Source organism: Momordica charantia, assembly GCF_013281855.1.
Source record: "Momordica charantia cultivar OHB3-1 chromosome 10 unlocalized genomic scaffold, Mcharantia_2.0 BLBB01000010.1, whole genome shotgun sequence".
NCBI lineage: Eukaryota > Viridiplantae > Streptophyta > Magnoliopsida > Cucurbitales > Cucurbitaceae > Momordica > Momordica charantia.
The window spans coordinates 18,171,739-18,315,917 of record NW_028275158.1 but is presented as its reverse complement, the minus strand read 5'-3'; the positions used below and the strand labels follow the sequence as shown (position 1 = coordinate 18,315,917).

Here is a 144,179-nt window from a genome sequence, read left to right as displayed (position 1 = left end):
GGCTATGACCGAAGCCGAGACTAGATACCCTCAGATGGAGAAGTTGGCTCTCGCTTTGGTCACCTCGGCCCGACGGCTTAGACCATACTTCCAAGCCCATACGGTGGTGGTGCTCACTAACTTGCCCCTAAAAGGTATCTTCCATAAGCCGGAAGCTTCTGGACGCCTAATGAAGTGGGCAATAGAGCTAAGTGAGTACGACATCCAGTTCGAACCCAGAACTGCGTTGAAAGGACAAGCAGCGGCAGATTTCATAGCCGAGCTCACACCACCTTCCGAGCTGCGCGAGTCCGACCTACCTTGGACAGTCTATGTCGACGGATCCTCCAATGAGAAGGGATGCGGAGCCGGGGTCCTCTTGCTCGGACCAGGAGGCGAGCGATTTGAGTACGCCTTGCGGTTCGGCTTCCGGACTTCTAACAACGAGGCTGAGTATGAAGCATTTATTGCCGGCCTGCGAATCGCTAGAGCATTGGGGGCCTCTTGTGTTAAGGTCTTCAGTGACTCCCAGCTGGTTGTGAGCCAGGTCAAGGACGAGTACCAAGCCAAAGACACCCGAATGGAGAAGTACTTGGGCAAGGTCAGATCGTACCTCGCCCAGTTTCGAACTTACGAAGTAGGCCGAATTCCGCGAGCAGAAAATTCTAATGCTGACGCCTTGGCCAAGTTAGCATCGGCGTACGAGACCGACCTGGCCAGGTCGGTCCCCGTCGAGATCTTAGATAATCCCTCGATCTCAGAGCCAGATCTGATGGAGATCGGCGCTCCAGAATCCTCATGGATGGACCCGATCGCGGACTTCATTAGGGGCAACTCACCACAAGACCCCAAGGAGCGCAGAAAGTTGGCAAGGCGGACAGCTCGGTTCGTGGTCCGAGATGGGGCATTGTACCGACGTGGCTTTTCCCTGCCTCTATTGAGATGCCTAACCCCTGAAGAGGGCCTGTACGTCCTTAGAGAGATCCACGAAGGAGTGTGCGGCAATCACTCAGGCGTCCGGTCGCTGTCGGCCAAGGTGATCCGACAAGGATACTATTGGCCGACCCTCAGCCAGGATGCCAAGAAGTTCGTTAGAACTTGCGACAATTGCCAACGCTACGGAACCATAATCCACCAACCTCCCGAGCTGCTCACCCCCATCTCGGCCCTGTGGCCATTCGCGCAGTGGGGGGTAGATATCATTGGTCCTTTCCCTTTGGGCAAGGGCCAGACCAAGTTCGCTGTGGTCGCTGTGGATTACTTCACCAAGTGGGCCGAGGCCGAAGCGCTCTCCCACATAACGGAATCCAGGGTCACGTCCTTCGTATGGACGAATATCATATGTCGCTTTGGTATACCGCAGACCATAGTGACAGACAATGGGAAGCAGTTTGACAACGCCAAGTTCAAAGACTTTTGCAGCAAACTTGGCATAAGTCATCTTAGCTCGTCCCCCGCACATCCGCAAGCAAATGGGCAGGTGGAGGCAGTCAACAAGATCATCAGGCGAGGCATCAAACTCAGACTGGACTCCAAGAAAGGCAGGTGGGTCGAGGAGCTACCAGAGGTTCTATGGTCGTACCGGACCACCCAACGAGAGTCGACGGGTGAGACCCCGTTCTCCCTGGCCTTCGACTCCGAAGCTGTAGTCCCGGTTGAGATCGGCATGCCGTCTGACAGAGTAGAGCATTACGAGCCTACACAAATGAATAAGAGCTGCTCCTCAACCTCGACTTGTTGGAAGAAAGAAGAGCAATGGCCCAGCTACGCCTGGCGGAATATCAGGGCAGAATGGCCAGACATTACAATGCCCGCGTTCGACCTCGGGCCTTTCAGGTCGGACATCTGGTCTTAAGGAGGGTCCAAACGCATGTGGGTGCCCTTGATCCGGCCTGGGAGGGCCCGTTTGAGATCAAGGGCATAGTCCGACCTGGGACGTACATATTGGTCGATCTGAAAGGAGACGTCCTCGCGCACCCGTGGAACGCGGAGCACCTGAAGCGTTATTATCCTTGAAATGCCAAAAGGATTTTCAACGAATCTATAAAGACTGTTCCAAAAGAATTATGATCGGAATAAATGTGATGATTTAATTTCATGCTTCCGAGCTCGACCAGAAATTAAATGGGGGCCACGGACTCCCACACGATCACATTCCGGCAGTTGGTTCAAATTCAATCCTCCGAAGCCTAAGGGTACGAGGTACGATGCCAAAACCACTGATGAACTTAAAATTCAAACCTTCAAGGCAAAGGGGCGATGTGAAAGGTTCAAAGTGATCAAGCCTCCGAACTTGGGGGTACGAGGAGCGATATGAAGAATAGCTACGGACTTAGGATTTTAGCCTTTTAACGTTTTTAAGTTAAGGGGGCGATGTTAAAAAATCCAGAGTTGGTGCAATGCATTGAATGCTAGACAGAGATTCAAATCCAAATTTTCAAATTATTTTAATTAAAGGCGCGACCTCAAAAGTAAGAGGTGCGAGGTGACATTAGCTGCAGTTCAAAGGAAAAGCAAAGAAAAGAGGTTGCCAACAACAAAGTAGAAACAAATGGGAGCCTCTTTATTGAATGAAGAGCAGAGCCAAGGCTTATAGACCTTGCAGCTCTGCCCTGACACTTACAAACAAAAAAGAAAAGGGAGGAAGAACAACGAAAAGCCTCGTGAAGGGTGGTCGCCTAAGAGCCTGCTTGAGGAGCGCCCTCTTGAGTGGAGCCGACCTGGTCCTCTTCGGGATCGGAGTAATCAGAGTCCAGATCTCTGACATACTGATCCACCAACGCTTGGGGGCCAGGGGTGCCGCCAGGCCCAGACGCCCACTTCTCGGCATACCTCCTTTTCAGACCGCTGAGATCGATCTGAAGGTCGGGCATGTCGGAAGCAATGCCCTTCATGTGGAACTTGAAGCCCGCGTCAGAAAAGTCTTTGGCAAATCCATCGAAGTCAGGATGTTGCTTAAACGATTCCTCCAATAGGACTTCATTGCTGAGGCGCTCCTTCGCCGTCTCCAGCTCGGCAGTCGCATGCTCCAGCTCCTTATCCTTCGCTTCAAGCGCCTGGAGCATGTCGTCCTTCTCCTTCAGGAGCTGGAACTTCTCCCTCTCTAAGCCCCTGGTGATAGCGTGGGCAGCTCGGAGTTAAGCCTTGCGCCTGTCCTCTTTCTTCTTCAGCAACTCGGCCTGAGACTCCACCTCGGCCTTCAAAATCTCCACCTCAGAGTGAGCCTTCAGCAGCTCATCCTTCATGGTGGAGGAAGCAACCTCCAAGGCAGCAGAGAACTCCTCTTTCTCCCTCGCTGCCAGAACTTCCTTCCCATCTAGCTCGGCCTTTACAGCCAGAGCCGATTGAATGGAAGCAACGAACGCCTGAGAAACGGTACAAGGAAAAAGTTAGACCGAACTACCTGTTGGGTGAAATTAAGCAAAAATGGGGACACTAGTCTTACCTCGGCGGCGTAATCGATGGTCCTCTGCAGAACGGACCCAGGGTCGCTCACAAATTTGGACGCCCTCCTTAGGCAGCGGTCCAAGCTTGCAGCTGAGATGCGGGACACCTGGTCCCTCACCCCGGAACTTGACGGCTCAACTCTGAACCGTGTCGTCACGTCGGACGTCCCGCCCATCCTGGCCGCAGGATCGTCCACCCGATCTGCGAAGCTTGCAGGCAAGACCCTGCAAGCTCCGACCTCCGAGGGAGAGATCGCCTTCTTTTTCTTCCTTCTTCGCTTCAGAGGGGCTTCCTCCCTCACCTCCTCACCCAAAGGCGGGCGTCCACCGCCTCGGTCTGGGTGTCCACCGCCTCGGTCTGATCCCTGGGGCGCTTCTCCCTCGAGGGACCCCCAGAAGACTCCAGCTCGATCACTGGGGCTGGATCTTCCGAGGCAGGCCCTGCCACGGCAGGGGTGGCAGGTTTCGAACTCTGGGCGGCCTCAAGAGCATGGGCTCGGCCCTTGGACTTGCGCTTCACGCTGCATGCAAATCCGCAAACCATGGCTGCGAAATAAAAACAGGGGTCAATACAAGGTTAGAGGAAAAAGGGGAAGGCAAGCTCGGCATACCAAGTTCAGAGTTCGGCCTTGAGGATTCGATGGGACGAACTGCAGGGTTGTAATCTAGCAGCCCGGACTCAAGCAGCAGCTCGTCGGTCACCAGGGTTCCGACCTTCCTACCCCTCGGAAGGCACTCCTTGTAGTACTTCAGCGTGTTGAAGGAGGCTTGCGTAAGCTCGGGGACTGGTCGGATTGAAACTGCATGAAGACAAAATCCGAGTTAGACCTGAATGACAGAAGAAAATTACGAAAAGCAAGAACTACTCCGTACCTAGGTTCCCAAACCTAGTGGGGACGTCAAAGAAGGAACGACCTGACTCGTCCTTTGCGAGCCATTCCCCGGAAGCGTAGAACCACTTCCTCACCCATCCCTTGATGGAGGTCGGCCCCTTAACTATACCGCCTGCGCCTTTCCTTGCGCACATATAGAACCGACCGGGCTTCTTAGCTATCCTTTTCGCTTCGAAGCACGTGAGGAGCTGGTCTATGTCCAACAGCTCGGCCTCCTCACTATCCCGAGCTCGTAGCCAAAAAAGGATGGCCAAAGCGAAAATGACACCCCACCCATTGGGGGCCACTTGAGCCGGAGTCAATCCAGTCCGGAAGAGAAATTCTTGGACAAAAGGTAGTGTTCAGGTATCCTAGAAGGGTATTCCAAACCCTGACCTGAAGTGGAGGCGTCACTATCCTCCCCGTCATCGGAGATTCTAAAGTTTTCTATCTCCTCGAGCTCGGACTCTAACCTACGAGCTAAATCGGATCCTAGGTTGCTGCTAATAGAGGACGACATGGCAACTACGTTCGAAAGAGAGAGGGAAGAGACCGACCTACCGAGGGTTCGAGCTGCCTTCAGATCGAACTCCAAGAATTCAGGGAACGTAAGGTATGATCTGAAGGATTGGGGGCATTTATAGCCCGTCGGAAGAATTTCCCCACCTTACACGTGTAATCAACGAGCGGCTAGGATCCTCTCTGAGATCCGAAGCGTCGGAATATTTGAATATTCCGACGATAAATCTTCCACAACTGTTGTATTTTCCCACGAATAGGAAGTCGCCACGTGTCCAAAGCAAGTCGAATGAACTTCTCTGCCAGGTCGAGATCGGACCAGACAGAGAGGGAGCCAATGTTTGGGGAAGGGAATACCCTGGACACGTGGAGGACCCCTGTTGCTGCTCCAAGATGGCTCATGAGTCATGGCCAGCTCGGATAGCCGAGATGGCCGCCACTAACGCCGACAAATGCTAAGTATGAGGGCCGAGGTGAACCTGGCCCAGGTCTGACCTACCGGGGAGCTCGGTAGGGGCCGATGTGAGCAACTGTCTGCGGCGTGATTATCGGGCGTAACCGTCGGTCCCGAGATTACCGGGTGTAACCGACGGTCCCGAGATTACCGAATGTAACCGTCGCGAGATTAGCGAGACCACCACCCATAAGTAGAGGACCTCACTCCCCGATCAGGTACGATGACTTCTGGCCTCGAACTAAACTGGGAATCCGACCTATACTGACTTGATCGTCGGAGTGCTCACCTTTTTGTGCAGGTCCGCCCAAGCGTTCAGGTCGGTCCGGAGTCCGAGTTCGAGCTGCAATCTGGAACACACTGTTGTGCACATCTTTGCATAAACAGAAATGAAATTGCAGCAATATTTTAAATGTTCCAAAATCACAAGCTTAAATCGAATGACAAATAAGAACTAAACAGAAAATCACAACATGTCTATTATCATAGTTTGAGTGGAATAAAAAATTACTCAGTGTCATCGTTGTCACCGCCGCCATCTTTCTCCATCTCTGATGTCGTCCCACCTCCTCTCCTTCATCCTTTTCCTATAGCCATAACATTATATTACAAATCCAGAACCATACGAAGTATATGAGATCAAACAATTTCTGAAAGAGCCAGTAAATGTTAGAAATAGACCAAACTTTTGAAAATTTTAATTTAAAATTTAATTAAATCTTTATAATTAGAAATTTGAAAGGTTAGAAGTTCTGGTTTAGATGAAAAAAATCAACATAAATTTCAATGTAAGGCATACCTGCCTTCTTTATCTTATTAAATTTTATGCTTTTGAGTTTCTCTAAAATTTAAATTGAAATTAAAAATAAAATGTACTATTGAAATAATAATAATAAAGTACTCATTATATATTGATGGGATCAATTTATAGAGTGAGTATTATTAATTTAATTTTATGGTCTATCTGCGTAGAAGGATGAAAATCAAACAAATTAAAAAAATTTAATAAAGAATATTTGGTCTGATTAGTTTTTAAGAAAATCAATGATTTCAAGACTTTTTAGATTCTTGTTGAATTTTGCCCAATATGACGTGTGATAATTATTTGCTATTAAAAAAAAAGCCTCATCACACACTACTTGCAAAATTTATTTGAGATTACATTAAAGAGATTTAAATGAAAGATAAAAATTGTGTATGGAGTGTGAGAGTATGTTAAAGACAAGTTAATTCTGTAAATAGCCAAAACGAGTATAGTTCAGCGGTAATTGATATATACCTCCAATCGAGAGGTTGAGTTCAAATCCCCTCTCCAACATTTTGTACTAAAAAAATTGTAAATAACAAATAAACTTAAATAAATAATTATTTGCGTAAGGAATTTGGATGGAAATAATAGTGAAAAATGTAATAATTGAAAGGGTAAAATTGCTAACTTGAGAGCCTAGCACAGCGTAGATAGATAGGATGTATTGAGCTATTGAGGTCGGCCATGTGGCAACTGGTTGAGCTAACAAGATGCGAGCTCATGCAAGGTAGGACTTGCAAAAAGAAGCAAACACTTTCACGCTCAAGTCAGTATAGCCACGAGCTCAAATAGGTCGTTCTTGGGGTGAGCTCAAGAGCTCAGTGGTAAGTGACCTTAGTAGACCAATCATATCTCACCATGTGGTAGGTCATATTTTGCCCCTAACATTTGCCCCCACTTTGGTAAGTTAGGAATCTAACTTGCCAAAGGACTGTTTCGTAGGTCGTACCAATACATAGCAAGGTTTGTGAGAAGTTTGGTCAAGCTCTTTTTTTTCTGTAAGATCTTATCATCAAGATTTGAGCCAATTTTAAGAAGTTTCGTAAAGATCATTAGTTTTTAGCAGCTCGTGATTTACATAGATCAGCTCCTTGAGTCGTGATGCATGAAGGTCGGTTTTGTGGAGGTTTGACTTTTTAAGTTGACAGCTTATTCTTGAAGTAAGCTGAGCTTACTGATGAAAGCTCTTCCTTTGGACCTCGATTACTTAATCACCAAGGTGGTATTGAGGTTGGTGTGAGCTACCGAGTGTGAACTTGGTGGGAGATGACCTTAGAAACTTATTCGTAGATGAGCCGTGGATGAGCTGGGGAGCTTATGCTTGAGGTTGAGGTGAACTATTTGACGATAGCTCATCCTTGAAGCTGACCTGAGTTATATGGTGAAGATGACCTTATGAGCTCAGTTGTGAATGATTTTGGGAGCTCTATCGTGGATGAGTTTTGTTATATATGGAGCAATACGACTACATCAAGAAGGACAACCAAGACCATCGACAGGCAGAGCCGGCCCAAGACACGAAGGTCGGCCCAATAAAGGGTCGACCCTGCCTCGGGGCCGACCCCACCTTGGCGTCAAGGCGCTGACCCCTTCTTGGCCTTAGGTCGAAAAGCCCTAGGAGCTCTCATTTTTCCCTCTCGGTCCCTGTTTCAAGTATGTGGCGTTCGGGCCCCAAAGCCGAGCCCTGTTCCCGATCCTCTACCGATGCTGGAGGCATCCCGGCCTAAAGCCCACGAATATCAAATCTAGGGTTGGCATCGTGAGAAACCTTAGGGGGGCAAATCAACTATAAATAGGGAGGGGGTCACCTCTTGAAGGTAAGTCAGAATTACACTTTCAAGTGTCTTACTTGTTTAGTGATCTCTCCTTTTGCTAACTTAGGCATTGGAGCCAGTGTGACTGAAGTCACACCGGATTAGGGTTTTGTTCGGTTTTGCATGTATTGGTCCCGTAGTATTCGAGTTGGTGCGCGGAGTGGAGAGAACTGGTCTACTAGAATCCTAGAATCAACATTTGGTGTTGTATGTGGAGACGATACAAGATTAAGCCAAGAACTGAGACGAAGCCCAAATCCGAGTAAGGTTGGAATGAAGCGAGTTGATACAAACTCCGGAGGTCAGCAGTGTTTCGAAGAAGAAAGCCCCGAGGTGGCAGTCAACAGCTCGGGAGAAATATGCCCGAGCTCTGGTCATCAACCAAACCCGACCACTTTCGACAAAGAAGAACCAGCAGAAGGGGTAGAATCCAACCCCTGACACTCGAGGATAGGGCAGTCGACGGTTCAGGAGAGATATGTCCGAGCCCTGGTCAACTACCAAATCCGGCCACCTTCGACAGGGGAGAACCAGCTGAAGAAGTGGAATCCATCCCCTTGACATCCGACGATCGACGAGTCAACATTGGAACCAGGTTGGAGAATAAGGATAGAGCGAGCTTTATAAGTTTCCTTAGAAGCAACGCTGATGTATTTGCATGGTCATATGAGGATATGCCCGGAATTGATCGAGGAGTCATGGTCCACCGACTTAATGTCGATGAGAGCTGTAAACCCATAAAGCAGAAGCATCGTGCTTTCAACCAGGAAAGAAACGAGATCGTGGCTGAACAGGTGGAGGAACTACTAAAAGCGAGTTTCATCCGAGAGGTCCATTACCACCAATGGATATCCAATGTGGTCTTGGTACGGAAGCCAAATGGCAAATGGCAAATGTGCATCGACTTTACGGACTTAAACAAAGCTTGCCCAAAGGATTTTTTTCCTTTACCTCTTATAGATCAACTAGTCGAAGCCACCGCTGGACATGAAAGCCTGAGTTTCATGGATGCCTACTTCGGATATAATCAGATTAAGATGCATCTACCAGATCAAGAGAAGACCTCATTCGTTACAAATTGAGGCCTATATTGCTACACAGTAATGCCCTTTGGGTTGAAGAATGCAGGCGCGACTTACCAACAAATGGTAAACCAAATGTTTGCGACGTTGATTAGCAGAAACATTGAGATCTACGTAGATGATATGTTAGTAAAAAGTCGGAAAAGCAATCAACACGAAGCAGATCTGGCATAAGCATTTGGGGTTTTGAGGAAGTACAAGATGAAGCTGAATCCCAGCAAGTGCACGTTTGGGGTGACCTCAGGAAAATTCCTTGGATTCTTGGTACACCAACGGGGAATTGAAGCCAACCCAGTTGAAATCAAAGATGTGTTAGATATGAGTCACCCTAGAAATTTAAAGCAATTACAAGGGCTCAACGAGAGAATAGCGGCACTCAACAGGTTCGTTAGTCGCTCAACCAACAAGTGTCTGCCATTATTTAAAGTCCTAAGGAAAAAAGGACAATTTGAATGGACCGAAGAATGTGAAACTACGTTCAGGTAGTTAAAACAATACCTGGGGGCAACCTCGCTCCTCTCAAAACCAGTCATAGGAGATGAACTCTACTTGTACCTAGCCGTATCCGATACCGCAGTGAGTTTGGCGTTGATAAAGGAAGAAAATCGACAATCTCCAATCTACTACACCAGCAAAGCAATGGTGCATGCAGAAGTTAGATACCCTCAAACGGAAAAGCTAGCATTGGCGTTAGTTACCTCGGCTCGGATATTACGCCCATATTTCCAATCCCACAAGATAACTGTACTCACCAACTTCCCTCTACGGTAGATTCTGCAAAGGCCCGAGACTTCTAGCTGACTGGTAAAATGGGTTGTGGAGCTCAGCGAATATGACATTCACTACAAATCGAGAACTGCAATGAAAGGGCAACCCGTAGCAAACTTCATAGCAGAATTAACACCGGTAGAACATCAAGTATGTAGCATCGTTCCACAGGCTGCTGAAGCCGAGTGGCTCTGGACCTTGTACGTAGATGGGTCCAAAAACTTCAGAGGTTGCGGGGCGGGACTTCTGTTAGTTTCCCCAGGTAGGTAGAGGTCTAATATGTGCTGCGATTTAGTTTTCACGCCTTCAACAACGAGGCCGAGTATGAAGCTCTATTAGCAGGATTGAGAGTAGCCAGGTATATCGGAGTCACGAACATATTAATACTTAGTGATTCACAGTTGATTGTGAGTCAAGTGAAAGAAGAATTCCAAGCTAGAGAGCCACGGATGGCGAGGTACCTTTCCCAGGTAAGAGACCAGCTCGACCAATTCTAGAAATACGAGATCTGGCAAATTCCACGTACTCAGAATGGCAACTCAGATGCATTAGCACGGCTAGTGGCAGCTTATGAAACCGACCTAGGAAGAACCGTACCGGTGAAGATTTTACCAGAGCCGAGCATAGAGGTTCAGGAGGCGATGGATATAGATGTACCCGGTCAACCCGAGAAGAATTAGATGAACCCTTTGATCGGGTATTTAAGAGATGGGACCCTACCTGATGAAAGAGTAGAGACCCAGGAACTCCAACGGTGAGCAGCTAAGTATGTGCTTAGAGATGGAAGCCTGTATAAAAGAAGCTACTCTTTGACACTTTAAAAATGTTTAGCGCCAGAAGAAGCCGACTATGTTATGAGGGAGATATACGAACGCTTTTGTGGTAACCATTATAGGGCACGATCCTTGAGCCACAAAATCATCCGACAGGGGTATTATTGGCCGACCATGCTAAGCGATGCAATACAGTTCACGAGAAAATGCGACAAATGCCAGCGGTTTGCAACAGTACCTAGGCAGCCGTCAGAGCCATTAACCAATATAATAGGTCTCTGGCCATTTGCCCAATAGGGAATAGACATCATAGGGCCCCTCACACAAGGAAAAGGCCAGACCAACTTTGCAGTGGTAGTAGTTGATTATTTCACCAAATGGGTCGAGGCTAAAGCCCTAGCAATAATAACCGAGAGAAGATCACTGATTTTATTTGGAGAAGCATAATTTACCACTTTGGGATACCCTACACCATTATCAGTGATAATGGAAAACAATTCGACAATGCAGCTTTTCGGGACTTTTGCCGAGAGTTAGGTATCAAGCACATTTACTCTTCGCCAGCACACCCGCAAGCTAACAGTCAGGTCGAAGCAGTTAATAAAATCATCAAAAGAACTCTAAAAACCATATTAGAGAAGCTTAAGGGGTAGTGGACAGAAGAACTTCTTAGTGCACTATCAGTCTATAGAATAACACCCTGCACATCAACTGGTGAAACACCATTTTCATTGTCATTTGGTTTTGAGGCAGTAGTGCCAGTGGAAATCGGACTTCCTTTCCCGAGGGTAGAACGATTCAATCTACCTGAAAACGACGAGTCTATACAACTTAACCTCGATCTACTTGAGGAACATCGAGAGGTAGCACGACTACGAACAACCAAGTACAAAAATTGGATCGCTCTGTATTACGACTCGAAAGTCAAGAAGCGCAGCTTCAAAGAAGGCAACTTGGTCTTAAGGAAAGTCATGCCTAATACAAAAGACCTGACCATCGGGGTTCTTGGACCAACATGGGAGGGCCCATACAAGGTCACCAAAGTGGTTCGGATAGGCACTTACGCCTTGGAAGACTCACATGGAAAAATCCTACCTCATCCATGCATGCACAACATCTCAAGAAGTACTACCACTAGTCTGGTGACACATTCTATTTATTTTATGAGCGACTGTTGCACTTGTTTATGTCAAACGACCGGTTATTTTATTGTGTTAGAACAATTTTTCGTTTTAATGAAAGTTTACGCCATTTAACATGATACTTGAGCTCTTATGTTTATGTGAAAACAACTTTCTCAAGTAGGGGGCTGTTGGGCCTCTACTTAATAGCTAGAGGGTAAGTGCAAGTGCACACTGCCACAAGTAATAATCTGGAAATATTCCAAGTTCGTCTCCACATGGACTAGTTTTCTTTTAAAATTTATTTTGTAAACTGCTTGAATGAACAATCGAGTTTGAGAATAAAAATTGGTGGAATTGTTGGGAACATGAATTAGAAACACAGAAATTAAAAGGTCAACCACCCTACTAAGATTTAGTTCTAAAAGATGAATTACACCTATCAAATGTGCCCATAATTAAACTCAATTTATGCAAACTGGTTCAACTCCTATTCCATACCGCTGTTTGTTTGTTTAGAAGCTTAGGCTAGTGTTTACATATGTCTATGCAACTCTAGAATCCTAAATAAATCAAGTTCCAACTTACGTTTAACGGGTAAGAGAGCCTATGTCTAGAATCTTGTTTTAGTTCTTATTTCTAAGTAACTTCTCGTTTTACCTTGATGAGATCCGTTTAACTCTAACCTTTTCAGAATTAAATTCAAACTAATGTGATTTAAACAAGTGGCCAACAAGAAAATCAACTGGATAAATTAGATCAATCAAGATAAGCAAAAGATAGCGTAATACAAAGTCATATCCTGCCGCCACGTGGAATACAAAGTCATAACTGCGTAATGCAATTTTTCTCTTGTAATAGGTCTTGCCGAGCTACTTGAGATCCTGCATATCCACTCTTTTTCCTATTCAAAGATCAACCTTTTGTCTCTGTGTTTTCACATCGAGAATTCTGTGCAGATGAAGAGATGTCAAAGGGGCTGTTTAGTTCCCCGCCACGTGGCAACTGGCCGAGATAACGAGGTGCAAGCTCAAGTAGGTCGTTTTTGGAGCAAAATTGCATACTTGAGTCAGAGGAATGAAGGTCCTTTTATAGGCGAAGTGAAGGGACACATCCGTTACAGCCGTTACAACTAGGTAGTTGGATGTCGGGCCATGGGTCGATAAGGCCTGAGGTCGGCTATTCATCATTTCATATGGATGAGCTTAATAGCTCGGCCATGGATGAGCTTAGGAGCTCCACGATAGATGAGCTTAGTAGCTCGGCCATGGTAAGCTTAGGAGCTCGGCGATAGATGAGCTTAGTAGTTCAGTCATGGGTGAGCATAGGAGTTAGACGATAGATGAGCTTAGTAGCTCGACTGTGAGTGAGCTTAATTAGGAGCTCAGCCATGGGTGAGCTTGAGAGCTCACTGGTAGGTGACCTTAGTAGATCGATCATATCTCGCCACGTGATAGGTCATATTTTCGTCTCAACACCATGCATAAATTTTTAGAACAAAAATGATAACAATATTAATTATGAAATAATCATTTTTCATTCATACGGAAAACCTTAAAAACAACTTCTAGAAAATGGTTAATATCTATTTTCGAGATTGTTTTAAGCATTTTTGTTTCCTATTGATGTTTAAAAATAAAACAAATTATTATTTCTAAAAATACAATGTTGTATTATTGCTAGACAACTTGCTTTGAGATTCATATGAAAAACCAAAGAAAAAAGTCCTAGGCTTCAATAAATTTTTAGGAGAATAGAATTGGAAAAGAAATTAAAAAAAAAAACAAATTAAGTGAGAAGACTTCATCCTTTTAGGAAATAAATAAATAAATAAAATAGAGAAGATAATTGTTGATATAATTGCAAGAGTTGATAAAAAGATATAAAAACTATTAAAATTATAAAACCTTTAAATTCCATTAGCAAGCTCTTAAATTTTAAAACTAATTTTTAGAAATAAATTACGAAAAGTTTTTTTATAATATATCTTGATCTATTTGAATTATGCCCAATTGATGGATGATACATATATATTTAAACACATAAACACGTAAGCATACTCAAATTTATATAACCAAAGTCATACTTAGAAAAAAAATATTTGAAAGAATCGTAAAAATAAAATTAAATTAGTTTATAAGATATAATTTGTTTAAAGTCTAAAATATCAAATATTAGAGTAAAAACTTACAATCTTCCTCTTATTTAATCTTGTCTAATTCCCATTGCCATATATATTTACATCAATTAATGGAGAGAAGAAAAAAGAATATTGCAAAATAGTCAAATATTTACGCAGATCTTTTTTTCTTTTTGTAATTATTTTATTAGTTTTTTCTGTATTTGTTTTCCTTTATTGCCCTTGATTTGCAGGAATATTGTTTCGATAGATTAGATTCTTTCCTAATCTACAAGGTTAATAAATCTAAAAAATCTTTTCCTATTTTCATATTTAAAATCTATTACATTTTTAAATATATTAATTTCATTTTATTTTAAATCCTGATCTCATTAAAATCTTCCTAATTTTGCCACCGCCTTCTTTTTGTGTATTTCAATTTTTTATGGGTTTTAAAATGTTTTTTCTTTTTCAAAATAATGTTTCCTCTTTCTGTTAGATAGATGGAATAGAATAGTATCTTTCACTTTTTTATTTTTTTTTAAATTGAATTTATATCAGATTTTTTTTTTCAGAAGTGAAAGTCACTTTCTTTTAGATTTTTTTTTTTAAGAATTCTTTTAGAAATTTGAATACAAAAGGAAATTTCCAGTTTCCAACAGTGCAATTTTATTTATAAAAAAAAGAGAGAAGACAGAGTTTTCCACATTCGCTACAACTTTTTTTTATTTATTTAAAATAATGATTTCGCTAGTTCATTATGACTTCTCGATTCTACTAGTCATTTGCTTGCTCGAGAAGGGACAAGTTGAACAAGCAAGTCATTCAAATTTATAGAGTCAGAAAGTTTCAAAACAACTTTAAAATTACCTTAACTTAGCTATATTATTGCCCAAAAAAAAAAACTTTTAACTCTATTATTTTGATTATGATTATTTTATATTAAATTTACCATATTTTAACAACAAATCTCCAAAATTTTCACTCACTATATCAACAAACAATATATTTCCATATTTGATTGATGTAACCACCAGCCATGTAAATATTTACTCTAAATAGCCCAAAAAATCATGGGAATTCCGAATTCCTTCAAAGAAATTCAACTAGGAAAAAAAAAAAAAAAAGATGAACAATTAAGCTGCAGCTGATCATAATCCCTGAAACTAGAAACTCAAAAGATCTGAGCTTTTTTGGCAAATGTGAAGAATATTGAGTAGTAGCTCAAGATTCAATACCTTCTCCATCTTCCTCCTCCATGGGCGGCAGCTGGTTGAGGTCAAAATCCAGCATCTTCCGACCGCACGATTCTCGAGGCCGCGACAACCGTGGAGCGGAGTACTGGCAAGTAATGACACCCATGTCAGTGTCAAGGTCAAAGTGCACCTTCTTTCTCGACGAGCTTTCTTTCTTTGGAAGCAACATAAAATCAGAGGTAGAGGCGGAGGTGGTTCTCTTCCGCCCTCTCGGGGCGGTGAGAGACCAGGCCGGAGCTGTTGTCGTTACAGTATTCGGAGGTTCAATCCCTCTCCAGGATCGGTCTGGATGAGTCCTCATGTGACCATACAAACCCTTCATGGAACAAAACTCCTTCCCACAGATTCCACATTTAGGCTGCTTCTTCTTATGAAGGCCGCCGCTGAGTTTAATCCTAGCTGCAGATTCAACCTCCATAGCTACAAACCAACAAACAAAATTAAACCAAATGATCAAAACAAAAACATTGTTCAAAAATTAGAACACGACCGATTTTGTGTACCTCGGAAGACACAAATTAATGGAAGAACAGTACTAGAGAAATGCACAGCTTAATGAGCTACAAAAATTTAGCTTCTTCACTAAGTTTGATTTTAATTTAGTTTAATTTCCTTGTTTTTCGTTGATATAAGGAGAGAGAAGATATTGTGCAATTTAATTAAGCAAATTCTGTTAGTGACTCTGAGAGATAATTAAGGAAAGTTTTTGGGAAATCACTGAAATTTCTCTCCATCAGATCAATATAATCACTCCCATTTAATTATCTCACTAATATATATATAATATATATATATAAACTATAAAATTTAACTTGTTATGCCTCCTTCTACAACATCAAATCTTCCAACCCCTTTCCTAATCTCTATGTATTTTGTTGATTATGGTTTTTTTTAACAACTTCTCGGGTGGTTAATCAGTTGAGCTATGTTAAAACATAGATTGAGAACGTTCGATTTTATAGTACTAGTGCATGTGTTGAATAAGTGTTTCCACGGTCGATTTTGTATTTAATATATACTTGATCTATTAGATACATTTTTTCATTTAGGAAGTATTACGAACAAAATTAAAATGTCAAGATACATATGAGATCAGAACCCACTTAAGATATAAGTAAATGAGGTATTTGTTTAAGACTCTAATCTAAGAAGTCTTACACAGAAGGGATATATTTTAAATATTACTTAATAAATAAAATGATAATCAGTTATCAATTTCATTAAGATGTATATCTTCCACCAAAAAATTTGAAAGTTCGAATTCTCACTCATACGTATTGTTGAATTTAATTGAGTGATAGTAAGCTATATATTATAATAATTTTAATTTCTAAGTTACGTAAGAAATACTCAGACTAAAAATATTTAAAATATTTCTAAGTTTAATTTTATATTGAAATTGCAAATGTTAATGCTTTTTTGCTATTTTTTTTTCTTTTTTATAATTTCCATTTCTTTTTATTCAGAAGCAAAATTGAGCAAGGACATTCAGGGGAGGGTTTCCTGTAGGCCCGGGGCCCAAATCTTCGGATAATCTTTTTTCAAAAAAAGATATTTTTAAAAAACTTTATATAGATATTTCAAATTTAAAAAAAATTAAAGAAAATACTTAGCTCCTCGCACTCCTCACACGGTGAATACCAACCTTACCGTCTTCAAAGAATTGGAAGGACAATTAAATAGATGAGCAATTATAAATATTTTAATTTCTTCAAACAACTCATTAAACACAAATTTAAAAATCTATAGATTATAAACTTTAATTTAAAATAAATTAAATTTAGCTAATTTTAATTAAATATAAAAATAACTCGTTTAGTACTTTAGCTCGAAGGCTGAATCCCACGTCGGTAAAATTAAAAATAAAAAAGATAGCAATAAAGATATAATCTAAAACAAAATCAAACTGGGAATTAAAATCCTCAAATCAAATTCTAGAAAACCACATTCAAAATCAAATTATGGACAATCTTTTCTTCTTCTTTTTGTTTAATCCTCTCTGTGTATTAAAATTAGCAATAAGGAAACAGAAACAAAGTGGGAAAAATTAAACCCTCAATTAGTTTTGTTATTATATTCGCAGCTGAATTTCTCTTATTTCTCTTTTGTGTGTGTTTCGATGGCCGACGGCGGCAATAATGGAGTTGTGATTGAGGTGAAGCTCAGCATCAACAGCTCCAAATGTGGACTCTGCGGTAAGCTTTTCAGAACCATGAAGGCCTTGTATGGCCATATGAGGTCTCATCCTGATCGCACATGGAGGGGAATGCACCCCACCCCGAGCTCCTCGTCCTCCTCCGCCGCTGCCTCTACCCCGCTGCCGACCTGGTCAGTCACCGGCAGAAGAGGGCGGAAGAGGACTTCTTCTGCTGCAGCCTCGACTTCTAATTCTAATGATGAGCATGACTCGTCATCGAAAAAAAAGGTGCACGTGTATAGATGTAATGTCTGCGGCAAGGAATTCTGGTCTCCACAGGCGCTGGGAGGCCATAAGTCCAGCCACTACAAGCCTGAAAAGACCGACTTTGTGGTTCAAACGTCGTCGAGTGGTCGGAGGACGGTGGATTTTGATCTGAATGAGCTGCCGCCGATGGACGATCACGGTGAAGGTATGTAAGTTGAGTTTGAGTTCTCAGTGCTTTTGAGGATCTTCACTGCCGTTTTTGTTTGCTTTTTTATTTTTCTTCTCTTTCAGCTGATTGATGTAAATATTGGCAGTGGAAATTATATAGATTTTATTTGTATATGATATTTTATGTTCATCAAATCTAATTATTTAGATTAATGTTATTCCACACCTTTCCAACTTGTTTGGGATGAATTGGGGTTGGACTTACGGAAAAGTTAGCTCAATCCGTTAGTTATGTATGATCTTGACTAAAAAATTGAAGGTTCGAATCTCTATCTGAACTGAAAAAATAATAAAGTATCTAGGAGTTTATCGAAAAAAATCAAGCTGGGTCAATAAACATGTTCCCAAAAAAAAATTAGATTTTTTTTTTTAATAAGATAGAAGGATTCTAAGAATACGCAAACATGACTAAGAAAACTTAAAAAATTATCTTAAAAAATTAATAGGTGACATTATTCGCAAGATCAACTTGATCTTATATTTTTTTTATTATTAACATCTTACTAATCCTATCATTAATCATCATTGTACAATTAAGGTTTAAAACATCATGAAATATATGTGTTATATGTATTTAATCTCAAGTACTAGTTTCACGATACGATAATTTTAATTTATTTCATAAATATTGGTCGATATTGAAGTAAAAAGTATTGATATAAAATTTGCCGAGCTCACGAGTAAATGATTCAATCCAATCCACAAAAATATAAAATAAAAATTTTACAGAAAAATAGTTTAGAAGTCAACCATATCTAAATTGAATAGGTTCAAATTCTCATACCACAATTTGTTGTATTAAAAAGAAAATCTGAGATATTAAAAAGAAAAAAAAATAGAGTCGTATTCATAAGCCTACAAATTCCCCGCATCCCAATAAAATAATCATAATAAATAGTAAAAATTAAAAATATGTTTGGTAACACACTCTGTTTTTTTTTTTTATAAAAAATCTTTTATATCTATGTCTTGAAAGGAAGAAAAAAAACAAAACAAAACAAAAAACTTGATTATGTTATTTCCAAAATTTCTATACAATTTTGAAAACCAATGAACACAAAAAACAAAAAAATAAATCATCGTGCCAAAACCAACATTAAAATTGTTCTTTTAGAAACGACTAAACCAACCACCAAACAAAAATGCTAAAGGAAAAAAAATGCAAGGGGTAGAATTGGAAATTTTCCTCAATATTTACATTATTTTGTTTCCCAAAAGTAGTGAGTTTTCAAGACCAATGGCCAGTCACAATAACACATCATTTTCAACAAAGAAATAAGAGAATTATACCATTTTCCCACACCAACTTCTCCCAAAGTAAAACTAAAACTAAACTAAGATCTACTAACAGTACAGTACCACTGCACAAAATCATATCTTCAATAATTAGATCACAGTATACCATTGCTCATATGCCTGCACTCCAACCCAGCAATCAAATAACACCTTCAGAAACTAGTCGATTTCTCCAACTCGACTCGAGGGTTGAGAGACGGCCTTAATACCATATAGTTCAGTCATCAAAGATTGCAACTAATGACATAAATATATAATCCCGGGTTTGATTATACCATATGCGATCCATCGAGAGCTTGCAACCTTTAGATGCTCTATCAATTGTCTATCAAAAATCAGGACTACAACAGTTACAAGAAGAAACAAAAGGAAAAGAAAAATCCCCCATTAAACAACTTACAACTGGTTCCTACCTGCCCCTTCCTCCTCTTTTTTTTTTCTCTATGCAAAATGATAAAAGGGAATGAAACCATTTTAGCTTAAACACTGTTCAATTCACAAAATATGTATCTCCTTTCTAGGCTTACTTATGTTGGTACAACTAGTCCTGTAGGTGAAGGCATTTGCAAGACAAGAAGCCAGAGAACGAGGATCAAGAGTATCAACTGCAGAAACGCACAAGAACTGACCTTGAATACTTCCCCACGAGTCGTCAAAATCTCTTCCGTCTCCATTACGTCGCCACAGTATTTTTCTAACCCCTCGGCTCGTTTCTTGAGCGTCGTAGCTTTACTTTCAGCTTCTCTAAGTCTGTTCATCATCTGTACTTGCTCATCAGCCAAATTTTTTTGGTCATCAATTACAATAGATCCACATTTTAACTTCTCGATGGCTCTTGATATTGCCAAGTATTCAATTTCTGCTTCAAGTCTTTGCCTAAAAAACCTCTCGAACTCATCCTCTATTTCCGTAACTTTTTCATCCCGTGGCTTGGTATTGTTCATGGAGGATTCCAACTCAGCGACTCGGGATTCCTTCGATTTGAGTGTGGCCATTGTCTCTTCTAATCTGTTCTCCAAAAATTTTACCTTTCCTGTCAAACCCAGAACTGTGGCTTCGAAGGAACTTGAAGCAGCCTTCCCAGAGCCCATTTGTGAAGATGAACTTGATTTATGTGTTTCTGGGTTGTCATAAGAAAAATTTGAAGCTTCGGCATCATTGATTACGCTGGAAGATGGTATCTCGTCCTTCCCAATCTCCCCTAGTTTCTTGATTTCTGGAAAGTATATAATAGCACCATTAGAGGTCACATTGTTAACTCAACTGAAAGAAGCAAAGAAGCTGACATAATCTGCAGAAAACCCACTTCATAGAAAAACTAACAAGAAACAACCAGATCTGATATGTTTATATTCCATGGGTGTAATTGAAACAAACAACAATCAGGTTTGCAGCTAAATTGTTAAAATTATTATTTGTTAAAATTTCAGTGCCATGATACTTCCATCTCGATGGCAAACAAAAAACATCTGAAGAAAAATATTCTTAAATTTAAAAAGAAAGGGTATGGGTATAAGAACCTTTTTCAAGCGCATGTTGTGCAGACTGGAGACTGAGAATAGACTCATCCATGGGATCCTTATTCAAGGGTGACCAGTGATTCCTATCTTTTTCTTCCTTAACTTCCCAAGGCAAGTCTGCAGCTAAATTGTCAGTAACGTCTTCAGCTTCTACCTCCTCTTTTCTATATGTAGTTTCAGCTTCTTCGCTAAACGGTTGATCGCCTGCATAAGCTCCGTCGCTGTTATCTCCATCGTCTGTTATAGACCTTTCATTTTGGTTTCCATTAGTAGCAGCAGCAGCAAGAGTGCCCTGCTTAAACACGAAGCAGGAGCTCCTTGAGTCGGACTCGATGCTAGACTGGGAGTTCTCCTTCTCAACTTTGATCCTTTCTCCTCTTGCTTTTTTACTACCTTCAATACGTGTCTTTCCCAGATGACCCTTTTGACCAGAACTACCTATGTTTTTTCCACTGATGCTCTTTATCATGTTCTTATCCCGCACATGTCCGGAAACAGCATCGTACCTCCCCTTCGGAGCACTGGCTGCTGTGGAAGATTTGCTGCTCCGATCCTCGCTGTTTTCAGAATCTGTGCCAGGATTAAAAGCAGACCCCACAGCAAATCTAGAATTGGAGCTAGAACCATGGAAAGGCAAGTTGTCGACATTTCCGATATTCCTCAACGGGTTTGCAGATCCAACAGAACCTTCATTATTTTGCTTGGTCTCAGGCGGAGAAAGTTGAGGCTTGGTTGGGTTTTCAGAATTGGACAGCGCCCGCTTCAAAATTTTACTAGTATCTTCACTGGCATTCATATCCTTTACAAACTTCCTACGGATACGCTTCCATTTCTTCAATCCATAACCTTTTGTTACCGGAGAGGGACTCTTGGGTGGCGATTGGGTTATCGAAGGAGGGGAATTCAGAGGTTCTCCGCTCTTAAAATCTCTTCCCTTAGCAGCACCAGGAATCGATTCGATGGCATCAAAAGCAGTATCAGCATCATTAGCACAAGTGCCATTGATCCTGATTCGGCTGACATCATCAAAGGGGGTAGTTTCCTGGTTCACTTCATTATCTTCCACGGATTCAAGAGCCGAACATTCGCTTTCAAAATCCATAAAGACACAAATCCAGGGAGATCTCCGACAACCCCAATGCTCAAAATGTCAGTCAGATCAACACAGAGAACAACAAGAATCCTTCCGCCTCAGCAGCACTAAATCTAGAAAGAAAAAGAACAAGAACAAGACAGACGAAAGATCACGAACCAGATAATTACACAATTGGGAACTAAAAACGAATCAAGCAGATGTCAAAAGCAAAGTAAAAGAAAACGAATTTTGGGAAGTGGGTACAGGTAAACGATGGGAAATTCCAAATTCCAAATTCGAAATACGATCGCAAGTAAAACAACGAAAAGGGGTCATACAAATTCAAAAGGACAATAAGCTCAGACAGTCCAAATTCATCAATTAATGGAAATGGGAATGGGAACGTACCTTCTTCAAAGCCCTCCCCACGCAGAAGTGGAAGGTTTGAAGAGGAAGAGGGGCAGAGGACACAGGATTGAAAAAAGAGAGACGAAATTGAGGAAATTGGGAAACCCTAAATCATGGAGGCAGTGGGAAATTTATAGACAGAAAGGAAAATCAAAGAATCAAAATCATGGGGAAGATTGAAGAAGAAGTGGGAAGAGGAAAATCAAAATCAAAACCACAAAAAAAGAAAAAAAAAAGAAGGAAATTGGAAGAAATTGGAGAAATTCGTTGGAAAGAAGAAAGAGGAGAACGTGGAGGAGAGTGATGGGGGCCACATGGCCGCCGCTGGGTTCGTAATCACCACACAGTACCCAGCCGGTCTCCCGCTGCTGACCGTCCGATCATCTCCGCCTGAGATGCCTAACGGCCTTGATCGATCCTTTTTTTTTTCTTTTTTTAATTCCTTCCTTTCATTTTTCCCTTCAATTTTCCTTATTCAATTATATTATATTTCTACAAGTGGTTAAACATTTTCTTAAACTTTTTTAATTTTTTTTCTTGTCAAATTACCATTTTAATTTTTGGCTCAAAGTGTCCATAGGCCAGCATTGCATATATCTCCAATTAGATGGTGTGAGTTTCTATTACCCCTATCTTTTCAATACAATTTTAGTTTTTGGACATTCGTGATGATGTCTAATAAATCTTTAAACTTAAAAAAATATTTAATAAGTTCTTATTCTTTTAATTTTGTGAATGGATTTTAACTTTAGCCGATCATGACGAAGAAATAAATTGATATTGGAAGAAAGTTGTATAAAAGCAGCGGGAAGAATTGCTCATATATTAGTAACGGGAAGTTTTAATTTCTACTAAATTTTAAAATTTTAAAAAACATTTTTTGGGAACTTTTTTAAATGTCACTTTTTTTAGTTTTAAAATTTAGTTAAGAACTTAAATTTATTTTTGACAGTAAATGACAACGTAAAATTTAACCATATAAAAAGTGGTAAAATAAAAATACACTCTATAGTATCATTTTAAATATTTTTTAGTTGATATTTATTTAATTAAGGTACTGTTGGTGGTTGATCTACGTCACGTGTCAAGTCCAGGGTAGGTGCGCTGTCTGCGACACGTGGCTCATGGAAATTTAAGCTCTTAAGAATTCGGCTCAGTACCATCGATTGAGCCAACCTCATGAAGTGACCGAGCCGAACAAGTTATATTCGGTCTATGTTCTAGCAAACATATGCTGATCGGTTGACTTTCCTCAGTTCGGTAACCTTAAAGAGTCGTTGAAGCTGTGTCGGAAATGCTGTCGGAGGTTTTACCAATAAATAGGATCATTTTCTTTATTTGAAGGTACGCAATCCAATCAATTTTCTCTCGAATTGACTTGAGCATTTGCTGACTTTAGTATCCGAGTTTCTACTCTGTTTTGTAGGTCATCTTCACAGTTTCCAGAGCCAGCCTTCCAGCCCATCTGTGCCGAACCAAAGCCTGGAAACTTGGTCATCTTTTTGGTCAAACAAGTACAAACGAACAAAAGATACTAAATTAGCCTTTGCAAAAAAAAAAAGAAAGAAAAAGGAAAAAAAAAATCTAAATTATATGTAAAATGCTTGAGTAAAATAATTAAAGAAAGTGAATGAGAAAAAAATGGCGAAATGAAGAGAGAAATTTTATCCCCTCAACGTTTTTATATATTATATATTAGATAGATGGTTGAAATTTTAGTATTTTAAAAGAACGGTAAAGAAATAAATACTGATTATTTTAAAATTTTTAAAAAAAAAGAAAATTAGATGTCTCCAACTTTAAACATATAAAATAACAACTAAATTTTATAGTTTTTTATGGATAATAATTTTGCCCAACGTTAATATAACTCAATTCGGGTTAAGATATATATCTCATTTAGTTGGAGGTTCAAATTTGTTGAACTAAAAAAATTAGGAATATAATAATAATAATAATAAAAAGCATTGTTGTTTTATAGATACAAAATTTAATTTTCAATCAATTAAACAATATAAATAAGTAAAAGTTATATATGTATTTTTTTTATCACATAAACACTGCATTAAAAAAATAGGACCACTTAGGGTTACATTAGAAGAGTGGTGATCATGCACCATAATCAGAATCCACGAAGTAAAACGACTATTCCAAAGGATAGAGAAAAAAATTAGAAATGACACACTTGACCAATAAAACAATTTGCCTATTCAAAGAATTAAGAACGTGAATAATTTTAACCCACTAAATACCTCCTTCAAAGTCACAATATCATCAACCTTATTCTATGACGTTGGGAGAGACTCCTTAATTAATGGAGGAATCTTGTCAATTATGACACTCATATTTAAAATTGGAAAGGAAATAATTGTTTCCAAAGTTACCGTATTATCCACCATGACAGGTAAGGAAAGATTAAGCAAATTCCCCAAATCATGCTGGTCACGGATCTCAATACAATTAACACTAATTAATAGTCTCCACAGATGCCAAAACGGTGTTTGAGTCGATCTTCGCTGCACCTCCCTCGTCGCCCACCTTTTGCTTTGTCATCTTTGCCTCTGGACCATAGAAATTCTCTAAACTATGATGCAACTAAGATGAAGAGTCATCCCAAGAAATTGCAGGCAGGTGCCTTCTCCAATTTAGTACCTGATAACTCTGTAAAACGCTCTGATGACAAAGCTACAAACCATACATAACAATATTGTCTTTGATTTTGTCAGATGCAACAACACTATTGACATCCAACTGGGAGATCCTCGACACACAACCATAGTCTACCATCACAGAAACCAACGGGAAAAAAGGATCCTCCCGAAAATTGCCTCCATAGCAACAAGAGAAGAGATGTCTCTGTTACATCTCGATCCACGCTACTTCTTGAAAAAAAAAATGAACTTGAATAAAGCAAAGAGAAATACCTTTGAAAAAATGGACTAAGAGAAAATACACACCTTGGCTACGAGAGAGAACTTTGCGTGGGAGTGTAAGTTATATACGTTTCATAATTAATATTAATATATAAAAAATAATAGGATTGTAGGTGGGATCAAATGATTTGACAATTAATTTTAGATTTTTTTTTTTTTTTTTGGTTAGACTTAAAATTTGATTGTTCAATAGTTTTAACGTGTAATGGACAGTTATTAGTTGTTTTTAGACGTTGATGACATCCACGCCTCATTTATATTTTATAATTTGAAAATAAAATTTTCAATTACTTACTTCAACTTGCAAGTTGCACCCACTTTCAAAAATATTTATATTGTGTTTTCCTTTTTCCTTTCTAAACCTAATATAATATAATCCCTAATATCTATTATGTTATACAAATTCATTTCAAATATTTTGTCTTTACTTTTGATTCGAGAAACATGTACCTTGTTAGGATAAGTAATATATACAAATTCTTTTAAATTTTCTTTCATCTCGACATAATTTATAAATTGGTCTCATTCTAATATGAAATTGATTTCATTAACAAACTAACATTTACTCTTCTAAGAGTCACTTCCTCCTCCTCGTCAACCCCACGTATCACAATTCATGACATTGACTACAATAATAATCATACAGGAGTTCGAACCTCCAACCTTAAGAGAAGATGCAAATGTCATTTAACGTTGAATTAAAAGCATATTTGTTTCCATTTAACACCTCAAAATAATGTTTCCCTGACTCAAAAACTTATTTCAATTTTATATGAAATTATTTCATTTTTTATTTTTGGCTCTCGCACCCTAATCATCAAATAACATTATTATTTTTATTTTTATTTTTTGAAAAATATTAGACTTAAATACTATTTTTTATAATAGATTTAAATATTGTTTTGGTTTATGTGTTTTCAATTTTGGTCCATTTGGTTATTATACTTTAAAATGTCTATTTTCATCCTTATATTTTCAACTATTGTTCATTGTAGTCCATGTACTTTTGAAACATCTGTTTTTGTCTCATTTTGGTTCTTCCATTTCTATTTTTATCTCATTTACTTTTACCAAAATTTCAGCATGACATTTCACCCACTAAATTTTTTAAAATATAGCCATAAATGTGTATGAAATAGTTTTCATTGTATATAAAATTTGTAAAAAAAACTTACAAATAGGTATCAAAATAATCACTTTTAAAAAATATAGAGATCAAAATAATATTTTAATCCAACGGTGGCTAGAAATTTGAAAATTCTACTGCTCTGGAGCTAGTCAATGGGCCAAGTGCCAACCTCTTTCTTTGTTAATTCCAATGTCCAAAATATTCCAATTTTATTTAAATAATAATAAAACTAATTTATGAAGATTCCCCAATCTGTCTCTAAAATTAATACAAAAAGAAAAGGAAGAGAGGGTTCCATGTGACTTTACAACTTAACCTATTTCATTTCAATAAAATATATTCCTTTTCACATCTCAATATTTTTATGAATTCAAAAACTTGATATTGCTATATATAAATGAAATTAGAAAATATGTAAGCAGGTTATGTCGAGTTCAGTTCAATCGAAAATAAATTTCTTGAAAACTGAAATGAAAAATCAACCGAATCAACAAAACTGACCAAAATTGAATTCAAACGAAAAATCAACTTAATCAACAAAACTAACCAAAATTGAATTGAATTGAAGATATTAGAATGGTACAAAAAAAATCGGTGACATGAAGAACTCAAGCAACCCAAACTCAAACTGTAATAGTGATTGGATTGGGATAGTTAAACTTTTTGTTTGGCTTGGTTATGATTTTTAAGAATCGACCGGTTCGATTCAGAAAAATTAAGTTTGATTCAACTAGAACATGATTTTAAGAATCAATCGTTTTAGTTCGGTTTCAAGTTCATAAAAAATAAAAAAAATATATTTTTTGGGATATTAGCTTTAGATTTTTAGTTTAAACCTTTCCCACCTCTTTCAACTTTAGATTTCTCGCCCCTCGGTAATAGTTTATTTCGATCTTACTATCGTCGGGATTTTGTTTGTTGATGCATAATTTAGATCCTTTACGATTCCATCAAATTCGCACCAATTATTAATAATGAAACGAGAACAAACGTCAACCGGCAAAACAAATAGCACTGAACACTAGCACTTAACACCGGTATGGTGTTAGCCACACAGGCTCTGATGCTTAAGTTAGAATCAGGAACTGTCGAGTACTGAGAGTAGGGTTATTCAGCGTACCTTTAGGGTTCAGCTTATTCTCTAAGGTCAAATGCTAATGTCCTTAGGAAACATACCCTTCTGGGTTGTGGGCGTATTGCCTTGTAATAGAATTTTACCAAGGTGGAGTAGGTTTGAGCCCACCTTCGTAGGACCGTTGGAGGGGTTTCACCGAAGTTCTCGATCGATGGTCGACTTCGACCGATCTAGATCACAGCCCTCCGTGTGTCGAGCCTTGGCTTTACTATTGAGTTCCTCCATCTGGGCCTTTCCATTTCAAGCCCAATTTGAGACTTTTGAAGCTTAATGGGCTTGACTTGATTTCCCATAACCATTGCCCTCACTCTCTAGGTTGTGATTCATTAGTGATGTAATTACTACCTTGACAGTATATTCATCCAGGTCTTAAATGTAGACTTTCTAATAGTTGGACCTAGTCGGCCAAACCTGATCGATCGAGACCTGGCAAAGCCCTGAACCTGGTTATGCCCTGAATTTGGTCATGCTTTGAGCTTTGCACCTGTGATGTTGTTCGCCTGTCGAGTCTTGTTTCGTCTTCCCATAAAAGCGTTGTTGTTTGTGTTAAAAGATAAATTTTCTCACTAACACTAAAAAAAAAATTATATATATATATATACACACATTTTCTTAGTTGAACAATATATGCACTTTAATGACTTTAACTAACTAAATAAAATATGTGAGATTACTAATTTTTCAATTTAAGAATCAAATAAAGTCTTAGCTGAACTTTAACAAGTTTAATTTATCTAAAAATATATTTTATGTTTCGTTATTGTGAATATCGAACACATCCCATCATTATTGGTTTTTTAATTTGTTTATAGTCTTTTAAATCATTAAATGTCATTGGATAGATATTGTATAAATAAACATTTAAAAGACTCTTCTTTTTTTCTTTTCAAACTTATTTTTAGAAGGAACACAAAGAATAAAACAGCTATTAAACATTCTTACTTTAAATTGTAACATAATTGTGTTTTTGAGGTGGTGCTACATGAATTTTAACTCTAGGCTCGAGGTGGATTGAAAGAGTGCGTTGAGGTGCTTTGGTCGCAAACGATCTAACTCCGATGTGGAGTTTTGCCAATCACAGTACTCCAATGCTCAACTTAGTGAATTTTGATGTTCTCTCAAGACCTACGAGCTATGAAATCACTTGGGTGTGGGGCCAACTCTCGTATTTACATTGGCAGTTAAAGACTGGATTTGACCCATTTGGAGAGTGTTGGAGTGTGAGGCTAGCTTTTGTATTTATACTAGCAGTTACATACCAAATTGGATCCATTTGGAGAGTGTGATCCGCTTCATTGGAGATCATGACGCATATCTCGGTCGTTATCGTAGAATGATGATTGATCAGGTGATGTTAGAGAGACTTTTGTTATTGCCGAGGTCTGACCGAAGTGATTGACCTCGTCCTATTCTCTTAGAATTGGATCGTACGTTTCTCGCCACCTGGATAATCATCCTTTTTATTGAAAAACAAACATGGTAATAAAAAAAAAACAGAAATATCATTGAAATCTAATATTTTCTCTTAGCCATTTGGTTACATATGGATGGCCTACACCTTAAAAGATTTACATTATTTTTTTCCACTAATAATTAATAGCCAGGTAGAATCAAATAAATAAAGCAATTTTTTCTAGTTTCCTCAATCATTACTAATCAAACTAAAAGTTTTGAAAAGTGAAACTTGGAATAGCAAAGCACATGGGATAATCAATTCATACATTAAATGTTAATTTCAATGTCTACCTCATCAAACAATAACTTAAATTTGTTTGGTTTATGGTCTTGATTTGAGTATTATGGAAAATTTCTTTTGTCCCAATCTAAAATATTTATGGCAAGATTAGGTATTTTCTATCATTTTTATTTTTCAATAAAGTAGGATAGAATTGTGTTTATTAACTGTTTCTTGTTTTCTTCTCCTGATTTTAAATTAAAAAAATTAAAAGTTTTATATTAAAAATTAAAATTTCAGATTAAATATTAAAATCTTTTTAAGTTATATTTATAAATTAAAAAATGGTAAAGTAATGCTTTTATATATTATTGATGCCAATTTTTGGATGAGGTCCATGTAGGTACTGCATACGTTGGAAAGCGATATGTTGCGTCAGGGGTTTATGGGGACCGCAGACATTCTCTGCTTTTCCATGATACTGCAGACAGAGGGCTGTGGTGGCGTCCTCAGTGGTCCCCTAAAGCGTATTGAGTGTCAGCACTCTACTTACTATTTGTCCTTTGTACGAGGCACTCAGAAGCGCTCGGATTTCCTTCAGTGTACTCGACCATTCCAGGAGAGCAAGCTTGACTTAAGGTATAAGCGAGTGAGGCGATCGCCTAAAGCCCCAATTCTATAAGGCCTCATATTTTTTATATACTAGTATATATAATATAATATAATATAATATTATTATCTATTTATTTTAGTTTTTACTTCTAAATGTACTTTGGAATATATAAAATAATATATTTTCCATTGATTTTGTTTTTATAATATTGAAAATACAAACTAATAATAAATATAATTCTCTTGAAAAAATCTTTAATTAAATATAAAACCCATAATCAATCCATCTATAAATTTCTCTAGATTTTAATTTTTAATTTTTTTAGAAGGAAATGAGACCAAAGCCCATCAAACTAACAAAAAATGATAAAAAAAAAAAAAAAAAGACATAGACGGGACATGGAGACCCCATTACATATGTCATCAATAGGGAGGCTCTTCACAGATATGTGAACCTAAAAGGAAGAAACATTTTTGACTAGCAAGCCAATCTGCACAAGAATCGGCTTCACGATAAATTTGTCGGATTCTAACACTTCATTCTTGAAATATGAGGTTCTCAATATTTGTGAAGAACTCTGCATTCTAATTTGATACCTTTAAAATTTGTTACTTTTTATCTTTTTCTTCATGTTTAAAACTTTTCAAACTTCATTAAAAAAACCATTAATATAACTCTTCAAAACTCTCTCAAATTTTAGATCCTCTATATTCTTTCTCCTTTTATTTATTTTTTTCACAATTAAAATTTTTCAAATTCTTTTAAGAAAAAGACTCAACCATAAATATATTCCGTAGGTTATACTAATTTTAACTTAATTAATTATGTTAATCCAAATTGTTAGAATAGAAACCAAACTTCAAAGTTTAATATTTTAAGTTTTTTCGTTCCATTTCTTTTATTTTTTTGAAATTGTATTTCATATTGTTCAATACGTTAATATTTGAGATTTATTTAGGTTTGCGTACTTATTTCAATATTGAATATTAATATGTCTATAAAAAAAATATGAATATGGATATGAAAAGCTTAAGAGAAAACGTCAAATATGAAAACTTATTGAACCTAAAAAATGTGCTACAAAAATGGATTGAATATGAAAAAATGTTATCAATAAATTTTTTTAGTAGAAGTAAAAGTAAAAGTAATAAAAATGATAAAATAATAGAAGAAATAATAGGTATAGATAAATCAAAACAAAAACAAAAACGATAGATAATGATATTTTTTAAAATGAAGCATCTAATCGAATAAAGTTCAATTGAAAAAAACCTCCGTTTCAAAATTTTGTCTAAGGCCACATATCATCTCAAGATGCCGTGCAAGTGAGTTCCTTGACCTAGGCATCGTGTCTTGATTGGATTTATGACGTATGTCACTTCATTTTTACCCAATAACATCTATTTTTTTGGAACAAATTGGAAATATGATCCAGAAAATAAGGGCTTGTTTGGATTCATGTTTCTTCTTTTTCAATCCAGAAAATGTAATTGTGTTTGGAAACTATTTCTTGTTTTTCGTTTTTTTAATTGAAAAAAGAAACAGAAAATATTTTTGGTAGCCATTTTTTTTCTTATTCTAAAATTTTAAATTAAATAAATAAAATTTTTATATGAAAATTACATTTTCAAATTAAATATTCAAAATTTTTATGTTATATTTATTTTGTGATATTTAATAAATATTTTATGAGTAAAAAATGATTCAATATTGTTTTAACTTGGATGGGAAAAAACAGTAAACATAAACCCTAAACAATAAACTTGTTTAGTTCTACACAATTTTGGAAACATTTCTTAAAAATGATAAACAAGAAATAGAAACAATTATCAAACGATTATGTTTTTCGAAAATCGAGAATGAGAAACAAAAAATAAAAAACAACAAACAATTACCAAACGAACCACAAGAAACTAGATTTTAATTTTAAAAATATTTCTTAAAAATGAAAAAGAAAAAATAATAAACGAAAAACGTTACAAAATGGGCACTAAATATTCAGAAAATATAGTTTTTGTCGAAATTACTAATTTAGTCCCTTAGTTCAGCTTCAATTTAATTTCTACAATTTTAACTCTTCTAATAATCTCACTGATAGAGAATGTTACTTTTTTTAAGGTAAATTTTACAATATATATTTTAAAAAATATCACTACTTCTATTTCTATATATATATATATATATATATATATATAAAAAGGCGAAAAGTGAAATTGAATAAATAATCTAAATTTGGAGGCCATAATTTCTTTCACCGGGAGAAATTTTATTAAGTTTTAAGATTTAAAAGTCAAATTAAAACATTTGAGAAAGAAAGAAAAAGGAAAGTCACCCTCAAATATCACATGGTAAGACAATGATATTAATAACTTTTAATCCTATTTTGATATTTAACCTAAATGGTGTGAATAATATCATGGTAATCATAAGATATATAAGTCAAATGATTACTTCAAAAAACTCAAAAGATTATACAATCTCAATCTCAACCAATTAGATAAAATAGTTCTTTTTCCTTTTTAATTCTAACAATTTTCATAACAAAAAACAAGGGAAAACAAAAATAATATTTTATTGTTTTCAATGCCTCGTTAAAGTCATATTCAATTTCTGAATCTCTTATCAAACACATATTCGAAAACACTAAATATATAGAATACAACTTTTGTTTCCATTAAATCCTTAATTTTCAAATTCATGTTTTTAGATCGCCAACCAAACGCACCCTAAATTTTCACAAAAAGAAACTATATGTTGGGTAAAATTAAAACCCAAAACTTAAAATCCATTGATTGAGTTTCCATTTCAATTCAAGAGAATTAATACCAAAGAAGCGGGAGCATACCTTGATCCATAATTGAATGTCGAATGATTTTCCTCTGGTTTCTACTCTGTATATTCGTAGAAGAGGAAGCAGGTTCTCTTTGAGGAGATGAGAGAAAACCATTGGTCAATTACAGCGTTTTGATATTTTCAATTTGACCCCTCATCAAATTGGAAATTATTTCATGTTATCTATACATAGTCATTTTATAACTACTCCGTTAAACCAAAACTTACACATCTTTATTTTAGTACGACATGCGGGATGACGATTAGAACTCATGATTAGAGATATATGTCTCAAACAATTGGGCTATGTTCAAGTATCTTTTAATTATAAATAAGTGTCTCAACTAGTTGAGCTAAACTGAAATTGGCATATAAAATTTAAACTTATTAACAAATAGCGAAAAGATAAATATGGAATGGGAGATCGAACTCACAATCTCTTGTAGTTGAAAATATATGTCAATTGTTGTTGAGCTATGTTCCCTTGGCAAGTAATTATTAATTTAGTTTTTTTAGTATTTAAAAATTTTCAATTTTACTTTAATGCCCCGTTTGGAGTTAAATGTCTGAATTTTAAATGATTGAGATATTAAATATGATAATTAAATGTCTGTTTTGCCAGTTTTGTTCATGGAAATTCTATTTAATCAACTAATTATATTTAAGGGAATAATTTTCTTCTGGAACATTTAAGGGAATAAATTAATGTAACCATAAACTAAAATTGGTATTTATTTAAAATATTAATTATAAGTAACTAAGTCAATTAAACAAGTATGAGTTAATTAAAGAATTAATTTTTATAAATAAAATTAAAGTACTAATAATAAATAATTAAATGAATAATATGAAATATTAATTATATATATACTAATTAAAATGTCTTAAGTTTAAACAATATATTGATGTTAATAATTAATCAATAGTTAATTAAAAATAAAAAGTTATAATTAATAAACATGAATCAATTAATTAATTATGCTATTTATTTACTATTCATCTTCCACGAATAAAAGCCCCATCTATAGTGGAGAGTGATAAAAAAAACTCATGGTTGATGGTTTTTTTTTTTTTAATTAAAGAACCTACCAACAACCATTTAGACCACAGAAGTCTTTAGAAGTCAGGGTAGAAAATCAGAAAGCCAAAGCAGAGGGACATCCTTAAAAGGACCGGGAAAATTAGGACCTGTTTGGTTGGAAACTCGGATCCTATTTTTTGTTTTCAGATTTACTAAATCAAATGGATCCAATGAATAAGGGTTTGGCAGGATTTTGGATATTTGTTTTTTAAAACTGTTTTCGGATGATGTGATTCAAACAATAGAAATTCTGAAAATGATTTTGGTATGTTTTCAGTGTTTTCAGATTCAGAATTTAAAATTTTGAAAATACAGAATTATATTAAAAATGATAAAAAGTTTGATAAATATATTACTTCATATTATAAACTCATTTTATGTTTGTTAAAATTAAAACATGTAAAATATAATGTATTCTAAATTATATAACCTTATAAAATAACAATTATACAAAATTCATAAAAAAAAATGTTAATAAATTAATTATTATAAGTTTAGATTAAACTAAAATTTAGTTTGCAACTACTTCTAGTTTACAAATATATTACTAAACAAACATTGAACAATTGTTTAAATTGAGATTCAATTACCAAATCCGCTGCCAAATACATATATGAAAACACTGAAACAACTCTGGTTTTCATTGAATTCATTGTTTTCAAATTTCTGTTTTTTGATTACCAACCAAACACACCCTTACTTATCAAGAAAATTCTCCTTCCACGTTTCTGGAGGGAAATAGAATCCAAACATACAATAAAAGAATGTATAGAAAGCGCAATAATCGATATAAGCAATTTATACTAGCTAAGTAACCTAATTTCTAGTAACTATAACAATAGAATCCTAAAAATACAGGAATGAAAAACGTCACCAATGCTCGAGAACTGATTGTCGACGATGCACTACGACCTGAGATCTCGAACTTTGCACTGCTCTGCCAAACACCGCCTCACATCCATCTAAATTTGTGCACCAACCCTATTTTGGCCGCCATTTAATTATGCACCAACATAATAACCAAAACCTAAATCGAAACAAGGTATTTAAAAACATTGTCGCAACGTAGCATCTATCAATGATATGAACATCACCGGCATCAGGCACCAAACACACACGCCTTTTGTTTTCCGCCTATTTGTCACAGCATTGAGACGTTAGTGTCCTCTCGTCCAGTATGGCTCCTAGAGCTCCTTCCTTTCAGTTTTATTCCTTTCTTCAATTTCTCCATTGTTTTGGCTCCACCAATCCCAAGACAAACATGCATAAAGAAAATAGAGAGGAAGGAGCTTGACTAATGTCTCGAGCCCAAGTAGCCACCTCATTTTGCCAAAGAATCCTCTATTTATTTTGTTTATATATGCGTATTTAAGTCATTCTATATACATATATATTTGAAACTTCCAATTTCGAAAAAATAAGTAGATTTCACGACCTCTCATTTCGAGGAAATAAGTAGATTTCATTTATATATAAGCATTTGATAGTTCTATAAAATAAAAATGGATATTTAATATATGTCTCAAACATATAATCACAACTTATAAAACAAAGGAGTCTTTAATGTTTTAAAAGGTCTCACTTGGATTATTTCATGGAAAAAAAATATTAAAACTTGTTAACAAAATTTTGATGTATCATCGAATTATTGACATGTCAAGACTTAAAAATATTTAGACATGCAGGCATGTCTCTCTTATTTTACTCATCGCATCGAAATTCAATTTCCGCGTCAAAAAAATCTAATATGCATAACAAGAAATTTATTTTCATCACATATTCGAGTAGTTTGTCCATGTCCATATATATTAATAAACAATAATTTAATGACACATTAAATAAACTTTTTACTCACCATTGTTTTCATGTAAAGACTTAATGTCTAAGTATTAAAACACAAGTTAAATTTGAGAATTTAAAATAGCGATGACCAAATTTATAATTAATTTTTTTACAAGATTATTTGATATATTTAGCACAATTCAATAACTATAATTTTAAAATATTATAATTAAATATTTGATTTTTTTTTTTGAAATTCAACCTTATGTGGGAGTGGAGATTCCAACCTTTGACGAAAATGTATATATTAAACTATGCTCGGCAAATAATGTGTGAGCCTTTTTTGTTTGTTTTTTTTTTTTGTACTTAGACAAATAATGTGAAATAATAAAAAAATTTTATATTTGAATTCTAGATCGTAAGACTCTTTAACGTACCAAAGAGTAAATTAAATATACAAATACATGTACAATAAAAAATTGGTTGAGGATATTATTTAATATTGGCAACTAAAATAATCAAAGATAAATTGTTTCACTTAACAACAATTTTTTAACATAAAATATTTAATAATTAATCTTTTTAAGTTTATAGGGATTAAATTATTATAGCTAACTTTTGGATGTGTACCTCCATATTGACAGCTTAAACCCATGATTTTAAAAAATAATCATAATATAAAAGTTACTTAAATTATATTTTGGCTCTTAAACATTTGCTTAATTATGCTTTAGTTATTGTCCTTCAACTACAATGTAAATATCATTAATTTAAATATCTTAGGTGAAACTATAAATTTGGACATGTTTAAAAAAAAACTATAAATTTGGAGCTTGAATTTTTAAGATTATATCTCTTTAATCTTTTAACCTTTAAAAATATCAATTATATTAACTGATTTTATACTCTAAGAAACCAAACCGATCCATAAGTATAATTCAACCTATCCTAATAAGATCGATTTTGTTTGACTCTTGATTTTGAATACAGACACTCCCAATAAGAGTTGCAACATGAGGCCAACACGAACATCAATGATGAAGATCAAATTGATCATAAGACACGTCATCATTTGGTTAACAACTTAACTTTGCAAGTGTTGCCTACAAAGAAAGTTTGAATATCTAAATTTTAATGACTCTGTAGCAAGGAAAGTTAGCGAACTAATCACTAACGTTTGAATGGACCGTTTAACCGTATTCCCGCCTCATAACCTATCTCATGCCTAAAATCTCGGAAATAACCGTCCAATTGAGCACACGACTCCAATAGTTATCTTTCCTTTCAAATAAATACCCTGAAGAGTAAGGAAAGAGGCACACAAACATTTTGATTTGAAACTTACTCTCTCGGAGATTTTAATATCTCGACTTATCATTTTTTTTTAAAAACTATTAATTAAGACATCTATTCCTTCATTTAAAATCAGAAGTTAAAATCTCCGCTCCACATTTCCTCAATGTAAAGTAATGGTCAAATCATAACATAAATGCAACTATGTTCGCATCGACTATGTATTTTAATAATCTTACAGGTAATTTTAAGTTCATAGAACAAAATAAAAAGAAACTAGTTGGATAGAAATGTAATTTAAGCAACAAAATAAAAAAAGTGGGGGAAAATGGTTGCTATCAAACAATCCATTACTGAGCATCTGCTTCAGTTGGACTGGTCTTTTGGTACAATTACCACAGCAGATTGTTTCAAATTTTGTCAGATTGTCTCAGCCATTCAAAATTTTCATCAATCAAACCCCATTTTCATTTTCATTTTCATTTCAATTCTCTCCTCTCTCTCCTCCATTTGATTTGCAGACTCCCCCTCAAGATTTTCAGTTGAAAATTCTGAAACCCACTACCACAGCACAGCCCATCCATGGTTCCACTCCCAATGTTGCTCCCTTTTTCCCTCACCCTCCTCTGACCAATCTTCGGTCTCTGTGATTTGCGAGTGACCCTTTTATTTTTTTACCCTTTCTGATTCATAATGGAATTCAATCGCACGTAAAACAAAAAGAAATTGCCCCAACTCGAGGCGTTTTCTCTTTATTTTATTTTCGCCATGGCTGCGGCTAAATGCTAAACTATTCCATTTCTTCCCATTTCTCTCTGTGTTCTCTTCAAATGCCCCTCAGATCCATTCTTTCGAGAGACTAAGAGAGGTAGAGAGGTGAGTTTCTTGTTCTGATGATGATGATGTTGTTCTAGGCCGTCAATGAAGCAGTGCCGAGGTAATTTACGGCAATTTTTCTGGGTTTTTTTTGGTTTTTGGTCGTGGGTTTGGATTGAAAAATGTGATTTCTGATTCATGCTTTGTGTTCTTCCTGTAAATCGAAAACCCATCTTTCAATTTTGTTTTTCTGTTTTTGTGTAGCTTTGATTTTGAGTTTGATCCTTCGTTGTTTCTAGAGCTTGCTGAGTTCCTTCATGCCCTCCAATGGAGGTTTTAGTAAGCGAAGGATTGGCTCGGAGGAACCCTCGCACCGGCGGTCGGACGGAGAAAGGCCCAGGCTCTTACTGTTGCATTCAACTTAAGCTTATGTGGGAGTGAATGAGCTGAAAACTTTGTGAAATTAGATCTGCTTCCAAGTTGTGAAAGCTCGGATTCATGGATTCTGATGGGGTCGCTGCAGAGTCTGCTCCGGCGACAGAGGAGATTATTTCCACCGGTCTCACCATCAAAATAGCACCAACTTCCGGCAGCAAACCGCCGGGAACTTCCCCTTCCGATTTGGCATTGCCGGACCCTAAAATCTCAATCGAATCCTCCCCTTACAACTCTCCTTCCCTTCTATCGCCGCCGTCGTCGGCGTTTGTTTCGGCTCTGCAGTCGCCGTACATATCGCCGAGGGCGGTGGTCCCAAAACCAGAAGAGAAGCTTAATCCGGCGGAGAACACGGCGGCGCTGACGTGTCCCTCACCGCTGGTCTCTCATTCTGAGGATATTCCGAGTAGTTCCTATACTCCTCCGTCGGACCAATATGAATATTCCGATGACTCACCTGATTCTAAGCTTCAGTTTGTGGCTTGTGTTCCGGTCTCCGACTCCGCTCCGCCGCGCATTTCGTTCTCCTTCCCAGTCCCCCGGATCTCCTTCGCCAAAGGGGGCGGCCCGCTCTCCCCCGTTTCCACATCAAAGCTCAGAAGCTGTGATGTCTACATTGGCTTCCACGGGAATGCTCCTGGCCTGCTGCGCTTCTGTAAATGGCTCAAATCAGAACTTGAGCTTCAAGGGATTGCCTGCTTCGTCGCGGACCGGTCCAAGTACTCCGATAACCAGAGCCACGAGATCGCCGACCGGGTTATTGGCTCTGTGACATTTGGGGTCGTCGTCCTCACAAGCTCAAGCTTCCACAACCATTTCACCTTGGAAGAGGTGAGATTCTTTGCACAGAAAAAGAATTTGATTCCCTTCTTTTTCGACATGGAGTCGTCTGAGATCTCGAGCTTTCTCAACTACAATTCCATGGATAAAGAGTACAAAGAGACAGTACAGGGATTAATGAAGTCCCATGAGTACAAGTTGGAAGCCAATGAAGGTAATTGGAGAAGCTGTGTAGCTAAAGCAGCTGGGATTTTAAGGGCAAAGCTTGGGAGGATGAGTACTGAAAGTGATGTTGAAACATTTGAGGAGCTGCCATTCCCAAGAAACAGATGCTTTGTGGGGAGGGAGAAGGAGATTATGGAAATGGAAACCACTCTGTTTGGAAGCAGAAGTTGTCAAAAGCAAGACAGTGCAGTTCCGGTTCCGCTTCCATTTCCGACCGCTGAAGGCAATGCCAGCCAGCAATCTGAAGGCCTAGCAGATGAAGAAAGTGAGCCAGTTACAGTGAGGGGAAGTAGATTCATTAATTTGGAGATAGGGAGGTCTGATAATCCAACTTTAGAGACTTGGGTTGAGCCAGTTAAAGGAAGAAATTCATTCAAGAAATTAAAACACAAGGAAATGGTGAAGAGTGGGAATCACAAGAGCTTGAGCGGCGGCATAGTCTGCATTAATGGGGTCCCTGGAATTGGAAAGACAGAGCTCGCTCTGGAATTTGCTTATAGATACTCCCAAAGATATAAGATGGTTTTATGGGTCGGTGGGGAAGCTCGGTACTTTCGACAAAACATATTGAATCTGTCTTTGAACTTGGGATTGGATATAAGTGCAGATGCCGAAAAGGATAGAGGGCGGTTTCGGAGTTTTGAGGAGCAAGAACTTGAGGCATTCAAGAGAGTCAAGAGGGAGCTGTTTGGAGACATGCCATATTTGTTGATCATTGACAATCTTGAGGCAGAGGAGGATTGGTGGGAAGGGAAAGATTTGAACGATTTGTTGCCGAGGAACACCGGGGGATCTCATGTGATCATCACGACGAGACTCGCTAAGGTGACAAGTTTTCGGATGATTAATATCCATCCATTGCCCTTGGCTGATGCAATGGTTTTGATGAGAGGAAGAAGGAAAAAAGAATACCCTGCTGATGAATTGGAATATCTGAGGAAGTTTGATGAGAAACTTGGAAGGTTGACATATGGTCTTTGGGTGATCGGGTCGCTGCTTTGTGAGCTCGCAATCGCCCCATCTTCTCTTTTCGAAGCTATCGAGCAAGTTCCGATCGATGACTGTTCTCCCTGCTCTTACATAAGTATAAACGAAGAACACTATTGCAAAAACAATCCCTTCCTGATGAAGATCATTTACTTCTCTTTCTCCATCTTAGAGCAAACAAATGGACCACTGGCATCAGGAATATTTCTGGTCGGGGCCTGGTTCGCCCCAGCGCCTGTTTCGGTATCTGTTCTAGCCACAGCAGCAAAGGATATGGCTGTCTCAAGAAAAGGGTTAAAAAAGTGGAGCAAATATCTGAGCCTCATGTTTGGTTGTTGCTCCTTTTGTATGGCTTCACAAGCTTGGAAGAGTGAGGAAGAATCTGCCCTTCTTCTGATCAAGTTCGGACTCGCCCGAAAAGCAAACAAGCAGCCAGGTTGTTGGATCCAATTCCATCCCATAACTCAAGTGTTTGCCAAAAGAAAGGAGGGTTTATCAGCTGCCAAGTCCATAGTTCAAGGGGTAAGGAAATCTAGTAGTAACACAATGGCAAACTTGGATCATCTATGGGCTTCTGCGTTTCTCGTCTTCGGTTTCAAATCCGAACCTCCATTTGTACAACTAAAGGCTGTCGATATGGTCCTATACATAAAAAAGACTGCCCTCCCCTTGGCGATTCGGGCGTTCACGACCTTTTCGAGATGCAACTCAGCACTAGAGTTGTTGAAGGTCTGCACAAATGCACTTGAAGAAGTAGAAAAGTCATTTGTATCTCAAATACAAGACTGGTGTGAAGGGTCCTTATGTTGGAAGAAGAAGTTCCAAGGCTTCCAGCGGGTCGACGAATACGTATGGCAGGACGTGACATTACTGAAAGCTACATTGCTCGAAACCCGAGCAAAGCTACTACTAAGAGGCGGACACTTCGACAGCGCCGAAGAACTATGCAGAACCTGCATAAGTATCAGAACAGTCATGTTGGGACACAACCATGCCCAAACCTTGGCATCTCAAGAAACGCTAGCGAAAATCGTTCGACTTCGGAGCAAGATCTGATGTAGTTAATAGTCCAGGACACTTGGTAAACTAGTTTTGATAGTTCAGTTATCAAGTGTTTGTATGTAAAATCAGATTTATGGGTCATATTGTCATAAATGTCACTGTTCTCTCTGCCATTCTAGTTTAACTGACATAAGAAAAATGGGATGAACTGATAAAATGCTTTAGTTTTGTAAATTCTTCTTCAACTTCTTGACTAGAATGGATTAAATTATAGTTTGTGATAAACAAAATGACAAAGAGGGAACCACAGTGGGATAAGGTTTTGGCATTTAAAACTTATAAAGCATTTCAACTAATGCCTGAAAGCTTATCTTAATACTTGGCTCACAAATGACTTACCCAAAAACACATATAGCAGAAAACCATTCTCTAATACCCACTTGCTTCAAATTCAAACTTCACTACTCTGTCATGAGCGATGGCTCGACATATCGGTATACCAATAATCAAAGCTCGAAATACATCGCATCAACTCAGGAGCATTAGCAGATCTGGTATGTCAACACATGTTCCTATGTCCATTCCAAAGAGCATCCTCGGCTCAGAAGTCACAGTCATCTTTTCCACTTTAACCAATAGAAAACTTCGATCGCACCGTAGTCCGGGCGGGGGCCACTTTACATGAAATTTCAGACAGGGAACTGAATGTTTTAACTAGGGTCCAATTATTTCAAGGCAAGGCAGGGAAATTCAGAGGTTCTAATTACAGGGCATGGAAAGCTGGCGAGTGATGGATGATCCATGCAGATGCAGCTGTGAGTCGGCAATATGAAATGTTTAGAGAGCCCCACGAGTGGTCAATTTGTTTATGTTAATAATCTTCAAAGCTTTTGAAGGGCAATACTAAGCCATATGTAAAGTGGTCCACAATTGCAATGGCTCCATTTTCTACGCACAGAAAAAGTTTTGGGAGATGTCTACATCGTCTCACCATGCAACTAAGTAATGTATTTTATTACCGCTCTAACACGGAGATTTAAATACTATTTTAGCTCTTATACTTTCTACAATTTATTTTGGTTGTTGTACTTTTAAACGGTTCATTTCGATTATTGTACATTTAACTTTTTTTTTAGTCTCTATACTTTCAAAATGTCTATTTTGGTCTCTTTATTCACTTTTTTCGATTATAATTTTAGCATGATATTTTACTTGCTAAATTTCTAAACATAGGCATAAATTGTATTATAAAATTTGTATTCAAATTTTTTAAATAAGAACCAAATTGGTCACTTTTCAAAACTACATTGACTAAAATGAATGTTATGAAACCACGAAAACCAAAATAGTATTTAATTAAGATTTTATGTATTAAAAAAAGATTAAATATACCACTAACTTATTGTCTTATGTTTTTTGTGCAATGAGAGTTTAACATGGTATCAAAGCAAAAGGTCCTGAAAAAATTATCGAATGTAACTACTTTCTAATAATTTTTAGATGTAGATTCAAAATCTATATGTCCTTAATAATTTATATAAGTTTGAGATACATTTTTGTATTCCTCGATACATTTTTGTGTTCCTCTCTCATATATCCAACGGTATAAATCACGTTGTTCCAACTTTTTAGATTTGATGATAATTCCTAAGCTCACAAGTCGGAGAGTGTTAAGAGTTTATATACCTATAATCAAATACATCATAATCTATCGACTTAAACTTTTCGATGTAGTAGTAATTTAACAAAGTAAGAAATCTATGTTACTAAGTCCACTATATTGTCGTTTCGTTCCCGACTAATAATGATTCTACTCTCCAACTCATATCAACAACTTAAATTTTTAGATTTAGCAATAGCCTAGTGGAAACCCATTTCATAAAAAGTTAGAAGCACACAACTTGGAAACACAAAACATGGCTTTAATGATGGTTTGCCAAAGAGAAAAAAAAAAAAAAAAGTTTTGCTTCCATGGAGTGATGAGAGAGAGAGAGAACCATATTGATCAAAAAGTGAAAAGGGCTAGATAGAGCCCTCCATTTCCATTCCTGTCTGCAAATATTCCCAACATCCGTATCACATCTCCTTTTTTTTTTTACCTTCTCTTCTTAAAGTAGTGCCCTCTCTCTCCTCTCTTTCTCTCTCTCCTTTCTCTCTTTCTCTTACTGCTCTGAATGCTTTTAATGGATATATATATTTCATGGTCCAGCTGCCACCTTTGCATGCGAGCGTGCTTTCTCTTCTCTTCTCTTCTCTACCCATTCTTCTATCATTTCTATTGTTAACATGAGCATAGCTCAATATTAATTGACATGTATTTCTTCCTTCGAAGTCAGAGGTTCGATCCCCGTATCCCCAAATTATTGTTCTCAAGGGAAAAAAAAGATCTCTAAGATCTCTTCTGTGCCAAACCACCAAAGGACATCAAATTAGCAAAATAACACTCGCCCTTTTCTGTTCTCATCAAAATACTCGCTTGTATGATCAAAAATCAATCTTGTGAGACAGAGAGAGGGATTCCATCAAATGACAAGATGTCAACTAATCTTCATGTTCAATACAGTAATGGAAGTTAATCTAAAGCTTGTGATGTTCTACTCACTAATGGCTGCTACTGATTTGATTCGACTGTCAAGGAATCTCCTTTTTCCTTCTGTTTGTTTGTTTCTTTAGGCTATATGTCATGTGTGTGTTGAATCTGTGGAGCCTTTTAGACTAGCAAAATAAATGGTTGTCATGAATTCAAACGTATGAGAAATTGGGTAAGGCTGAACAGGAAAAAAAAAAGATATTAAACATCGGGAAAGCTCGGTTCCATTACGTTTTGGTCGAAGGTTCGATACGATTATTCTTTGAAAACCACTTGTACATATATATATATATATATATATATATATATATATTTATATATATTTATATCCTAATCTCTTCCATAGCTTTAGAACTGGCTTAATAACACAGCCACTCCCCCCTCTCTGAATCTCCATCTGTATGTATCTTCATCATCTGGTAAAATGTGTATCACTGTCAACCGCTCTGCTTTTGTCGTCGCTGAAGGTCATTTCTTTTTCTGTCCATCAGCACAAGTCTATGAGCATATCCCCAAAAAAACGCATTTGGCTACCGAAAAAAACAACCAAACTTTGCAAGAAACATTGGATTGTTGTTCGATGGCACGAACGAACGAACTTGCCTAGCAGAAACTACAATGAGCAAAGATCTTGAGTTAATAAACTCTTTTCTTGTGGATGTATAACAAAGCCCCTACTAAAAGACTCCCCTCCTGCAGACGTACGGTGCTTCCGAAGTACAATCCCACTTCACGGGACTTGTGTGGTCTTTCCCGGACAGGACTGACTGAAAACTCGAACTGCGTGCGGTCGTGTGTTTATCAGGATTTGAACCCTCCTTTGGTTGATAACAATATGGATTTACATGTAACGGATTGCCACTGGAAGTGAAGGGGATTGAAACACCAGGTGCTATAATTTGAAGAGTAGTCATCATGCCTCCAGGGTATTTTGGATCATTGGCCATCAATCTGGCTTCACAGTAAGAAGAAGCATCACCCATTGGATTAATTTCCTTGATGGCATTCATCTGCTGATGATGATGATCAGGCATTTTGATGGTGGTTCTATTTGTGTTGTACACAGATGCTTCGTTTAGTTTGCGCTCAGGTTGGTTCGGTGCTTCGCTCATGCAAGAATGCAGATTGTAGTCGCTTTTGTATGCCCGCGAGGCTGTATGCTCGCTATCTGTCTGCTGCTTCAGAAGCAAAGCGGCTGGTTCTCGAACATGTGATGGTGGCATGTTCAGATTTGCTGGGTTCCTGAAGCCCTTCGACAACCTTACATCAAGACTCCACCCGAACACATTACCTGCATTTTGATCTTTCAAGGAATCTTGATGCTGCCAATGAGGAAAGGAGCTTCGAGTATTTTGTGAGGAACTGTTAACGTAACTCGGAGCCTGAGTAGAGGAGACGTGGTTAAGTTGCGGATGCTGCTGCTTAACTGGCATAGGGATATCTTCCTCATCTTTGTTTACCACCATCAAATTCTTGCCCATTAACCTGAGTACAGGATTAGAAGTAGCTGGACTGGCAGGCTCGCACTTACTCCTTGAAAATCTTGATCCTGGATCAGAGAAACCATCTGAAGGATGGGCCTTCAAAGACGACTTAGCGATTGGGAATTCCATATTCTCGGATAATGAATGTCGGCAATTGCCCAATGAAGACGCTTCAGGCAGAATGTCGAAGCTGTTCGGTCTACCATTCAGACTGTAAGTTATCTGCTTTCTTTCCATCACTGGCATGGTTTCCAAACGCGATGCCTGATGCCTTATCAGTTGTGGTTCTTGAAAAGTTACATTGATGCTGTGAGACATTCTGCCAACCCTCTGACAACGGCAAGGCTGGGCATCATTTACGACACTGAGAGTTCCCCTTTCGACGGATAACTTGTTGGTTTTAAACATATCACCATTTGTCCTTCCATCTCCCATACAAGTTACATGAGGCAAGCCAACATCATTTTCGACAAAAGGCAAAGCACCAGCATTTGGAGATACCGACCCTAGTTTATCATGAAATACATCAGATACTCCATATGAATTATTAAGCTTCAAACAAGATCTAGATGCTGCAGAGTTAGAGATGGTTGATGTTGCAGAAATAGGCGAACCCGATGAATCCCCATCAATCAAATCATGCTGATCTTGGCAAGAATGAACCCAGCTATTGCTTAATGAGGAATTTCCTCGAAATTCTTCAGATCTCATGTCTCGGGGGGGACTTGGCAAAAATGATCCCGGAGGTCCCGGAATAGATATCGGATCGACCTCAAAACAAGATTTTCCTCGCCTGACTTCAGAATCCAATTCTCTTCCATTATGAACATCATGCCCAATCATGGCACTGCAGTCTTCATCAGCAAAAAACATTTCTTGTCCATGACCAAAACTTGACTCACTGAAACCGCCTTTCGTCCCATCTCCATAGAAGGAGCATGAACAATTCTGAGTAGATTGTGGCATGCCACACCGAATCTTGGCGTTGCTGTTCGACTTCAAAAACTGAGGATCCATAGATTTACAAAAGCACATGAAGCTCTCCTTTGGAGCTAGCTTTGAAGAAGAATCCACACTGACATCTTCATGAAACAAACTCTCCTTACTAGCAAGTTCAAGGCTCTCAATTTTTTCTTGAAACTCAGCACCCATTTTAACATGAGAATCCATATTTTCCTCCTCATGATGCCTGTCATATTTGGGTTCTGACTCCGAACTACTCAGAGATATGGCTTCGCTCATTGCTTCTCTCTTGCTTCTGTTTTTTAGTTCACTACTTACTTTAGGAGATACCACTTCAGTAACCTCTTCCTTTTCGGATTGACTATCGATACTTCTGTCTGATAAACTATGGCTGTGATCTAATTCAGAATGCCAGGCAGTTATCTCTTCTTCCACATGTGACCCAAAATGGTCCCCAGGCTTCTCACAGGTAGATATTCTATTGAACTCAGGAGACTTGGATCCGGTAATAGATGACCGGCTGCTGGCAAGGACCTCTTTTCTCCGTGCTTTTAGTGCATTTTCATGCCAATTCCTAGACAATTTGTTGTTAGAACCAGGTGGCACATCAGATGCCGGATAATTTTTCATGATTTTCCCATTGGCATTTTGAGGTTTCAATAAGCAGTTGTTGCCAACAAAATAGCTACCTTTCCTCAGATGGTTGGTAATCTTTTTCTTTTGCATCAGAGAACCGCTATCGATCATTTCTCCAGAAAATGAACTTCTCAAACTCCTCCTCACAGGAGACCACCCTCCCATATCTGAAATAGGGGCTTCGTACTCCGTGTAATCGGTTCTCTCACTGCTTTCAGGAGATGAAACACAATTCTCAGAAAAATTGGTCTGATCCTGAACTTGACTTCTCTCAATAAACGAGTTGGCCAAAACCGATCGATCAGTATCAACTGCCGTTCCATGAGGCACGTGCCATTTAAATGTAGAAGGTTGATAGCCTTCTTTTCTGGTGCTCTTACTGGCTCTGGTTCTTTTTGAGCACGCCCACTGTTGTAAAGTTCCAGAATCATGGGGTTTCGCTTGCTTTGTTATTTTATGTACCTCCAAGCTACTACTTCCTTTCCGCTGGTTGTGCGCTTCTTGAACCTTGTCAATCGGTCAAGAAAAAATAAACTCAGCAACAATACAAGGCTATATGAGCATGCCATATTGTTAGAAATTTGCAGAGAAGCTCCTCCTCTTAAAGTGATTGTAATTCTAACCATTGCCATGAATAGTAAAAAATTAACTATAACATCATACTCAAAATTATACCCCCTTAATGTTTGTCAATGCTTGTTGAAGCAAAATTCGACATAAAGAGAATGGATGAACACAGAAAAGGAACAGAAACGGCAAAAATGACCTCATTTTCACCATAAATTTATGTGAATTTTCCAGTTCCCAGAAGAATCCAGATGCCAAAACTTAAGTCCTAAAATGTTGAAATCTATAGTTTAGGATGAGTGGTATATACCTGAGAAATACACTTCTGAGATGAAACTTTTCTGCCTTGAGCAGCTACTTTAAAATACTTGTGATGTTTTGATGTATGGCATTTTTTCTTTTTGGCTGAATGGAGCTTTCTTGCCTTTAATCCTCTGAGTTTCCTTGAACCAAGATCATCGTCTTGCACTTTCAGCACCGATGAAGGAGAATTAAACTTGGACAAAATTCGAAGTTTAGTTCCATTGGCATCAATATAAACTGAACCAGAATTACCAATGTCCTCAGGATGAACTGGCACCACTTTCTGCTTTTTCCCTCCATTAGCCTGACAATTTTCAATATCCTGAGCAGGAAGGCCTGATAAAGAAGCCCAAGCTGTACCGTTTCTTCTGTCGAGCTCTTCCAACGTGCAAACACGAGCTGTAGCATAGATATCTACCATCAACTTCGTCTTCCTTGGCTTGATCCTATACCTCGTGAGTTTGGAGTCTGATGTACACTTAGGAGTTGATGCTATAGAAAGACACTGATCAATATGAGCATTCAAAGTGGTGTTTGATGAAGAGGAGAAAGTCTTGCAGACAGGGCATATTTTTGAAGCCATCGACTCCGATACGGTACTAAAACTCATAGCAATATCTGCAGCCGATGTTTGGTCAGTGTGATTAGTAGATTTTCTGATTAACTTGCACCTTTTACCAGAGGCTTTGATTTTACTTTCGTTCTTTTCAGATTCCAGAAAACCACTAGTCTCCACTTCAGCCGGGGTTTCCAATAAACGATCGGTTTTCAAAGATGAACTTGATGGTCCACTTGTGGAAACCAATTCTTTTTGGGGCTGCGAGATGCTTGTCATGGTGGAAGAGAAACCATTGTTTTCTCCTTCACATCTCCATGAACTTGATTCAATGCAAGTGCTTACTTGCTTTTCATCCAACTTAGCATCTGAAGTGTCTAGTTCTCCATGTTCTTTACGCCCAGAAAACTCCCCATCAAAAACACTTATATCTTGGAACTCTGATGTAGAACTTCCACCTCCACACTGCACGAGGCACTGGTTTCTCACGAGATCCGGAGATTGAAAAGGTGGTAACAAATCCTTTACACCATGTTTCAAACAAAGCTGCAAATGTTTGAGGGAAAATGGCCAGTTGTTTTGGATATCCTTGCTCCGAGCACCAAAGACATAATCTCTGCATCATTAAAACCATTCTGTCATCAATAACGACCCATGCATACTAACTCTCACAAAGCTCAAAAACTCATTACAACTAACTAACAACTCTTTAGTTCAACAGCTTAGAGAACAAAAAGTTCACAAAAACCAAAATCTCAATAAATTAGACATTTCACATCAATATATGATCTAGAACGCAACTGAACAAAGTGAATTCATGTTATCCAAGTATGCAACATACATGTTATGGTGAGAACAAAAGAAGACAAACAATAAATTAAAAGGTAACAAAAGCATAGGTCTAGAGAGAGGACAATGACCTGACTATATGAATTCCACATCCACAGTAGCATCAAGGAAGAAAAAAGGCAAAGATTATAAGTGAGAAAAAAGTTTATATGTTAAGAAGATAGTGAAGAATGAAACAGATAAAATGAACCCATTGAGAAGCAAAAGTCTTAAGAGTGAGGCCCCATGTGGGGCTAAGAAACAAGAAGGCAAGCAACAATTTACCAAGTGGATCTACCCCAACAGAGATTTTTCCAGAGATATGGGGCTCAAAACTTTAAGATCATCAAATAGAAAAACAGGAGAAATTTACGGCTTTAGAGTGAGTTTTAAAAAAACAAACAAAACCAAAACCAGAGAAGAGGAAAAGGAGTCACTATTCAGAGGAAAAAGAAATATTATGATTATTATTACCTCAAGGAGAAGTTTGAGAATGTAGTGGAAGAGTGGTCAAGAACGGCGGCGTTTGATGGATCCTCCTCCTCTGGCAAGGGAAGGTTTTGAGAAGCCCTCTCATCATCATCATCATGGTTGTTGATTCTCAGTTGCTGCTGCTGGTATGGGGGATCTGGTGGAGGGTTTTCAATGGATAACATCTGATGAAAAGCTTCTCTAATGATCTTGTGCTGTTTTCCAAACAGTCACAAGCTCTACTACTTCTACTACTGTCTCCACTGCTAGGCCTTATCTTTAACTTAGACTTCAGCATATATATTTTTAAAAGAAAAGTACAGTCTTTTCTCTCTCTCTCTCTCTCTTTCTCTCTCTCCTTCTTCAGCCTTCTTTTGCTCAAAATTCTTCCTCACCACAAAGCAGCAGAAACCCAGAAGAAGGAAGATCGAGCAACCCCACCAGAATCTTCATCCATTAACCTGTTGAAAAGAGAAGAAATGGACATGAAATCATGAATTACAAGAGAGATCCAAGCGAGTAGAGGCAGAATAGAAGGCTCTAGAACTAGCTAGAACGTTATTTTATGTGGTGGGAATGAAGATTTTGGAAAGCCTCTGACGTGAAAATCGAAAAAACAAGGGAAGAAGTAGTTCCAAAAGCAGAAACAAGAGAAGGAACAAAGAAAATTTTTACTGAGTTTTGAAGGTCATTTCATGAGGATAAACCCAGAAAATAGTGCTCAAAATTGGGGCTGTAAAGTTCCAAATATGATGGTTTCTGTTTGGAAGATCAAGAGGGAGAAGTGGAAAGGCATGAAATCTGGAGAGATTTCATATTAAGAGACAAAACCCACCAAGGAAAAGGAAGTAAACAACCGATTGAAGGAGCCGATCAGTAAAAAGAAGAGCTGCAAAAAAACAACAGCAAACCAGAGAGGAAGAAGAAATCTACTTTTTTAGAAACCCAAAAGAGAAACAAAACCCCAAATCTTGTTGGAGTGAACAGTGGAGGAGCTAAACCTTAACAAAGGAAATTGGTAAATCAAATAGAAAACAAGTAAAAGCAGAGGCCAAGCACAGCACAGCTCAGATCCTTCATTTTGAATCATGGAAAGAGGAGAAAAAATTCAGAGGAGGGAGTGAGAGTAGATCATGAAATAACCCAGAAAGTGAAACTAAAAACTAAAAACCAAAAAACAGGCAATAAAGGAAGAAAATTTAAGAAAAACAAGACCCAGAAGAGGATCCATGGAAATAGAGCAGAGAAAACACAAACCTATGTATCTGATGGTGAAATTGGCAGCAAAGCTCAAAAGAAAAATAGGGTCTCTTCAGAAGGGGGAAATAGACAAAGGGGAAGAAGAGAAATATGAAGAGAGAGAGAGAGGAGAGAAAAAAACAGCACCACCCACTAACACATCAAAGGGGCATCAGGTTCTTGCTTTCTCTCTCTATCAAAAAAGCAGGTTTTGTAGCACTAAACACACCACGATTCACCTCCCCAATCTGTGAATATGCGTCAAGAGACCGACTTTGTGGAGGAGAGAGAAACTTACGCAACAAAAAAAATGAATAATGAAGAGAGAGAGGAAGGAGAAGAAAAAGTGTTTGTTTTGATGCATAATTTTCTTCCTTTTTCCTTTCTTCTCACTCTCTCTCTCTCATTTTGTAAATGACATGGATACAAAAATACAGAGAAAGCTGTCTAAACACTGTACCTACCCTGCTCTGCCACTCGCTCTTTCTTTGAAAATACATAATTTTATCAATTCTTTAACTTATTATTCAACTGTTTATTTGCAGTTTTAAAAGTTTAAATGGTTTATATTTTACTATTTTTAATCATATTCTTATGTTTCTTTTTTTTAATATCCGTGAATATTCAAATCAACTTACGCGTATATCGATTAATTTCACGGGACAACTGTCTGATCCTACAATATTTTGCTGCTGAAAAATATATATAAATTACTAATTCTTAAGATGAGTGGTCATCATGAAATTTGATCTTGTGTTTCCTTTTTAATACAATAAATGGGATGAGAAATTCAAACTCGTAACATATCTACAGGTACTAATTAAAGTTGAGCTTACATTAGCATTATCTTCATATGTTAAAGGGTAGTTTATGTGATTATACTAGGTAGCAAATGGTAAAATTTTTTATTAATAACTAAGCCATATAAGAGAAAATTTTGAAATTTATAGCAACTTCTAAGAAGTGGAATTACCTAATCTATTATCTAAATTTATGTGAACTCACTAATGGCATGGCATGTTTTGTGATTTTCTAAAATTAATTATATTTTATTGTCAAGCATTAGACATGGTTTGGAAGTGATTTGTCATAGTAAAAAATTACTTTACTTTCATTTAAGATTGTTAAGTCGTTTTGTAAATTTACAAAACTAGTTTTAGCTTCGTCAAAATCACTCTAAAAATGCTCTAATCCTAAATATTGTGCAACGTAAATTTACATTTCACATGATAATAGCGTGTGATTACTATGAGCATAATTCAACGATTAAGACATCTGGTTCCGTCATTAGAGATCAAAAGTTCAATCTTCCACTCTATTAAAAAGGAAAAAAAAACGAAGAAGGATATAATTGAAAAATGTAAAAACAAAAATGAAAGCTTTCAAAAATAATAGATACTAAATAAAAAAGAAAACCAAAAATAAGATTAAAAACATGAACAACAGTTACCTACATACCAATGAGTACAGTTCCTTTTCTTATGGAAAAGAATTTTATCGATTATGGCATCCAATAAATAATCGATTTAGATGATGGAATATCAAAGTCTCAATTTTATAAAATGTCAATTGATGTTGAAAAAAATTCAATACAAAAATTCAAAATTATATTTAAATTAACGAATAAGAATTTTGAAGTTTCTAAATAAGTTAAAAGTTATTATTAATAAATATTATGTCTACCTCAGTAATATTTTGTTGATATATTTTCTGAGAAAAATATAGATTAAAAGATATTTTTGGTTCTATTGAAGCAATGATTTAGTTTTGAACTTTAAAATGTAATAATTTAGTTATTGTAGTTTAAAATTTGTAATGATTTAGTCTCTATCCTGAAAATTTTGTCAAATTTCTTATATATGTAGATTAATAAATCAATAAGGGACCATGTGTTTACAAATTACAAAGACTAAATTGTTATATGACGAAAATCAACATTTAATTTTGATGAGACTTTTTACCGTAGGGACTAAATTATTACAAATTTTAAACTATAGAGATTAAATTCTTACATACTACCGTTCAGAGACTATATTATTACTGTTTTTTTTAGTACTACATTATTACTATTTTAAAAGTACATAGAATAAATCATTGCTGTTGATGCGTAAATTTGGTAGCCACACACACTTCAATACTTAAGTTAGGATAGGGGGTTGAAGAATTATGTAGGTTTTTCCGCATACCTCAAGGCTAAGTTCTTCCTATAAATCTCTAGGAAACCTAGTTACTTCGGGTCTATATGTAGCATCGTCATGGATCGGATGTAAGGAGAAAAGACAGTCGGCCCTTTACTAAACCTCATCGACTGGGCACGGGAGCAAACAACTAGTCGGCCGGGTGTCAGGTCTTGGTTGACCAGGTCCCGTGCTATCACTCATCTATCAAATTTTTGAGTTCCGACTTTCGTTCTTCCTTCTCCTGATTTGGGTCCATATAGAATTTCTTCCTTGTTCATGGATATCGTGGATCCGTAGTTTGCTCGTCGAATTCAACTTTATTTCTCCTGTGACAATTACTTTAACGAAAGTACAGAGACTAGAACATATTTTTTAATATTAGAAAGTTTGGTAAGAAGTTATTTTTGTTAAATATTATTTAGACGGGAGGAGAGAGATAGGGGGAAGAGTGACGGCTCCCCCGAAATGTCGGTTTTAGCCACTACACGACAAAACTCCATCTGTGTTTTTCCACTACAATGTTTTTTTACCTTCTCTTTCTCTCTCTTGTTTTTTCTATTAATTTCAAACTATGAATTTAATGCCTCTCGTTCTTTAATACGTCTAGTTTATTTGGGTGGTAATAAAAAAATTTTAAACTTGATTATGACATGTAATAAATATTCCATAATAAAGTCAAACATGGTAGGAAATTAAATTTCTATTTACATGCAACAATGGTAAAAATAACCAAATTTTATTATTTTTCTTTAAATATTTATCAATATTGATCGATTTTTTGAAAAATTGTGATTTCGATATTTCTATCGACATATGCTTTAGTACGTGTTTTCAACTTAATTCCTTATATTTTTTTAATTAGTTTCTCATTGTTGTAAATATTAAAATTTGATACGATAAATTCTCATCATATAATATTTTTTAGTTTTCTTTATTGTTTTTTTTCTTCTCTATTCCTATAATTCGCTAAGGTCCTATATACTTATAAGGAATCGAAATAGGAAGGAATCAGAATGAAAATATTATTTATTTGATGTTATTTATTAGAAATTTTCTTGAATCGGAATAAAAATTCTTTGATGTTGTTTACTAAAAGTGTCCAGAATTGGAATAGGAGTCGGATATAACAATTACTAGTATACCACTTTCTTATTTATACCTAATTACAAATAAATTTTTTGTGCTAATTCTTTTAATTATAAATTTAAATTTCTTTTATTACTATTTTATTTACAATAAAAAAATTATTATAACAATTTATTTAATATTAATAAATAGTTAATAATTAAAATAAATCACATAAACTAAAATGATTTTTCATTATAACAAACCATAATTTAATATAAAATATTATTAAATTTGATTGTTATAATATTTAATAATAGTGAATTAATATTTTAAAATTTTTATTGATATTAGTTAATAATTATAGTAAAATTAAAAAATTAAAAAAACACATCGCCTAATAAAAGTCGTATAAATTTTAATTAGAGGAAAAATTATTAGTAATATAAATAACAAAATTGTAAAAGACAATTAATTTAAAAGTGATAGGTCTATAAGAGATAAATGGTAAAAGCGGTAAAGTAATTATTATAAATACGTGGGCTCACAAAATAAAAGATAAAAAAAGAAATAAAATGAGATTGATAGATCATAGAAAGGACAAAGTTTTAAAATAATCTAGTTTTAAAAATAAATTACAAAAATAATGCTAGTTTAAAAAAACTACAAAATAAATGTAATTTAAATAAATAAATTCAAAGGTGAGTTATGTTTTCAGAACTATTGACAAAAATAGGTTAGGTTAAAATAAAAATCAAAACTCACCTACAATGCCTGCGATTTCCGTGCAAACGTGGCAGGTGATTGGGTGGAAGTCGCGTACAATGTACGCGACTTTCACCTTTTTTTTTTTGGAAGTCGCGTACACTCCCACATTTTTATTTATTTTGTTTTATTTTATTTATATATTGTTATTTTATTAATATTGCGAAATTTAATTAAGATGTGATTAAATTTTTTATTTTTTATTTTTTTATTTTTAAATTTGATTAAAATGTCATTTAAAGTTTAAATGTATATTAAAACCAATTCGATGATTAAAATGTCATTTAGCTTTTTGTATTTCAACTTCGTATGTTCTATAAAATAACATTTAAATTTAATATAAACTAAATCGATAAAAAATTATTAAATTAATAAAAGCATAAAAGTAAAGGTATAAATTACATGAAACTCACATGTTTTGTCATTTGCACCGCGCAATACATGACTTTAAAACAAAAACCAAATTTTGGGATATGTATAATTAGGGTTTTGTTTGTTTTACAATTATTTTGTTTTAAATTATTACATTATAGGAATATGTCCATCATCTGGTAGGTAATTAAGAACTACTTTCCAAATAATAGAGAAAATTAAGATGATAGTATTTTTCTTAAATTATGGTCTTTTAAAATAAAATTAAGAAAAACAAAGGGATATTGATGGAAAGTTGCAGGGCTATAATTTTTAAATTTAAAAGATAAAATAAAAATAAAAAATAAAAAATAAAAAAAATAAAAGAGGAAGTGGGGAAGGGCTGCCCCTCCCAAATTTAACCAAAAAAACAAAGGGAAATCGCAGACGTTGGCTGCGACTTCCAAATTCAAAATAAAAAAATAATTAAAAAGATAAATGGCCCGTCAGAAAAAACGTGGCTCCATTTGCACCAGGTCAGGTAGAATTGGCTGCGACTTTAGTGAAATCGCAGCCTACGATTTATCTACCCTAATTTTGTAATTACTTTGAAACCTACTTTAGATTTGTCATTTGTTTTTAAAAAATAATTATTTAAGAAAAAAATCCTCATAGAAAACGATTGAAATTACACTTTTTTACGAAGGAATTATAAAGTTTAAGGTGGGTCCCACAAATTGATTACATTGCTACAATTTAATAAACAAATTACACTTTTTTACGACGGAATTATAAAGTTTAAGGTGGGTCCCACCAATTGATTACATTGCTACAATTTAATAAACAAAATCAAAAGAATGAAACGAGACCTAATAATTGTTATGTTATATAAGTTCATCATTCGCTTTTAACATTCGTCCGAGAGATTAAATTAAAAAATGTAAAAACACGAGAAACTAAATTGAAAGTTTTTTAAGGACTAAATGAGAAAAAAGAATCCAAACATCAAATACTAACATATCAAGGTGAACCTTAAAAGGACAATTATCCCTCTTATGTGATAAAAGGAAAATAGCAAAAGTAGAAATAACAACAAACAAATGTCAATCTGAAAAACAACGAACAAATGCAATATATCAAAAAGTTGTGCCAAAGCGAGCCTAACTCAACAGTAATTGACATATATTTCCAATCAAAAAATTGTAAGTTCGATCTCTCAACCTCACATATTGTACTAAAAAATATCACCAACTATAATCACGTCGTGCGCATGCTATCAAATTTTTAGCTCAATGACTATGAATCGTCCGAGCATGTTGAAAAGCTATTATGTATGAAATTTATTATCTTCCCTTTCTTTCCTCTATCACTTTTCATTTTTCTTCCATTGTCTCTATATTCAGCAAATATAGAGAGAAAAAAAAAAGTTTCTTCTGCCCAAGGTCTCATATAAGTCACATTTTTCCTATGACATATTTTCTATTTCAAGTCAATTTTATCTTCATACCTCTCAAGTGAAACAATAGATAATAAAAATCTTTCACATATAAAATATCTTGGATCTTTCTATTACAAATTTGATAGTTAGAGTCTTTTACTAGTTTCCATCGTTCAACATAAGACCAAACTAATAAAAATTTTCGTTCCGATAAGGATAAACACTATATTTTAAGGACTAAATATCTCATCTTATGTAAATCTAATAGAAAATAAGCAGTATAATTAACAAAAACAAGTACAATACGCTTGCAATTTTATTGTGGAAAAATATATCCTTAAGGTCAACGTGGAAAAACTCTAAAGTATTTCAATTTGGAGGATTAAAATTCAAGTCCATAAACTCCTTTTATATTAGCTAGAACACACCTCCTCCTTGTACCTTTCCGACGTGGGACAACTTCTACTGCTTGGCGAACACACTGTTCCTTGTATCTTTTCGATGTGGGACAAACTTCAATTATAATATTTTGCCAAAACCTAACATCAAAAACAATAAATCTCGACAAATATAGATAAAAAAAATGAATTAGAAAGATCTCACTCCAAATGGCACCCAACTACCTACAAACATTTAATAGGCTCCAAAAGAAATCTGTATTATCCAAATTGAAGACGAGCATGTCATAAACACGACATCGACCACCAATTGGCCTCCACACGTGCTGAAAACTATTATCCACCGAATTTATTTTCTTTTATATTTTCTTTCTTTTTCCACTCTCTCACCGTCTCTTTCATCTTAATCTCTATTCCTGCTTCACTCCAAAATTAAATTAAAAATAAATAAATTAGAAAAAAAAAAAGAAAAAGAAAAAGACTAAGCCCATTTGGGCCTTAAATGTGGGCTTTCCACAAAAGTGAAAAATACCAACATAAAACCTATATTGGGCCTTATTCAATAATTTGGAGTTTGTTTGTTGTACAAGCACAATATATTTAGTTTGATTTATAATTTAATAAATCCTTTTTTTTTTTTGGAAAATGATTTATAATTTAATAAATAATACTCATGTTTTAAATCTATTTTAATCGTAAATTAAGTATATGAATCGTTTACCACAAATATTTACAAATTTGCTGTGATTTGAAACAATATTTATAAATCTGGTCATCGTTTTTAATAATTTTCTGTTTTGCTGTTAAAATAAATCTAACCATAATTTAAATTAAAAAAATATATAAATTTCATATTTATACAAGTCAATAATGAAAAAAGTGTTCGAGACAACTGCGAGATATTAGAATCTAGATTGATTTTGTAATATCTTGTATTTGACTTTTTGCAAATTTTTTCTTAAATTAGGCTTTTTTTAATAATATTTATATTATTTTAATCTTTATCGATAATTCATATCATACTTAATTATGTTATAGGCTTAGTTTGAGATTACCATCACTTTTAAAATAATTAATGTCAACTATACTTTTAGAAAAACCGTTTATAATGTGAATCAGATTAGTGTTTGATAAATTTAAATTTTAAATATAAAAAAGTTGGTTATAGTATTAGGTAAATTAATATTAAATTGTTCTGATTTAGCTAGATGGTTAATAAAATAGATACACTCTTAAAATTTGCACAAATGTGTTCTTAATTTATAATCCTTTTAAAAAAATAACTATTGAAAATTTGGATTTTTTTTAATAATAATTCATTTGAAACTTATTCCAAATATATATCAACTCCCAAACTATTTTAAAAAATAATGCTTTGGAAATTGTAAACGACTTATACCCTTCCCTAGTTGCATGGCGCCTCGCCGGCGTCGTGTGTTTTTTTTTTCTTTTTTCTTTTTAAATTCTGGCATGTTGTCTTTTGAGGAGACGACATATGCCAAATGATAACATATGTAATAATTTGCCATAGTGGTTGTTCCCTTATTTTTTAATCTAGATGTCCTGGTTCAAATCTCAATTATATCACTTTTTTTTTTCATTTTTATTCGATAGAATTTTATATTAAAAATGTAATTAATTATTTTTACTTTTAAATTATAATTACTACATTAATGTAATTCATTTCATTTACTTAATTTGTAAAATAAAATCTATCTTTTTTTAGACAATATATTTTTAATCGTAATTTCTTTTTAGAATTAGCAGTTGTTTTGATAATATATTTTAATAGTAATTATTTTATTTTATTTTTATAGAATTAGTAGTTGGTTTATTCTAGAAAATAAAATTTGAATAAGTAACATTTATTTACATTTGTTTAAAAGATAAATAATTACAATATAATTGATTTTATTTAGTTGTATATGTCGTCTCTTCATGTCAGAATTAGAAAAAAAAAATGCATGGCGCCACCAAGGTGTCATGCAACTAGGGAAGCGTGGGGTGGCATAGGTCGTCTCTTCAAGAGACGCCTTACAATTTCTCCTATAATTTCTAAAGTATTATTTTTAAAAATAGTCTGAGAGTTGATATATATTTGAAATAAGTTTCAAAGGAAACATTATTAAAAAAAAATCCTCGAAAATTTTATATGATTTACGTTTCCTCCAAATTATTTGCTAAATATCATGAACAAAATAATTGGTAGAATAATATATATTTTAGTTTGGTTGTGTGAAAAAATATACGAGATATATGGAATGAATTTTAAATTTGCGAAAATGAATAAAATTATTGTTGTAAACTTTGTAAACAAGAGGCATCTGATTCTATTGGAAATCAACTTCTAAGGGTCTCTTTTGGTAGTTTAACAATTTTTCGAGAGAGTGATTTGAAATCTTACGTGATTTTAAGATGAGTTTTCATGTAAAAAGTTTGTTGATAAGAAACATTGGATTTTGAAGATTTCGTTGTAAAATCATTTTTCGAATTTCAAATAATTTTTCTTTTTTAACTTTCTCGGTGCCAAAAGGTAGGTGGCAAGTTTGTAAATTAAGGTATTTTAAAAAGCGATTTTGAATAAATTTATTCGCAATCAACCGTAATCATTATGAACATAGATGGGTTGTGATGTTCAATCTCCCATCCCCTTATAATCAATTATATCAAACATAAAAAGTTAGGAATTTTTCATATCCACTCTCAAAATTCATCTCAAGTGGAATCGCGGAGCATAGCTCAACCCTTATTGGAATCACCAAAGCAAGTACAAGTCAGCGGGTTATTGACATATATCTCCAACAAGAGACTATGAATTCGATCCCCTGTGTACTAAATAAAATCTCTAAGTGAAATCACAGACCTAAAATTTACATTCATATTGTATTTTATATATAAAAATAATTATTTCTTATATGCCCTTTTTGTTAACTTAAAATATATTATTTTATGAAATTTTCAAGATATTATTTAATCCATAAAATTAGGTATTCAAGCTTTTAAAAATATTTGAATATCTACCTTTCAACAAGCCATTAATTCGTAAAAATATACGGTTTAGCCCCTAACATTCGATTGTTTTTCAATTTGGTTCCTAATATTCTAAAAATTTCAATATCATACTTGATACCTTGATTTTATTTTTTAGGAGTATACCAATATTTTAAGGGATCAATCTGTGTAATAGTAAACCACTTTAATTATGTGAATTGAGTTACTAATATAAATAAGTTTTAAATTTTACAGAGGAGTGTAGTATGTTCATTTGATCCAATTAAATCATTGAGTAATTTTAACTCAATTAATATAGTGTATTTTTACATTACATCCTCATGGATTTATCAATTATGTTTGGTGATAATAATAATTTAATTGGAAGAAAATAATTTAATCATATAAACTGAACAAAAACTAAAACTTACAAATGTCGTCTAAGACAACCAATAATGACATGTTTGATCATAACTAAATCTATATATCTTTCTCGACTAAACACACAGTACTCAATACTCTCTTTATCAAATGGGAAATAAGAGAACTGAAATATTTTTAACGTATTGGAGACCATAACCCTTGGATTTTATGTACAGACCATTTCGTGAACTCTCATTAAGCCCAATAAGAATAAATGGATATCAAACTAAATAAAAGTCTACGCTTAATAAAAGTAAATGAACCCATTACTTACAAATCACTTTAGTTGGCCGATCAAATAGCCCAATAATAATTATATTAATTTGTGATCCAAATCTCGCACTTGGACTACATATTAATTATATTACCAATTCCTTAGTGCGCAACTTTAGGTTATTTACTAACAACTTTCCTTTAGAACAATCTCGTCTATTTCCTGTAATGGTAAAGGATTAGGGCGATTTTTGCTATCTCATAAATATAGCTAAACCTTCCCTAATCACATTACTAATACATTCAACGACATAGATCGAGCATTTCAGGTGGCATGAAAATTGCACGTTAAGTGACCTTACCTGCCAATTTTCAACTAGTCAAACTTTAATGAAATCACATCAGTTTTCATAAACAAATAGACATATCATCGTATGTATAACCAAGGCTCAGGAACAAACTATATCACAAACATATTTGTTACGTAGAAAACATATTTACCTTTTAAAAATAGTTATAGATTCAAATTTCTACCCATATCTATGACAAAATGTTTTAAAAATCATAGATGACTAGATTTAAAGCACAAGTGACATGCTAATCTGAACATAACTTATCTCGATAAGTCAGATCGGGACTTCAAATCGCTGTTGGAACATGTTATTCTGCCAAAAAGAAAAAAAAAAGCATTGGTGGGCAGAAAGATATTGATATATTAATGTCATATGAACACCAGTTTGGATGAATAACACATTTGCAATCTAGCAGCTGCCATGGAAGAACCTTGGAAATTAGTGCCCGAAGATCATATTCTAATATGACATGTATTCCCCAAATCGTCTGTTTCGGAACGTGAAGCGGCGTTGTTCCCTGTTTGCTTCATGCGTCAGTTCCTTCCGCCGGGTTCCCTCCCGGCTTTCTCACCGCCCACCCTCCCACAACTCACCGGAATTCAAATTCTGAATTTTTTGCATTCGAAAATCGATTCCAATCGTCACCCAATTCTCCTTTTTTGTTGATTTTGATTTTACGTATTGTGGGCCTCTGCTAAACTAACCAATCACCAACCGACCTCGGACTTGGGAGTAATTGGGCTATGGCGGAAGGAGAATTTTCCGATCAGAATCGTCTTCTTAGATCCATGGAGGATCACAGTGGGGAAGATCATGATTTGGAATCGCAGGATGGAGTTGGAGTTCATTTCCATAGGAATAACAGTGGAAAACGAGGTGGGTTTCTGGATCTGTTTCAGCATCTCAATCGAGGCAACAGCTTCTCCGGTCGTCGTCTTAGTTATAAGCGGATTGAGATGGATAATCATAACGTTAATTACAACCCCTCTTCTGTTAATATCATTGGTCGAAGTCGTGCGGCTTCTACTTCTTCCGATCGTCACAACAATTTCAATTCTCATCCTCACCATGCCCCCACTGCAATCGATGGTGAAATCGACGACAATCTTGATGATACTGCTCCGCCTGAATGGGCTTTGCTTCTTATTGCCTGCCTCCTCGGCCTCGCCACCGGTCTTTGTGTTGCAGCTTTTAACATTGGGGTTAGTTTCACTTCAATTTGCCTGCCTTACCGTTATGATTCGTGTCTGCTACAGTAGTGCAACATTTTTCTTCCTGTCTTCATTTTTTTTTTGTTACTAATTACTCGATTGCTGTCCAACTAACTATTCAAAATTTTACCTGTTATTTGTTCAATTGGTTGGTGAAGATGTTTGCATTTAAGGATGAAACCGTTGCTGTAGGAGCCTATTTTAGGCTCAGCTGAATCCCGAATGTTCTTAGTCACCACCTGTTACAATGCCTCTAATATTAATAACGGTTACGATGAGATCATTGGCGTTAGTGACTTTGTGTGCCATGTCTGTCTTCCCAATCCACCTTCCGGAAAAAAAAAAAGGAAAGAAAATAAAGCTAATATTTTCTAACTACATTGTATTTTCAACTCATAAGCTCAGGTTAACCTTTAATTGCTAAGATAAGTCTTTGCTAGCAGCCTTCTTGAATCAGTTTTAGTGACTTCATTAACTTGTTGCTAAATGCAATTGGCCTCTTGGATGAACTATTTGTAATCTCCACTGGCTTGCGTTGGCTTTCCTCCGCTTTTACTTATTTATTTTTAATTTTCATTCTTTCAATGTAAATATGCTTTGTATTAAAGAAAAAGCTCAATTGAGCACTCAGATAGGTCAGGAATAAGCACTATGCAAAATTTGCTGATGCCACGGTTCTCAAGTAGGTACATGTAATCCATGAGTGGGCCTGGGCTGGCACTCCAAATGAGGGTGCTGCTTGGCTTCGGTTACAGAGAATGGCTGATACTTGGCATCGCATTCTTTTGATACCGGTAACTGGAGGTGTTATAGTGGGTATGATGCATGGTTTGCTTGAGATACTCTGCCAAATAAAACAATCAAGTTCTCCTCAAAGTCAAGGATTTGATTTACTTTCTGGAGTCTTTCCTACAGTTAAAGCCATTCAGGCAGCCATCACTTTAGGTACTGGCTGTTCACTGGGTCCTGAAGGACCAAGTGTAGATATTGGAAAATCATGTGCCAATGGATTCTATCTTATGATGGAAAACAACAGTGAAAAGATAAGAATAGCATTTGTTGCAGCTGGTGCAGCAGCAGGAATTGCTTCAGGTATTAGACTTCTTCCTATAAATTATCTGTAAACATTGATTAGTCTTTGTATGCTATTTTGATTCTGATGGAAGTAATTCTTATATGTAACTTGAACAATATCTGGTTTCACTTTGTTTTGTTCTTTCCTTTTCATAGAGCCATCTACTCGTGCAGTGGCTAACTTGTTGATGTTATTTTCTTTTAGGCTTTAATGCAGCCGTTGCGGGTAGCTTCTTTGCAATAGAAACTGTATTAAGACCTCTGCGTGCAGAAAATTCCCCTCCATTTACAACTGCAATGATCATATTGGCATCTGTTATATCTTCTACAGTCTCTAATGTTTTACTTGGCACACAGTCTGCTTTCACAGTACCTGCTTATGATTTAAAATCTGCTGCTGGTATTTTTGTCACTCTCACCCTTCCTTTGATCCTTCCAATTATCTAACATCATCATAGGTTTAATAGGCTTTTTCTGGGTGAATGATACTGTTTATGCGTGTCATAATCTATTCCATCCTATCTTATTTATTTACTATTTGACGAGGAACATAACAAGCTTCATTAATCTTGAGAGAAGAGGTACAAATAGAGGACGAGAGAAATAAGATATCCCTTGTTAAAACCTAAATCTCATAAGTTTGTAAAAAATAACCACAATCAAGATTAATAAAAAATGAGTGTGCTGAATCTAAGGGTGGTTTGATGTTGGAAGCTCATCCTTTTTCTAAGAATGGCTCAATGATTGGTGCCATTAATGTGGTTGCCGGTCCAGCTTCAGAGTCCCTTCCAGAGAAAGGAAATCAATTGTTGGGGTTACCGGTTATCTTTCGATTTGATTTCTTTCTTTAAAGGACAAGAAGCCCCTTCCATTGGAGACTGATTTTCAGATAATGGAATTGACTGCAATGTTAGTGTTACTTGTATCAATTCAGATGATGGGCCCTCTATTGCAAATGATGCGCCTTTGGATTTTTTTAAGGATCCTTTATTATTATTTTTTATGGTGTGGGTTCTCTCTTTATTGATGATCAAGCTTTGAACGATCTTCCTCCTCCCTCTCTCGGTGAAGCCTTCCACGATCTTGGGTTTATTGATTGAGGTCTTAAATAGGATTCTCCGATCGTTAGGAAAGGAAGATTTGTTATATTACTTTGGTCAATTGGTTATCACTTTAGTACCTAATATTCCCAAGGGGACTAGGGCTTGATTTCTTTCTCTCTCAAGATCAAGTGCTGGGATTGGCAATTTTATTTGTGGGTGGTTTGTTGTTTTGTTGGTAGGGGTGTGCTCTCATTAGAGTTTCATCTTGAGCTGCCCTTTGTTGTTTTTGTGGTTGAGTTTGTTCACGGGGCTTTTGCGTTGGTGTTGTTTGAAGTTCTTGTTGGTGGCTATTTGTGGAGTTTATTTTGGTGTAAGCGTTTGTGGAAAGAGGTTCTTTTTTTGGTTTGCTTTCATTATGGGCCATTGTCTTTTGGATTTATTAGAGATGTTTTATGTCCCTTGTTTTGTTTGCTTTATTGTTCTCCCTCCCTTGGTGAGGTTGTATACTTGTACATATTGTTTCTTTTTATTAATATTGTTTCTTCTTTAAAAAAAATAAGAGAAATTACAAAATTCTCCATGGCATTCTAAATGGAGGAATAATATGGTTTTTTTTTTTTTTTTTTTTTTTTTTTAACAAGAAACGAACTTCTCATTAAAATAATGAAAATGAATAAAATTGTTCAAAGATACAAACTCTCGAAAGAGTGAAGATATAACTGAAAGATAAAAATAAAAATTCTAAAAAGATGCCACAAAAGCTCCCCAATTAGAGTAAATCAGACTAGGAGAATAAAATTTAAAAATAGGGGATAAGAAAATTTAAAAAGAGGGGATAAGGAACTCCATTGAGAGGCCTTGAATCTAGCAAAGTTGAAATGAGCTGAAGGAGACTGCCTCTTCTCTTTAAAGATTCTAAGATTATAGTCTAGTGGAGAAAGAATATATTGAATTCTAGAATGATTTGATAGTATTCTATTTTCCCTCTTGAGTCAATCAATCCAAAGTATGACCAACGCAAACCAAAATTGAAGAACATATGGAACTGCAACCACATTTAAAAAACAACGCAGATTAAATCTTGTTCAATTAGTCTCTAGCCTCCTAAACTATTTTTTTCAATTTATTTTTTGGCCTCAAGTCCAATGGACAATGGATTTATAAGATATTTCTTATGGGAATATGCTGGCTCTCTCGGAAGTTGCCATCAAATTTGGTGGGACTTAGTCAATCTTTCCCAGAGATCTTAATGCTATTGGCTTTGCTAGATCTAAGGAGAATGAGGCTCTTTTTCGGAAATGGTCGAGGAGATTTTACAAGGGCCAAAATAGTTGTGTACTCCGGTGATATGCTTATTTATAGCAAGTCTATGACCGAACACATAACACTCTTACATCACTGTTTTCCACTCTAGCATCACAAAAACTTTACATTAACATAAAAAAGTGCCTATTCCTTGTCCCTGAAATCTCTTTCCTAGGCTTCATCATTGGAAATGGTACAAAAATAAACCCTAAGAAAATAGTAGCAATTTCTGAATGGCCACAACCTAAAACAGTAAGAGATATTCAATGCTTGCTTGGTTTAGCCTCTTTATATAGGAAGTTTATCAAACACTTCAGCACCATTACAACCCCATTAATCAATTGTCTAAAGAAGGATAAGTTCCAATGAGGGAGGACCAAACTACATATACCATCTTTGTTTCTTACAAAAAAAAAAAAAAAAAGAAAAAAAGAAAACCAGAATAGAGGGCATACAAAAAAACAGCCGAGAAAAAGGGAACCAAACTAAAAAGAACGGGCTCCAATTAAGTAAATCAAACCTAACGAATAATTACAAAAGGCTTTGGAGTTTGGACACGGAGGCCCATAGGGAAATGTGAAAGTGAACAAGAGCGCAAACATCCTCCTCCGAACTTTTAACCCCTCTAAAAAATCCTGTTATTTCTCTCAGTCCATAAACTCCAAAGAACAACAAAGACCACTACTTGCCATGAGAACTGACCCTTGTCCCTAAACGGGGGGTGATGAAGAACCTCCTCCAACATTGAAGAACAATCACGGGCTCGAGCTAGGTGAACCCCAAAAGCCTGTAGCAATTCATCCTAGACAAATGAAGCAAAGTGGCAGAGGAGATGATCGAGATCCTCAGTAGCACCTCTACAAAGGATACAACATGGGGGCCCATACGGAGCAAATGATTGCCTGAAAATGCAGTCCAAAGTACTAACCTTGCAAAATTGCTTTTCAAAACTTAGTGATAGCTCAGTCCTCACACTACCAGACTTTAACCAGCCTTTTGAAGTGGCTGTGAATGACTTTGGAGTTGGGATTGGGGCTGTTCTATCACAAAACAACTACCCATTGAATACTTTAGTGAAAAACTTAGCCCATCTATACAAAATTGAAGTACTTAGGATTTAGGAACAAGAATTATACTCTCTTGTGCGTGCTTTGAAACAATGGGAACACTACCTTATAAGTAGGAAATTTATCCTCTTCACTGACTATTACTCCTTAAAATTCTCACACAAAAATCAGTAAGCCGTATGCATGCTAGATGGCTTTCCTTTTTGCAACATTTTGATTTCACGTAGGAACCACCAACCAATCGTGCTGCAGACACTTTAAGATGAAAAGGCAGCCTCCTTACGCTACTAAGGGGGGAAGTGGTAGCTTTTAATTATTTACGTGATGCCTATGCAAATGATATTGATTTCCAAGATATTTTTTTTTTTGATATGAAACAAATATTTCATTGATGGTATGAAATATACAAAAGGCCACATGTGCAATTACAAGAAAGATTGATTTCCAAGATATCTGATTTAAGTGTTCTAACAACATAAATGCTACTGATTTCCACATCTTTGATTGCCATCTTTTTAAAGGTGACAGATTGTGCATACCACACACCTCACTTAACGGAATCTCTCATCAAAGATATACACTTGGAGGCCTAGTTGGACATTTTTGCCGACAAAACCCTTGATCTAGTTTCTGCACAATTTTATTGGCCACAATCAGAAAAGATGTTATTAACTTTATTAAACATCGTTTTACATGCCAAACTTACAAAGGCACATCTCAAAACAAGATTATACACCTCTTTACCTACCCCTGCTACAATTTGGAAAGATTTATTAATGGGTTTAATTTAGGACTTCCAAAGACTCAAAGGGGATTTTTGGGGATTTGATTCAGTACTTGTCGTGGATTGGTTTAGCAAACTGTCTCACTTTTTAGCTTGTAAAAAAAACTTCTGATGCTGTTTATATGGAAAATCTATTTTTTAGAGAAATAGTACGGCTTCATAGAGTTCCCAAGACAATCGTTTCCGATCTAGATATCAAATTCCTTAGCATTTTTGTAAAACCTTATGGAAGAAATTTGACACCACCTTGAAGTTTAGCACTACAAGCCACCCATGGCCAAACAGAAGTAACTAACAGAACTTTGGGGACTTTACGTTGCTTAAGTGGCGCCCACCCTAAACAATGTGACTTTGCTCTTGCACAAGTAGAATTTGCTTTCAACTAAGAATAGATCCACAGGGAAGTCCCCCTTTAAGGTTGCTTACACTAAATTACCTCGTTTAACTTATCATCTAACTAAACTACCATCTTCTCTTGATATTAGTCAAGAGGCTGAGCCAATGGCAATCCAAATAACAGAGCTATGCAATGAGGTTCATGACAACATTGAACAGGCCAACTCCAAATACAAGATGGATGCAGATGCTAAACAACAGATTAAGGAGTTTCAAGAAGGCGACCTTGTCATGATACATCTAAGAAAAGTCGATTTCGAGCATGCACATATAACAAACTAAAGAAGAAGAAACTTGGAACGCTCAAAATATTGAAGCAATAGTGATTTGTTGCGGTACGCGCAAGCTAGCCCGGGCACATGGATATCAAAAAGAAATATATATATTGAAGCAATATGGACCTAAAGGTTACAAAATCCAACTTCCTTCTGACATGAAAATTAGCCAAATTTATAATGTGGCAGACATCTACTCCTATGAAGCATCGGATGACTTTTCTTTTGCTACTTAAACTCGAGGTCGAGTTCGTTTTAGGGACGGAGGGAAATTGATGTAACTAACTACTTTGTAATAGTTTTTCTATCCTTTAGCTATCAGCCACAATTTATTATCTTGAATTGGAGCCATTTTTTATATGGCTAGATTAGCGTTGTTTGGCTTCCTTTAGTTGGGGGGCTGTCATTTCATGGATTGGATGAAATTACAAAAAAAGGAAGAAGACTCCCATATCCAGAGGAATCACAAAAAACACTTCCTTTGGGCTTTGATAGACGATAGGCTACCACTGCGAGCCTACAAAAGTAAGAAGAAAATTTACACTGAAGTGAGCTGAAAAAGGTAAAGAATCATGGAAATAGTCCAAGCATTTCTCTCTATCCTTGAAGACATGGGAGTTCCTTGTGTTCCAAATAGACCATAAGAAGGCTATCCATAGAATTTTCTTCTCCCTCCTCCCTCGTGGAAGGATGACCAACCAAAATACTGGTGAGCAAATGCATATCCCCAGGCAGAGCAAAGCAATGGACCAACCAAAGGCTACGAAAATTTGCCCCAAAAAAGCCGTAGCACGTGTTCAATGTCTCTTGGGCTTTTGAGTTTGATGTTTCAAAGGCTATTTACTGTTTATATTAATTGGTCCTAGGCTTGCATCAAAGGCGGTTCTTCTTTGGCGCAATGGAGTTAAAGCATTGCTGTCTGGTATTTGGTTTGAAAGTAATTTAAGGATTTTCGAGGGGAAAAGAAAAGCTTTGGTTGATGTTTTCAATTTGGCCAAGTTTCAAGCTTCTCAATGGTGTGCTTTTTCTAATTTGTTTGCTGATTATTCTTCGAGCCTGATTTTTCAAACTGGGAGGCTTTTATAATCCCCTTAATCTTTGTTTCTGTCATTTTTTTTGTTTTGTTCACATTTTCACTCCTTTGTGAGTTTGTATGTTTGAACAATTTTATGTTCCATTTCATTAATCAATGAAAAGTTCATTTTGGTGAAATGGATAACTAAAGAGAGATCTAGTAGAGAAAGAGCTGCTCTTTCAAGATTCCAAATCCAAATATCATCTTGGTGAGAGATTTGAAGTCATTTGTGCATAGCATTGGCTGTGAAATGTGCATTTGCCATTGTGGTTAATCTCTCATGGAAGAACTTGATTTTCTTAAGATATTTTAACAGATCATGCTGTTTTAGTCATGCCTGTGGGAGTGTTTATTGAACATAGATCTTACATAAAAGCCTTTCAGGGGTCATTCGACCATATCAATTTGTTATTAAAGAGGTTGGAGATACGAGACCCATGAGAGTTTCTGGGAGAGGGTAATTCGATCAAGTATTTTCTTCATCATTTAATGACCTTTGAAATTTGTAATCACATAATTTTGTAGCAGATGACCATGAATCATCGACCATTGCTGGGTTGGAAGTGGTTACAGAGTAATATCTAGGGAATTATATTGAAAATGTAGTACTGGACTCCCACCCATTCTGCCAAAAACTAATATTAATGCCCTTTTTTACAGAAGGATCTATCCTTGATGAGGTTAATGAACTTCAAAATAGATGTCCAAGGACCGATTTGTTTATAGGCCAAGAATTTGCATTTGACCCTCCTATTTAGCAGACAATGAATCTTCTTTAAAAGGGAATTTTGTTCTATCACATATCTTCCAATTCGTTTAGATTGAACCAATTCTTTTTGTTACATATCTACTAATCTATTTAGATTGAAGTGCTTGGTTCTTCATTTTTATTCTTTGTTGCCAATACGGAGATCAGCACCTCAAGGTGCAGTAAGGCGATCATTGATAGCAAGGGGTGATGCAAAGTGCATGATCATTTCTCGAGTGTTACCCTAGGCGAGCAGCTTCAACAATGTGCTCACACATTCCTCCTTCCAAATTATTTAAGCTTTTTTTTAATACTAAATGATTTAGTAATATTTTTGAAGTTTTGTACAGGAGAAAGATTTTTTCTTATTCCTTAAGGAGTGAGTAACACCCATATGTATACAAGAGGCTCTAACCATATGAACTAAAAAAAATTAATTTAGTTTAAAAAATCTTAGCTAACTTCCTCATTTCTAGCTGAATTGGTTCAACTTCAGCTTGATTTTCTACCCTCCCTCTCAAGCTGGATGGTATATGTTAGTCATTCCAAGCTTGGAAATAAGCCCCTCAAGTCTAGCTCAGTGTAAGGCCTTAGTTAATATGTCAGCAACTTGCTGTTGGGAAGGCATATATCTCAAATAAATTGTATTTGTCTCAATCTTCCTCCTGATGAAGTGACGATCTATCTCAACATGTTTTATTCGATCACGATGTTTCGGGTTCCTTGCAATGACTATGGCGGATTGATTATCACATAATACCTCTATAGTACCTTCTGTTTTGATTTTGAGTTCAGTAAGAAGACGTTTTAGCCAAATTCCTTCACAGATCCCATTTGCTAATGATCAAAATTCAGCCTCAGCACTACTTTGTGCTACAACTTGTTGCTTTTTGCTATGCCAAGTTACCAAGTTGTCCCATGCATAGGAACAATATTCTGTTGTTGATTTACGGTCAACAAGAGATCCAGCCCAATCTGTATCAGTGTAGAATTCTAGAGATCTGTCTATGGTCTTTCTGAACATAAGGCCCTTTCCAGGATCGTGCTTGAGATATCTCAATATTTTATACACAGCTTCCATATGTTCTTTAAAAGGCTTATTCAAAAATTGACTTACCATGCTAACAGCAAAGCTAATGTCTGGTCGGGTGTGAGTCAAATATATTAGCTTTCCGACCAGCCATTGATACCTGTCTCGATCAAGTTACTAAGTTTAGAAGGCCAAATGAACTTGTTGAATTTGTGCATACCACGTGTGGGTCCTCTATGCACCAAGTAGTGTTGAAGTCACCTTTAAGCAACCAATTTTCAATACAGAGGTAGAAAAGATCGTACAGCTCCTCCCAAAAATGCGGCCTATATTTTGCCTTTGATGGTCCATAGATCCCTTTGATTGCAATTCTGTAACTATCATCAATCTGTAACTATCTGCAAGGATGATGAGGGAAAGGGAGAAAGCTTCTTTAGTAATATTTGTGAGAGATATGGTTGAATTATTCCACAAAATCATAGTTATTGCAATTATGGTGCATGAAGAGCATTTAATAGATGTTTTGTATGAAGAGCCAACACGAGCTTAGCTTAACGGTAATTGGTAAGAGTTCATGAGTTCATTTAATACCCACCCCCACTTGTACTAAAAAAAAAGATGTTTGCATGAAAAAATAAATTATTGCAAATTCCTTGCATGAAGAGCATTTAATAGATGTTTGAGGCTTTATTCCCCTATGTGGCCATGAGCTATAAAACACAGACATGACAAATGAGGAGAAGTATCTGTGTCAGACACGGATACGTCTGGACACTCCGGACACGTGTTCGACACGCAATTTGAAGTGTCCGATTATTTATTTATTTTTTTCTAATTTCAGACACGTGGGGACACGTTTTGGACATGGGAGGGACATGCCAGATAAAAAAAAAAATTTTGGAAGACCAAGAATCCCAGCTGAAATCTAAAAAACTTGAACTTAAAATAATTAAACAAAGAAAACCCTAAAATGGTGCCCAGTGACCACATATGAAGAAGGCTACCCACCACCCACGCACGAAAACGCTCTGCGCTCACCCCCCATTGTCGCTCACCTTTGCCGCCGTCGAGAAAGTATTATTTTTTTCGGCCAGGCTCCTCTCTCTCTCATATAACCCATCCTTCTGTTTGTGTGAGTTAAACTAAATAAGTTACATTCTTTGTTCCTAATTTCATATGAATTAAACTATAGTAGAATATGTTTTACTATATTAGGATGACATCTTCAACTCAATAATCAAACTCAAATCGTTCTCTAGAATTTTTTAGTGGATTACATTTAGTATTTTTATGCTTTTTAGTGGAGTACATCTTCAATCCAATAAATTGAATTGACATTTATGCTTTTGAGTGAAGTATATTTAGCATTTTTATTGTTAAACTTACCTATATCCTAAAAAAATAACGATAATAAATAATGTATCCCCAACGTGTCCGTGTCCTAGTTTTTTAGAAATTGATGTATCACCGTGTCTTGTCCGTGTCCATGTCCGTGCTTCTTAGGCCACGAGTCTTTTAATTTTGTTGAGCCCGATATTTCATTTAATGAGGTAGCTTCTTTGCATGATCAGTTTTTGGTTGAGAAAGTTACTGCCATTTTGGTGCATGAAGAGCATTTAGTAGATGTTTGCATGAAGAGGAAGTTATGCAAATTCTTTGCATTGAAGTGAATTTAATAGATATTTTGCATGAAGCGTTAGCTGTTGAGAAAGTAATTGTGGATTCTTTGCATGAAGAGCTCATTAATTTAGAGGTTGTTGAGGATTTCTTACCTGACGAATTCTATAATTGGGCAACTGTGGTCTTTTTGAATCTAACGGGTGCCAAAGTATCAAATTCCTCCAAGACATTGGTCGGTTACTCCAGAAGAAAAAAGGGTTCAGTCTCACCATAATTCTGTTTAAGAAGTGCCAATCTTTTCATCTAAAGGATAATGAGTCTTTTTTAAGTTTGAGGAATTTTTCATTTCCTATTTCCCCATTTGCCATCTGAAGAGTTTGTTTAGCTTGAGTTTGGTTGTTTTGTCAAGATATTAGACGTTTTCTTCTTCAATGTTTCATTCTCTTGTAATATTTGGAGACTTGTTTTTGATTTGGCTGTTTAGTTCTTTTTCTCTCCTGTTGGAGATTGTATCTTTGAACATTCTTCTTTTTTTTCATTTATCAATGAAAAATTTGTTTCTTGTTTTAAAAAAAATCATAATACCACAAATGTGCCAAGTGATTCGTGGATGGTCCAAGAAATACCTCTAGAGCTCCAAATAGGTGTAATGAAGGGTCTGTCCACTAATGCAAATTTTGACTCTTGAAGAATCACAATAGTAGAATTGTGTTGTTAGATCTTTTGATATGGGCTATCTTCTCCTTAGAGCCTAAGGCTCTGACATTCCATGAAAAATTATAAAGAGGAATTTGACCCACAAATCATATTAGAGGAAGAGGTTTAATTGTAATTTATTGGTTAGGTGAGCCTAGTTAACTCCATGATTCCCTCTCTGTTTCTCAAAGACTTATCCATTAGTAGGTAGGGGAAGAATGCCCAAGCCCATAGTCTTAAGCCATGATACCACCAGTTGCAAGTACCCGATGGGTGGATGGATGGGTTGAAAAGCGAGTGGGTTTGTTGAACAAGATCTTGTGGAAGCTCTTTTGGAGTAAATACTTGCAAGGCAGTTTCATTCTTGTCTTCCTCGTGGCTTTCCATGCTGGAAATTGGAATGATGAGGGAAAGGTTGCTTTGGGTGGGTGAGCAAAGGGGGAAGGAGGGTGAAGGCGTAGCAGGGGAGGGGGGAAAGAGACGAGAGGTATAATGATCGTATTTGAGTTATGTAGGTGGGGGATTGGTGGAGAATTTTGTGCCAGTGATGAGGAAGGTCCTTTTTGTCACCATGTTAACGGCTAGTTTTGGCTGGCTTGTAGTTGAAATGGGTCAGGTTAAATTGGATGATGGGTTGGGTATGTGGTTCAAGGTGAGCCGATTTGGGGAGGATATATTATGAAGTATGGGTGATTTTTGGGGAATCGGGTATGGGTCTATCTTGGGAAAAGCTTCAAGAATTTCTTTCCACTTTGAGCTTTGGGCCCGATTCTCCTTGTTTAAAGTAGATTGGCACCTTGCCAGGCTTTGGGGATTCATTAATGACTGTTTTACCAATAGGAAAACAAGGGTCAACAGATGTACATGGTTGATCTGATGCAGTGATGATAATTTTGGAACATGGCAGTAAGGTTTACTGTTGGGTGGTGCTCAAGGGTATGGTTCGAGGATGTCGTCTTAGAAGCTTGGGGAACTACGTACTTCTTCCCATTGGCTAGTGGACTTCATAAACAGTAACTCTATGAATGCTGATCAAATATTCAATGTAACAAGAAAGGGGTCTATTTGCACCGAAATAGACTCCAATTCAATCAAGGGGAGCACTATTTCTGCAAGGATGAAGTCGTTGGAATTTTTTTCTCACTTTTATAGTGGCCCCCATAAGGTCCAATCTTCCTCTTTGAAGCTTAAATGTCCACCACATTGAGTTCTTTTATATCTCAACGTCTCTTCGTCCCATTTGTCTAGAGGTAACTCCATGCGAGGTTTGTATTCCTTATTGCTCCATGGTACAAACTTTAGAGAGAAATCAGCCACATGGTACCAATTTTTTTAATTGGTAAGGATTTGAGCTTGTTCTTTGCTCTTGCATCTAAGAAGAGCCATTCAGCAAAGAAAGGATTCATAAAGCAAAAATCGCCTACGTGTTCTTGGAGAGTTCTTACTATGGTGTACCTGTCGTCATTGAAGTGCTGTTTGTGGACTATGATGGATGAATCCAAATCACGGTTACTGTGGGGTAATTTTGGTTTAGGCTTTGTGTGATCTCTGCTTCCACATATTGTCACCTGTATCACCGTGTAATAGTGCCTCACAGTATGTAATAGGTTTATCCATTAATGGTGGACCTCGGAGGGGGAGCAATAACTTTCTCTGTTGTTGTATTAGATGGGAAGTCTACTATAAGATTATAAAAGGCACACCAGCCTCTTTTTTCTTCACCCACATTCTTCACTCACAGGCACCACTCTTTTGTTTATACCTCCATTGTTGTCTAACTTAGATATTTCTGCAGGGTGCCCTTTCTTTTGGATGTTTTTTTCCAACCACGAAGTTTGATAATCAGATAGAAACGACTTTCTATTATTTATGTTTAAAGGAATTAAAAGGGATCCGAGGGAGAATCAGAGAGCTCCCTGATCTCTCCCAACACTACGGTTAAGCTCGATTCTCCAAAATTGGAGGACTTTTCTGTAATAGCTCTTTTGGGGAGGGGTTTCCTCTACCCCTTGCCCTTAGGTTGTCTTCTTTTTTGTGATCTATACTTACATCTCGTGTCTTTTATCAAAAAAAAAGCCCAGCCCTCTATACTACTAGCAAAATACCTATACTGCCCCTTTCCCTTACTTCCGTATCGTGGTCCCAAACCAACAGAATTCTTCCTATTTTTCTGCCATGCCCATACGTCTCCTCCTCGAATAAACGTTCTTCATCTTGGGTCTATCATTACCTCCTTGCACTCAGGGTGAAAATTTGGAAATTACACTGCAATAACATCAGCGGGTTCCCATGTCGCGTTCTCCCTTATAGTGCCTTCCCACAATACGAGCACCTCGGAGCTCAATATCCATTGCAGTTCGCACAACCAATATCTTGACAGGTTGGACGATGATATGTTCTTCGGGAAAGGAAAAATGGGAAAGTGTGGTCTGCTGCTTTCCTTAGTTGTGATATGTGGAATACTAGATGGATGGAAGCGGATTCCACGAGAGCGAGTTTATAGGCTACTATACTCACTTTGGCAAGATGCAGAAAGGCTTAGTGAAACGAGGCACCAACTTTGCATTGGGATGTGAGCCCAATGATCCTTGACGATAAGGTTTTAACTTTAAGTAAGCCCAACTGTTGATTTCCAAAATTACCCTCCCGCCTCTTAGTGTTAAGCTTATGTAGTTATATGTTGTTGTGCAGCATATAAATGGCCTTTAAGAGTTGCACTCATCATGTCACGGTCCTTGGTCGATCAACTGTAGAGACCGTAAAATCCACGGTGTACGACAAATGGTTGTTGGGGGCCGTGTGTACACTAACTCAAACGGAGTCATCTTCGTGGTGGAGTCAAAAGACGTGTTGTAATAGAATTCAGCCCATGCTAACCACTTGTACCATTTTGTAAGCGCATCCATAGTAAAACAGTGGAGATATGCTTCAAGTTCTCTGTTCACAACCTTGGTTTGGCTGTCTGATTGTGGGTTATATGCCGTACTACGGCGAAGGGCGGTGCCTTGGTGATGAAATAGTGTTCCCAGAATAAGAAAGTTAAAATTTTGACGCAATTGGACAAAATGCTTCGCAAAATGCCATGAAGGCGAACCAATTCTCTCATGAAATTGTTTTTGTTTTTTTTTTAGAACTGGGAGTCGGAGCTTTACTCCCCTATACCCAGGGCACCCGCACCCACCCCAAGGCCTGGACCCAGGAGCTCTCATGAAAATGTTGGCTACTGTCACTTTGGTGAATCAGTGCTTAAGAGGTATGAAATGACTATATTTGTGAAATGGCTATATTTGGATAGTCGATCAACCACCATAAGAATGGAATTGAACCCCTCAGAGTTGGGCAACCCTTCCATAAAGTCCATCGATATATCTTTCCAAATCTGGTCCTGAATTAGTAATGGTTGCAGTAACCCGACTGGAGCGAGATAGAGGTATTTTGGTTGTTGGCACACGGGACATGCACTAACAAGCATCCGAATTTGGCTTCGTTTCACATCCCCTTTCAGTATGCTCGATTGACCCTCTGAAAGGTCTTCATGTATCCCCCATGTACTCCTATAGATGAGCAATGGAATTCTTGTAAGAGTAGAGAAATCGATGGGGATGCAGGGATAATAGGATTTTACCTTGATAATAGAGATTCCCTGCTCGTAGGGAATAGCCCTTTGCCACTTCTCGACCCTCCTACGAATCAATTACAGTTTTAGATAATTAGGGTCTTGCAATATTTGATTGGCAGTAACCTCTAAATTGACTCCCCCTCCAACGGAGTAATTTCTGAATTCAATGAATTCCAGTTTCCTGGACAGCGCCTCTGCCACTTTATTTTCCAACTCGGGTTTGTATTCTATGTCAAAATCATATCCCAACAAATTTGTTATCCACTTTTGATACTCACTCGAAATCACTCGCTGATTAAGGAGGAATTTGAGAGCTTTTTAGTCGGTTCATATGATAAATTTCCTTCCCAATAAATAGGACCCCGCCATGTCAATCGCCATGATTTCCCGTTCATAAATTCATGTTTGTGGCCTTTGTAGGATACGGAATATTGAATTGAGATGTAATGAAATGAGTCTTTGAACCTTTCTTTTAGCCAAGAGCTAATGTACTTTGAAATCTAGTGATAGCTTGCATGTTTAGGATCATTCAAGTGAGACTTCAGATCAAGTCTCACTTGAATGATCCTAAACATGCAAGCTATCATTAGATTTCAAAGTACATTAGCTCTTGGCTAAAAGAAAGGCTCAAAGGCTCATTTCATTACATCTCAATTCAATATTCCGTATCCGACAAAGGCCACAAACATGACATTATATAGCCATTTAGCCAACCATATGAAGAGTTTCAAGCAAATGGAAAGACGCATAACTTACCAGAATTTAATAGACAAGTAAATAAATAGCCTAGAATATGAAAAGCTTAAAGAAATGAAAAGATTTGAAATAAAAGCCAACCAAACTATTAAATCCCGTCCATAATAAATGATGGATGAATTTTGACTTCTTTGGATGAGATTTGAAGGTGCTTCACTTGACCATGTAAGAGCGGGCTCTAACGGACTCGTATTGGCTTATATTCATTTGGATTGTGTTGGAGATTCATATCAGGAAAGCTCTTCATATCTTAAAGAGCCCCTTTTATTTCTCTCAAACTAGATTTTCTAAAGACCACATGTAAAAGCCATCCTTCAGTCCCAAAAGAGTGTATGGTATAAAACCTCCCGATCATAGCCCTTGCATGATCTGCTACCGGCTATTGAACTCCAGAAACTTTCAAAAAGTTGTCCCAAATTGTCATAGCAAAATTGACAACCCCACAAACATGCTATAAACACTTCTAGGCCTTATTACACACTGCTGAGCTGTAAAAGGATAAAAGACAATCTATGGATATCATCAATAGTATTAATCCTCCGATGAAAAGCTTTTTAGGTAAAGAATCTGACATTTTTGGTAATGTGCACCTTCTAAAGTATGGAGAAAAAGAGGGAGTGGGACCCAAACAAATGGGAGAACAACTAGCTAGTGAAAATGCATGAGAAAGGTCTAGGAGACCATAAATGAACATCCTTGACCTGTGGGCAAGGACAAAAATTGGGCAATAGAGAAAGTAGCACATGAATGTCCCAAGACTTGCGATCAGATAAAGAACGGTTAGACACAAAATTGAACAAAAAAGAATCCTTGTTAAAAAAATCATCCTCAATCTTTGAAAAGTTTCTATTTTACCCCTAATGTATTATTTTTCTTAATTATGTCCTATAAAGAAACTACAAGAGAGAATTTAAGGAAAAATGAGGTATCATTTAATTTTCATTTTATTAATAGATTCGGACATGTGCCACATCGATCATGCCCATGCATCAGCCTCCATGGAAATTTTCCTACATGAATATCCTATTATGTGAGCCGATAAAAGTAAAAACCCCTCGAATACCTTGTGCTTCATTCTGGAACTTTCGTCGTACAATTTGATTGCAAAGAAGTGCATAAATTGATTAAAAATATACACGTCAATTAATTTTGATCCATTATCGATTACCTTGTGTTTCATTGTAGAACTGCCGTTGTACTTGATTCTGGGAATGCTATGTGGCGTTGTGAGTGTAGCAGTGACACGTTTAGTGGCTTGGTTTGGTAAATCATTCGAGTTTGTCAAGGAAAGATTTGGCCTTCCTCCTGTTGTTTGTCCTGCTTTAGGTGGTCTAGGAGCTGGAATAATAGCTCTTAAGTACCCTGGAATCCTTTATTGGGGTTTCACAAACGTTGAAGAAATCCTACATACTGGGAATCGCCCTTCAGCTCCTGGGATTTGGTTATTAACTCAGATAGCCGCAGCAAAAGTTGTGGCTACGGCTCTGTGCAAGGGTTCTGGGCTCGTAGGTGGCCTTTATGCACCCAGTCTAATGATCGGTGCTGCTGTTGGTGCTATATTTGGGGGCTCAGCTGTTGAAATTATCAATATTGCAATTCCTGGAAATGCAGCTGTCGCTCAGCCACAGGCATATGCACTGGTAATTTTCCTTTTTATAGTATTTTTCTTGTTAAAAATGAATGATTCACTAGTCTATTCTTTTAGTGGTTACTTCCTACAATACTTTGTTCAATTCTTTATGATTTGATGCCTTTATACAGGTTGGGATGGCTGCTACGCTGGCCTCAGTCTGTTCGGTGCCGTTGACATCAGTTCTACTTCTGTTTGAGCTGACAAAGGATTATAGGATACTCCTTCCTCTCATGGCAAGTATTCTATGATATCTTTGGTTCATTATACTACAGATGTGTGATGAATCTTCTTAAAAAAGATTGTGAATAATAACCATATGTAGTCGAGAAACTAGATACTACTTTTCCTTGGAGTAAATTTGTTTATGCACACCCAAAAATCTCATTGCACTATGAACTTAGTGCATCCACATATGAATTTAAAAATCTAACAATAACCTTTGGAGGTGTATAAGAATCACCAAATTACCCAGTTATATTGAAAAAACATTAAATTGACGGTAATTGATCATCTTAAATCTTTAGGTCTAGTGGTAGTTTAACATGGTACCTATATTTGAATTCCACACATGTTATTTTCTTCCCAATTAATTTTGGTAACCACTTGTGGAGGCTTGTGCTAATTTTTAAGCCCACTTCATGGAACACACCATTCTTTTAGAGAGAGAGACGCTTTCACATCTTCTTAACCCCGAAATGGCAAATGGTTAGGGAGAGAAAATGTTCATTTTCTTAGGGTACCCCCAGAAGCAGATCTAGTGGAGACGAGGTGGAGCCTGTAGCTCAGAGGATTAGAGCACGTGGCTACGAATCATAGTATCGGGGGGTTTGAATCCCTTCTCGCCCACAACCGGTCAAAAAGACTTTTCCCTTTAGGGGTAGGAAAATCATGATCAGGATAGCAGACCCAAAACTATGAGGAGCCAACATGAGCATCAGCTGTAAAGACATCATGTTCATTCTCTAGAGGTCTGAGGTTCAATCATCCACCCCCACATTTGTTGTAATAGAAATAAAGCCTACGAGTGACGGAGTGTTAAAAGTATTGATAAGAGATTAAATTTATCATAATCTCTAGTTTTAAGTTGATTGGTATAGTGGTAGTGTGACATACCCTAATATAATACTCCCTTGCTTCCTTACAGTTTGTGGAAATCAAAGGCATTCTGAGGTTAGATTTTTCCCTTCGTAATTAAAGGAGATCCTTCTAAGTATTTTGCCCTAACGCTTTTGATAATAAAGTTTATGATATTCTACGGTGTATTGATATGGGTAGTGGGTGTAGATAGTATCATATTCATCTACCAGAATGGACATCAGGGTATGGTCTTTTTAATTATTATCCTATTTGTCCTTTATGTCTATTTCTCACCCTCTTGCTCGGTTTTATTGTCTGTCTTTGAATCCAAAACTGAGAATTCTTTTATCACTAGAATTTTTCTCACCCCTCTTAGGCTCTTTGCAGACAGTCTGCACAACCCAAGACCTAGTCACCTGATCCGGAACTTGGACTCTTTTCCAGTGGCACAGTTCCAACTGAAACTTGAAGTGAAGAAATAGGAAAGTTCACAAGATTCAATAGCTTGTTTGCAAGTGTTAAAATAAGGATAAGAATTTATTTAAAAATAAAATTAATTTATTTAAGTATTTTTTACTTCTACGGATACCAAAATAATGCTAAAAGATTAAACTCCCATGTGAATCATAGTTCTTAATATTTTCTTTAACAGGTGATCAGTCGTTACAATTTAACTCAAATGTAGGGAGTACCAGTGTCAAAAAGTCGTGCAGTGGTTTATTTGTAAAAGGTTAAAAGTGTTGGGGCACAAATTGCAATTTAGAACTCTTTGATATCTAATTCTTACAACATTGTTTGATTATATTGGCGCGTTATTCTTATTGCTAGACACTTTGTGAAGCATAAACTTCTGTGACTGGTTCTTAATTTCCTTACTGCTGCCAAATCTGTGAGCAGGGGGCTGTTGGCTTGGCCATATGGGTTCCTTCAGTTACAAAACAGACCAAGGAAACCGAGTCATCTGATAAGCGGGGTACAGCTAGAGGTTATGCTTCTCTTTCACCTTCTGAACATAAAGATGGGGTACCTTGGAGATATGATAATGGTGACGGTGACTTGGAACTCTCCGAGGTAGTAAATCCAACTGACCATGAATCAAATTATGAAGATAATCTTCTTGAAGGCCTAAAGGTACTTATTTCTCCATGCTGCTCTGAAACCCGGTCCCTCTTCATCCTCTTGCAATTTATTATTTATCCTAACTTTTATACTTGACATTTGTGCCTCCCACTAGGTTTCTCAAGTGATGTCAAAGAACTATCTGAAGGTTTCATTGTCTATGTACGTGAAAGATGTATTAAAATATATGAAAGATAACCAACAGAACTGTGCACTAGTGGCTGACGATGGTGATTTCCTTGAGGGAATATTGACAAATCGTGACATTAAACGGTATTTCTTCAAGAAGTATGGTGATAGTCTGAAGGGTGATCCACTTAGTGTATGTATCGATAATGTCTGCTGCATTTATTGTTCTGTGATTCATTTTTCTCTTTTCTGTTTTCTTTTAAGGGCGAGTTGGTTCAAGACTTGTTGCATATCAACAAAAATTAGATGAACGGAAATAAAATATCTAGAATTTGATGTCCTACCGATGGAGGTGCTATATTATCATAAGTAGCAAGTTCTACAAGTTTTCTTGTGAGATGTCCATGAGTTGATAGATGCATTTGTTTGACAAGTTTTGTATGTAGTTGAATACTTAGAATCACACCCAGTCTAAAAAAATGTTAGGCAGAAAACACTATAGCATCAAATTGCATGAATACGAGAAATTATTGGTAGTTTTGTACCGTTAGATGTATAGAAACTGCAAAATGTATTTCAAATCACTATTCAATGGTTATTAGAGGGGCCTGTAGACGAATCTGCATCTAATGGTTATTAGGGGCTCTTGTGGAAGCCTTAACTAAAAATCTTTTCATGCCTACTTTCCACCTCCAAAAGAAATTCCTTTGCCTACTACCGAGCATATGACTCTTTAAAGCCTACAACTTTACAACTTTGGGCCACAAGAACAGAAAAGTGTTATCTTGTTAGACTGCAAGGCGTGTTATCTTAGCCTTGCTTGCAGTTTGAATTGAATACCCGACTTTTATTTGCTCATTTCATTTATAATTCTCTCCTCCAGCTAAACTCCTTATCATATCAAGTATCAATAATTTTCCTACGCATTCATTGTTTTATCTCTACATTGACTGATCACTGTATGTTGGATTCATTCACATAGCGGTTTGGTTCAATCTACAGAAACAGAAGTTTTTCCATATATAATTTATTCTCAATAAACTTTTAACTTCTGTTTCATTTATACTCTTGAATTCAAGTAATAAAGATACCCTGGAATCTTTACAGGTGGATACTTGTCTCGTGTCCTCTATTTACACTCGAGGGATTAGTTATCGTGGGCGAGAACGAGGAATTTTGACCTGTTACCCAGACACTGATCTGGCAACTGCCAAGGAACTAATGGAGGCTAAGGGTATAAAACAGTTGCCCGTTGTTAAGCGTGGCAGAGAAAGGAAAAGAAGAATCGTAGCCATTCTCCATTATGATTCAATTCTTAACTATCTCAGGTTCTTAAACGAATCTCAAATTATGGTGTTTTATAAATAAATTATTGTCCATTGGTACTTCTTGGATTTATGTTCTCAAAAGGTTCAAGCCACCTGAAATACTGGGCTGGTTTATCCTGAGAAAAGAAAATGTAGCCAATTAGAAAATATTTCACCTATGTTGGATGTTTCAAGTTCCTGAATTCATAAATGGAAGCCATTTCCTCAAGATTAATAGTTTATGCATTTGAAATTTTTCTTTAAGAGGCGTTATTGTTTCTGTGCAGAGAGGTCGTGGATAAAAGGGAAACAGCCTATCCTAGTGGAAAAGAGTTAGTTGTTCAGGAGAATATTGCAGATGGCCATTAAGGAGCTGTGGAACAAATTCAGAGCTCAAGTTTTCCAACATTCAGTGTAGAGGAACAAACTGAATGTTGAACTAAAATGGTCTGTTTTATTCAGAATTAAAACCCGCTCCGCTGATGACAGAACATTTGAATCCCTCTGGTTGATCTTCAGATAAGAGATAAAATTTTATGGTGAGTTATGCTGATATGTAGTACTTTCCATGTAATTTAGCAAATTGTATTTTACACAGAATCAACAATCCAAAGGCTGTAACATAATACACAGATTATTTCAGAAGCACAGTTGGAACCATGAGAGAATGCATGCTGCCATTGATGGTCTACTGAGAATTCAAGCTGAGGGATCCATGTGGTTTATTAGGGTATATATTGGTCATACCTCAGCCACCTTACATTTGAGGTTTGAATGTAGCTGATTCATTCTTCTCACTATTTTTTTTGGCATTGGAATATTTACTCCTGATCTGTAAGTTGTAATGATCTGGTGTAGTGGAATCATTTCAATGAATTAACTCATTCCCACTTCTCAGTTCTCATGATTTGCTTGGCATTGTTTCTTTGCAAAGTTTAGTCAAGCAGTACATTCCTCCCCACCACTTTTCACATTGAAACATTTCGATGTTGTAGACCCTCTTGACCGACTAATCGATCGGCTCTTTTTGAATAACATAAATATCGTCCCATAACCCACCCCGTAAAGTTAGGATCAATCTACTCCAATGGTTTTGCTATTTGAGAATAAAAAGAGTAGCACCCTCGCTCGAGAAGTAAAACATTAAGATAAAGCTCTAGAACTTAAGATTGGTGTTGATGTAAGAATTCAGGAGCTTATTTTATAGTCATTTTATAGTTGCACATTATGGATCCTTATGGTCGATTCAAGGTTTTCACTAGAATTATGTTATTCAAGTCGAACGATCGTCTGATCCAAAGAGAGATAATTAAAAGAGGATTTACTGATGGAAAGGTCATATATGTGTATTCATATATAATTACTGTGTAGTAGTAAGAACTTTTAGTTTCCTAGTGAACAGAGATTGGGAAAGAAAAATAAAAGGTAAAATAAAAGCTCACATCTCAGGTCCAAGTGGAAGCCTACTCATAATTTGTTGATACACAGCTGAACCATTGGAAAAGTTCAAGCCAAGATCAGATGTAGGTTCTACATTGGGTTCTCCTTTAGGCAACAAGAAACCCATTCCATTAACATGATGTGCCTGTGCTAAATATGGATGCATTGGCAGAACAGGTAGCTTGGCTTGGCCAAGTGCTGTCCCCATTGTCAGATTTCCCAGTCCAGGTTGGTTCATTCCAAAAGAGAAGCCATGGGCAGTCCCCATCTGCTGTCTTCCACCAAGGCCAAAGGCTGGCCTTTCAAATCTTGGAATGTTGTTCTGAGCCTGGGATGGCCCTGGCCTGTGAACATGACTTTGAATCGTCACGCTCGAGTTTTGAGCTGTTGCTGGACTGGATGTACTAGAACTGATGTGGCTGCTGTTGCGAGCAGCAGGCACGTCGTGATTGTGCTTTCCTTCATATGTGGTGATCACAGACTTCAGGTCGTGTGATGCCCGCTCCACGTGCTTCCTCACCGTGCAGCCAGGATTCGTGCACTTGTAGTAACTCCTGTATACAAGTTGATACCATCACAAACTCGTCAACGAGTACACTCAGTGACAGGAGGAAATCACAAAAACATGGAAAATGGAAGTACCTAGGATTTGGATTTCCTTTCACAACCTTCTGTCCGTATTTGCGCCAACGATAGCCATCATCCAGAATATCTACTTCACTGGTAGTCTGGACGACGACTCTAGGCTCACGTATCGCTCTAGTGGCCCCACTCATTTCCGTTACATAAGCGTCAAGTTTCCTGAGATATCAAAGGAAACCAAGATAGTTTCATGCTCTTTTTTCCAATTTTTATCAGTTAGATATCATTTCATAAAACAAGAATGGTAATGTGAAGAACCTTTTCTTAGACTCAGATTCATCTCCTTCACCTTCATATCCCAATGTAATACTGCCATGTGTTCCCCTGTCATCTTCATCTTCATCATTAGAGAATGTGGATGAGGCATCAATGGCCTCAACTGTTTCAATATGACTTCCATTTTGAGCCTGTAATGGGTTAGGCTGATTGCCATATTCAGGACCCAAGGATGCTGCTGATGATGTCACCTCAAGGTTGTCTTGCATCCAATCAGGAGCTCCAGTTGGGATCCCTTTTTGTGAATCTTCCCAATGGGGCCCTTCAGCGCTCTGTTGGCCTGCTTGTGCAGGGATCTCCAGTTGCATATTGATATGGGAGTCGGAAGATCCGATTGCTGCTCGGCGGTTTGGTGAGGGCTTTGGATGGTTATGAGCCCCTTTATAGATGATCTCCGTTATATGGCCCTCGTGAGATCGCTCGACTTTCTTCTTGACTGGACAGTTTGGATTTGTGCACTTGTAATAACTCCGGGGATACTCGCTTCCTTTAACCTGTTTTTGCCCGTATTTTCTCCAATTATATCCATCCTCTGACGGAGCACCACCAGCCATCGAATCCCCACTGCCTCTTTGCTCTCCTTCATCTGGTTGCTCGTCGAGCGGAGAAGAATGTTCACCACCACCACAAATAGAATCAAAGGGTCTCTGATCGTCCGACACAGTCTTAGCCCCATCGTCTATCTGCGGCGTAGAGAGTCCAGCTTGAGGATGATGACTGATTCTATTATGGGGTAAGGACAGCGATGGTTCTACAAGATGAGATTGAAAAGAATTTTCTGAACGGGGAACTGGAGCCTCAATTCTTGGACAAGATTGCGGAAGAATAGAGGCAGAAGCTGTCTACAACCATATGTTGGAAGGGAAAAATAATTAGCAAACAATAGTATGCAGTCGCTCGGTGTATCTGCATCTTATAAATTGGAATCTCTACACATTTGATTAATTCTATTTTTCTGAAGGAGGGGAGTGAAATTACTTTGCTTGCTGCACCAAGAAAAAATGACGATCCCGATTCTACCATGGGTCTGAAAGCAAATGATGTACCGTTATTCTCGAATGGATTGTTACCACCATTATTGTTGGCCTCAGAAAGCATCGTTACGGAGCTCCAATTACTAAGATTTGCCAGAAATGGGAACTTTCCTGTTGTTGGAGATTGCTGAGCCTGAAGTAAGACAGATCAAAGAGAACAGGTCAAAATGATAAGGGAAAAAAGAGTGCATTCCAAAAATTAGTTAAAAAAGTAGGATTATCCTCCATTTTTTCTGCTTCCTTTTACTAAAGAATTATTTTCTAGCATACAGATTTCCAACCCTTGAACAGAATTTAGAGCAAGATACTATCGCCCAATAATACAGATATAACCAAAAAAAAGGGTTGATTATAAGTTTCCAGAGTCTCTAAACTTTAAAAAGTTTCAATTACAATCTCTAAACTTTCGATTTTGATTTTAATCCTCAACATTTGCAATGTTAACGTGGTATGTTGATTAGACTAACAAGTGAAGATTTATGGACTACGCAACGATAAAGTAAGGGTAACAGGCCAAAAAATTGAGTCCAAAAAATTTATTCCATCTCAACGTGCAATCATATCTTTTGGCCCAATATTTTATTTAATTTGCCTACCAAATCATGGCTAGTCAAATTATTGTGCCACGTCGACATTTAAAGTAATTCAAAGTTCAATTTACATATTTTAGAGTTCAGGGACATACACAATCATCAAAGTTCAATGACCAAAATTTGTAATTTAACCAAAAAAAAAAACACTATAGTTCCATGATTCTCCTAAGCAACAAGAATTGATATAAATTTCATTCATATAGTTTTGAGTGATAAGCTTACCAGCGAATTTGAAAGAAAAACTGGCGAATCTAGCAATGTAGTAGGACTGAGACCAGGCGGTATAGTCAAATAAGGAGACTTGACTTCTGAATTCAGAGACTGGTCTGTGTTTCTAATGCTTTCTGTGTTCAATCTTGGAGCATTGAATCCAGCTCTGGCTGCTATCCTATCCACAAGACCCCCCCGGAACTTCTGCTCCGAGAACGAACCCAACTCTGCTGGTAGATCACCGCCTCTTGCAATGGCATTTTCCGACATCATATGTTCTCGAGGCCTGAGAAAGAGTTCCTCAGTTTTATCACTGCTGGTAGTATCCATGGATCGTCTAGAACCAACATCTTCCCCTAGCATTGCTGAGAAGAAGGTCCTTGGGCTGGGACTTGGAGGCACCCAATCCCCAATAATAGCTACATTATCCTCAGTCCTTCCCATTACTTCTCGAGTCCTGGCTTGACACGAGCTCGAAAATCTCGCAGCAATGTCGACGAATCCTGAAAGCCAACAATGTAAATCATGTAAGAATGAAATCTAACCCAATAATCCAGATTCACCATTTAAAAGTTGCAGCCATAACAATCTAATCTAATCAAATCTAATCAAATCTAATCTTCCTTGCATATTTGCATGATCAACTTCAGCTCCCAAAAGAAACTCAGCTGAAATCTCTTCAAAGTTCAACAAAATCATCTCATGCCCTTTATTACGGATATTGATATTTCTTACCCTCCCTGATATGCATTCTGATTCTATTTGTCTTTCACTATGGAAAAAGAATCAAACCCAGAAACGAACAAGAACTTGAAAATTGATTGAAATCGTTTTCAACTAAAAACTTCCAAAATAGCGTGGATCCGATCTTCGGATCCAGTGAAGATCTATGCATTTCCACATTGAAGCTGATAAAACCAAAATTCCAGAAACAAGACACACGGAATTGAGAAAAACTTACAAGGAAACAAAACCCCAAAATCTTAAGCAATCGGCATCCGAATTTGCAGCAACAACAACAACAACAACAACAAAATAACCGATTACCTGAGTGATTAGGAGACCCAAAATGAAATCAAATCAGAGAAGAAGAATCATCCGACATCCAAAATCCAATCGCCGCTACGGGTTGTTGTTGTTGTTGTTAGAAGTAGCGAGAAACGTAACCATGATCCGAAAACGAAGCTCTACTCCATGGATCTTCGAATTTTGTTGTTTGGGGTTAATTTTGGGATTGATTGAAAGGGCGAAAGAAACCTGGGAGAGGGAAATAGGAAGAGGGAAGAAAAAAGAGGTTCAATCCCACCACCTTCCTTCCTTCCTTCCTCTCTCTCTTCAATCTCTCTCTCTCTTACACTGCGTTTGTGAGTTTCTGGTCAAAATCCAATTGATCGGCCATGGCCACTGCTCTGAGAAAATTACAAAACAAAATTTGAAAAAACTGTCACTGTTCTAATAACCCAACCCAGAAAAAAAAAAAAATTGGTCGGGACCCTCAGAGAGGAAAAGGGGAGGAGGTGATTTGTGTTTGGACGACAGGAAATGGATGGAATCTTTGAATTTCAAGAAAGAAAACAATGAAACAAAAGCAAAAGTGAAAGGAGATTTTTTTTCTCTCTCTCTTTTGAATTTCTTTCTAAAGCTTCTTTTTTAGATTTTACATTGAATAATATTGTCTCGACTGGAATTTACTATTTTGGGTTCTTACTTTTGGCTTTGATTCGTTTTGGTCTTTACTCTTAAAATATCAATTTTGGTTTTTATTGATTCATTTGGTGACGTTTCTGTTTCTTCTCTTGCAGTAAAGAAAAATTGAAATTGGTACAAGAAATAAGAAATTTGTTTTGTTGTTTCCAAAATTTCTATACAATTTTAAGAATGTTTCTAAGAATGAGAAACCAGAAACGTAAAGAATTCTCAAATGCTTATATTTTTCTAATAAGATTATTAACGAAAAAAATCGGGAACGTTACCAAATGAGTTCAATATTTTCAACTTTTGTTAATTTATTTTAAAACGATCATTGTATTTTTTAAGAGTGACTATTTTAGTTCCTTCATTTTCATTCTTACCTCATTTATTTCAATCTAAATTTTAGCATACCACATACACATAAAATTTGCTTTAAGATTTTATAAATAAGAACCAAAATAGTTACGTGACACTAAAGTAGAAGGATCAAAAGACATTTTCTAAATACATCGACCAAAATAGTATTTAATGTTGTTTTTGAGCTTATTTTTCCAACTAAATCATTCCAATTTTTGAAAAAATGAATCCTTTTTTGATGGGCCCATTTTGGCTATCTTACACTTTATACTAATTCCATTAACACATCTAAGCTGTATGGTCAAAATCAAAATGAGAGAGACAGAGAGAAAACCAAAAAAAAAAAAAAGAAAGAAAAAGGAAAAAAGTTGGATTACAATAATTGGCTATTTTATAGAATAGACAATAATAGAGTTGGATTTGGTGCCTTAAAATCAGCAATAATATTCTGCTTAAAATTGCAATAATACAAATATAATGTAATAGATCTTTTTTAGGTCTTCAACTGCACAATGCCCCAACACCTCTAACCTCTACCTTTCAAATTTGAATTGTGTGTTATAACTAACCCTTTTTTGTTATTTGTTTTTATCTTTTTTTTGTTTTTTTGAGTAAAAGTCGGGGCGGACCATATTCATCGACATATACACATTTCCGTAACATTTTTATATGTCACAGGTTCGACATCGAAATTTAATAGTATTGCAACTGTAAGGATGAGCCAATCTGAATGAAAATGAGAATTTTTAGTCTATCGTAATTAGGGTAGGATCGGTTTGCTTTGGTTAACGATAGGATTTCGAATCAATTTGTGGATGTATTAAGTCATTATAATGATTATCTTTTGTGTATCTTTGGTGCTTTAGAAAAAAATCACCCCCTATGTTTTTATACTCTTTAGTGTATATTACTTTTTTTTATCTGCTACTCAACTTGTGTTATGTTACAGGTTTACCTAGCGCTTCCATCCAAAGTTTATATTTGTTCATCGAGATTTTCATATGTTAATGGATTCGACATCGACATGAGGGGTGTATCGCAAAAGAAATGATAAAATATAAAAAATAAATTCAACGAAATATCACTGACATAGACATAGTATTAATATTAATAATCTTATACTTGTTTAAAAATGATGAAATGTTTATTTGTTACTTTAAATATTTGTGTTGTGAACTTTTTTTTTTTTTTTTGATATCTATGAGTGTCTAATCTCACGGGATAACCGATTGATCCTGCAACATTTGGTGCCGAGAAACACAAATGAATTACTAATTCCTAAGGTAGGTGGTCATCATGGGACCTAAACCCATTTCCTCTTAATTAATTTTAAGTCCTTTGGACCAATGAACCACCCATGATGATTAAGATTTAAGAGTGTTGTTAAAAATTGGGGGGAAAAAAATGAAGTGTTAATAAAATTCTAAAAAATTTATGGATATAAATACTTCAATCTAGGTACAAATAATAATAATAATAATAATAAAAATTAGAAGAAATGTTGAAACACAGCTAAAAAACATGGTAAATTGGTAATAAATGAAGTTTATATAATATGTAATAGTTTCTAGAAATAGATATATATTGTAGTGATTTGGGTAAAAAATAACCCCCTTTTACTACCTATGATGGGTTTTCTGATAATTTTTATATTTAAACATAAAATTGTAATTAAGACACCCAAAAATTTTCAATAATATTATATTATTGAGAGTATATTTAATTAAAATATAGAAAAACTAAAAGAATATTAATGAGTTTACAAACTAATGGAGTAAAAAAATTATGATAAATATGTTTTCAAAAAATATATATATATATATATAATATGTTTTCTATATTTATTTTTAAGTTTATATTTGTCTGATCTTATATTTGTTTAAATTTTTTTTGGAAAAAGAAATCTAAAATTCAAGAGGACATGCCCCTTTAGTACGATGAGTACTAAATTTTTATTTACGGAAAACTAACATCAATCTTTTAAGTTAACATTATTATTAACTAACAAAACATGATTTAGTACGATGTGAATATACTTCAACTGATTAAGACATATATCATTAACTAAAATGTCGGAGATTCAAATTTCTATCGTTTTAAGTATTTACTTTAAAAAAAACGATGTGACAAGTGGAATAAATAAATATATATAAAAATGTCGCTATCCAAAGCTTGTTCATGCCCAATGAGCCACTGAAGACCAACAACATTAATATAATATTTTTATCTTTGTTCTCATGGAAAAAATGTACCACTAACATTTTTATTTATTATTTGTTACTTTTTTTTTCAGAGAACCACTAACACATTTGAACTTAGTCATAAAATCTACTAAATAAAATAAAAAAACATCGAAACTTAATATAAAAATGTTCAAAATCTTTTAGCTAAACAGTAATCGACATGTATCTCCCATCAGAAGGTTGTGAATTCGATCCCCACCTCACACGATGTACTCAGAAAAAGAAAATAGTATAATATGACTTATATACTCATGTCAACGGAAATCAACAACCATAAATATAAATATATATCTATGTCAGGGACATATTGTGAAAGTATTATTTCTAATCTTAATTTTAAAAGACAAAAACAAAAAATGAAACGACCATCAACCGAGTCTTAAAATAACCACTAAAAAAGCGAACTGAACAAAAATACACAAGTCTACAACCATTAGAAGTCTTTTTTATTATTATTTTTTTAACATAACCATTAGTACCCTAAAATAATTCATCTAATTTTTGTTAGTTTGTAAATTAAACTTTGTAATTAAATATATGCTTAAGTTTAAAAAATAAAATTAGAATTTGAAGGATAGTTCTAAGCTTGTACCATCCACAAGAACAACCACCACTACTAAAAAATATCAACTCAAATAATAGAGAATCAGAGAATTGGTTTCCTTATTTCAATTCTTAATAAGAGAAACTAAAATACTTGAAGGTTTAAATAATGATTTTTTTTTTCTATATTACAATGATTGAAAAAAATACTAAAGTTTAATATTTAAAAGATGGAAATGCGAGAGAACGAGAGAAATTAAAATACTATTTTGATCTCTGTACTTTTTATTTTGTTTAATTTTGGTTCCCATATTTTGAAAACATTCATTCGGTGCTGTACTTTCAACTTTTGTCCATTTTAATTCTTATACTCTCAAAACATTTATTTTAGTTTATGTACTTTTCAAAAATATCAATTTAGTCTATATTTGAAAAAAATACAAATTTATAACTATATTTCGAAAATTTTAATAAAAATAAAGTGTCATGCTAAAACTATGATGGAAAAAATTGAAATGAAAATAAAAATTAAGGGACCAATAATTTTTTATAAAAATAGATATCAAAATAGACATTTAAAAAAAAAAGGAAGTCACCATCCAGAGCTTGAAATAACAAAGTTGAGCAATTTTGTTATGGGCCAACCGGAGAAGGAGACAGCCGGTGAAGACAGCAAAATCAATTGTTTTTTTCAAAAATTTTCTTTTTCAAAAGATAGTTTTTTTGTCACATACGAAAGATAAATAATAATAATAATAATTTAATTAAAGAAAAAGATGCTGTATTTTATTTTTTATTTGTCCGTCCGGTCGGCAAAACGGTCGGACCCGGTCAAAAAAAGGAATTTGTAATTCCGACCAAGTCTCTGTCCTTTCTTGCTAACGTCACGGACTGTCACCAATCTTGTGTGAACCGCCAAATCGAGGCGCGTCACGTGGCAACGCCTACACGCGCGGTCACCCTGCATTATTTACCAACTACTTATAGAACTCTTTTACAATTGCATGTCTATATATTTTTGTTTTTTTTTTCTTTTTATAAATATTCATTCATTTTGTTTTTTACTACCATCTATTGAAATTCTTATTTGTTAACTTCCTTTGATAAGATTTTATTTGTACATAAAATTTGAAAAGAATGTCCAAGATTTTATAACGGTTAGAGTGAAATAATCGTGAGGGAAAGATCGAACATCTTGAAAACCAGATAAAATAAAGGTGGGCAAAAATGAATTTTTGTTTTAAATGTTTTGTGTTTGTCTTTTCCATCGATTTTTTTAGTCCTTCCATCTTAATTTTATTTAGTGAGTCTACTCTCTCTTGTGTCACGTCATGTCAAATCATTACTTGTTAGTTTAATTAGTACAATTTATCAATCTTTTGAGTAATGTTATTAAACATGGTGAACGTGATTTATTATAATCAAAATAAACATTTATTGACTAAATAAACATAAATAACAAAATTTTAGGGACTAAGTTTATAATTTAACTAATGTCTAATTATATCTTGAAAAAGAACTTAGGCTAATGATAAACTTATATGCAAGATACTTAGTAAGTTGATATAAATTTAGAGGAGAAATTAGACTATGTCAAAGAGATAAAAATCAACATTATGATTTATGAAAATGATATAATTGAAGAATGTTAAAATGTAAGGGACTAAAATTGACATTTTTTAAATAACATAGTAAAATTGAAAAAAAGATTTCTAACATTAAAACAAAAAAACAAAAAAAAATTACCTATTTAGTCTCTAAACCTTACATTTTCAAACTTTAGTCTGCGTTTTTATTTAGGATAAAATGTTAGGGAGGTGGTGACGTATTATATCTATTAGTTTGTCTGATTATTGACCACATCACACTGACTTAAATAATGTTTATCTAATAGACATATCAGATTAGTGTTTCAATAATCGAGTTAAGATTGAAACTAAATAAGTATGATTTAAAAATGAAATAATTTAATTGGAATTTTTTAAATTTTGGGGCTAATTTAACACAATGTTCCCAATATATAAGGATAATTTATAATATCCTACATTAAAATTTATTTTTAAGAATTGAATTTTGTTATAGTTCAATAAATATGAAGTAAGAGATCCCTTGTCCTATGACCTTATCCAATGAATTATAATTAGTTTGACTTCTAAATATTTAACACCCTAATTTTATGTTAATTAGTGTTCTAAAATTTGTCAATCTAAACATAGCTCAGCAGCTTAAATCACCTATATCCGACCAATGGAGGTAAATCAACATTTCCAATATTACAAAAATCGATAAGAAATATCAACGAAATCTACTAATATAAACATGATATTAATATTAATTATTTTAAACTTATTTAGAAATTGTGAAATTATTTGTTAATTAAATATTTTTTATAATTCTTTTCAGAAATATCTATTGATATTGACATTTTATCGATATTTCCATCGATATTCCTATCGGCATCGCACTTAAAACTTGGGCCCAATCTACTCAAACAAAATTTAATGAAATTTTTAATTTTAGTATATTTGAATAAGGTTAAGCATTTTTCTCATGCACGTATATTACGGCTTGAATAAATAAATAATTGTTTAAATATTTTTTTAGTCTCTGAATTTCTATCAATATTTTTATTTGATCCTTACGTCTCAACACAGAAAAATTCTCTCCATGGATTTCAAAATATTTTATGAAATAAAAATATGGTTGATGGTTTATTTATCACTAACCAGTGAATTTAAAATTTAAAGAGAATCGAGTTTGTAATTACTTTTTATACAAATATTATAAAACTTAAAGCTACCTATCCAAATTTTCGGAAAAGAATATAAAAAAATTAGCAATTGAAATATAAAATATAACTAAAACAATTATATTCCACATAAAATAACTGAAAATAATATCAAGTAAAATTCATATTCAACAATTTGATTCAATTTAGATTATTCTTTTTTAAAGACTCTTACATTGTTTATTTTATTGCTGATAGAGAGAAATTTTGAGGTGATATAAAATTATTGAATGAGGCTATTATAATTAATGTGGCCACTCTCTAACAAATTTAATGGTGTAAAATTATCCGCTACACATTGTAGCCGTCTCTTTCAATAATTTTACGTTAATCTAAAAATATTATTAATATAAGAGATATTAATAGATTATATTTTCCTTAAAAGTAGATTTTAAGAGACTATTATGTTTGTAAAAATGGTTTTATTTGATTGGAAAATTCTTCCAATCAGAAGAAAAATAAATATATTTTTGCCACATCAACATTTAATTATCTGGGACGAGTTTTTTTTGCCATACCTCGATAACTAATATGTTAGTTCAATGACTAAAATGGAGTATTATTAAAACTTCAAGAGCGAAAGTGTATCTTTTCAAACTTATGATCCAAATAAAAAACCTCTAATAAACATAATATATGCTTTTATTTATATTTTTATTTTTTCTTGAATACAATATGTGAGGTGGGAAATTGAACTCACAACCTCGTGATTGGAGATATATGTCAATTACACCGAACTGCTCTTCTGCTCTTCGGCTTTTATGCTTTTATTTAATCTATTGTTTTTTATGAATTTTTTTTCCATAAGTACTATAATATTGGGAGGTAAAAATTCGAATTCACAACCTTTTGTTCTAAAATAAATGCCGATAATTTTGGTAAGCTATTTGATAACTCCTTCCCTGCTTTTCTTACAAACTTTTAAGAGTTGGTTTATTTATCTGTTGTTCTAATTTAATAATGAATATTTATATGTTAGGTTATTTTCAATCATTCTTAAAAAAAAAAAGTTATTTTCAATCATTCATTATTTAAATTATTTTTGTAACATCTATCTTAAATTCAAAATTAATTATTGATTCAATCACTTTCATTCCATATGATGATTTCTCTTTCTCGTTTTTATTCAAACCAACACAATTTCTTGACATTTTGTAAACCTATTTTTTTAGGGGATTCGAACCTCTGACCTTTTGATTAACAATACAGAAAATCAATTTATACTTATAAAGTTTGTAGTTGAATTAATTAAAACTTTGAACTGATAAATGCATCAATTAAAACTTTAAACTTTCATGGGTGGATAAGTTTATACCCGCTTATAAATTTATTTTTAAAATGGTTAATACACCATTCTCATATTTGTTATACTTCTTAAAATGTAGGATTAATGAAATATTATAAAAAAAATGATTGAAATCAAGTAGTTTGTAGCAGTTTTCATTAAGAGAAAAATGAAGGAATAAGAGAAGATTAAAAAAAAAAAAAAAGAAAAATCAACAATATCAATGAAAGTTTTTTATTTTGTTCAAATGATCAAAGATTTGAAAATGTGTTTTTCTCATCTAAAATAACTTTTTCTTGTCAACAAAGGTGAAAATACGAAACTATTCTTAATATGATGAAAAAGCCCAAGCCTGAAGCAAAAAACGTCTGCTAAAACTCGGACGAGTTCGTAGATAACTCATCCAAACTAACCGAATTTTTATGAGATTTGCCTAGAACTTACGCGATATCTAGGTTGTTAATTGAAATATTAATTTAGTCTTGATTAAGTAAAGCTCCAAACTCGACAATTTATGCAAAAATAACTAAAAACTAGAAATTGACATTTGGTGGATTCAAACTTTGGACACAAGGGAGGAAAGAAGATGTATTAAGCCAACAAGCAACAAACCATCCAATATTTCTATATAACAAATAAATCTTGCTCGAGTTTTATAAAACTTGCTCTGCAAACTCAGATGGATTTTTCACGAACCCACCTAGGTTTTTCCCCATAATTTATTTTACAGAACTCTCGAAACTCAGATGAATAGATTAAGGCCCCGTTTACTTGCTCGTAATCGTAATCAAAGAATTGTAATCAAAATTCTTTATTATGTTTACCAAAATAAATGACTGGGAATAAAACGTGGGACCCACCCCAAATTTTAGAATCGCTCAAAAAAAAATACCGCTGTAATCCCATTTAAATTCCTGAATCTGTGAGATCCACAATACATTTTTTTTTGTAATTTGACAACCAATACCTTTTTCTCTCTCACGTAGACTCACGATTTTTTGTATTATAAAATTATTTAATTTTAGATTGAATTGGTAAAAGAAAGTTTATTATAATAAATAATGTAATAATAATATCAAATAAAGTGTGAAATTTTTTTTTTGACTTAAATACAAAATATATAATTTATTACTATTAATTAAAATAATATAAGTAGATCTAAAAATTATTATAATTAATTATTTTTTTCAATATAAAAAATCTCATACCATCCTTTTTAATTAATGTAATTTTATATTAGTTATAAATATATAAGGATATTTTGATAATCAACATATGTCTGACTACGATTACGGATGGAAGTAAACACCATGAATTGATTTATGATTCTGATTCTGATTCCAGATATGTTCAAGTGAACAACATCAATAGAATAACATTCTCATTCCATTGATCTCATTACGATTAATTTTCATTACGATTGAGAGTAAGTAAACGGGACCTAAGTACTAACATATCCTGTCTTTTTTTTTTTTTTTAACCGGGATTGGACTTTGCTCTCCCATATCCTGGGACTCCCACACCCATCCCAAGACTCGGACCTGAGAGACATAAAAAAATTTTGGTATTCATTCGACCAAAAAGTTCGAACTTGAGGCTTCTAAACCAATATGACCAAAAGACCCCAAATCCTTGTTAACTAGACTGCACTAAGACCTATACGTAATTTCTGACAATCTCAAAATCCCTCCCATTCAAAATACCAAAAGAAGAGGCAACTCCTAAAACAAAATTTCCAGCATTAATCCTTCCTCCAATATGCAAGAGTTTAACACTCATTCCCAAGCTACAAATTGTGCTTACACATCTACATTATCACATTTGTCTCTTTTTTCATCTTCATCACAACTTGAATGATATGAAAAAATTATAGTATTGACTTATCACAAGTGTTGAGCTCTCCAATCAACTGTATAATTTGTGTCACTGTCATCATCGCTCGAAGAGTCATCGTGGCTAGACTCTTTGGTAGGAATTTCGAGTGTGGCTCTACTTTGTTCTGCTGATCTTTTTGTCTTCAACTCCACTTTCTTCCTCTTCAACGATTCCACTCTCTCCCTGTAGGCCCTGTCAACAGAAACCCAGAAAGTTGGCAAAATCAATAACGTATATTAGGGAGAAAGACGAGAGAATTGCAGTGTTTCACTTACTTTTGCTCTAAGGTTTCAGCTTCCTCTATCATTTCGGCTGCATCGATCTGTAGTGCATCACGCAACAAAATGTACCGTAACTTTGAGTCAATACAATTAATAAACTTTCTGATGGAGAAGCAAAAAGGATATAAATCGGGTGTTACCTCCTCCTCTTCGAAACGGTCATCGACCACTTGCAAATCTTCTTGGATCAACTTCTCAAATTCCTTGTATTCATCTCTGATAATGATGTACATACAGTCAAGGTCATATGGAATCCAATGCCATAAGCTATAAAAGAGTAGAAGAGCATTGCACAACAACAATAAATTTCTGAAGAACAAGAAAGTTGCTTATTTTTTCCATGGATTTGGTAAGCTCATTCCTTGCACGCAACCAACAAACAGAACCCCGTTTGGAGTTCTAATCACAAACTTTTCTAGCTATTTCTAGCGTATATTTTGTGGATGGCCTCAATAAATCAAGTAAAGAACATTGTTGAATAGAGGTCCATACATAGATTTATGGAAAAACAAAAATTAAATGGGTTGCAACCTAGCCTATAATATTAAGTGGCACAACCAACGGTCAGAGACTCCATAGCACTATTGAAGAAAATAAATGTTATAATTACTTAGCTGCCTCAGAATCTTTCTAAAAAATTGATAGGTGTACTTAAAATATAGAAATAGTAGGACGTTGGAAAATGCAGAATTAGAGCAAACGCCAGAGAATGTCAAATAGAAGCAAGATATGGGATTTCTTACGACAAATCCAATTATAAGTATTCTATTTCTCAATATTCTCTCTGGTTGGAAGGAACAAATTGAGAAATAAAATCAAATATAATAGTTACAGGATAAATATATACAAACACCTGCCTTAGCATGGAGACATAAGAGTATTATTAGATATAATAAAAGGATAACAAGAACTTGAGATACCGATCTAATCATAATAAGTTTGAAGATGCATTCATAACAAGTGGGAAGAACCTACTTGACATCAGGCTTAACAAGTTTTATGCCGTGTGCACGCAAATCAGCCTCCTTATCATCAAAGAAACCTTCAGGCAGAGCTCCCTTTATTTGCTTCCCCTCTGAACCAGGGTTCACAGAAGATTTCTGACTAAGGTCATTGGCCGTTGGGATCACCTCTGACTTTCCAATGCTACCACTAGATGATCCATCTATATTTAATGGCTTCATTGGAACACCAGAACTTGCTACTCCACTTCGTGAATCAGGCTCAACGAACTTGTTAGAATCCTTTCCTGGAATGTCACAAGTTAAATGTGAAAGGTTGAAAAGAGAGATCAATATACCTTGAATGCACACCGACTCCAAAGGCAAATAAAAAACTAGCACTAAAATAGGATCTCATGCATATCATCATACACAAAGTGGAAGTTGGAACAAATTTCAACGATGAAACATCTCACAAGTTAGTGATTAGGCAAAGCTAAAAAATATACACGAGGACACAAAATAAACTACAATATAAAATCTCCCTGAGCCTAATGCCACCATCCGCAATGCAACAAAGATTATCAAGAGATTTACCATTGGTGGTCAAGTTTCAAAGATTTTATTGGGTGGTGGAGCCAAAATTCACACTAGTAAGTGATGTTTGGGACTTGAGGACATAGTTGGAATATTCTTACAAAATATGTAAAGAAAAAAGGAAAGTGAATTGTGAGCGATTTTAGACTTACCAAAAATCAGCTACAAAATATGGGGAATGATAAGAGAGTTTGGCAGTCGAAGCCAGATGGAAAATTCTTTGTTAAATCTCTTTAGTAGTAGTCTGATTGATAAAGGCACTAATTAGAATAAATATTTATAACTGGAAGACTCTTCTTTTGTAGGTTTCTTCTAGTTTAGCTCTTGGGCACGGGTCTGCACATCCCCCACCCCCTAGGTGGTTTCTCTCTCCTCATTTTTTAATAAATCTTTTTCTTATTGAAAAAAAAAATTAAAGTTTTTGTTCCACAATCTGGAAAGGTTGTTGCCTAAAAGAGTAAAAATATTTGCACGTTCAACTAGTAATTATTATTGAAGGTATAAACACAACATAAAAAAATCAGTGTAGATGTCCATCTTGGGTGCTTAGCCCTTGGCAGTGCGAGGTTGTGTCATTTTTTTTTCTTTTATCATCCAAAAGAATCACGTATAACAAGTAATTATAGAAGTCTTTTAAGACTGATGCCCAAAGCGTGTTAATTATTGAAGACAGAAGTCTTTTGAGACTGATGCCCAAAGCGTGTTATGCCATTTGGAAAGTGAATGATTTTGAATGTGGTATTACATGTGTTTAGAACTTGCATTTTTTAGGTTCGGTTATGAGGAAAGGTCTCATTAGATAAAGATTCTCATGGCCATCCTTTAATTGAGATTTTGTCTGGGCTGTAAGAGCTTCATTGAAATTGGGAATGTGTGATTGTATTTGGGAGGTTCTGGCTATTGGTTTAGGATGGTTGCCTCACTTGAACGAAGGGGCATTTTTTTTTTTTTATGAGAAACAAATATTTCATTGATGATATGAAATATACAAAAGGTCACAAGGACAATTACAAGAAAGCCTTCCAACTTGTAATTAGGTCATTTAGTGAATAGCTATTGAAAGGGGAATAAAAACATTTACACCAACCGAGAGCTAGAAAAATAACTCTATCAAAAAAGATGTCAAAAGGAAGGGTTTTTTCGTTAAAGACCCTAGTGTTCCTTTCCAACCATAAACTCCAAAGGAAGGCCCTAACAAACTGAATCCAAAGAGTTGCTCTTTCCTTCTTGAATGATGTCCCGCCAATAGTTGATCAAGGCAGAGGTTTGTTGTGTATAGCAGTCTTCCACCCGGACGCAATGAGGAAATGGTTCCAAAATCATGTAGTGAATGCACAATGAATGGATGACCCTGAGTCTCTAGAGCCCCATAACAAAAGTGACAGCAATTTAAAGAGAGAGAGCTATGTGTGGGAGCTTTCTCTACACCCTGTCATGGGTGTTTATCGCCCCATGACTAAGCTCCCAGAAGAAGAATTTTACTTTCCTAGGGCATTTTCCTTGCCAAATGCGAGGGAAGAGGGTGGAGGCCACTTGGGAGCCATTGGTAGTGAGGACACTGTAAGCCGATTTGGTGGAGATGGATCTAGTTGCTTCTAGGGGCCAAGTAAAGCGATCATCTAGGGAGGTGGGGGTGTTCTCATTTAGGATGTGGGAAAGGCGCAATCAATCGGTAATCTCCTCATCCTTAAAGGGGCTGTGGAATCTATAATCCCAGGAGGATGTAGTTTTCGATCATAAATCTATAACAGTGGCCTCTTTGTTTGACGATATGGCAAATAGGTTCGGGAAGAGACTGTCCACAGTTCCTTGCGTGAGCCACCTGTCACGCCAGAAACTGATTTGACTATTTTCCCCCACTCTGCAGATTGCATAATTTTTAATAATGCTGGTTTGTTGAATGATTCCAGTCCATGGTCCTTTATAAGTATTAAAACGAATGGTTGGCCAAGTATCCGAGAAGGAACTTGTGTATTTTGCTGAGATGAGCTTCCTCCACAATTGGTTTGGCTCGATAATGTATCTCCAAATCCATTTGGATAGTAATGCTTGGTTCCTGTGTTTGATGTTCCCTACACCGAGACCTCCTTCAAGTATTGGAAGCTGGGTGCATGTCCAATTGATGAGGTGAGGCTTTCCACTTGTACTTGGTCCCTCCCATAGAAAATCAAGCTTTTGCTTATGAGATCAGCAGCTTTCCTGGATATTTTGAAGTACTTTATGTTGTAACCTTGAGGTTTTCTTCTATTATATACTAACTTTTTACTATATCGTCAATCGGAGCATAGTTCAACTGGTTAAGGCATCTATCTACGACCAAAACATCGTGAGTTCGAATCCCCACCCTCACATGTTATACTAAAAAAATATAAAAATATATAAAGAAAGAAAAAGAAGGCTAATTATGTTACAAAATTACAACTCCCATAGAAAGCTAATATCACTAAAGAATGAAATGGAGTTTAGAAGTCATCACTTTCTTTCCTTGGTAATGACTTAACCATGTCACCTGATTCAAAAACCAATTTGTTTCCATCTCACCCACCCTCTACAGTCCAAGTAATGACAGAGCAACTCATTTTCAAAATATGTTATCTTACAATGTTTCCCATCACATTACATGTTGAGTTCGATCCACCTCAGCTAAGTTTGATTTTGAACCATGATAATAATAGTGACACCAATATGGTCATGTTTATACATAAAAATATATCTATAGACTGTACTTGTTCGTACAAATAACATTTATACACGACCACACATATTATACATGCATCATAGGTGTGTGTTTACGAAATTAGAACCAAACAAGTGCTTTTCTTTAATCCATGCATCATTCTAATTTCTAAAAAAAAAAATTTGATGAGAAACCGAACTTTTCATATATATATATATATATATATATATAGTTTTGCATCCTTCTAATTTCAAATATTCATACCTACATCCTTCCAATTTCAAATATACTCTAGAAACCTTGGTAAAGAGATCTTCTCTGATAAATTATATCATAGAATCAAATAATATTTATACAAAACCACACAAATTTCTTTAATACAAGCCACATTCTAATTTCAATTATATTAAGACATGAAACAGACACAACAATACGTCAGTTTCTAAAATTGTAGGACATAACACATTTGAGACACGTCAGTTATATATGTGAGCGTTTATTTTGACATGTTTTATATTGAATGGTGAAAAAACAAATTTAATATATATATTTTTTTTATATGAAACAAATATTTCATTGATGGTATGGAATATACAAAAGGCCGCAACGGCAATTACAAGAAAACCTTCCAACTTGTAATAAGGTCATTAAGAGAGTAGTTGTTAAAGGGGGTGTAGAAGCTTTTACACCAACCAAGAGCTAATAGCAAAAATCTATCAAAAAAACTATCAAAAGAGTGATTTATCGTTGAAGACCCTATCATTTCTTTCCAGCCATAAACTCCATAGGTAAGCCCGAACTATCAGAACCCATAGGGTAGCTTTGGCCTTTTGGAAAGGGTGTCCCGTTAGGAGGCAATCAAGGAAAATGGGAGGTCTAGTGTGTAGAACTATTTTCCAACCAAAATCCATAAGAATACGGTTCCAAAAACGAGTGGCATATGCACAGTGGATGAAAAGGTGGCCTTGTGTCTCTGATGCCTCAAAACATAGGTGACAACAATTTGGGGAAAGGGCCATGTGGGGGTGTTTCCTCTAAACCCTATCATGAGTATTTAGGGCCCCATGACTAAGCTCTTAATATCTAAATTTGAACAATACTAACGGTTAGAGGTAACCGACAATATCCATTAAATATTAAGGTTTACAAAATAAATTTGAAATTAAAATCAAACAAGTGTTTTTCTTCTTAATATATTTACTTTAGGTTTCTTTTCAAAGTGAGCTTCTTTATTACCTTAATTTTCCAATGGGTAGTGGACGTTTTAATCTAGAGATGGGCCTAATTTTTATTTTTATTAATAAAAAAAAGTGTCCCAGGCCTATCCTTAATGTGTCACCAGTGTGTCAAAAAATTAAAAATAATTGAATAATAGGACACTCTTTTTTCACATGGACATGTGCCGGGCATGTGTCGGGGCATGTCTGTGTCCAACACTAACACTCTACGAAAAGTAGAGTGCCCATGCTTCCTAGACATTATCTATACGCAGGCATAAATGTATTGTAAGTATCCTGTGCATGCATATTTCCTTACCAGTTTTAAGCCGTTTGGCATTGCTATCAAAGAAATCTGGAGGAAGCACAGACGATGACTGAGGTTTTGGTAACTCTTTCGATGTTCCAGTAGTTGCTTTCTGCTCTCTCAACTCTGTTGGTCTGCTTTTAGGGAGTTCAACAGGGGCCTCAGCTTTAGTATTGTTAGCCCCAGATCTTCCTGCTACATTAGCTTTGAGATTATCTATTGCCTGTTATTTACAATAACATCCCATCAGTAATAAATGAACCAGCAGTCAGCTCAAATTTGGTTGGATTAGGATTGAAGGCTTTATTTGTCTAACAAGAGCAGAGCAAGTAGAGATGTAGAAACAGACAAGTGGAAACAAGGTACCCAATATATAAATAAATAAAAATGAATAAACAAGTAAAGAAAGCAACTCGCGTATATTTCAAACAGTACCGAAACTATAGTCCATGGTAGAGCCGTAGAGGGGCAATATTCCACCATCAATAAATTATGCAAGGAAACTACTGACGTATAAATTCATTGTGATTTTAAAAAGGTAGAAACTTTTTCTGGAAAACTAAATCGATACACAATGTTACCGCTGTCTTGACAAGGAAACATTCATCTCAGGCAATAAGGGGGCTAATAATTGGACGTTGAAACACTTCACATCAGCATCTATTATAATTGTGAGCATAAATTTTTACTTTTTGATAAAAAAACCAACTTTAATTGAGATAGGTAATAGAATTCATTGCGAGTAACTGGTCCTCCCAAAAAGAGATTTTCTTTTTCAATGGATAAACTAAAGGCGTGCATTTGCAAAGATGATAAAATTATCTTTTGGAATAATAGTGGCTCAAAAGGTCTCCCATTAGATTTTTTTTTTTTTTTTTTTACACTTTATAATGTGACTAACTCAAAAGGATTTCTTGTCAAGCAATCCTGGTTTAGAGAAATCCATTGAGTGGAATCTACATTCAGAAGAACTCGTATAAAAGGATGAGAATTGGATCTCTATGTTAAACTCCATGCACCAACACTCACCGTTCTAGCATTGAAAGGATTCTAAACAATGAACCCTTCACTTCTCTATGGGCTATCTTTTTTTTCTTTTGTTGAATAAAGACCAAATTTTAAAAGAATGAAATAATACAGGACATGTAAAAATAAAATAGTCCAACAAATAGGAACCAAACTAAAAAAAGGGGCTCCAATATAGCCTTACCAAACTTAATGAGTAATTACAAAAGGCTTTGGACATTGAAACCCAAAGGGAAACATGAAATCGAGCAAGAGCCCAAATGTGTCCCGCCCCCCCCCCCCCCCCAAAGATCTCTCAACCCCTCCAAAAATTCTGCTATTTCTCTCCGCCCACAAGCCCCATATAAAAGCTAAGAATCCTCCCTGTCATAAAAACCTAACCCCTTGTCTCGAGTTACCTTGGCAACCAAATGTAGTAGGGTTAGGCAGTTGTCCCGTGAGATTAGTCAAGGTACGCGTAAGCTGGCCCGAACATTAACTGATATCACAAAAAAAAAAAAAAAAAACAAACCCCTGTCTCTAAACAAAGGGTGATGAAGAACCTCCTCCAACATCAAACTAAACTCTCTAGCACGAGTAGGAGCAAAGTGAACCTCGAAAGCCTGAAACAAATAATCTAAGACGGGCGAAGAAAATTGGCAAGACCAGAGGAGATGATCGAGATCCTCAACAACACCCTACAAAGAATATAGCATTGGGGCCGCTCATAACAGAATAGCACCTCAACATGCGTTCCAAAGTATTAACCTTGCATGTAAGACCTTCCAAGCAAAAAATCTAAATCTTCTTTGGAATCTTAACCTTCCATCAAAGGAAAAATAGAGCAGGATGGGGTCCACCAGATACAAGAAGGATTTGCAGGAAAACCCTTCTAGAAGATTAAGGGACCAAAGACGAGAATCCCTCCTCGAATTAACAACAAGGCTAACAAAGCCATGAAATCCACCATCTCCTTATTGGACAAAGGACAACGGAAACCAAGAATCAAAGAAGAGTTGTTCCTAGAAAAGGCAGGATTGACGTCACTGATCGACCCCTCATGAAAGAAAGGTGGTAAAGGTGAGGGAATAAGGAACAGAAGGGATGATCCCCAAGACACCTATACTCCCAAAAATAAGTATCATTCCCATCCCCCACCAAACAACGAACAAATGAACAAAAACAAGGGAATCCATAGAGATGGCTACCTGCGAATTTATGGTAGTACCTTTAGAACCCCCACCGGCCACCCATTTAACTAGAGATGCGGACCACACTTGCTCACTATTATCCTATGCCACAAAGAATTTGACTCCCTCGGGAAGCGTCATAACCATTTTACCAACAAGGCTTCATTACGCAATCTCTAGTTTCCAATTCCTATCCTCCCTCTCCAAAGGCTTACTCACCAACTCCCCAACTCCCATTTGACTATATGAGCCCCCTTCCTTCATCGACCCATTCCCAAAGAAAGTCCCATTATTCTTCTCCAAAGTTTTGCTATCCCTATGAGCTATCTTATTACCAACCTTACAGCCGCCTTTTGACTCTTCCCACTCAGAACTATTTGGAAGGCAAAGGTTCCTAGAGAGGTGAAAGTTTTATTTTGTGTTTTTATTCGAGAAAAGCAGAATACATAGGATAGAATACAAAAATAAGTTGCCAAATTATTCAACCTCCCCTAGTTGGTGCATCATGTCCAAAAGACATTTAGAGAATCATTTTCATCTTTTTCTTCGAATGTCCTATTGTTGTTGTTCGTTGGTCTAAGCTTTTTAGCATCTTTGGCACAAGCTGGTGCTTCTCCGAAGTAGCCTATGTTCATCCAGCTCATGACAGAATCTCCGTTCGACGGGCAATCTAGAGTTATTTGGTCTAATGTATGATGGCTATCCTTTGGAGAGTGTGGTGCGGGATAAATCCAAGGGCCATGTGAAAGGGATTGAATCTTTCCTTACGAGTTTTTGGACCTAGCTAGACATTTCTCCATTTGGTGATCTCTCTAAAAAATATTTTTAAAATTATGAGCTTATGCATGTCTGTTGACTAGAAATCCTTTTTGTAGCACATTGTCCTTGTGAAGACCCCTCATCTCCCCCTTTTTGTATTGGTTTTTTATATGTTTCTTTGTTTCCTATATTGAGAAAACCTAGAAGTAGCTAAAATAATCATTCATTGACTTCAGTAACTAAATATCCAATCGTTCATCGTTAGAATCCTAAAAAAATAGTTATCGCTTCAACATTGTGTATGCATTTTACAAGCAGTAGACACTTATCTTTTTCAATGTAGAAAAACCAATGTGCATTCCAGTAAAACCTTATCTCTTAATAAGATTTCAAAACATCACCTCATGATGTCTACGAGAAGACTGATGTGCATCCCAGTACGCCTCTGATTTCAAGACAATATCACAAACCCTACAGACAGGTTGGTCCAGTTCATTATACCTGTTCAAGTTAAAATAACTCAGATTAAATAGTGAAATCTTATACTCATAAAACTTCTCAATATGAAAAACAACTAAAGAAACCGCATAATCTTCTCCATTATGGGCTGGTTAGATTATAGCTGGAGTTATGTGTCAAGTGCCATTGTCGTACATTTCTATGACACCCTTCAATAAAGAAAATAGAGAAAATGATGGACACTACAAAAATGGAAGAACAACCGAACAATTTACCAAGGTAGAAAGAAAACTACATGGAAAACTTCATACTATGCTAAATGTAAGATTAATGTAAGAACTGTATATTCCATTTCCATCAGAGAAAACTTCCAATTAGATAACTTCTTCCTGTGAATAACCAAATGGTCTACTACAATACACAAAGCAAAGCCCGAAATAGAAAAATATAAGGACAAAATGGAATAGGGAAATCCATTTAGGACCTTGAAGCTCAATAATCACAGAGATTTACCTGACGAGAGGAGAATCGATGCGCTTGTCCTTCTTCTGAGCGTTCAATTTAGAACGAAACAGTGCCTTTCTCTTAGCTTCAGCATCCATACTGTCTACCTAAGAAGCACGGACACGGATACGAGACACGACAAGACATGGCGTCAATTCCTAAAAACTTGGAACAGATATTGTTTTTATTAGAGTTTAACTAAGAAAAAAAAAAAAGAAAAACAGAGGCAGGAGAGTTTACCTAAGAAAAAAAATTGAAAAACAGAGGCAGGGGCGAGCGCCGGCGTCGGCGGCGGCAGAGCAGCGGCGGCAAGGGCGAGCAGCGGCAAGGGTGAGCAGCGGCGTCGGCGGCGGCAAGGGCGTGCGGCGGTGGCGGCGAAGAACGCGTGCAGCGGCGTCGGCTTCGTGGGAGAGCGGTGGTGTGTTTTTGTTATTAAGTTTTTATCATTTATTTGGTTTTTTTTAATTACTGATGGCCATTGGGCCTTTTTATTTCGGCCCAGAAAACCCACAAATTTGTACAGCCCGTGTCCCTTTTTTTTTTTTTTTTAATTCAGATATGCCAAAATGCTTGTCTGACACGTGTGTCCGGGCGTATCCGTGTCCGACACAAAGACTCCACCAAAAATAAATGTCCGTGTTTTCTAGTCATCTACTTTCTTCCTCCTTACGGAACTAGTTCCAAATTTCAGGGTAAACCTCAGAACTCATATCTCTTTTCTTTATTCTTCCTTCTTGATGTGCCAAATCACCTGAGACACAAATTCGAGCTTGAAACGAACCAAAGTTGAGGATATAAAATCCTCTATTTTATTCTTTATCTATATTAAAAAGCAAGCATTTTGAACAACCCACTATTGAACTTTCTGTTTTTTTTAGTACAACATGTCGAGTGAGGATTCGAGCTCATAACCTTTTGGTCAGAGATAGGTGTTTTAACCACTTGAACTATGCTCGGTTTGACCACTATTGAACTTTCTTTGTGCATGGTTTCAAAATTGCTAATCTGTTACAAATTTAGTTTTTATAATCATCATCAATAAAATAAAATAAAACAGTTATCTATTCAAATTTCATCCAATAAAAAAATATATATAAATATTATAATTCAAAATTTTTGTTAACACGGATTTTTGCTGAGCTACTCTGTTACGTTTTTTTGGCTAATGGAATTGCTAAGATGGAGACGAGAGAAATGAGGATGGCTAATTTCCCACCATGGGTACTTGGCACAAAAGAGAATAATATGGTGAGTATAAAGTTATTCTTTTATTTAGTTTTTTCTAAATTTATTAAGATTATTGTATTTTATTACCGATTGAAGAAGTAGAACGAGACTGACTAAATGAGATTTTGAACCAGACATATAGAAGGAGAACATAATTGATGGTGTTCCATGTATGTAAGGAGAACATAATCAATTATTTGTAAGTTTACAAACAACTTCCACTTTACTGCTAAGCGATGCAACACAATTTACGAGAAAGTGCGACAAATGTCAGCGGTTTGCAAAAGTGCGACAAATATCAACGGTTTGCAACAGTTTCTAGGCAGCCGCCAGAACCATTAACAAACATAATAGTAGCCTAAAACTGGCAAGACCCCATTCTCATTATCGTTTGGTTCTGAGGTAGTAGTGGCAGTGGAAATCGATCTTCCTTCCCCAAGGGTAGAACAATTCAGTCTACCTGAAAATGACAAGCCTATACAGCTTAACCTCGATCTACTAGAAGAACATCGAGAAGTAGCACGACTATGAACGGTCGAGTACAAAAATCGGATCACTCGATATTACGACTCAAAGGTTAAGAAGCGTAACTTCAAAGAAGGCAATTTTATCCTAAGGAAAGTCATACTTAATACCAAAGACCCGACCAGCGGGATTCACGGGCCGACATGGGAGGGCCTATACAAAGTCACTAAAGTGGTTCGGGTAGGCACCTATGCCTTGGAAGATTCTAGGGGTGTTCACAGTTCGGTTTGGTTCAATTTGAGAGCCAAACCGAAACCAAAACCGATTTTTAAAAAATGAATAAATGAAAACCGCGTCGAACCGAAGTGAGTGTAGAAACCGCATCAAACCAAACTGCAAACCGACGGTTTAATCGGTTCGGTTTGCAGTTTCACATACATGCCGCATAAATAGAAAAAATACTAGGGCAACGGTGTTATTTACAGTGACGAAGATCTGTGGTCATTTTTTCAGCGGCATACGACAGGAGAAAATGTTTTCAGCAGTTTGCGGTAGCGTCATCTACAAGAAGAAAAAACGGTATTGATTGGCGGGAACGGTCGGCGGGAAGAAGAAGAAAGGAGAAGTAGAATGAAGAAGAAGAACGAAGAAGAAATAAAATAAGGAGAAGAAGAAATGAAGAAAGAAAGGAAGGAGAAGAAGAAGAGAGGAGGAAGAAGAATGAAGAAAGAAAAATAGTGAAAAATGAATAAGGGAGCAAGAGAGAGGCACCAGAAGGTAGAGGAAAGAGAAATGTAATAATTAGAATTAGGGTTTGGAATAGGAAGGTTGCTTTGGGAAACAAAAATGGGGAAAGGAAAAGGTTTCACACCAATCAAGAATAATAAATGCCTTCATAAATGTTTGATTTTATGGGATATTAAATAATAAATAATATAATAAATGTTTTATGTTTACATAAGGAATATATATATACTAGTGCATTACCAGGACGAATAAATTTTTTTTAATTATAAGGTAACTTAAATTTTATATAATTTCACGTAAAATATTTTAAATATAATTATTTTAAAAAATAATAATAAAATGTACTATTTATAATTATTTTTAAAATATACTATTATAGTTAATTGTTAATGATATATTTTGTAAATAAATAAATTAAAAGTAAAGGAAAAAATTATATATTAATAAAAAAGTAAATAGGTATTTTAATATTTTTATTTTTAAATTATTTCAACCTAATATGGGTCCTTTATTTTATTTTTTTTAATATTTTGTTTGTTTATTAAATATTTGTTTAGGGCTGACGTTTTGTTGTATATGTTGAATTTTTTTAACTAAAACTAAATTATTTTATTGATTTAATTTTATATTATAATTAAAATTATTAAAGAAAAATTCTTCAAATTATATTATTAGAAAATAAAATGACCAAAAGTTTTATATTCCACCTTTTACGATTCTATACAAATTATTGTTTATAATTAATTTATTAATTAAACATTTTTTTATATACTGACTTCTATGATTGTTTTTTTTTCAACAATAAGAACATGAGCTTGTAATTATCTATATTTCAAACAAATATTCTAAATAAAATTGCTAAAAAAAATACACTAAACAATAAAAAACATTAGTAAAAAAAAAAGTCCAAATCCTAAACTAAATAAAATTGTTAAAAAAAGAAATATTCCAAATAAAAAACACACTAATTAGAAAAATAACAATAGTAACAAAAAAAATCCAAGTACTCACTATACACTCATCTTTTAGAGTAAATATGTTCATTCTTGAAGATTGCTTGACATATACTATTATTCAACTTTGTAAAATTGTGGAATGGTAATGTTACAAACCTAGTATTCGAGATATGTAGATTCAACATATGTCTCTCTTGCAACTTGATGAATATGTCACAAATATCTCGAGATGTTTTCAAGATTGAATCATCTTTGAGAGATGTTTCAAGGAACTAAGAATAAAAAAGTATTGAAACTTGTGAAAAACATGTAGAAGAAAACCTATTTTTATAGTAGTAGAGGATAAAACGTTACAAAAGCTTTTCAAATTCTAAAACTCTTTGAAATTCTAGTATGAATTTTAATTAAAGAAAAAATTAATTTTATGTTGTTGGAAAACTTTTTGCATTCTAACCTTTTATATTCCATGCATTTATAGTATTGATCATTAATAATTAATAATTAATTTAATATTTGTAATAATATATTAATGGCATAATTTGTAAATTTAGTAAAGGGTAAAAGTGTCCAAAAATGTTTTTCTACATCCTACCTTTTTAATATAGTATATATATATATATATATATATATATGATACGGTTCGGTTCGGTTCGGTTTGGGATTTCATTTTTAACTCCAAACTGAAACCGAACCGAATATTTCAATTTTGACAAATTAAGAAACCGAACCGAACCGGAAGTTAAATAAATCGAAAAATCGGTTCGGTTTCGGTTTCGGTTTTCTATTTTTTTCGGTTTCGTCGGTTTCTATGTGCACCCCTAGAAGATTCACGTGGAAGAACCCTACTTCATCCATGACATGCCCAGTACCTCAAAATATACTACCTCTAGCTTGGTGACACATTCCATTTATTTTATGAGCACTTTTGCACTCGTTTATATCAAACGACTGGTTATTTTATTGTACCTGAACAATTTTCGTTTTAATAAAGTTTATGTCATTTAACATGATACTTGAGCTCTTATGTTTATGTGAAAACAAATTTCTCACGTAGGGGGTGTTGTGCGTAAATGTTTACACTGGTAAATATCTACACTGGTTAAGAACCTCAGAAAGGGACAGACCAAGAAGCAGGCCAGAAAAGGCTCAGCATGGTCAAAACAAAAGCATACGAATAGGGTCAGGAAATAAAACCATTAGGCGAATGCCAAACAGGTTGGAAATCCAAAGACTTCGACACTAGCTTTGCTAAAGTTAGATCCCAAAGCCGAAAATGAATGGTGAAAACCAGATGGGTAAGAAACCAGGCCCTAGAGACTTGATCATAACTAGACAATTTGACAAAACATGAAAATCGAAAAGACTTCCAATTCATGAGACAACATCGATGCACAACCAGTAGCAAAAACCAAGCTTTTAAATCCAAAAACTGGATACAAAAGTTTTTTTGTAAAAGCTCAGTGAGTTAGGAACCTTAGCGTCAACTAAGAATTCAACAGCTAATGACACATGTGAACTTGTAACGTTCGACTAGAATGAATCAATACCACATACGAATGAGAGGGATCCTGAGACCATAGAAAGTATGATTAAGAAAGCTTAAAAGAAATAATAATTACTACCTATACTACCAAAGTGCACTTTCCTTTTCGGTAACTTAATCGTAAGAACTCCAAAGTTAAGCGTGCTTGACAGGTGACCTCCTTGTTGCTTTACTAGGAAGCATGTGAGCGAGGACAAAACATGTTGGAAGGACTTATGTTGGTCTGTAGGGATAGTCTACGCTCTTATAAGTAACAACCACGGGTAGCGAGTACTCTCAAAACATGAATCTTAACATGATCATAAACTTCATCTTCAGTTTTGAGAGTGGGGGCTACTGTTATGTGGAGCAATACGGTTCGTATGATGGTAAAGGATTGAACTACATCAGAAGAAAAACAACCAGGACCACTGATAGACAGTCGGCCCAAAGCACGGAGGTCGGCCCATCGGAGAGCCGATCCCTTCTCGATCTTAGGTAGAAAAGGTCCTCGGTGCTTTCCTTTCTCCCTCTCAGTCCCCATTCCAAATATATGGTGTTCGGGCCCCAAAGTCAAGCCCTGTCCCTGTTTCTCTACTGATGATTGAGGCATCTCGGCCCATAAGCCCACAACTGTCAAACCTAGGGTTGGCATCTTGTGAAGCCTAGAGGGCAAATCGACTATAAATAGGGAGGGGGTCACCCCTTGAAGGTAAGCAAAAACTACACTTTCAAGTGCCTTACTTGTTTAGTGATTTCTCCTATAGCTAACTTAGGCATCGGAGTCAGTGTGACGAAAGTCACACCGGGTTAGGTTTGTTCGGTTTTGCAGGTATCCGATCTAGTAATATTTGAGTTTGGTGCACGGAGTGGAGTGAATCGATCCACCAAAATCCAAGCATCAACAGATGGAAAGTGTCCAGCCCGGACTGTTTGTTGGAAGATAAGTATGAGGTTTCTTTTTCCAATTTTCTTTACTGGTTTTGATTTTCCAATGATCAAATCCTCTTAATATAGGAATAGTGATTCAGTAATGTTTCTATGATGAACAATTAGATCAAAATGAGAGATTAACAATATAAAATATTGTTCACCAAAATAAAGTATTAACATTGTTACTGGTCACTTAAAGTGGCACTACTTTTCTGATTTATTTGCTTTTTCTTAAAATTTTTTTTCTTTGTAGTATATTTTTCATTGTTGTTAGGATTCTGAATTAAATTATGACTCCTCCACCAAATATTTTATCTATTAAATAATATTTATGAAAAAATGAAATAGGTATTTTCTCATATATAATATGAATTAGTCTAAGGTTCAAAATCTCATGTTACTGAACGAAAAGAACAAAAACACAAAATAAAAAGAAAATAATTACAAATTGTGTAATATTTAGATCAAATCAATATAACTTAGCTTAAATTTAAGTTATTTAGGTTTTTCAAACCCCAATACAATTAGTGAATATGAAAATTTTTTGTTGAGTCCTATTAAAGTTGTAGAAAATATCATCGACAAAGGATAATTTGATTAGTTAGTTTTTATTTATACTTTTACGTAGATTGAATACTTGTAGCGAAATGTAATATAAAAAGATTTTATATTCATGTTTTTGGGTTAAAATAAAAACATTATTTATATGGATACCATAAATATCTTTTTTAATAATAAAAATAATACTTGAATATCAACTACTATAAGTATTTTGTAAAAATTGTTGTTAGTAGATAGGATACAATAATTATAGAAGAGGTTAGTAAATTACATAGACACAACAAGAGGAAAAAAATGAAAAATGAAAATGGAGGAAAAAAATGAAAAATGAAAACGGAGGACATATAACATCATATGAATGCAAGAGTAACTTTTATTTATTTATTATGTTTATAAACTTTTTACCCAAATAGAAATTTACACCAAATTGACTAAGCTCCCATTATATATCTATATATACTATATTAAAAAACAAGGATCTTTGAAAAGCATTTTAATACCATATTTACCCTTTTATTTTCGCATAATTACAAATATATTATTTTCAGGTAGGTAATCTTTATCCCCGTACTAAAATTCTTTGTTAGTTTGTAACTGACTAATTAATACATTAAAAATAATTATGTTCAATAATTATAGTTACAAATTTACTCTTATAAATTATCATTATTATTAAAATAAAACATATAACTCTTTTAAGATTTTTATAAATACCATATCTTTGGAGAAGCAAATCAAATTTAACATTCAATATCTATAAGTCGCTTAAATTTTTTTTTATTTAAATTTTAATTGTGAGTTTCCATATGCCTCCTAGAATTACAAATAACTAAGAATTTATTTTTAAATTCCTTAAATTTAACTAAAAATAAACAAAAACCTAAGATTATTTGTAAGTTTGTAACGGGCTAATTAATTACTTTGACATTAAAAATCATTATATTAAATAATTACCATTACAAATTTAATCCTATAATTGTCATTATTATTATATATATTTATATTACTATTAAGATTTTACACATCATTATATAAAAAGAATTTATAGTAGATGTCCCTATTTGTTACCGGTAGTGAAAAATGGCCAAATCATCTTTGATAATGAAAAATGTTCATTTACATTATTGTAACTGTTTTACAAATGTGATATTTGACACTTTTACCCTTATATTTGGTTATTAGTTTTAAAATCAAAATATTATAACTTTCATATCTCTCCTTGATTTTAATTTTTTTTCCAACCACTATTATTATAAACTTAGATATATATGGTGGAGGGTAAAGGAGATGGAGGCATATCTTGAGTTTCCATAGTTTGTGTATCATTTTTTGTTTAAGGTTAGAGTGTTTTATATTTTTTTATTAATTATTCACAAAAATATATTTTATTTCTTCACACTATTTGTATTTATTTAGTTGATCTGATTCAATGTATTTGTTACTCTCTCCTTATTTTTGTATTTTTTGTATTAATTGTTCACAAAAATACATCTCTCTTCACCATATTTGTTGTTGTATTTGTTCTTCTCTTCACCATATTTATTGTATTTTTGTTTATTTATTCACTATATTTTTTATTTGTTGTTTTTGTTTATTTGTTAACCGTATTTTTTATTTGTTATTTTTGTTTATTTGTTCACCGTATTTGTTGTATTTGTATCTTTGTTCACCATATTTTTTGTATTTGTTCATCCATTTGTTCTAGCTCGAGTGTTATTATTTCTATTTACATTTTGTTTATTGATGTTTATTAGATATTGTTTTTTTTCCTTAGATTTGTTAGTATAATTATCTCTGAAATTGGTTGGAAAACTATTTGAATCCAAAAATATAAATAGGATTCTAAAAATATTCGAATTATCTAAAAAGATGGTTAGTTAGGATTCTCTTAAAGGAAAAATAACAATTCATTTTAAAATTATTTTAGAGGAGGGTAATTTTGTCCTTGAAATATTAGTATAGACCTCCCTACTTTTACGTTGGCCATTATTGAAAAGTGTAGGTTGTTTGGCCATATTTTGAAATTGTCTATTTTAAATGGCTATATCTATTGTTACCCCTTATATAAATATCACATATTTGCCAATCAAATATAAATCCTCCATATCCAATATCATTGGTAGGCCCATTGGAGGCACTTTTTTCTCTCTCTTTTTTGTCTTTTGTTTTTTAATTTTCATAGTTTTTCTCCCTCTTTGTGAATACAAAGTTCACACTTCTCAACCAAAAAAAATCAAATTGATTTGGTGGAGAGGGAGATCGAACGAAGTGGTTTTGAACGATACACATGAACCAGCAACAATTAATGTGATAAATGAATAGAGAGACAAATCAAGGGGATGAAGGTTAGTAGATATAGGAAATTCAACATACAACTTAAATGATATAACAGATGAATATTTTGGCAAATGAACTCCACTGTGGCAGCAAACTAAATAATTTCCAAACTAAGTTTTTTATTTTTAAATTCTAGAATATGTGTTTTTATATAATTTTTGGTAATTTTTTTGTTATTTTTATAATCTTACTCATAAATTTTATTAGGTCATATTTTATAAATTTAAGTTACCTTATTTTTAAAAATTATATTTTTTATTTTTAAAAATTATATTTTTTATTTTTAAAAATTATATTTTTTATTTTTAAAAATTAAATTTATATATTTTTACTTTATTAATATAAATCTATCTAAACAAAACTAAAAAAATGACAAAAAAAATATAATAGATGCTTTTATTATTTGTTTATTTATATTTTGTTTTGAGAATTATTGCATCACTACAATGTACATCCAACTAGGTTGGCACCTAATCATTTGCTAATCATGTGCATTTTCTCAAATAAAATAAATAAATACAATGGAATCTAATATTAAAAAAAATCATTCTTTGGAAGAACTATTGTCCTTAAATTCCAACACCGACGATTTCAACTTTTCCATTTCTTCAGCCACTTTTTTAATATTTTCTTCTTCGTGCATTCTTTTCTCCGCTAGACCCCAATCTTTTAGACATATTAATGCTTCAACGGTTGAAGGTGATAAGCTGCTTCTAGTGTCTGATATAACTCGACCACCTGCACTAAAAGCTTATTCTGATGCTACAGTTGAAGTAGGAATTGTTATTATATCCCGTGCCATAAGAGAGAGTACGAGATAAGTATTTTCATATAATTTCCACCAATCCAAAATATTAAAAGGTCCAATAGTATTCATAGATATTGTGGGTAAATCCATATAATTTTTTAAATCAAGAGCTTCAAAATTTTTTGAAGAATCAATTTTCTTCTTTTTAAAAAGTATCGTGGATGTGATGTTGAGAAATTATCAAAATTTATTGAATATGTAGATGAAGAAGAAGATGCACCAATAGTGGCAGTAGAATTATTTACCGTTTTCTTATAAAAATCATATATCTCATATAATTTAGAATTAAATGAATTTATAGTATCATTAATTTTATCAGTATTACTATCGAACAACAAATCTAAATAAGTATCAAAAAAATGATTTTTATATCTAGGATCAAAAAACATTCCAAGCAAAAACGTAATATGCAAATCATCAAAATATTTATTTAACTTTTCTTTCATTTTTTCAATCACAGATTTAAATAAGTCTACATTTGAATAATTCTTAAACATAAAGCAAATATTAAGTAAATTTGGTATAACTTGACAAATACTAGAAGAATATACCGAACAAAAATATTTTGTCGAAGTATCAAAAACATTTAAAAAATCTCGAACAACTAATGCATATCTCCAATCAAGCTCAGTAAGTTATACAATATTAACATGACGAGAACTATTATGCAATTCAATACAATACAAATCTAAAACTTATTTATATGCTATTGCCACTTTCAACCTTTCAAATGTTGAATTCCATCTATGAGGTAAATCAATTCTATTGTTTCTTCTCTTTTTGTTTAATTGTTTACAACATTTAAAATATAATTCATGTCTAAATTGAGAACTATTAATATTACGAACTAAAGATCTTAACTTTGAAATAGAATAAAAAAGAATCGACAAACCATCCTGTACAATTAAATTTAAAACATGGGGACAACAACGAATACGAAAATTAATGCGTAGTGGTTATTTCAAATAATGACTTAAAAATGAAGTAGCTATATCATTATTACTAGTATTATCTAGAGTTAAAGATAAAATTTTATCAACAATATTCCATTCTCTGAGAGATTCTAATATGGCATTTCCTATTATATAACCAGTATGAGGAGACTCAACCATTTTAAATGATATAATTTGTTTGCATAATTTCCAAAGATAGCCCTGTTGATGACAAGAAGTTCACATATCAGACGTCAAACAAATTCGTCCCTTAAAATTAGAAAAATAAGTTTTTAAAACACCTTTTTTAGCCAAAAATTTTTCCATAACATAATTTTTTGCAATAGAAGCCGAAAAACCTTCATATTGTGGGTTAAACGATCTCTGAATAGTATCAGTAAAATCATGATTATCTATAAAAGTAAAAGAGAGTTCTGCTCTAATCATGTTATCTACTAATTCAGATCTAGCATATTCCTTATCATAAGAAAAATTAGTTAAATTACCTAATTGATCTTTACCTAATTGCATGTATTTTCCAATATCTACATTGTGTTTTTAACTACAAGATCTCATGTGCATAATAAGATGACTAGTACCATCTTTTGAAAAAAAAATTACCACAAGTTTTGCACTTTGGTCTCAATTCTATTTTTCCGTTATCTAACTTTTTTTTCTACCTTTTCAAAATATTCCCAAATAGAAAATGCTACTCTCTTACCTTTATTTCGTTGAACAACTTCAACACTTACACTTATAGTAGTAGCGTCTGTACTTCGAGATTGTGAGCCGACACCTTCAATAAATTCAACTTCATCATCATTGGCAATGGTGAGAGGAAGATTATTTTCATGAATATGGCTATGAGTCATTTAAAAAAAATATTGTAAATGAGAGAAGATTTAGGAAATAGTTAAACAAACAAGTCTCGAAGATATGAAATCTTTTTTTTTTTAACTTGAAACAGAATATTGGAAGATTTGAAAAAAATTTGAGATGAAAAGAGGTAAAATACAAGAGAAATTGAAAATTTAAACACTCTCAATTGGAACTTGAGAGAATTTGAGATTGAGAATTAAAATTAGAATTTGAGTGAAGAAAAAGAAAATAAGTTTGATATTTATAAGAAAATTTTGTATTAAAAAATTTAAAAAATTACAACCTAAATATTAGATATGTTTAAAATAATTTTAAATTTTGAATTTGGGAAGTTGGAGAGTTTCCTCGTAATATGTTTCAAAACAATGATTTAAATGAGATATTGGGAGGTGGTAGAGTATGTCCCTAATATGTACCTTTAAGAGGGAGAAACAACAGATCATAGCCTACCATATCTAATTTATTTTTTATAATAAATAAATAATAAAAAATATATAAATATTATATAATATAAATATTAATAAATATTTGATCGAGCTTTTGGGTCGGCCCTACGGGCCAATCCAAATACGGCTCAAATGAGCTGGTTCACGGGCCGGCTCAAATTAAAAAATGAATATCCATATCCAATCCAATTAATAAAAGAGTTAGATTGGGCCGGGCCGGTCAAACGTTGACCTTGGATCGAGCTTGGATCGGACTTGGGCTGGGCCTGGGCCGGCCTTTAGGCCTCGGGCCCGATGATGAGGCTAACATGTATGTATTCAATAATTAAAATAATAATAATAATAAATATTATATATGTTATCAATTTGATTTTGTACTTTAGTATTCTTAATAAAAAAAAATATTAGAGTTGTGTTTTTTAGACACTATTGACAAATATATATTATTTTTATTAAAAAATTAAAATCTCATTTATAAAGGACTCAAAATCCAAGAATGTATTAATCAAAATATATTTCGCTTATCTACAAAATAATTTAACATTTAAAAAACTATAATTTTAGATTTTTAAACTTAATGAAATTTGATGAAGTGATTAAATTAATTTACTTGATAAACTAATTTAAATTTGTTTAACAAAAACTACAAATTATTTTAAATGGTTAACCATATATATATAGAATAATGATTAGAAAATAGTAAAATAAATTATGGCTACGAAGAAGGTTAGAATAAGTGAATATAAAATAGTAAAATAAAAATTTGACTATGAAGAAGGTTATTAATGTTTTAACCAAATAAGTTAGTGTAATGATCTCATATTTACTTTAACTCATAAATTTAGTCATTTTATGTTGCCCTTGACAAAATTTAAAATTCAAATTATCACATTTAAAATGTAAGATATTTTATAATTAAAAAATATTTGTGCATCCCACGTGGTAATACACTAGTATTGTTCGCACGAAATTTCAGATAATTATATTTCGTGGACTAAATACAATTTGTATTGATATTTGGGGGTTCGTACACCCTCTAATATTTATCCTCTGATTTTTTCCCTTGAATTTTTAGGGGCTTGTTGATCTTGATCGGCCTATCGACGGCTTTGTTGATCTTGATCGGCCTCTTTTCGACTTGTTGATCTTGATCGGCCTATCAACGGCTTTGTTGATCTTGATCGGCCTCTTTTCGACTTATTGATCTTGATCGGCCTATCGACGACTTTGTTGATCTTGATCGGCCTATCGGTGGCTTGTTGATCTTGATCAGCCTCTTGGCGGCTTTGTTGATCTTGATCGGCCTCTGGCTTGATGATGATCTTGATCGGCCTCGAGCTTGATGATGATCTTGATCGGCCTCGGGCTTGATGATCTTGATTGGCTAGGCCTTATAAACTTGTTGATCTCGATCGTTGATGATGATCTTGATCTTCTTTGGAGATCAAAACTTGTTGATCTCGATCATTGATGATGATCTTGATCTTCTTTGGCTTCTCCTTGATCTCTAGAGGGCCAAGATAATTTTGATCCTATAGAGGATGAAGGATTTTGATCATCTGCAGGATGGAGAATTTTGAGGATTTTAAACTCTGCAAGATGAAGGATTATGATCCTTTTGCAGGAGGGAGGATTTTGATCTCTGCAAGATTGAGGATTTTGATCCTTTGCAGGATGGATTAGATGGTGAATGAACCCTCTATTTATAACATAATTTGATGGGTCGAATTCAACTACCCAAAAATAATATGTGACATTATTTAATTGGCCTCAATTTAATGACATATAATTTTGCCATTATAATTATGTGACAATTTGTGATTCGTCAAAATTTATCAGTCAACAAGTATATTAAAATTTATGAATTAGATTCTTCCAATTAAAACATTTTTGTGCAGGAAAAACGAGGAAAAATTGCGTCATCTCTTCTGGGAATGATAGGTAACAGGGGCTTTATGGCCTTATTTCTTACAATCTAATGCATATTTTGGTTGTTTCGACAGGAAAGGAATGCCAACCCAAGAAATTCTTAACAAGATAATGATCATCATATAGAAGCTTTGGGAGCATAGTAACAGAGTGATTTGTGGAGACATACCAAGCAAACAAAGGCTAAAACTGAAATTGAAAGGCCGCTGCAAGACAAGCTCAATATTTCTCAAATCATGCATCAAGAGAATAATTTGTCATAAAGTTTGTAGAGACAAATTTCAAGTTCTACAAAGTGAACACCCCCACCCCTAGATCTAACTCTTTGAAACTAAACATTAATGCTTTGTGGTTTGAGGACAGACACCAAGGTGGTTTGAGGTGAGTTTTACGCAAGAGAATGATCAATTTTATAAGGCGACAATAAATTAGTTCGTGGGAAACAAAGCATAAAAGTTGTAGAGGCTATGACTATAGTGGAAGGTCTTCAACATTTGGATAACTCAGAAAGACAAGAAATTTACCTTGAGACGGATTCGTCGGAGGAAGTGGATCAAACTGGGAGAAATTGGATCTTGGAGGAAATTTGTGAGCATGTGGCGTCAATTAGGCAAATCCGGCGTGAAGCAAAATCAACAGCGCATGCCCTAGCTCGAAGCTCGAAGCTCAAGGTCATCGGAGGAGATGAAGCTCAAAGTCATCGGAGGAGATGAAGGTAGCTGATGTTTTATGTTCTTTTCATCGAAATAATTTTTGGTTAATAAACAAATTTTAGTTATGTACTTCTCCTAAACTAAACGTTGATGCATCGTGGTTCAAAGACAGACACCAAGGTGGTTTGGGGTGGGTTTTACGCAATAGAGAATGATCAATTTTACAAGACGGCAATAAATTAGGTCGTGGAAAACAAGCAAAAAAGTTGTAGAGGTTATGGCTATAATGGAAGGTCTTCAACATCTGGATAACTCAGAAGGAAAAGAAATTTACCTCGTGGGAGGAAGTGGATTAAACGGAGAGAAATTAGATCTTGGAGGAAATTTGTGAGCGTGTGGCGTCAATTACACAAATCAGGCGTGAATCAAAATCAAGAGCGCGTGCCTTAGCTTGAAGCTCGTCAGAGGAGATGAAGGCAGTCTGCGAGTCATTTGTACCGGAGTGGCTCTGAAGCCCAGCAAGAAGGGATTTTACTTTATCAATGTTATGTTTTATATCCTTTTCATCAAAATAACTTTTTGTTAATAAACACATTTTAGTTATGTACTTCTCCTAAACTAAATATTGATGTTTTGTGGTTCGAGGATAGACACCAAGGTGGTTTGGGGTGGCTTTTACGCAACCGAGAAGGATCAATTTTACAAGGTAGCAATAAATTAGTTCGTGGGAAATAAAGCATAAAAGTTGTAGAGGCTATGGCTATAATGGAAGGTCTTCAACATCTAGATAACTCAGAAAGACAAGAAATTTACCTTGAGACGGATTCGTTGTGAGCATGTGGCGTCAATTAGGCAAATCCGACGTGAAGCGAAATCAAGAGAGCGTGCCCTAGCTCGAAGCTCGAAGCTCGAACGTCGTCGGAGGAGATGGATGCAGTCTGCGAGTCCTCTGTATCAGAGTGGCTCCGAAGACCAGCAAGAAGGGATTTTACTTTACCAATGTGATTTTTTATGTCCTTTTCATCGAAATAACTTTTGGTTAAAAAACACATTTTAGTCATGTACTTTTCCTAAACTAAACATTTATGCTTTGTGGTTCGAGGACAAACACCAAGATGGTTTGGGGTGGTTTTACGCAACAAAGAAGGATCAATTTTACAAGGCGGCAATAAATTATGTCGTGGAAAACAAGCATAAAAGTTGTAGAGGTTATGGCTATAATGGAAGGTCTTCAACATCCGGATAACTCAGAAGGAAAAGAAATTTACCTTGAGACGGATTCGTGGGAGGAAGTGGATTAAACGGAGAGAAATTGGATATTGGAGGAAATATGTGAGCATGTGGCGTCAATTACGCAAATCCGGCATGAAGGAAATCAAGAGCGCGTGCCCTAGCTCGAAGCTCGAAAGAGGAGATGAAGGCAGTCTGTGAGTCCTCTGTACCGGAGTGGCCCCGAAGCCCAACAAGAAGGGATTTTACTTTACCAATGTGATGTTTTATGTCATTTTCATCGAAATAATTTTTTGTTAATAAGCACATTTTAGTTATGTACTTCTGCTCAACTAACTATTTTGTTTCTGAAATTTAATTTGTAATGATTTAGTCCTGCACTTTTTAAATTACTTACAATTTAGTCTCTAAACTTTAGTATATAACAATTCATTTAGTGCTTATAGTTTAAAATTTGTAACAATTTAGTCTTTTCCATAAAAAAAATTTATCAAAATTAAGTGCCGTATAACAATTTAGTCTTTGTAATTTATAAATATATTTCGTTCTAAATGTATAAGAAATTTAATAAAAAATTTCATCGTTAAATTGTTATATACTAAAATTTAGGCACCAAATTATTACTAATTTGAGATTGGTTTTGTGTTAGAATATTTTTGCTTCTTTAGGTTGAATTAGACAGTTTTGTGATTTGAGTTTGACACTGTTTTTTAGTTGTGAGATTTTGTGGATATTTTTTAGTATTTGTTGCTGGATCTTAGCATTTCATTAAACTTGATTTTTTTTAGTGGTTTTTCCTTTTGAGTGTGATTTATTTGTTAGTTTCATAACCAATTTTTAGATTTTGGTTTTGAAGGATTCTTGAGGAAAAGACACGAGCGTGACATGTGGGAGCGACAACGAGGTTTGGGACCACTGACGGTTACCATCGTACTTTGCACAGACATACAGACGCATCACCACCACACGTGCACGAGGAAGATGCTAAGGATTGCAGCCTGAAACCTGCAAGCTACATTTTTAGAGACCTGCAGTTGAACCACCCACTGTCTGTTGGGAACGTTCGCGCTTCGGTCAGGGCCTCGTATAGCTTGACAAGCATATACGTCCACAACCGTCATCCTTTCTGGTCAATCATCTGTGCCTATAAAAGGAAATGACTCCCACCAAGTAAGTGAAAGACCTGTCACTTAACCCTCAAGGTGTCTACTCCTATTTTTTTACTCTAATCACTAACTTGAGTGTTAGAGTGTATCAGGCGAGACACCGCACCGGCGTCGAGTTTTTTTGTTGCAGACTCATTTGCTCATCGGCGAACACTCTCATCCGAGAGACACGTGGACCTCTCCAAAATTCGCCATCCACAAGAATTATTATTTACATCACTCATTTAAGTTTAGAGACTAGTTTGATGAAATTGATTCACTAATTTTACGGACTAAATCATTACAAAATTTAAACTACATCAATTAATTGTTACATACCGTAGTTCAAGACCAAATTGTAAAAATTTTAAAATATAAGGATTAAATTGTTACAAACTAGAATTTAAAGACTAAATCCTTACTCTATTGAGACTACAGAGATCTTTTAAGCTATTAATAATAACATTCTTCTTAAATTTTGTTGACAAAAAAAAAAGTTCAAATTTTTGTTGAAAAAAAAAATTAATATCTCAATAAATTATTATTATTTTATTAATACTCAAATACAATATCACACATTAAATACAACCTAATCATTAGTAAAATCATTTATATATACACACACACGTGAGCTCAGACCCTTATGTGAGCTTACCTACGCTAGCCTCCCCGCACGTGCCGATGTCCGCCTCGCTCCTCTATTTTCTTTCAGGCATATTCCACTAATTCTTTTATCCAAGCCAATGACAACTGCATGATCCTACCACATTTGGTTATCAAAGAAACATGTAGGATATTAAATTCTTTTAAATTTTTTTGAATCCATTTGGACCGATGGGTCAACCAATGATGATTAACCGTTAGCAACATTCAATGAGGCAATCAATAAAATCCATTTATTTGAAGTGGGATATACAAGTGAGAATTTTTTGTGTCTAACTAGTAGCCATACATTAGTTCTTTTGTTAATAAAATTTAACATCCTTTTTTACTTAATGACCTAAGTGAGAATACTTAATTTATTAAGGGTATGATAGATATAATTTTAAAAATTTAAGGACCAAACTGAGAATTACCTCAAAGATTATGGATCATTTGATATACTCAGTATTTTTTTAATTCAACAAGAGTGATGAAATTCGCACCTCCAACCTTGAAGAAGTAAATAATGTATTAATTAGTTGAATCGTGTTCATGTTGACACTTGAACTATAAATTTTGTATTAATAAATTTTTACCATAGAGTTTCAATTTCATCTCATTGAACCTAAACATAGATAAGCTTAGTTAATTTTTACATTTAAGTAGGCTTTCATTTGAAGCATCATTTAAAAAATTTTGTTTAAATCTTATCTTGTGGTTTGAACTTTCAATATGATTCAATTTTAGTCCATAAACTTACAAATCGTCAATTTTGATTCATGAACTTTCAAATTGTCTATTTGAGTACATAAACTTTAAAAAATAACCGTTTGAATATCTACTGATATGCAACAACCCAAGTGTATTGAGCTACTTGAGCCACAAGCTACTTGAATCCAATCGTATAGTTGATTCAACCCGAAAGACTAAGAGTTAGAGGGATTACCTTTGTGGTCGTTACCTTGAGCAGACAGAATACTCACTATGCTCGAGGCCGGAAACACTCAACGAGTTTGGTCATCCAAGCATGCTCCGAGGGGCAAATACGAAAACCTAAGTTCAACCACACAAAGTGATTCGGTATTTTGGGGGGGGGGGGGGGGGGGGGGGCACAAGGCAAAAGTGAGAAACACTCTCAATTTCCTATTAAAATAATAATTCCAAGATGCTTCAAAACAAAGGGGTACAAGCCTATTTATAGACTAAGGTCAATGGTTTTTAAAGGAATTAACAAAATTTAAAAAAAATTGATAAATTCCTAAAAAGTGTTAAAATTGCCTAAAGTTGAAATTAAAATTGTTAAATAAAAAAGAAATAAAACAAAATCAAATCAAATTCCACAAAATAAACCAAAACATTAAGGAAATATTTTCCTTAAGTAGGTGGCAAGGCAGGGCGAGGTGGGTTGTTGGCACGCAAATGGGCATCGGACAGGCGCGTTGGGCGTTGGCATGGGCGTTGAGGGGTGTGCGGGCGCTTGGGCGTGAGGCGTGCAAACAGACATGGCAGCGTGAATGGGCACTAGGCGGACAGAGGGCGCGCGGGAGTTGGCGCAGAGATGAGCACGCGAGGCGCTTGGGGTAGGTGTGGACTCGCGGGTATATGCGGCAGGCAGGGGCGCACAGGGGTGCTGGGTGTCATGGTCATGCTTGTCCAGGGCCTGTTGCCCGTGGCCGCATGCCCATAACAACCTCTTTCCACATACTTTCATGTCATGTATTTAGTTTTGCTTGTTATTTAGTTTTCCTTGTACTTTTGGTGGCGAGTGACTCCTCGCCACTTTGCATGTTCACGCCTGCCAAAAGCAAAATGCTTTATAATCTACCTTAGGGGGGTACACCTAGTCATCTTTCCTACATTGCGTTGTATTCTTGTCTTGCCGCTAATCTATTCTCTTGCATTCAAGCTTACAACAACTTCCAAAATGCTTACAAACGTTTTCCAAAACCTTTTTCTCTAACCCCGTTTTCCAAAACCGTTTTCTCGAGAACGGGGGTAGAGGTTGCGACATATAGCCTTTGTGCCACTGGCTATTCGTTTCCGCATTGGCTGACTTGCTAGAGGGTGAAAGCAAGTGCCGCACAATCGCTTCCTGAGTCCCGTTAAAGTGCGATTGTGACAATGGGCAGGCGTGGGCGTGCAGGTGTGGCGGCAGGTGAGGGGCGCTTGGGCAGACAGCGCGCGCAAAGGTCGTGCGCTATGAGGTGCGCGCGGTAGGGGGTACACTGTGAGGTTCTCGCGGCGTGATGGCGCGCGCGGTGGCATGAGTGCGTGCGGGTGGCCTTTCGATAAGCTTATCTTTGAATTTGGGCCACTTGTTTGGCTTCTCTTCCTCTCCATGTTTCCTCTTGACCCTAGTAGGTTCTTCATTAGCCTTCAATATGGTCAAAATTTGTTGATAGTCCCAATGAAGTCTCCCTCGTTTGGTGGGTCTTTCTTCATGCTTCTTTTCATTGTTGCTGTAGGGAGCATTTTGGAGTGTTAGGTCAAATATGATCACATCATCTCCTCCTTCTTGAATTGGATTCGTCATCGAATCAAGTTGTTTACCTACATCCAAATGAAGCAAGTTACTCCAATGATAAGCATCTATAGTAGGACTATTAGCTTGATGAAGTTGAAAAACTTCATTTTCTTCTTTCTTCTCAAAGATCTCCACTTGATTGTCATGTTGGCTCTCTTCATGTAGCTCGGCCTCTTGAGGTGTTTGGGATCCTTGAGTGTGCGGCTCAAAAAAGCTTTCTTGTTGCCCTCTTTCTTCTTCTTCCATTCTTCTCTCCAAGTATGGAATGACTTCGGGCATTGTCTCCTCGATATCTTGTAAACACTCAACACAAGTATGAGGCAAAGTACTTCTTCTTTCTTGAGTTAGGAGATTATTACCTTCATGTAGATATAGAAGAAGCAATTATGTAGCACATAAAACTCACTCTATTTTATCCTTTCTAGCCATGAGGGTCACGACTTTCTCATTCTTTTTTGGGGCCTTCTCCTTATTTTTATTTCAAAGTTCAATAACTTCCCTTTTCTCGGCCTCCAACCTTCTTTCTTCCAATTTTAACTCATTGATGTGTACTTCCTTTGGAGAAAGAGGTATAAGTGTGATTTTCTTACATTGATGCTCAAAGGAATATTTGTTAAGAAAACCATCAAAACTCACTTTCTTACCAAATTATCACGGTCTCCCTAACAAGAAATCACTAGCATGCATAGGTACAACATCACAAGTGACCTCGTCTTTGTACCTACCTATATTGAATTGAACTTGAGCTTGATTTTGGACCTTCACATCCCCACTATTATTCAACCAGGCTATAAGGCCGTGGGTGGGGTGAGGTGGCTAAACTCAACATTTCCACTATATCCTTACTAGCAACATTAGTGCAACTCCCACTATCAATGATAACACTACATGGGGTGGAGTTTACTATGCACCTAGTATGAAATAAGTTCTCTCTTTGTGCCTCTAAGGGTTCATCCTTAAATTGTACATTGAGGTTCCTCCTAGCCACTAAGGCTATATCCTTGGAATCCTCTTCTACTTCCTCCTCTTGACTACTTTCTTCTTTTCTCTCTTCAACCTCTACTTTTTCCCTCCTCCTCATCATCCGTGACTAGTTCTCATTCTTTAAGTATCATGGCTCTTTGATTAGGACAATTTCGGCTTATATGACTTAATCCATGACACTTAAAACATTTAATATCACTAATCCTAGTTTTGGGAATTTCGGGTTGGATTTTGGACTTGGATGACTCTCACTTTTCATAATTAACCTTCGGTTTTGTCTCTAGGGATTTGTTCTCCATTTTGCTAATAGTGGTCTTAGGGGTAAATTTGACATATCTTTTAGCCCTTCTTTGGTTTTGCTTCTCTATTTTGATGGCGAGGTGTAGAAGTTCCTCCATGTCTTCATAGTGTTGCAAGTCAATTTTGTCGGCTATGTCCAGATTAAGACCATCTAAGAATCAGCCCATAGTGGTCTCCTCATCTTCCTTTAGTTGCAAACGGCTCATCAACATGTCCATCTCCTTGTAGTAGTCTTCAACTCCTTTGGCCTTGATAGAGCTTGTTAAGTTTTCTTGAATTTGCTCTATGGTAGTGTGGTGGCATAAATCTTCTCTTCACGAGTTCCTTAAATTCTATCTAACAATCTATGGGTCATTCATGGTTTCTCCTTCTATGAGACATCACTTTATCCCACCAAGTTAGTGCATAATCTTTAAAATGAGTGATTATGAGAATTACCTTCTTGTCATCAGCATAGTTGTGGCATGCAAACACTAACTCAATTTCCTTCTCCTATGATTCATACTCTTTGGGTGTAGACTTTCCATGGAAGGTTGATATTTTCAACTTGAGGCTCCCAAGGTAGTTTTCCCTTCTTGAGCTCTCTCGGTGTTGTTGAAATCTTCCTCTTCCCTTGGCCAATGTATGCTCTTCTTGGAGGACCTACATCAAAAGGGTCTTCGTTAGCAAAATATTCATTTAAAGTACCTACATCTTCTTCTTGGGAACCGTCGGATATCTCTCTTGGACTGATTGGTCTCCTTCAGTGGGCCAATCTTTGTGGCCTTTCCAATCCTTGAACACGGGTGTTCATCATTTGTAAGGATTTGGTTAGGTCTTCAAGCCGTTGTATGAACCTTGCAAAGGCTTGAATTTGAGTTTCTTTAAGTCTTTCATCGCTCACATTGGCCTTGTCTCTTTCTTCTTGAGAGTCATGAGACTTTCCTCTTGTTGCCATCACTATGAAGTAAACGTTAGTAAAATAAAGAAAATTCTCTCTCACTCCCTTACTTAACCTATCGGCTTCCTTTCCTTTGGTAGGGTGGATGTTGGTGTGGATACCTTTGGAGATGCTCACTTGAATGCTCGTGGCTAATCGGTCTTGGAATAAGTGGGTATAAACCTACAAGCAACTTTGCAAAAGTATTTCTTTTTTTTTTTTTTGACTAAAGGGTAAATGGTATAGATGATACCAAAGACAAGAATCAAATGGTGGCAAACAAATACCAAATGATATTAAGAATAAAAAAGAAAAAGACAAGTTTTAAACAAGGAATGATAAAATACAACCTTAAGTCTAATGCTCTTGGTGCTAAAGACTCAACAACAATATGAAAATTGATGTCAAAGCTAAACAAAGAAAAATATGCAATCAAATCAATGAAGTCAAAAGTAAACTTTAAATGATGTACAAAATCCTACTCGTAGTGCAAACACACAAAAAATAATACTTACCAACAAAACAGTAGCCTTTGCAGTAAATAAGGCGAATTTAGGTGAAGGGTGCGTGTTGTGTACAACTCGGATTGGGCTCAAACAAGTGGAAAACAGAAGTACAACAAGTGTACTGAGTGTATGTGGGCTGCCAGAAGGTTTGGAAAACGTTTGGAGGGGCTGCTCTCTCAAAGAAGTCTGGGGCTACACAAAAATAGGTTCTTTCTGGTGGCTCAGGGTAGGCGGCTGTCTTCCTTGTCATAATAATTAAAAAATATTTTTAAATCAAAATGTAAATAATATTAGTATGTCTTTGCCAAAAAGAAATTGATTTGGACAAGATTTGATGGCCCAAAGATTTTCTCCAAAATCGTCTAGCTTTAAATATGGAAAGTTTTCTGCCTTGACACCTTCTTTTCCTTGGCTGATAACTTTTTCTACAAACCTCGGATGGTTGCAATCTTTATATCCTTGGAAAGCTCCTTCAAAGACCTTTAATTTGGTATCTGATGTGACTATATTTAACAAAAAGGTCAGCAAGATATGATTCGTCGGAATTGGGATTGTGTTTTCTCGGTGGCTGCAGGATTTTTCAAAAAACAGTACGGATGAAAAACTCGAAAACTTTCAAACCACAGATCGAAAATTAATTATTCTAAGCTTTCTGGAAAGTTAACTCATAAATCTTTCAAATGGACTAGTTTCACGTAATTTAGACTTCGGAGCAAAAAGTTATAGATTTTTTAAATCAGCTCTCGGTTTTGTGCTCTCTACAGGTTTCTCTCAAATTCTGGGGTTCGAAGAAAAATTGATAACTTTAACTAAGGGTCGGATTAAAGTTAAACTTGGCTTGTTGGAAACCTTTTGAGGTGATGAACACAAACAAACAAGTTTTATACACTTTAAAGTAATTTTTGAAATCAAAAAAATTCTCACGCAAAATAGATAGATCGAATGGTACGCGGAAGACAAAAACAATGGATGATAATTTTTTTTTTGTGAAATTTTCAAATTAAAGAAAGTAAAGACAATGACAAGAAATTTAAAAAACAGAAAAATAACATATATTCTGGTCTAGAGCCTACGCTCTGATAACAAATGATACGCGACAACCAAAGCATATTGAGCTACTCGAGCCACAAGCCACTTGAATCCAATCGTATAGTTGGTTCAATCCGAAAGGCTAAGAGTTAGAGGGATTACCTTTGCCGTCGTTACCTTAAGTAGACAGAATACTCAGTATGTTCGAGGCCAGAAACACTCCACAAGTTTGATGATCAACGAAACAAGCATGCTCCGAGGGGCAAATACGAAAATATAAGACTCTCAATTTTCTATTCAAATGATAATTCCAAGATGTTTCAAAACAAATGGGGTACAAGCCTATTTATAGGCTAAGGCCCATGACCTTTAAAGGAAATTAAAAAAATTAAAAAGAATAAAAATTGATAAATTCCTAAAAAGTGCTAAACTTGCCTAAAGTTGAAGTTAAAATTGTTAAATCAAAAAGAAATAAAACAAAATCAAAATAAAAACAAATTCCACCAAATAAACCAAAATATCAAGGAAATATTTTCCTTAACTGGGAGGGAGTGGGCGACAAGGCAAGGTTGGGTGGGATGTTGGCGCACGTGGGGGCATGGCTGGCACTGGTGGGCGCGCGCATGGGCGACGGACAGAGGCGCTGAGCGTTGGCATGAGTGCTGAGGGGCGTGCGGGGGGCGCAGGTGTGGGCGCTAATGGTGTGCAGGGCGTGCGGGCGCTTGGGTGTGGGACGTGCAGACAGACAGGGCGGGCGCGCATGGGCGCTAGGCGGACAGAGGGCGCGGCAGGGGCGCACAGAGGTGCTGGGCAGGCGCAGACATGCAGGCGTCGACGGCAGGCGATGGACACTTGGGCAAGCAGCGCGCGTAAGGGTCGTACGCTATGAGGTTAGCAGGGCTGAGGCGCCCGCGACAGGGGTGCGCGTGCGGTGGCGTGCATGCGTGCGGGTGGCCTTTTGATAGGCTTGTCTTTGAAGTGGGGCCACTCGCTTGGCTTCTCTTCCTCTCCATGCTTCCTCTTGACCCTAGTAGTTTCTTCATTGGCCTTCAATAGGTTCAAAATTTGTTGATGGATCCAATGAAGTCTCTTTCGTTTGGTGGGTCTTTCCTCAAGCTTCTCTTCATTGTTGGTGTAGGGAACATTTTGAAGTATTGGGTCAAATATGATCACATCATCTATCTTTTTATTCGACTCTTAACAAATTGATAATATTGTTCTCTACGTAAATTATACCAATACATATTAACACAGAGTATAAATTCAAACCACAAGTTGAGTAAACAAAAATCGTGTGACTTATAACAAATGCTAAGAGGTTTTTTTTTCAAGATAAAAATAGATATTTTAATGCATTTTTTAGTTGAATAAATTACACTATATTAAACTCAACAGTGGACCTAGAGTTTTGTGTCGCGTGACGCGAGACTCAAATGACACTCAATATGAAATTAATTTGTTTGAAATAAAATATGATTGAATTATCGATATAAATATAAAAAATATAATAAAACTCATAATATTTAGTAAAGTATTTTTAAATAAAATTTAAACTTTTATTTATATATATATATATAAACAATGTGAAGAAGAAGCTAAAATAATAGAGAGCAAACACAGAAGCAACTTAAACCAATGGCTGAACAGTTTTTTTTAGTATAATATGTGTGGGTGGGGTCGAACTCACAATCTCTTGATTAGAGATATATGTCAATTATCGCTAAGCTATTCTTATTTGATTTAAGATCGAGTTCGCAAACAAATTTATAATGTTTTTAAAATTAATAGTTTAGGGTTTTAATTAAATTAAAGTTTCTTCTTCTTCATGCTTAGAAATAGTACTTTTGAGCTTATTTTGATTCCCAAAACTATGCATTATATTTTATCTTGGATTATACACGTACAAGTCACATTTTTATAACATTTAGAGATGTTATTGATGGAAATTACGTTATTGTGCATTCATGCAAGGGAGGAGGCTAATTCAATAACAAATTAAGTTAAAGAAGTTTTAAAGGGATGGTTCTCCACCAAATGTTCAACCTCACCCTTGGAGCTCCCTATAAATAGAGTGACTTACTCACTTCATTAGTGATCACTTTTCAAGCTTTCTACGCCTTGCTCTGAGCTTTTTCCATTTCCCTTTAGTTTTTAGTTGTTCTTGCCTTATAAGTTTGAATCTTATTTAAAAAAATTCCAAGAGTTTTATTAGTCTACTTCTCAATTTTCTATCACACAATTTCGTAGAATTGATTGTGTATTGCTCCCTAAATCTCAAAAGAGAACGGGTCAGGTAAGGGATTCAGGTTACAACTCTACCATTTATAACTTGTTCTTATTCTATTTTCTTTTAATCATTTCTTTTCGGTTACAACATCATTCAATTATGTTTTTTCTCTAGAATTAATTATGAGCTAAACTTGTTTTCACAAGTCCGGTTATGGATTATTAGTTAAAGTTTTTAAAAATCGAACAAGGCAAAATATTTTTCTCTCTTATCACTTAAGAGGTTGTTTTATAAAGCTAAAGATTAATTTGGCCAATTAATGATTTTACAAAACATAACTATGAAAAGGTTGATATATTTTTCACAACCTTTAATGATTTAACTTTGGAAGAAAGACTTTAAACATAAAGATTTCGCTCGAGTAGCCTAGACATAGGACCTCGACCCAAGGTTACAGTTAGTTTTTATTAAAATAAATTCACTTTTCTAATAGACATATTAAGAATGAATTTATATCCTAAGTTCTAGACATAAGAAGATGATTTATACCTTCAAGTTTACATAAGAATATGGAGAAGCAGAACATATAGATGAAAAGTACAGTGAAGAAAAATTTTGTGTATTTATAGCTAATTCAAAGCAAATGAGTTGAATTTATTGCATAAGTTTTTAAAAATCGAAACCAACGTCATTTCATTTTTATTACTTGTGACGGTACACTTGCGCTCTATTATTTATTTAAAATTCAAAATCTCAAACAATGATTTTTTTAACATGAGGTATTTTAGATTTTATACAAATGCAAATAGGTAAAAGATAATATATTGAGAGGTGTCACCGATACAGAGTTATTTGAAAATAGGTCAAAAGTTAAAATTAGAAAATATTTGAGGTCACACATGCCAAGTTCCCTTTTTCATTTTGATTGTGATTTATTTATTAGTTTTATAACCAATTTTTAGATTTTGGTTTTGAAAAATTATTAGTTGCATCCCCATATTATTAGTTTGATGAAATTGATTCACTAAACTAAGTGCATCCATTAAAAAATAATTTATTTTCTAAACCTTTTTGAATGTAAATTCAACAATGATTATTAGATTATAAAAATAATATTGTTTTTTGTTTCCAAAATTAAGATCTTATAGACAATGGATTCAATGGATGTGATCACTTTTACAAGTCATCTCTCCTTAAAAAATAGAAAGAAAAAAAATCCAAATTAGCAATGTATTTCGACCATCATAATATGATGTTTTTGACAGCTTGGTTGTAATCGAAGTGATGCGCATTTTGATTCTTACCATGATTTGGACCGTTAGATTTGTTTAGTACAATATATCGGGTAGAGATCGAACTCACAATGTCAGTTGATGGACGTGCGAAATCTTCTAATTATACGTCAATGTCATTCGACGTGCACAATACTCAATGTCGTAGAAACCCAATCAAATAGAATTACTTGGAACTACAATGTCATCTTAACGTCTGACCTTTAATTATAGTTTCAAATAACGCAGAATTTGTAGAGATTCTGTAGGGGAGCTTAGAACAAATTATGTAAGTGTTCTACATATATGGGCTATATAGTAAGGAAAATTTATGAAGATATTTTCTTTTTGGACGATTCTCATAGGCGAGACACGATCAATATAAAAATTCTTAGTGTATCCTATCTATTTCATAGTGGAATCTACAATGATGATAAAAGATGGAGTCCAATAATATAAATTTGCGTGCATCTTCTTTTAATAACGTATAAATAAAAATGTAAATGATATTAAAAATAATTAAAAATTAGAGGACGATGATGGAAAGAAGGTCGTTGTTGTTGTTCGGGTGGGGTTCAGTCGGGTTATGAATTTTAGACCAACTCGAACATTGAGGTTGATCAGATAAGAAAACCGACAGAATCGAACCTAATGACCAACCTAACCCAAAATTTTGTGGGATTGGATTGGGTTGGGTCAAGATTCTTCCTATTTTCATAGTAGGAAAAATATGAGCTTGCTGTTCCAAATGCTCCTCATTTCTTTGAATGATATTTCCCAAAATTGATTTTGTCCCCACGTAGCATATTAAAATTACAAGTCCCACATTGGGGCTTTTCTGTCAAAGTTGTCCCTTTCGTCAGAGTTGAAGGCGAGAGAGGGAGACATCGTTAGGTTAAGAATAGTTTTATGAGAGAGATCTACGTTCTCTTTTGTCTATTCAAACTTTCAGTTGATGTGATTCTCATTCACCATTTAGTCCGTCTCTTCCATAAGAAGAAATAAACAAGAATAAAAAATCTCGGCTATTCCGACCAATATACTGACCGTAATCATTGCAAGAATAAGGAAGAAGAAGAAAACGAAAAGGAAAAAAAAATCTATCATTCCAGCCAATATACCAACTTGAATCGTTTTTTGTATTTGAGATAAGTATCTTAACCACTTGAGCTATACTTGACTTGGAACAATAATAACGCATTTTAATTGATTAAATTATATCAAAATATAGTAGGTATAAATCATATAAATTTAGTTATATTAACAATTTAGCCAAATAATATGTTAGGTAACTAAACTCCAACACATATAGGTATTGATGTTATTTTATTTTAATTAATTATTTAATTAATTTATTTATTAAATTAAATATATATATTAAATTAATTATTACCTCGTCAGTTTTGGTAGTTAGGTGGATAGTGAGAGGGTAAAAATCACATAAGAGTTAAGTGGTTTGGTTCCCCGAGAACTTGGAGGAAATTTTACGGAAAAAGAAATCTCTCTCTCATGATCACACTCTAAAATTTCATGTGTCTTTCTTTTCTAAAAAGGAGGATCCGACCATGTGGGTTCCAGCTAGCAAGGTAGCTTGGAGGTGGTGTCCAATCTTGAGTTCGTGGAGAATTATTCGTGTTGTTACAAAATTCGTGCTCGAGGAAGAAGATTCGTTCACGGTCTACAAAATAAGTTATATTCTTTTCCAAGAGGCTTAACCTCTAATTTAGAATAGAATTGTTTTGTTTTAAAAAACTGGTAACATATAACTTCTAAATCGAGTTGAATCACAAGCAGTCAATCGCTTCCGCGGTGATTCGATCTCTTCAAATCCATGATTTGGGTTTGATGATTGGGTATGATTGGTTTTATGGAAGCAAATTATGATCTAAATTAGAGAGTTCTAAAATTCGCAAGGACACTGAAGAAATCAAGTATTCGAGATGGGACGAACGATTTGAGTGTATATCAAAACATGAATTGCAGATTTTTATGGATGGTTTAGGGTTTGAAGATTGAAGCGGTTAAAATATGAAAAAAAAAAAAAAACTAAAAACAGAAAAGTTAGGGAGTGAAATATATGTTAGAGAATTAGGCGTGAGAAAGACTTTAGGAAAAAATATATATTTTAGAGAGAGAACTTATAAAATCTTAAAAATAAAAAGTTAGAAACAACCATCTAAATTTCTTAATCTTTCAATATATTCTCTTCATTTATTATTATTATTATTTTGTTCTTCTCTTATTTATCATATATGATTTAGTTGTTAATTACTTTTAGTTCCTTTGTTCATCAATTTTTTCTTTTTTAATTTTGAGTACAATATCGAAGGTAGAGATTCGAACTGAGGATTTTTAAGTTGGAGATAGATAACTTAACTATTTGAGTTATGTTAAATCGTCATTTGCTCGTCACTTTTAATTTTACTATTTCTTATTTATTGAGTTTTCTTTTATACGTGTATGCCATATTTTTATTTTCTTTTTCTTACATTAGTTTTTTTAAGGATATTTTTGTTTTAAAATTTTTATTTAATTATTTGTTGCATATGCATGCATCTATAGCACAAATTGGGTCCGTTAGAGCCTATTTGGTAACGTTCCCGTTTGTTGTTTCTCACAATTTTCTTAAGAAATCTAAGCATTTTATAACTATTTTTTTTTATTGTTCCTCCTATTTTGGGAGCTTTCTTACAATTGTATAGAAATTTTTGGAACAATCAAAACAAGTTTCTCTTTTCTTTTCCTATTTCCAATTTATTCCAAAACATAAATAAAAATATTGTTTTATCATAGTTAAATTCTTGGAGTTTAAAATTATGCAACACATTTTTCTTCGTTAAAAATAAAGAAACATAAACAAAAAACAGGAACTTTACCAAACGAGCACAATACATATGGTTTAGTGGTGTGTCCATTTATTCTAGGGTTATATGGAGAAATTTTTCTCCTTATTTTATCTTTTTAGTTTAAACATTTTCATATTTATTTCGAGGCAATTTTGTATTTCAAATATAAAATTTTCTCTCTCATTTTCTACATCTCACGCCTGACACCACCATTCCATTTATCTTTTTTTTTTTCATTTCTTTCAAAATATTTTATATTCATCGTTACAATTTTCACTCTTCTCAAATTAATTTTTTCTCTCTCTCACGAAGGTTAGAATACAAAGAGTTAGAATATGTATAGTTTTGTCTTTGTTTCTGTGAATTGATTAAAAAATTATAACTTATTTTTTATTATAATTAATAAGAAATTTCAAAAGATTTGTAATTTTTTATTTTCTACCGCTATATAAAGAGCTATTTTCACTCTTTCTCTCAATTTCCTCGTCAAAACTTGAGTCTAATTTTCTCTTTAGGTATGTTTTCTCGTTTAGTCAATGTCTTTGTGTTTTCTTATATTTTAGTTATATTCTTTGACCTAACATTCAACTTTTAGTTTTTTTTTTCCAATGCAATGTTAGTAATTATTATTCCAAAGAATACTTCATTACCTACAATATATAAGTAATTTATTAAAAAGTTTAAGAGAGGACATACTTCCGATTTTTCTTTCTTTCTTTCTTTTTGTCATTCTCTTTTTCAATGACTCAAATAAGAAATCAAAACAAAGTTCTCTTTCATTTTATGCATTGTTATCTTAGGAACAAAAAAATATAAAAAAAATCCATGAATATTTGTTTTTTTAGAAAAAAAATTAAGTAATCGAATAATATTAAGTCATTTATTCTTGCGTGTTGTATTTTACTTATGGAAAATTTTCAAGTAATCGACACGTTCCATTTTTTTTTTTACTTACACCAGCCGATCTGTGGGTGATGAGAATTATTGAGACATCGATTTTACGAGATAAACATGAAAAATACAAAAAACTCAGTGAGATAAACATTGAGAGATAAAAGAATCAAATTATATTAAAAATTTTAACTATTTAATTAATTTTTATATTTTCAAACTTTAAAATAGAACTATAAAATTTCACGTGCACTGCATGTGTTTCCTACTGGTAATAATAAAAAAAAGTAGGTGTATTTTTGTCATTTTCTTTTATATATATATTTTTAGTACAATATGCAATATGTGTGAATAGAAATTTGAACTCATAGTTTTTGTACAAAATACGTAACTTAACGAATCAAATTGGCAATTATATTTTATATTATTAAAAATCAATCTAAGTGATTTTGCATAATTGACCTTTTATGTTTAGTCCTTGGGTAAGGGGTTGAGAGGAGTTTAATTTTGTTAAAAGCTATCTTTATTCAAGCTGATTTGCGATGGGACGAGTGTGGTGCAAAGCCTTTTCGACATTTTGTCGTGCAACAGCATGTGGAGGTGGAGATTTAAATATACGATATTTTTTCTATCGAATATTTGGTTGCTGATACCATGCTTTCAAATTAAAGGGATAAGTTTACCATAATTAGTCATTCCAATTGGACAACCAGATAAACACATACATTATTAAATAAAAATGACAAAAAGGTCGAGTGTTCAAACTTCCACTCTCGAGTATTCTTGTACTAAAAAAAATACATAATTACATACAGAGTCATAAATATTCAAAATAATGTCAACCCGAACATAGTTTTTTACGGAGAGGATCTCCGCCGCTACAAAAGGCAGAATGTCTCCAATAATAATCACATCTTCATCTCCAAGTCTATTATGTAGGAGCTCAACCCTGTTCATCCAAAACATATTCAAAAAATCAAAATCAAAATCAAAATTATTTAAAAACCATACTTGGATACCACATCAATATTGATTAGTATATGATTCTTACTGACTTTTTGGTGCATATAATTATATTTAATTTTGTTGAGTATTTGTGGGAGTTGTTAATTTGATGGCTCGATGAGGGAATGATTGATTTTATTAAACTATGATCACTTGGTAGGGGAATAATCGTCGGCAATAGATTCATCTGGTGTGTCAAACCGAGCTTTTTGAGGAGCAAATGTCCCATGCCTGATCATGATTTCTTCCATTTTTTTTTTACAACACGAGGAGTAGGGATTGAATTCACAACCTCTTGGTTTGAAATATATGTCAATTATCGCTGAGCTAAGCTCGCTTTGGCTCCAACTTATTGTTCATTGTTTGGGGATGGAAAAATCTTATTGCCACATGGAGGACGAGTATTCGCCACTAAAGGAAGATCCGGAAGAACAGACTTATGGAGCTCCATCTCGGAACCTTCCGAGGTGGAAGACTCGCTATTTCCTACCTATGATTAGTTTGTCGTTTCTAGGAAAGTGTCAGAGCTCGATCTGTTGGAGCACGACATGTTCGACCTCAAATCTGACCAAGGTAACCGTCTGTCGCAACACCTGTCGAAACTTAAACCTATAAATAGAGGGCTTCATTTCACCATCAGGTATCGAATTTCTTCTCGAATCTAATATTGAGTTCGAATTGCTTACTGACTTGAGCGTCGGAGATTTTGCCCTAGGTCTTCCTTTTGAGTTTCAGGTCGGAGCTAGGACCGGATTTGAACATTCTTGACGACCAATAACTTTTTATTTTACTTCTGATTGTTCTCTATTGTGATTGATCGATTTTTTTAGTTGGTAATTTTTTGTAGAAAATTTACGGCATGAGAGTATTCTCACTGTGAATGTAACAATTTGATTCTAATTGGAAGATTCGTCTCAAGCTTTCTTCTTTCCTTTGGCTGCTTTTTCATAACATTATTTTCTTGAACATCTGTCTTCTCAATGTTGCTAGTCTTTTTTTTTTTTCTTTCTTTCTTTTTTCCCTAATGCTGCTAAATGAATTAAAGTCTGTTTTGGAAGTTCATTTAGTCCTTTAATAGCAAATAGCCACTTGAATTGTTTGAAAAATTAAATTAAAGTTTGTCTTTAACTAAATAAGCAAGACAAATTAAAACATGTGCGAAATTCATCAAAAGATGTTTGGGTAAAATACACTTTTGATCCTTGAGTTCGAGGATAATTTTCAATTTGATCCCTACGTCTCGAAAAGTGACAATAAGTCCTTGAAGTTAAACTTTTGTTGTCGTGGCAACGATCAGTTGGATATTTTATAAATTTTATGTTATTTTTATTCATGTGGAATTTTTTTTATTCTCTAATTTCTCCCCCTCTTTCTCTCTCTTCTTTTCCTCACATCTCTCAAGTTGGTTTTCATGGAAAGATATTTTATAAAGAGAGGAGAGGTCAGGGGAGGGAAAACAAACTCCGAGAAGAAGGGGGTAGAGAGAGAAATTTAAAACTATTTTCTAAAGGTTGGAGATCAAACTGTCACTTATTTAAACTTAAATTTAAACTTAAAGGATCAAATTAAAACATGTCCTCTAACACAGGGAGCAAAAGTATATTTTATCAAAGATGTTTTTTCAAACGAAATGCAAAAACAATTTCTAATCAACTTCCAAGCAACTTAAACTCAACCAAAAAAGAAAAAAGAAAAAAACTTCAAAATATTGTCTTTGTTTTAGTTTCTCGAGACAATATTACATCATAAACGGAAAAAGATTCAAACTTACAACTCATATGCCTGCCAATATAATTTTGCTCAGGTCAGGTTTCTTTTATAACATTCTAAATTTCTAATAAGTAGATTCCAAAACAAACGAACAAACCAACACTCAATTTCGAATCATCCTTTCATTTGGAATCACAAATACATTGAATGTTACATATTGGGTAAAGAAATATGAAATAGTTCACATAAACATAAGTAGAGCCAGAAGCCTAAGAAACAACCAATTGAGACCAGAACAGAGTTTGTGCATGATGCTCAATCAGCAGCTATCTATGTATTCAATATTCATACAGACAGCTCAAATTTGGACACCAAAATGCCATCACTATCTGCATACAGCCACTCCCCCTCATGAATCAGAGTCCCACCAATTTGTACAGCCACATGCTTTTCTCCCATCCCTTTCTTGTTTGACTTCAATGGATTTGCCCCCAATGCCCTCACCCCCACATCACAAACATTTATCTCATCAACATCTCTTATGCAACCATTCACAACAATGCCAGCCCACCCCATGTTTTGAGCCAACTGCCCAAGATTCCCTCCCAACAATGCACATCTCCTGCTCCCATTCCCATCTACCACCAGAACCCTACCCTCACCTTGGCTTTCAAGCAACTGTCTCACCAAAACATTGTCTTCAAACACCTTGACCGTTGCTACCGGCCCCGAAAACGCCCGCCGTTGCCCGTAGATCTCGAATACTGATTGCAGTACTCGCAGATCCCCGCTTGCCACATGTGCTGCGTTTGCATCACAGATATCTGCTGTTGCTGGAGATGCCATGCATTCCACTGCAGGCAAAAGATATGTCAGCTATTTGGATGTAGTTTTGAAGTGACTTCACAAGAGATAAGAAAAAGAAGATATGAAGCTTTCCCAATTGCTCTAAATTTTAGGTTTCCTACTTTTGAGAACAGTTCAAACTTTTTGAGGTGAGAGAAGATTTGGAGATAAGAATAATCATTATTGCTAGAAGAATGGATTTCGTAGCGTTTAAATCTTATTATAGTCACTAAGATGGTGTTTGGAGCGAAGGTCTGGATTGGGTGGGTCTGACTTAAGATCGAACCTGTTTTTGCCCCATGGATTTGCCAAGTCGCCAGACAAACTTACGAGTTTCAACTGTACCCCAAACTTACTCCCATCAACTACTCCTTCACATCATTTTTCTAAACGACTTCCTAAAGCTGAACTCAAACCAGGTTTTTAAACCAAGACTTCATAAACTCTCATGCTTAACATTTCCAAGTTTAAGAGTTGTATTCTATTATGGTTTCTGAAAGTTCAATTATTTTAATATTTATTGTTAAATTTTAATAAATTATATAATAGAAACTCGATGGAAGCACACTATACTTTTTGTTATTTACCTTATCAATAGATGTCTACTTAGACAAAATGTTTACTGTTGGTTAGGAGTTCAATTTTTAAATAAATTTAGGTCTGGTTAAATGATTAGTAGAAAATTAATGATAAGAAGAACTAGAATAGTCTTTTATGCCTGTCCAAGACTTAACAGAAATAGAATATTTGAAAGTTCACGAACCGAAACGAAATAATACAAAAGTTTACAGACCCACCAAACTAAGATTTTAAACTATAGTCTCAACAATCAAATAGTATTTTAACATAGAACTAAAGCAAGAGGTTAATGAACTCCAGCTTGGTTCATATCCAAGAGTCCATATGTTTTGATTAAACACTTGATGAACAGACAAAAATAGCTTCAGCATAAATGCATATGGCCGGAACAAGTTAATTTAAACTACAATGACACAATTTCCTCCTGTCCAGTGGAAGAAGGTTAAAACAATTCTCCCGTGGAAAGCAACTCTGCAGAAAGGCATATTAGATGATAAAAACACAGCACCCACATCCAATTGCTGAAGAAATGAGATTCAAAGACACAGTTTTCTCTGGAAGAAGCAACTTTTCTAATAGTACAGAAGATAAAAGACAGATGAAATGAATTCGCGAGGATCAACAAAGGGCAAAAAGCAATTTAGGGTTCAACAATACACCCAATTTGAAATCCGTAGAGAGGAAGCAGTGGGTTGCTGATTTACCTCAACAGCGTCTCTTCAATGGCTTCAGAGCTTCCAATTGAATAACAAATAGAGAGGTGTTGGCGAATTTGCTGCTGCAAAAATTTATCAGGATGAACGAAGAGCGCTGGTTTCTGTGCCGTGATATCTCATCCCTCTTGTAACCGCTTCGTTTTCCACCGTCCGATCCTTAAAAAAAAAAGAAATACTGATTCTATTTCCTCTTAATTATTAACAATTAAATGAATCACCTGTATTAGTTTGATTTTTAGATTTAGTAAATTAAAATTTTTGTTTTTGGTTTTTCAAAAGCGATTCTGAAACTCTACGTAAATTTCAAAAATAAAAAAGAAATAGTTTTCTAAAACAAATCTAATTTTTTTAATGCAACTTTTCGTTTCTTTCTCGTATTTATCATTAAGAAATTTCTTTCATGCTCTAAAACTTTTTTCTTCCAAAATTTCTCCCTACAAAATTTATTTTTCTCTCTCAAATTTTAGTATATTAAGTATTTATTATTATTTCTCTCTCCAAAATTTTCAGCGCTTATATATTTTTATTTTTTTCTAATTTAATATTTTCTTGATTTTTTATTTTTCTGCAATTTTGTTTTTTTTAATTTTTCTTTCTTTTTGTAATCTATTTTTTCTCTAAAAATCATATCTTATTTTCTCGTTCAATTATCTTTCGCTATAACTTTTATTTATTTATTTTCTCTAAAAAGTATATTCGAATCTTGTTTTTATCTTTAAATTTTGTTCTCACTATAATATTTTTTTCTAATTTATATTTTTAACGTATTTTTCCTCTAAAATTTGCCTCTTTTTATCTTTAAATTTTCTTTTTCTAAATTTCTTTCTTTATATCTCCAAAATTTCTCTTTAAAAAGGTCTAAGCTTGTATTTTTCGTGTCTCTAAAAAATTTTCGTAGGGTCGGATCTCTACTCCAAGAATAGGAAATATATGTCCCAAACTCATCTCTTATTTCATTTTTTTAATAATTAGTATATATTTTATAATAGTAAAGAATAATTCTAAAAATAATTAATATATATTTATTACAGCTTTTAAATCCTAAAAATAATTAAATTAAT

At 35.1% G+C, this 144,179-nt stretch overlaps 9 protein-coding genes across 17 annotated transcripts; 3 read left to right on the top strand and 6 right to left on the bottom strand.

The window, feature by feature from the left end:
- Positions 1-14,979: 14,979 nt before the first annotated feature.
- LOC111013363 (uncharacterized) lies at positions 14,980-15,429 on the bottom strand. The gene has a single exon (XM_022287795.1). It carries the CDS (start codon positions 15,427-15,429, stop codon positions 14,980-14,982), a length of 450 nt encoding a protein of 149 aa, XP_022143487.1.
- Positions 15,430-17,130: 1,701 nt separating this feature from the next.
- Positions 17,131-17,714, top strand: LOC111013364 (zinc finger protein ZAT3-like). The gene is made up of 2 exons (XM_022287796.1): positions 17,131-17,620; positions 17,707-17,714. The coding sequence occupies exons 1-2, from the start codon at positions 17,131-17,133 to the stop codon at positions 17,712-17,714; spliced, it is 498 nt and encodes a 165-aa protein (XP_022143488.1).
- Positions 17,715-19,180: 1,466 nt separating this feature from the next.
- On the bottom strand, positions 19,181-22,194 carry WIP2 (WPP domain interacting protein 2). The gene is made up of 3 exons (XM_022287817.2): positions 21,943-22,194; positions 20,460-21,665; positions 19,181-20,155 (listed from the first exon to the last, which is right to left on the bottom strand). Exons 2-3 carry the CDS (start codon positions 21,559-21,561, stop codon positions 19,467-19,469), a joined length of 1,791 nt encoding a protein of 596 aa, XP_022143509.1. The 5' UTR covers positions 21,562-21,665; positions 21,943-22,194; the 3' UTR covers positions 19,181-19,466.
- A 14,652-nt stretch (positions 22,195-36,846) lies between these two features.
- LOC111013389 (P-loop containing nucleoside triphosphate hydrolases superfamily protein) lies at positions 36,847-40,844 on the top strand. 2 transcript variants are annotated; one of them, XM_022287824.2, is made up of 2 exons: positions 36,847-37,352; positions 37,531-40,844. In XM_022287824.2, exon 2 carries the CDS (start codon positions 37,730-37,732, stop codon positions 40,712-40,714), a length of 2,985 nt encoding a protein of 994 aa, XP_022143516.1. In that variant the 5' UTR covers positions 36,847-37,352; positions 37,531-37,729; the 3' UTR covers positions 40,715-40,844. The 2 variants fall into 2 exon arrangements, with proteins under 2 accessions (XP_022143516.1, XP_022143517.1); XM_022287825.2 differs by having other exon boundaries at positions 37,496-40,844.
- A 2,937-nt stretch (positions 40,845-43,781) lies between these two features.
- LOC111013341 (hapless protein) lies at positions 43,782-50,680 on the bottom strand. 2 transcript variants are annotated; one of them, XM_022287773.2, is made up of 4 exons: positions 50,316-50,680; positions 49,062-49,519; positions 47,211-48,375; positions 43,782-46,840 (listed from the first exon to the last, which is right to left on the bottom strand). In XM_022287773.2, the coding sequence occupies exons 2-4, from the start codon at positions 49,241-49,243 to the stop codon at positions 43,928-43,930; spliced, it is 4,260 nt and encodes a 1,419-aa protein (XP_022143465.1). In that variant the 5' UTR covers positions 49,244-49,519; positions 50,316-50,680; the 3' UTR covers positions 43,782-43,927. The 2 variants fall into 2 exon arrangements, with proteins under 2 accessions (XP_022143465.1, XP_087974805.1); XM_088118679.1 differs by having other exon boundaries at positions 50,445-50,680.
- Positions 50,681-60,828: 10,148 nt separating this feature from the next.
- CLC-F (chloride channel F) lies at positions 60,829-83,335 on the top strand. 4 transcript variants are annotated; one of them, XR_002601670.2, is made up of 10 exons: positions 60,840-61,676; positions 62,372-62,777; positions 62,965-63,159; positions 78,359-78,813; positions 78,935-79,039; positions 80,781-81,014; positions 81,118-81,324; positions 82,239-82,459; positions 82,726-82,977; positions 83,082-83,335. XR_002601670.2 is itself a non-coding variant. In XM_022287779.2 (9 exons), exons 1-9 carry the CDS (start codon positions 61,218-61,220, stop codon positions 82,805-82,807), a joined length of 2,364 nt encoding a protein of 787 aa, XP_022143471.1. In that variant the 5' UTR covers positions 60,840-61,217; the 3' UTR covers positions 82,808-83,335. The 4 variants fall into 4 exon arrangements, 2 of the variants coding, with proteins under 2 accessions (XP_022143472.1, XP_022143471.1); XR_002601669.2 differs by having other exon boundaries at positions 83,072-83,335; XM_022287779.2 differs by having other exon boundaries at positions 82,726-83,335.
- Positions 83,336-83,744: 409 nt separating this feature from the next.
- On the bottom strand, positions 83,745-88,190 carry WRKY2 (WRKY DNA-binding protein 2). 2 transcript variants are annotated; one of them, XM_088118923.1, is made up of 6 exons: positions 87,595-88,190; positions 86,646-87,136; positions 85,775-85,963; positions 84,779-85,638; positions 84,521-84,679; positions 83,745-84,432 (listed from the first exon to the last, which is right to left on the bottom strand). In XM_088118923.1, the coding sequence occupies exons 2-6, from the start codon at positions 87,075-87,077 to the stop codon at positions 83,877-83,879; spliced, it is 2,196 nt and encodes a 731-aa protein (XP_087975049.1). In that variant the 5' UTR covers positions 87,078-87,136; positions 87,595-88,190; the 3' UTR covers positions 83,745-83,876. The 2 variants fall into 2 exon arrangements, with proteins under 2 accessions (XP_087975049.1, XP_022143503.1); XM_022287811.2 differs by having other exon boundaries at positions 87,681-88,189.
- Positions 88,191-97,263: 9,073 nt separating this feature from the next.
- LOC111013398 (zinc ion binding protein) lies at positions 97,264-107,789 on the bottom strand. 3 transcript variants are annotated; one of them, XM_022287830.2, is made up of 8 exons: positions 107,594-107,789; positions 107,363-107,518; positions 106,792-106,891; positions 103,449-103,659; positions 98,673-98,946; positions 97,838-97,913; positions 97,692-97,738; positions 97,264-97,608 (listed from the first exon to the last, which is right to left on the bottom strand). In XM_022287830.2, exons 2-8 carry the CDS (start codon positions 107,449-107,451, stop codon positions 97,425-97,427), a joined length of 981 nt encoding a protein of 326 aa, XP_022143522.1. In that variant the 5' UTR covers positions 107,452-107,518; positions 107,594-107,789; the 3' UTR covers positions 97,264-97,424. The 3 variants fall into 3 exon arrangements, with proteins under 3 accessions (XP_022143522.1, XP_022143523.1, XP_022143525.1); XM_022287831.2 differs by having other exon boundaries at positions 107,363-107,511; XM_022287833.2 differs by having other exon boundaries at positions 107,363-107,460.
- A 33,351-nt stretch (positions 107,790-141,140) lies between these two features.
- Positions 141,141-143,277, bottom strand: LOC111013332 (Ribonuclease E inhibitor RraA/Dimethylmenaquinone methyltransferase). Its single transcript, XM_022287767.2, has 2 exons — positions 143,107-143,277; positions 141,141-141,831 (listed from the first exon to the last, which is right to left on the bottom strand). The coding sequence occupies exon 2, from the start codon at positions 141,821-141,823 to the stop codon at positions 141,323-141,325; it is 501 nt and encodes a 166-aa protein (XP_022143459.1). The 5' UTR covers positions 141,824-141,831; positions 143,107-143,277; the 3' UTR covers positions 141,141-141,322.
- Positions 143,278-144,179: the final 902 nt, after the last annotated feature.

Coding starts and splice junctions, on each gene's coding strand:
- CLC-F (XM_022287779.2), top strand. CDS start 61,218: ATGGCGGAAGGAGAATTTTCCGATCAGAATCGTCTTCTTAGATCCATG. Junction 63,160..78,358: donor TGATTTAAAATCTGCTGCTG/GTATTTTTGTCA, acceptor GTTTCATTGTAG/AACTGCCGTTGTACTTGATT. Junction 82,460..82,725: donor TCAATTCTTAACTATCTCAG/GTTCTTAAACGA, acceptor GTTTCTGTGCAG/AGAGGTCGTGGATAAAAGGG.
- LOC111013398 (XM_022287830.2), bottom strand. CDS start 107,451: ATGGATGCTGAAGCTAAGAGAAAGGCACTGTTTCGTTCTAAATTGAAC. Junction 98,947..103,448: donor TGCCAAACGGCTTAAAACTG/GTAAGGAAATAT, acceptor GTGACATTCCAG/GAAAGGATTCTAACAAGTTC. Junction 97,609..97,691: donor GCTGAAACCTTAGAGCAAAA/GTAAGTGAAACA, acceptor TTCTGTTGACAG/GGCCTACAGGGAGAGAGTGG.
- LOC111013332 (XM_022287767.2), bottom strand. CDS start 141,823: ATGGCATCTCCAGCAACAGCAGATATCTGTGATGCAAACGCAGCACAT.
- WRKY2 (XM_088118923.1), bottom strand. CDS start 87,077: ATGGGAAGGACTGAGGATAATGTAGCTATTATTGGGGATTGGGTGCCT. Junction 84,680..84,778: donor GAATCTGAGTCTAAGAAAAG/GTTCTTCACATT, acceptor TTGATATCTCAG/GAAACTTGACGCTTATGTAA. Junction 84,433..84,520: donor AAAGGAAATCCAAATCCTAG/GTACTTCCATTT, acceptor ACTTGTATACAG/GAGTTACTACAAGTGCACGA.
- LOC111013341 (XM_022287773.2), bottom strand. CDS start 49,243: ATGTTATCCATTGAAAACCCTCCACCAGATCCCCCATACCAGCAGCAG. Junction 48,376..49,061: donor TTCTCAAACTTCTCCTTGAG/GTAATAATAATC, acceptor TTAATGATGCAG/AGATTATGTCTTTGGTGCTC. Junction 46,841..47,210: donor CTCAGAAGTGTATTTCTCAG/GTATATACCACT, acceptor CCGATTGACAAG/GTTCAAGAAGCGCACAACCA.
- LOC111013389 (XM_022287824.2), top strand. CDS start 37,730: ATGGATTCTGATGGGGTCGCTGCAGAGTCTGCTCCGGCGACAGAGGAG.
- LOC111013364 (XM_022287796.1), top strand. CDS start 17,131: ATGGCCGACGGCGGCAATAATGGAGTTGTGATTGAGGTGAAGCTCAGC.
- WIP2 (XM_022287817.2), bottom strand. CDS start 21,561: ATGGATTTTGAAAGCGAATGTTCGGCTCTTGAATCCGTGGAAGATAAT. Junction 20,156..20,459: donor ACAACATGCGCTTGAAAAAG/GTTCTTATACCC, acceptor TATACTTTCCAG/AAATCAAGAAACTAGGGGAG.
- LOC111013363 (XM_022287795.1), bottom strand. CDS start 15,429: ATGGAGGTTGAATCTGCAGCTAGGATTAAACTCAGCGGCGGCCTTCAT.